At 42.1% G+C, this 130,474-nt stretch overlaps 2 protein-coding genes, 1 long non-coding RNA gene and 1 pseudogene across 6 annotated transcripts; 1 reads left to right on the forward strand and 3 right to left on the reverse strand.

Annotated features, from left to right (window-relative positions):
• The first annotated feature begins 7,803 nt into the window (after nt 1-7,803).
• ZNF599 (zinc finger protein 599) lies at nt 7,804-73,646 on the forward strand. The gene is made up of 7 exons (XM_089902932.1): nt 7,804-8,279; nt 10,200-10,326; nt 12,305-12,400; nt 19,940-45,749; nt 62,571-62,622; nt 63,097-63,206; nt 64,728-73,646. Exons 1-4 carry the CDS (start codon nt 8,262-8,264, stop codon nt 21,463-21,465), a joined length of 1,767 nt encoding a protein of 588 aa, XP_089759058.1. The 5' UTR covers nt 7,804-8,261; the 3' UTR covers nt 21,466-45,749; nt 62,571-62,622; nt 63,097-63,206; nt 64,728-73,646.
• Nucleotides 31,953-45,755, reverse strand: ZNF181 (zinc finger protein 181). 2 transcript variants are annotated; one of them, XM_022585776.3, is made up of 5 exons: nt 44,721-45,755; nt 43,983-44,060; nt 39,634-39,754; nt 39,292-39,390; nt 31,953-37,972 (listed from the first exon to the last, which is right to left on the reverse strand). In XM_022585776.3, the coding sequence occupies exons 1-5, from the start codon at nt 45,738-45,740 to the stop codon at nt 36,486-36,488; spliced, it is 2,805 nt and encodes a 934-aa protein (XP_022441484.3). In that variant the 5' UTR covers nt 45,741-45,755; the 3' UTR covers nt 31,953-36,485. The 2 variants fall into 2 exon arrangements, with proteins under 2 accessions (XP_022441484.3, XP_022441485.3); XM_022585777.3 differs by having other exon boundaries at nt 31,954-37,972; nt 39,292-39,387.
• A 1,185-nt stretch (nt 73,647-74,831) lies between the features above and the next one.
• LOC111180913 (uncharacterized) lies at nt 74,832-103,232 on the reverse strand. Of its 3 annotated transcripts, XR_016390944.1 has the most exons (4): nt 103,057-103,232; nt 101,376-101,415; nt 99,197-99,323; nt 75,896-76,939 (listed from the first exon to the last, which is right to left on the reverse strand). It is a non-coding gene; the product is annotated as an uncharacterized LOC111180913 (long non-coding RNA). The 3 variants fall into 3 exon arrangements; XR_016390942.1 differs by lacking the exon at nt 99,197-99,323 and having other exon boundaries at nt 74,832-75,999; nt 103,057-103,168; XR_016390943.1 differs by lacking the exon at nt 99,197-99,323 and having other exon boundaries at nt 103,057-103,224.
• LOC149744616 (uncharacterized) lies at nt 94,110-98,404 on the reverse strand (annotated as a pseudogene).
• Nucleotides 103,233-130,474: the final 27,242 nt, after the last annotated feature.

Raw genomic sequence — 130,474 nt, forward strand, 5'->3', positions numbered from 1 at the left:
CCCCAGTGGCCTGAGCTGGTTTCCGCCTGTCCCCTTCTCCCCAGAGGCAGCTCTCATCCCCACAGCTGGAGCATGGGCACGTCCTCCTTCCCACTTCCCTGGCCTATGTGCCAGGGTTCCAGGGCTGAGCTGTATGCACTGCTCTAGGCAGTATAGTCCTCTATCAGCCCCAACAACTGCCACCCTGAAGCCCTGCAGCTGAGGGGCGAGAGTCATTCATCTTGAGGTCAGCCCGGTGGATCCCATCTGGCTTAGCCAGTCCCTCCTTAGATGGTTGTCCAGTTCTGGGACAGTTCTGTGATTTGGGTTCTGCCGCCCCCTTCAGCTGACATTTCCTGGGTTCTGGCTGTGCCAGGAATTATAGACACTGACATAGGCACTATCTGTCTGGGACCACTGGATTATTCCTGCCAGACATTCCTCAGAGGGGTTTGTTTGTTTTATTTTGTTTCATTTAGGTTTTCTTTCCTGTAGTCTATGGTAGAGTAGTTCACCTGGGCAACTTTACCTACCATATCTTTCCATTAGGACTCTCATCTTCTAAGTCCCCAACTGGAGTTGAAGGAAGAGCCCTATGTGCCTGAGCAGAGCAAACATTACTGCAACTGTGGCAAGAGGTGCTCAAGGTGGTCCGGCCTTGCTGAGTGGGAGCTGGGGGATGGCATGACGTCAGGACTAGGTTCAAATCACACCAGCGACATGTCTCCTGTTCACTATTGTGTTCCAAAGCTAATGGCCATACCTCCTCTACACCATTCCCTCCCTATTCTTGAAACGTGACCACTTGTTATTTCTACTCTGACTGTGGGTCCCTGGCTGCACTCCCCATCCCCCTGCAGTCTCCACATCTCACCCTCTCCGCTACTCCTCAGGGCTCTCCAACTTGGCCTATGATTAATGTGTTGTGACTTGTGCACATTTCCGTTAATAGCCCCTGGACACCAGCAACTCAGCTGTAATCAGATTTTCCTGGGGCCTGGTTCTGCACAGGGTTCGTGTGTTACCGGCAGCCAAGGCCTTGCTAAAAAGTGTTTACAGAGAAGTAACCTGAGAACCCTGCCTCTCCATCCAGTTCCGTGTCCCATCCTTGTATTCTTGGCTTTGGTGAGTATGTGGCACTCTTAAGGCTGCCCCTAGATTCTGTAACCTTTAGAGGCTTACTGGTGCACAGCATGCCTTCCTTACCCTGACCTCAACACCTTCATCTTCCCAACAGTCCCATGCCCTCGTTCCTGGGTCATATGTTTGTGATGGGCTGTTTCTTCCCACAAAGGTTAACAATAATTTATCCAGCATGTCTCAGCTTTCAGTGTTCTGGCACGGAGTGGAGGGTGAGGGGTCCCCTTCTGAGCATAGTAGGAGTGTCGCATGTTAGGAATCCCACTCAGTTAGGTCCTTCCACTCAGAAGACCTACCCCTGTGACATGCATGGTCTACTCTTGAAAAACATTTTGCACCTGGCTGGATACCAAGCCATACGCCCAGGGCAGAGACCACACACTCGTGTGGCAACAGATGCAGCAGAATGTCAAGAAGTCCATCAGAATTTTGGGAGGAGGGAAGGGGCTCCTTTGTAAAGAGCTGACACATCAGAGAAACCTTTCAGATGCAGGGAGGTTGGGAAGGACTGCTTGGTCACATCAGGCTTTCTCCAGTGTCAGGTAACTCACCAGGGAATGACCAGGAAGGGGAGAAACCTCACAGGAGCATCAAGTGTGCAGTGGCCTTTCCCACTGTGCAAAGGCATTACAAGTGAAGTGAATTTGGAGAAACCTTCAGCTACAATTTCACACTTGGTCAGCACCAGAGAATCCATATTGGAGAAAGGCCTTATGAGTGGCGTACTGTGGGGAATTCTTTAGACGGACCTCCACTCTCATTGCTCATCAAAGAGTTGACAATGAAGAGTTGAGCTATGAGTGCAGTGAAAGTGGAAAAGCAAACCTTACATTTCCGAAATAAACTCCTCTCTGTCTTGATGCACAATCCTTTTCATATATTGCTGGATTTGATTTGCTAAAATCTTATTGGGATTTCTGCATGGATGTTCATAAGGAATGTTGGTCTGCATTTTTCTTGTAATGCCTTAGTCTGGTTGTGGTATCAACAGAATGCTAAGTTCACAGAATATATTGGTTAAACATTCCCTACTCTTCCACTTTTTAGAAGAGTTTGTGTAGAATTATTACTTCTTCCTTAAGTGTTTGGTAGAATTCACAGTGAAGCCATTTAAGCCTGCAATTTGCCTTGTGGGAATGTTTCTAAATAGAAATTTAATTTCTATAATAGATATAGGGCTAAATAAGTTAAATGAGCTTTCATGGTTTGTGTCTTTAAAGGAAATTGTCCATTTCATTTAAGTTTTTCAATTAATGCCATAAAAGAAGTTCACAATATTCCCACATTAACATTTAATATCCATAGAATCTGTGGTGATGTCTGTTCACTCTCTCATTCTTGATTTCATAATTTGTGTATTCTCTATTTCTTGATAAAATTTGGCTAGAGGTTTATCAATTTTACATATCTTAAGGCTTTTAGTTTCAATGATTTTCTCTAGTTTTGTTTCTTTGTTTCACTGGTTTCCATTTTGATCTTTATTATATCCTTTTCCTGGTTTCTCTTATTTTTCTAATTTCTTAATGTGGAAACTGAGTTCCATGATTGAAGACGTTTCCTTTCTAAAATGTGTTTAACGTGATACATTTCCCTTTAAATACTCTTTTAGCTGCCTCCCACAAATTTTGATATGTTGTGTCTTCATTTCCATTCAGTTCAAAATACTTTCACAGAACAAATATCTTTAAAATTGATAAAGTCTCATTTATCAGTTTTTTCCCTTCTGTCCTGTGCAATCATGTCTAAGAATTCTTTATCTAGGCTTCACCATTTTCTCTATTTTTCTATAAATCTTTCATAGTTTTCCAGGTTCATCCACATTGTATAATTCCTTGTGTCATTCCTTTTTATAGCTGAATAACATTCTATTGTATGTTTATAGCACACATTGTTTATCCATCCATTGACAGAAATTTCAATTATTTCCACCTTTTGGCTATTGTGAATAGTGCTGCTATTAACACTGTGTGAAAGTATTTGTTGAAGTACTTGTTTTCAATTCTCTGAGGTGTATACCTAGCCATGGAATCATATGCCATGTGGTAGTTCTATGCTTAACTTTTTGAGGAACCACCAAACTCTTTTTCCACAGCAGCTGACCCATTTTACATTCCCACCAATAATGTACTGATTTTTGCATGTTGATATTGTACCCTGCAACTTTTCTGAATACATGTAGTTTTTCTGGTAGATTCTATGAGACTTTCAATATTTAGAATCATGTCACCTGTGCATAGAGGTAGTTTTACTTTTTCCTTTCCAAATTTAATGCTTTTTGTTTCTTTTTCTTACCTAATTTCTGGCTAAAACTTCTAGTACATTGTTGAATGATAGTGGTAAAAGCAGGAATCCTTGTCTTGTTCCTAATCTTGGGGAGAAAGCTTTCAGTCTTTCACTATCGAGTATAATTTTAACAGTGGCTTTCTTGTAAATACCACTTATCACATTGAGAAATTTTTCCTCTATCTCTAGTTTTCTGAGTGTTTATTACTATTATTGTTATTATAAAAAGGTGTTGGACTTTATCAAATGCATTTTCTTTGTCAATTGAGATTATCATGTCTTTTTCTGTTTATTAATGTGGTCTATTGATTTTATTTTTTCTTTTTTTAACGTTATTTTATTTATTTTTGGCTGCATTGGGTCTTCATTGCTGCACGCGGACTTTCTCTAGTTGCAGCGAGCAGGGGCTACTCTTTGTTGCGGTGCACAGGCTTCTCATTGCAGTGGCTTCTCTTGTTGTGGATCACCGGCTCTAGGCATTCAGGCTTCAGTAGTTGCAGCGCATGGGCTCAGTAGTTGTGGCTCATGGGCTCTAGAGCACAGGCTCAGTAGTTGTGGTGCACGGGCTTAGTTGCTCCACAGCATGTGGGATCTCCCCGTACCAGGGCTTGAACCCATATCCCCTGCATTGGCAGGCAGATTCTTAACCACTGCGCCACCAGGGAAGTCCCCACTTGATATTCTTATATTGAACCACTCTTGCATTCCTGGGATAAATCCACTTGGTTGTGGTGTATAACCCTTTATAAATTTTTAAATGATGTTGGATTTGGTTTTCTAATATTTTGTTGAAGATTTTTGTATCTATTGATATATTCGTAAGGGATATTGATCTGTCATTTCCTGCTAATATCACTTCTCAGTGTTCTCGTTGGTAAAAGAGAGACAATGGACATTAAGGTACAAACTTCAGGATGGACAGCAGAGTAAACAGAAGCTGACACCATGCAGTCCCCTGCAGGATGGAATAGTCTCACCAGGTTCAAAGGTGGGGAACAGCATTCCTGATAAAGGAACTAGCATGTGCCAAAACCCCTGGGCTGAAAAGAGCTTGGTCTAGTGAAGAAAGCAAGTGAAGCCAATGTGGCTGAAGGAAGAAAGTGCAAGGCAGTGAGATACAGGGCACAGCGGGCTGGGGCATAAGTCTTCATAGGTCATGATGAGAAATTTGGATTTTATGTTAAGTGCTCTGGGAGTCCATAGGAGGTTTTCAGTAGGATAGTGACATGATCTGTTTTTGAAATAATTATAGATTCAAAATAAGTCATAAAGATAGTAGAGAAGTCATGTTACCCTTCACTCAGTTTCTCCCCAATTGTTACCTCTTAGGTAATTATTAGAACATCAAAACCAGGAATTTAACCCTCATACAATATGTGTACATGTAATACTACATAATTGCATCGCGTGAAGAATTGTTTAACCACCACTGCAATCAAGATACAGAACCATTCTATCTCCATGAAAATCTCCCTCATGATATCCCTTTATCCCTTTATAGTCTCTCCTCCTCTCTCTCCCTCTCCTCTCTCTCTCTCAATGCCACTGAAAGGAGCCTATAATGTCACTCAGTTCCCCTGGAAACAAGAGGAATGGCATGCCATGCAGGGCCACAGGAGATTTTGGTCAGAAAACAGAAGCAAGAGCAAATAGGTTTAGGCCACAGACTATTGGGGTTTCCATGAGAAAGGCAAGACAGAGCAGGGTAAACAATGTATATTCAGGAGGTATGGCTGCCCTTAAGAACTGGCTAGCCCTAGGGCTTCCCTGGTGGCGCAGTGGTTGAGAGTCCACCTGCTGATGCAGGGGACACGGGTTCGTGCCCCGGTCTGGGAAGATCCCCCATGCCTCAGAGCGGCTAGGCCCGTGAGCCATGGCCGCTGAGCCTGCGCGTCCGGAGCCTGTGCTCCGCAACGGGAGAGGCCACAACAGTGAGAGGCCCGCATACCGAAAAAAAAAAAAAAAAAGGAATTGGCTAGCCCTAGAAGGGGCAGCTCTGACTGGGGAGAGACTACCCCTCCCAGGGCTAGCCAATTCTTGAGGATAGCAAAGGACTCAGCCCAGAACATGCAAACTAATCAATCCAGAGCTCTACCTCCTCTATCTGCCTGTGTGCCCCAGGAAGCAATATTCCTCTGCCTTAATCATTCCAGGGCCAGGTACCAGGCAACCAGCTACCACACCTATAACTTAGAGCCCATTGAAATTATTCAAACTAGTTGAATTATAAATTGTTTACCCTGCCCTGTCTGTTAGTTTGATAGGAATTATATTAAACCTATTTATCAGTCTGGGGAGATTTGACATCCTTACTGTGTTGTCTTCCAACTCATTAACACAAAATATCTTTCCATCTATTTACATCTTTAACATATTAAAGTATAGATTTATAAATTACTTCCATTTGGACAATATAATGGATTTAGAACAATTTCCCCATATTAAATTATGTGTTATTGAGGATATATATGGTAAGTTCATCTTTCTAACTCGAAATATAATGATTTCATATAGCTAATGAGTGGTTGTATAAATGCACAAACACACCTTTCTTGTATACTTATTCCTTTTATCATTGCAGAATTTTCAACTGGAATCACTTTACTTTGACCTTAAACATGATCTTTAGATTGTCATTTTGTGAGGGTTATTTTTCCATTAATTTCACATTTTTGGCCTTAAATGGTCTTATTTCACACTGTTCTTGGAAGGTACTTTGCTGTGCATAGAAATTTCAGCTGGCAGGGGTATTTTTCCCAGTAGTTTATGTCCTTCCATCATGTCTTTGATTGGCAGTTGCACATCAGGTCTGGGTAGAAGCCACATTTAGCTTTGTTTTGAGCTTCCTGATCTTAGACGAACAAAATCTGGACCAGATGCGTAATATGACACATCACTCTGAGATTCTAAAATTTAGATGAGGTCAGAGACAGGACAGGGTTTTGGTTTGTCACATTAAGGAGTAAGTGAGAGTGTGGAATGTAGAGAATAAATAATAAAAAGGACACCTGATGACCAAATTAAAGGATTGTGCTAGAAAATGGCTGGGTGGTCATCAATCCATTTGGGGACCATGTGAATGAGTTGTGGGTAATGGAATATGGGCAGAAGTGATTGTGAAGCTGTCATCATTATGTTTTCTCATTTCTGCTCCATCCTCGGAATGCCTCTTTGGACTTAATGCTTTCACTTCTCACAACCCCCAGGATTTACTGCCATCTTCTTGTGGACTCTAAATTTGGGGGATGGGTTGACAGTCCCTTGATGAGAACAAGACTTGGTGACCCTGAGACCCTGAGTGTTAGACTTGGCTGTCTCACGACCATTCATTTGTGCCTGGCTGCCCTGAGGGCTGGAAGGGTGAGGTCCTGGTTCCTATGAATTAAAGATGAAAAATAACGTCATCTTAACCAACAAACTAGAAACCATGTCAACTTTACTCTTCACTTAGGCCTGCAGGCAATTACTCCTGGTGATGCTAAATTTTGAATCATGTGGCCTGTAAGGAAGTATCCCTTGGGAAATAGATTTACCTATATTATGAAACTCTGCTGCATGGACCATTAAAAAAAACCCAAAATGACGTGAGCCAAATGATACAACACTGTATTATGTAAAAGTCTTAAACACTACTTAGGAGGCTTCTTGTTGAGCCAGAGAGTCAATATATTTCCTGTTTTGACAAATATCACCAATGACTCTGCAAAGAAGTATATCAGACTTATTCTCACAGCAGTGTATGCCAGATCCTTGTGAAGACATTGCCAATAATACTAATATAAAATAATAATAAAATGACAGCAAAAGCTCTGAAGTACTTATCATTATGTTAGGCCTAGTGCTAAGCACTTTTTAGTTATCTCCCAGGAAGTAGATAGTTTTGTCTCATTCACTGGAATTTAAAGAGTCCGGTTCTTAACTGTGTTGGACCATTAAAATCCCCTGGAGGGCTTAGGCACAGGTATGCGGGCCCCACCCAAGAGTACATGATTCAGTATGTCTGAAGTGGGATCTGAGGCCTTGTATTTGTTAACAAATTCCCAGGTAATGCTGATGTGGTCTGTGGGTTGGAAACCACGGATTAGGGGAACACTTTAAATTACTATCTTAAAGAATAATCTTCATTTTTCATTGTAAATCCTGGCTCAGAGAGGTGAAACGCTGGGGCAGGAGTACAGTGCGGAAGGTCAAGGCATGGGTCACGTGTTACAGACCTTTAAGGGCGGGGCATTGCCTGAAGGGACGAGGAAATCTGCGTGCCTTTAAGAAGAAACGAGGCCACGCCCCCTCTTTGGAACCTCAGGGTACAGTTTTCACAGAAAACAGGAAGTGAGCTCCCCAGCTCACCGGATGCAGTCAGAAATTACGTTACCCACAAGGCAGTGCCTCGAACGTCGGCGGCGGCAGGTGAGTCAATGAAGGATGGCGGAGGCCGGTATTCCCTGCTGCAGCTTGGGCGGAGCTTCTGGCGTCGGGTCTTAGGACGTCGTTTGGAAGTGGCCGGTATGTCCTTACTGGCCTTTCTGGCTGGAGCACTGGGCATTGGCGGCTTCTCAGAAAAAGGTCTTCAAGACCGAGCAAAGGACTGCGAGGAGAATGGGACCCACCTCTACGCTTTTGTATGAGCCGTGACCCGCCCCCCCTCGAGCGGGTTGCCAGCCGAGCACTCTCCGAGCTCGGCCCCAGCTTTCGGTCTCCGCAGGTCCCGGAGGCGGCTCCCGGGGCCTTGTGCGCATCCCACACCGCGGACACTCAGGTCCCAGCTGCTCCCGCCCAGGGCTGGTCTGAGGAGTCGGCTGAGCCCGCTGGACCGGCTTTTGTCGCCGCCTCTCGTCGTCCCGCTCTGCCCACTGGGCCCCATGGCGGCGCCGGAGCTGGTGAGTGGAGGGTTCCGCAGGCCCATGTGCGCTGGGGTCGCTGTCAGCACAGTTCCACTCGCTATGATATAGGGAATCTCGGGAACTTTTGCCTTTCCCTCTTAATACTCTCGGATCTGGAGGTCCAGTGAGAATGGGGTGTGGGAACGACAGTGCTAATCACTTCCAACCCAGGCTTCTGAATCCGGGCCAGGGGTTCAGGTGTGGAGAGGCACCCATTTCTGGCTCTAACCTTGAGCTTGTCGATTGGCCTCCATTCCCTCGGGTCTAAAATTGGACTATTAACTATTTTTCTCTTTCGGTTGAGGGAACTGGAGAGGATATGCGTGTGACGTGTGTCCTTCAGTGCTCAGCAGGACCCAGAGAGCATCACTCTCGATGTGGTTTCCAGAGAGGGACTCTCCTGGTCCTGCTATTATCTTAGTCTCACACCCAGATGGAGTCTGACCCTCAGGCCTCCCTGCCTCGGGCCTCAACCCAGCTGAAAGCTGGGAGACTGGGATGAGAGAGCCTCTAGAGCAGACGTGAGGTGGGAGCAGCGTTTTTGGAATTGCTGCTCCGCTAATAGGAGTAGAAGTTCCCTGGACAGACCAGAAGACAAGCCAGTCACTGAATTTATCTTTGCAGATGCCATCTGGGTACCACAAGTGAAGTTGGCTTGCCACTTATGGCACTGAACCCATTTTCCTAGCACATTTACTTATATTTGAAAAGTGAATCCATTACAGTATTCCTTAATGACAGTGCATAGGAATGTTGTGTCTCAAGGCATGTAAACACATGGACAGGCCTTAAGTTATTCTTCAGCATGCCACCTTGTTTGCTCTCATCATAGCTCAGATCACCTTCAGAACTTCTCTTATTTACCCATTTTTCCTCACCTGACTTGCTCCCTAACTTCATTCCAGCCTTGTTCCACATCCACTCAGAGAGGTCTTCCCCAGTTGCCCCATCTAAAGTCTCCCGTATCATAAAATCTCCCATAATCTTTGTAGTCATCTCACTCACTTTTGGGGTTTTTTTCGGAGCCCTCAGGGCCATATGACTTTATCTTGATCATTTATTTAGTTTCTTGTCAAGGATCGTTCCTTGACAAGAGTGAGAGTCCTGTTCTCTGCTTTATTCCCAGGCTTAGAAGAGTGCTGGGCCTGTACCAGGTGTTCAGTAAGCAGTTGATGAATGAAAGATTCAACCGTCTGGGGCTCCCATCATACTTAAATCTAACTCCCCCCACCGTGCCTGATCCAGAGGGACCTGGTTTCAAATCTTGCCCCTTCTCATTAGACATATGACTCTGGGCAGCTTGACTTTGAGTCCCCATTTGCTGAGTGTGAAATGGAGACAGTGATGGTGTTTACCCCATGGGCTGCAGGAGGATTAATGAAATTCACAAATACACACTGAGCACTGACATGTGCTGGGCACTGCAGTGTTTGCTTTATGAACATTTTCACTTAAATTCCCACAACATGGTGAAGTTGGTAATGTGGAAATTGAGGCTCAAAGAAATTAGCATCAAAAGGCTGGATTTAAGCCCCAGGAAGTCTAGCTCCAGACCTAGAGTCTTTTAGTTGCTTTAACACAGCATGTAAAGCCCTTAGGTGCAGGCAAACAGTGCAGACCAGTGAGGCTCAGCTGCTGCTGTGTTATCATTACTTGAATTACAGTAATGGACTCACAGTCCACACAAGATTACCACTGTTTTGTGTCACTCTCCAGTGGATTCCCATATAGGTGGCTTTCCTCTCCTGCACCTTTGTATTCTGTCAAAGGCACCATCTACCTCCCTCCTGAGCCCAGCACAGACCTTGGTTCTCAGGAGATACTCAGTGATTCAGGCCTTGGGTCTCTCTGGACTTTTGCCACTAACCAAGCAGTAGACTCATACAGGCACCCCACCACTTCTGTTTGACTTTCCAGGAATTGGTATCATTTGAAGATGTGGCCGTAACCTTCACTGGGGAGGAATGGAGACATCTGGACCTGGCCCAGAGGACCTTATACCAGGAGGTGATGCTGGAGACTTGTGGCCTCCTGGTCTCACTGGGTAAGGCCTCACCTGTGTGGTACCCACAGCCTCTTTCATTCCACTCTCTCTCTCCAAGCATGGCTGGTTGAGAAGACCTGAGGAACCTGCCTTCCCTTCTCCCTCCAGCCCCAGCATGTTCTTATCTAACCTCCTCTTGCTTGGTTTCCTTTTCTGCATCAAGGATTGTTGTACAACAAATGCAGTTCTTCTCAACACTTTTACCCAAGTGTCCAATATAAGCTGACCTCAATCTGACATTCTTATTCCAGATTCCCATGATCTGGAATTCAGCTTGATTGGGTCAAATGTCCTCAGAGCCCAGTTAACAGGACCTGTGGTTAATGGGACGTTCTCCAAGAACATGGTGAATTAGACAGACAGGAAGCTATTTGTCATCAGTGCTACTGGTATCTTTCCAAGCAACACAATCTCAGCTAAAAGAGTTCTTTGACCCCTGGTACCTGCACAGTCGTCCCTTATGTCCTAAGGCCTGTGCCTTGCTTCTCTGAGGCTATGGGAGTTAATTTTAGAGAGTACACAGACATATTTTCAAATGGCATTGATGGGCATCTGAGAAGGCTATTTCTTTTTCCCTTCTTTACTGCCTCTTGACTGTTGTTGAGAGAGTCTGGGCTTAGTGCTGAGTCTTCAGCGTTCACATGGCTGTTGGCTGATTTCCCCTTCAGCAGAAAGAACAGTCGCAGGACTCACAGACTTGAGTCGGCAGCATGAGCTTGCTGGGACCATGATTATTTTTGTTTTATCATATTTTTATAGTAACCTTCCACTTAGCCCCAGTGAACTAGTATCTTTAAAGTGCTTGGAATAGAACTGGGAACATAGCAAGTGCCACACGTGCATTTGTTATATATAATAAATTAATACATCCCAAGTGTTCTCCCACCTAAACCTTAAATGTCCACTTTATCCAGAAATGGTTACCTCTGACAGGGCTCTCCTAGCCTTGTGTCCACATAGTCTCTCCCAGGAGGTCAGTCATCAGTGAAGTAAATCCAGTGTTATTTTATGACAATTGTGATTAGTTGTTGAAAGGAGACATCTGGGGAATAGTATTCCAGGTGGAGGGACCAACACGAGCCAAGTCCCTGAGGGGTCAGGGAGCTCAGGTCCAACAGAGGCGAAGGAATATCTGGTTCTCCTTTTCCACGGCCCCATCACTGAACTTGGTGCCAGGCGCATGGCAGACATCAGTGAACATTTGCTCAGTGACAGCTGGGTGCACTCTGGCTTGCAGTACAGGATTTTCTAATCAGAGTTTCTGTGGTCCTGGTTTCTAAGTCATTGACTTCTCTCCAGAGTCCTCCTGTCCCTTAGCCTTCAAATTTGGCAAAATATATTTGGCTGCATGTACCAGAAAACCACCTCATACAGGTTTCACCCTGAAAAAAGTTTATTACTTCACCTAATGAGAAGCCCTGAGGTGGTGCTGGCTCCTGGGTTGGTATCTACCAACCCAGTTGTCTCTGTTTGTCTGCTTTCTCTCCTTGGCCCAGATCATCAGGCCAGCATCCTTGAAGTGGCCACAGGATGGTGCAGCAGCAAGTAAGGCAGCAGGTCCCCACATTCAGCCCTGTCTTCCCAACCTGGATTGAAGGCTTTTTCTTAAGAATGGGTAGCAATTTAGGTCATGGCCTACCTCAGATAACTGACTGTCAGTTGAGTTAGTCTAGTGTTTTTAGCCATCCTTGGGCACCAGAATCACCTGGGGAGCTTTGAAAACAACCAGAGCTCAGTTTTTTATGCCCAGAGATTTGGTTTAATTTGTTCTGTGTTTAGAACCAGGCATGTCTAAGTAGTTCTGATGCATGGGAAGGTTGAATCTTATTGATTTAATTAGGGAAAACCTTCTGGAAGGAGTCATCCCCTTTCTGGGGTTTCATGGTGGTGTGTTAAAGGTGTACACTCCAGTATACTTGAGAGTTTTCCTTTTGTCTTTACCTATATACCCATGCCCCATTTATTTCTCCATGCACAGGGCATCCTGTTCCCAAACCAGAGCTGATTCACCTACTGGAGCATGGGCAAGAACTAAGGACAGTGAAGAGAGGCCTCTCCAGAAGCACCTGTACAGGTGGGTGGCATGGCAGCTGGCAGACTACCAGGGAATGACTGTGTCTGAAATTCCATGGGCAGTTTCTTTTTGCAGCCTTCCTGGGGTCTTAGGTGGTCATGGAGCACTTTGAACTGTGTTTCCTCTGTCTTCCCAATCCCATCACACACTTTGCCTTTACTAGGGTTGAAATGTGGTACACTGGGTAAGAGATGGGCTGTAAACTTGGCCACTTACTAGCCTCATGACCCTGGGGAAGTTGCATGATCTCCCTGTGCCTTTGATATCAACTCAAGGCTGAGTTGGTGCTACCTGCTATAAGAGATAACTCCAAAATCTTGGTGGGTCAACTGGTTAAGACTGTTTCTCATTTGTGCCATGGTATAATGTGGGTCAGCAGGGGAGCTCTGTACGACCTATCTATTCAGGGACCCAGGTGTATTCTTTTGTCAGTATGTGGCTGTAAGGTGGCCCTGGCATCATCCAGCTGGCCAAGAGGAACAGGAGAGAAGGGGAGTAGTCATATCCACTTGCATACATAGTCACTTCCATTCACATTCCATTGACAAGAACTGGGCATTAGGCTACATGTTTTATCATAGAAGTGTGGTTTAGCCTTGTGCCCAAGGACAAAATACCAGGGATATGATGAACATATACTCAGTTTGCTAAACTTAGCTTATATTAGAAAAAGATAGAGTAATAATAGTTTCTGTATCACTGTATTGTTTGGGAACGTAATTAGATAACTTGAAACTGCTTATTAGGACATTGCCTGACCCAAAGTTAGTGGCTTAATAAATTTACCTACTAGTAATATTCATATATTATTACTCATAATGAATAGAGAACAATGATATCTCAAACTTCCTTCCAGATTCAGAAAAGACAGTCCTTTCTTTTTCTGCAGATTACTACCTCCAACTATATTTTGCATTCCCACTCTTTTCTACCTGCATCCAATCATTTATTTATCTATACATCCCTGCATGCATCCATCCTTCCATTTGTAAATGAGATGTTCAGAAGCAGTCCCTAGCCTTGTCATCTTCCTACCCTCCTGTCTTGTAAAACCTCAAGGGGACACTTGCCTTTGTCAGCTCCACTTCAAGTGTGTGGATAGCACTGACGCAGATTCATGATCTCTCCCCACTAGGGTTCCTTCAGGCTGCTCAGCCAGCCAGTGAGTATCTCTGGCCAGCGCCTCCTCAGCCCTGCTGAGTCTGTCTCAAGCCTTCACCCCTTCCCGCAGTTCTCCATCTTCACTTGAATGTTTCACAGGCACTTCACACCCATCATGCCTAAAAAGGACCTCATGATCTTGCCCATTCCTCTCGTCTCCCCATTTCAATTCATGGCCTTGCCATTCACTAAGTTGAGAAAGCCAAAAACAAACTTGAACAACCCCTCAACACCTCCATTTTCATCATTCCCAATATCCAGCCATCCCTGAATCTTGATCATATTTCATCATACGTTTCTCCTGAATCCATCGTCTCCACCAATTCCATCAGTTCCAGCACTATCACCCTAGTCCAGGCTATAATCATCTTTTGCCTGCATGATGCTAACAGATTCCTAACTGGTCCCCCCCATATCTGCTCTGTGCCTCTGATCAGCTTTATGTCTTACATCCACTTCCCCGTCTACTCACACCTTATTCCAAATATCACCACCTCCCTAGCCACTGAGATCTCAGCATATGACCTAGTTCATTTTGAAAATAAAGGCCATTCACTTGTTTTTCTTGCCTTCTAACCCTTACTGATTTATCCCTGTGGGTTCCTTCTCACCTCTCAGAAGAGTTCTCATCCCCAGCCGTGGCTAATTCCCCAAGCAGCATCTAGGTCATACCTTCACTTACCTTCTCAGGTGTATTAGTTATCTGTTGCTATATAGCAATATTAAAAATCACTCATTATTTAATATTAAAATATCACTCATGTATTATCTCTCATCTGTGGACCAGAAATGCAGGCACAGCTTAGCTGGGTCCTCTGCAAAGCTGCAATCGTAGGCCGCTTGCAACATGTCAGCTTACTTCTTCAAATCAAGTAATGGTGTGAGAGACTCCAGCAAGAGAGATCTTACACATATACTTTATCTCTTACATCTTACATTCTGTCACCTTTGTTATATTCTATTCTTTAGAAGTAAATCAAGGTCCTACTAGGATTCAGGCAGAGGGTATCAAAACTGTGGGAACACCATGAGGCAGGGGTTATGGGGAACCATACATGAGTCTGTCCACTGTATCAGGGAATGTGCATCTTCATTTATTTCCTACCTCTTGTATATCTCCGTCTTCTCTCTACTCAACATAAAAAACGTGGTCAAGTTTCTGACACTTGAGGGAAACATTTTTTTTAAAAAATGCTCTTGGCTCTCCAGTGCCCTCCAAAAGTTGTTGACTCTATTTCAGCTGAACTACCAAGCTTCTTCGAGGACTTTTCTCATTCTCAGAAGAGACATCTACACAGACCTCCCCTTTACTATTTTCTGTAATTTTTGTACTGAGGGGTAATTTACACATAGTGAATGTACAAATCTTAAAGTTCATCATCATGAAATTTTACATATATATAAGCCAGAGTATCCACCACACAGGATAAGAAATATAGTATTTCCAGCACCTCTCAGGCTTTTTGTACTTCTCTCCTTATTAATATCCCCTTCTACAAAAGTAACCAGTGTTTAGACTCTGTCACCATAGATTAGTTTTGAAGGTTTATAAATGGAACTCCACAGTACACAATATTGCTATCTCTGTCTTCTTTTGATAATCATTATGACTTTGGAATTTACCCATGTGGTTGCATATATTTGGAGTTAGTTTCTCGCTGTGCAATATCTCAATGAATTAATAGATTATATATATACCTGTTTTCCTGTTGATGGACATTTGGCTGTTCTCCATTTTTGGAATATTATGAAGAATGCTGCTGTGAATATTCTTGATCATATTTTTTGTTGGCTATAAGCATGCATTTCTGTTGGGAGTATACATACGAGTGGACTGGCTGGATCATGGTGTAGTTACATGATTAGCTTTAAAAGAAGCCATCAATCAGTTTCAAAGTGACTGCACTGTTTCACATTCCCACCGGCCACGTGTAAGAGTCCTCATTGCTTCAGATACTAGTAAGCAGGTGGTATCTGCCCCTTTACTCTTTGAGTAGGGGTATTTCTCAGCACCACAGTACTAAAAATGTTCTTACAGGTTATTGTTGACATTCTGATGGACAAATGCAACAACTGTGATAATGATAGGAGACAGTGGTCTAAAATTTACAGAACACTTGCCATGCACTGTGATGATTGATTTACATTTTCTCATGTAACCTTGTTATGAACTGAATGTCTGTGTCCTCCCAAAATTTGTATGTTGAATCTCTAACACCCCAATGTGATGAAATTAAGATGTGGGGCCTTTGGGAGGTGATTGGGTTTAGATGAGGTCATGAGGATGGAGCACCCATGATGGGATTAGTGTTCTTATATGAAGACAAAGAGACAATGGCCTTTCCTAGGTGTGGTGTGTGGTGCTGGGGGTGGTGGGGAAGAGAAGGAGAGTTCTCTGGTGTCTCTTCTTTTTTTTTTTTTTTTTTTTTTTTAAATATTTATTTATTTATTTATTTGGCTGTGTTGGGTCTTAGTTGCGGCACGCGGGATCTTCGTTGCCGCGTGCAGGATCTTCGTTGCAGCATGCGGGATCTTTAGTTCCGGCACGTGGGAATCTTTTAGTTGTGGCATGCAGAATCTTTAGTTGTGGCGTGCAGGATCTTTAGTTACAGCATGAGGGATCTTTAGTTATGACATGAGGGATCTTTTGTTGTAGCATGCGAGATCTAGTTCCCTGACTAGGGATCGAACCTGGGCCCCCTGCATTGGGAGTGAGGAGTCTTAACCGCTGGACCACCAGGGAAGTCCCTTGGTGTATCTTATCTTATAAGGATACCAATCCTCTCAGGTCCCTACCCTTATGACCTCATTTAACCTTAATTACTTCTGTAAAGTCCCTATCTCCAAATACACATTGGAGGTTAGGGCTTCAACACATGAATTTTGGTGGAACACAAACATTCAGTCCATACCAAAATTTGTTTTTTGAGTAAATACAGGGCTATTCAGATATTCTGTTTTTTCTTGTATCAGTTTTGGTAATTTGAGTCTTTTAAGGAATTTGTCCACTTCATCTAATTATTCTATCCATTACTTTTTAAGATGGTTTCAAAATGGTAAATTTTAGGTTACGTATATTTTACCACAATTTAAATTTTAGGTATGTATTGTACATATCATTTTTATAATGCCATTAAAAACTGACATTCTCGGGCTTCCCTGGTGGCGCAGTGGTTGAGAGTCTGCCTGCCGATGCAGGGGACACGGGTTCGTGCCCCGGTCCAGGAAGATCCCACATGCCGCAGAGCGGCTGGGCCCGTGAGCCACGGCCACTGAGCCTGCACGTCCAGAGCCTGTGCTCTGCAATGGGAGAGGCCACAACAGTGAGAGGCCCGCGTACCGCAAAAAAAAAAAATAAAAAACAACTGACATTCTCAAAAAAATAAAGATTGTTCATTGTACTTGTGTATGTTTTGCTTTTTTATTTGAATACTATAAAAAGTATCCATTTATGTTGTTGTATAGGATTTGTACTTTTCATTTAACAGTACATTACTAAGATTCATGATGCATGAAGCTATAGTTTACTCATTTTTTTCTTCTGTGGTCATTTATATGAGTATAACACAATGCATTCATCCATTTTCATGGGAATTTTCTTGTTTCTAATTTTTTGTACCCACAGACAATACAGCCATGAAAATTCACATGCATGTGTTCTCACAAACATGTGTGGGAATTTCTCTTAGTAATATTCCTAGGACTAGAATTTGGGGATTATAAGTTAAGCAAAAGGAGAACTTTACTAGATGATGCCCTGTTGTTTTCTAAAATGGTTATTTATACCCACTTACACTTCACCTGCCTTGTATGAACAAGTCCATGGATCCATACCCTCTCTAACACTTGATAAGTTTTTTCAATCAGGTGAATATAAAATGGTCTCTCACTGTAGTCTTAATTTGCCCTTCCCTCATATCTAAGAAATTTGAGTTATCTCTTCATATGCTGATTGGCCAATATACATCTGTGAAATATCAGTTCATAATACGTTCAGTTTTCATTTTGGGTGTGGAGTGTTGAAGTCCCCAGCTGTCATTGTAGTTTTGTCTGTTTCTCCTTTCAATGCAGTTTTTGGTTTGTATATTTTGAGGCTCTTATATTTGGTACATACAGATTTAGGATTGTTACGTCTTCCTGGTGGATTAATCTTTTTATCATTATATAATGTCCCTCATTGTCCCATTTTCTTTGCTCTGCAGTCTGTTAATATAGTCCTGATGTTAATATAGCCATCTTTCTTTGTTTACCTTTTTAAAAATTATATTTAGTTTAGTCAGATTGATTAGTCTTTTATAAAGAATGCTTCTGTATGTTTATGAAATCTTCCTTTTCCCCAAGATCTAAAAGATAGCCATTTTCACTATTTGTTAAAAGTTTTTAATCTTTAGCTTCTAACAGTTAAGTCTTAATCAGTCTGGAATTAATTTTTTGTTTTGTACAAGATAGAAATACAATTTCATTTTCTTCCATTGTGGCAAATAATTTTTCTACATTCATTTATTGAATACAGTCAAGCCCCCTACATATGACCAAGTTCTGTTCCAAGAGCACGTTCATAAGTCCAATTTGTTTGTAAGTCCAACAAAGTTAGCCTAGGTACCCAACTAACACAATTAGCTGTATAGCACTGTACTGTAATAGGTTTACAAGACTTCTCACACAAATAATACATAAAAAACAAAAAATGAAACAGTTTTAATCTTACAGTACAGTACCTTGAAAAGTACAGTAGTGTAGTACAACAGCTGGTATACAGGAGCTGGCATAGAGTGAACTGGCAAGAAGAGTTACTGACTGGAGGAGGTGGGAGATGGTAGAGCTGAAGGATCATCAGCAATAGGAGAAGGGCAAGCTGCAATTTCACTCACATCTGACGTTGATGGCACAGGTTCTGGTTCCGTGCTGGATTCAATTCTGTCTACCCTCTTGAAAAAAATGATCCAATGATGTCTGGATAGTAGCTATTTTTTTTCTTGTCATAGATGACACGGTAGCACTGGATTGCATTCTGAATGGCTGCTGCAACCTTTGTGTACTGTTTACGTTTGGGTCCTGTGCCTCAAAGACTAACAGTGCCTCCTCAAATAAAGAAAATTCCCTTGCCATTTCCTGCGTCATGAATCTCTTTGGTTCTTCAGTTACTTCTTCTTCCTGTTGTCTCTCTTCATTCTTTCTCTGAGCCTCCAATTCCATCCAGTCTTCATTAGTAAGCTCCTCGTTCGCATCTTTGAAAGTTCACAACTTGAAGGTTCGTATGTAGGGGACTTCCTGTATTCCTTCCTTTTTCCACTGGCGTCTCTGCTGCTTTTGTCATATATCAAAGTTCCATATATACATTTCTGAGCTTCCAATTCTGTTTTTTCCTTTGACAATTTGACAGCTTATCTTATATCTATGCTACATCACACTGCCTTGGTGTATATGATTTCATCATAATCCTAATTCCTCAAAGGGCAAGTCCCCTTGCTTTATTCTTCTTCAGAGATATCCTGGTCTCTCTGTTATTTTATATAAATTCCACAATCAGCTTGCCAATAACCATGAAAAACCCTACTGGGATTTATCTGAAGTAGTATTAAATTTATAGATGAATTTGAGGGAAATTGGCAACTTTATATTATTAATCTCTTTTCATATAAATCTTCATTAATGTGATATGTTTTCTGGTTTACTTCATCTAAATGTTATCTATTTTGAGTTTGTTCACCTAGTCTTTACTAGATATAATAGACTCAATATTTGCACCCAGTTGCTTATCACTGCCCCTGCCCCAACTTTCACACACTCCAGAATCCTGAGATTTTGTTTCTCCTCTTTCCCTGCCTCCCTCTCCACCATCCTGTCATCCTCTTCTCTTTGCCTGGCATTCAACATTCTCTCAAAACCCTGAACCTTTGTACTTTCAGTCACCTGCTACAATTTTTCTCCTAACCCCTCTGTCAGGGAATTCCTACTCATCTTTAGAAATAAGCTCATGTAGCACCTTGTCCAGGTAGCCTCCACTGACCTCTTTCTGTCTTCCATCTGGGCCAAGTTAGGTCCACCTTCCCTGTGCTGTCATAGCACTATGAGATGTTGGAACACAGTCATTATCATTACTCTGTCCGCCCTACCCCATTCTGGAGAGTGAGGAGGAGTCTCCACTCCAGATTTTCTATTCTGCACCAGATTTTCCTCCTGGGTTACCTTTTAAAGATGTCAAGAGTCCAAGGATCAGTAAAGAAAGAAATTTTAAACCTGGGTTTAAAAGATGTAAAAATGCCATAGACAGTAGAGGCTTTATTTTCACCTTCATTCTTCCACTAAAGTGGTAATTTATTTTGTTCTGTGTTGACATCACTAATAGGCACCTTTCTTATATTGGATTTCCTTCAGGTGAAAAAGCAAAACCTGAGATCACAGAGCTTACTGCTTCTCACCTGGTCCTCACTGAGGGAGCCCCTTTTGAGGAACGAGTGACACATGGAGCCTCAAGGCATTCCAGGCTGGAGCAAGCAAGGGATCAGGAAAAACTGTCAGAAATGCAGGAAGGGAACTTGAGGCCAGGAACAGACATCCACAAGGAGACATGCCCTAGGAAGTTGAGCCATAAACATGATGACTTTGAGACAGATGATAGTCTTTATTTAAGGGTTTTACAGGAGCAAGTCACTACACGAGATGCTGTGCATGAATGTGATTCCCAAGAACCAGGAGGAGACCCTGTTATTGATGCAAGGAATAATCTCTACAGATGCAAGGAATGTGGAAAAGGTTTTAGCAAGAATTGGGCCCTTGTTCGGCATCAACAGATTCACGCTGGAGTGAAGCCATATGAATGCAGTGAATGTGGGAAAGCCTGTCGTTATATGGCAGACTTCATTCGACATATGAGGTTTCATACTGGGGAAAAGCCATACAAGTGTATTGAGTGTGGGAAGGCCTTCAAACGCAGGTCTCACCTCACAGAGCACCAGCGTATTCACACTGGAGACAAGCCCTATGAGTGCAAAGAATGTGGTAAAGCTTTCACCCACCGCTCCTCTTTCATCCAGCATAATATGACTCACACTAGAGAAAAGCCCTTTTTGTGCAAAGAATGTGGGAAAGCTTTTTACTACAGCTCTTCCTTTGCTCAACACATGAGGATTCACACTGGAAAGAAACTTTACAAGTGCAGTGAATGTGGAAAGGCCTTTACTCACCGCTCCACTTTTATCCAGCATAATATGACCCACACAGGAGAAAAACCCTTTTTGTGCAAAGAATGTGGAAAAGCTTTCTGCCTGAACTCATCCTTCACTCAACACATGAGGATTCACACTGGAGAGAAACCCTATGAGTGCAGCGAATGTGGAAGGGCCTTTACTCACCGCTCCACTTTCATTCGGCATAAGAGGACCCATACTGGAGAGAAGCCCTTTGAGTGCAAAGAATGTGGGAAAGCCTTTTGTGACAGCTCTTCCTTAATTCAACACATGAGGATTCACACTGGTGAGAGGCCCTACGAGTGCAGTGAATGTGGAAAGGCCTTTACACACCATTCTGTTTTTATCCGACATAATAGGACCCATAGTGGAGAAAAACCCTTGGAATGTAAAGAGTGTGCTAAAGCATTTTACTATAGCTCTTCTTTTACTCGCCACATGAGGATTCACACTGGAGAAAAGCCTTATGTATGCAGAGAATGTGGAAAGTCCTTTACCCAACCTGCAAATTTTGTTCGGCATAATAGGATCCACACTGGAGAAAAACCCTATGAGTGCAAAGAATGTGAAAAGGCCTTTTGTGACAACTTTGCCTTAACTCAACACATGAGAACTCACACTGGAGAGAAACCCTTTGAATGTGGTGAATGTGGGAAGGCCTTCAGCCATAGTTCATCCTTCATTCACCATCGAAAGATTCACACCAGAGTTTAAAAGATGTAACAAGGCCTTTTGCAAATGTGTTCACTTCAGTCAATTTTAGTGAACTCATACTGGTGAAATACCTTTCCTTTTGAGTATAACTATTCAGGGAACTCTTTTGGCCAGAGAAATATCTTACTCAGTATCTGAAGAGAAACATCATAATTTTCATCTCTGTGAAAGCTTTTTGTGGCAGGTCATCTAGAAATTGACCCAGCCTGCAGCTCTACAGTACACCTGAGAATCATCCACGAGAGAGACTCAGTGGTTGTCATGCATTTGAGGAAAATGTCAGCAACAGTTCTTCCTATGTTTATACTATAAATCCATCTCAAGAGTATTTTAAAAGAACAAAGAGATGTAGAAGAAAGGAAAGAGAAGTGCATGTGTGGCTGCGTTCTGATTTCCATGCCAGGCTATGACAATTTGTCAATTGTGTGTGTGCACATGCAGAGAGGATGAAGAGGGAGACATCAAAAGGCCTCATCACCTTTATGTGTTTTCTTATATATCCATAGTCAGGAGAATTGGACCATTGGGGCAGCTCTGCTAACATTTATTAAAAGTTCTTTGTTACAAAACACTGTCATGTCTACCCTTGAATATAAGGCCTGAGTCATGAAATACATATACATACACACCTACATATGCAGTCAATTCTTCTAATTCATGGTAGTTATATTCTATAAATTCACCACAAACACTGAACTAGTGAATACTGAACCATTGCTCCTAGTGGCAATACAGGTTTAAGTTCCTGTGAGCCTCTGTTCACATTTTCATCAACCAATCAGTACATAATCTTTTTATTTATTTAGTTTTTAATTTTTTTGGCTGCATTGGGTCTTCGTTGTGGTGCATGGGCTTTCTCTAGTTGTGGCAAGCAGGGGCTACTCTTTGTTGCAGTGCATGGGCTTCTCATTGCGGTGGCTTCTATTGTTGCGGAGCACGGGCTCTAGGCATGCAGGCTTCAGTAGTTGTGGCATGCAGGCTCAGTAGTTGTGACATACAGGCTTAGTTGCTCTGCAGCATGTGGGATCTTCCTGGAGCAGGGATTGAACCCATGTCCCCTGCACTGGCAGCGGATTCTTAACCACTGCGCCACCAGGGAAGTCCCAATACGTAATCTTTTATGGAGTTTTTTTCTGTTTTTAAAGATACCTTATTTAATAAATGTTTCTTATGTTACATCCAATATTTCCTTATAATAAAAAATATTTTAATTATATCATTTTTGTGTATTGTTACTGTACTGCTTTAACTTTTTCACTCAGTCATACATACAAACAATACACATATGCAGTACTCATATAAAATAAACATGTAAACACAGTAAATACAGTAAACAAGTAAACATGTAAATACAGTACACTGCTCTACAGTACAGTCATGCAAAGAAAGTCCTACAAACAATTGAAAATTAACCAAAATTAAAAACATTAACTAAAACTCTGATTTTGATAGAACTGCAGGATGTGTGATGGGGCAGTGCCCTGAGTGGATTAATCTGACCTTGGCTTGACCCAGGAAAACCAAAGGAGAGGTTGTTGCCTTGTTTTGCCATCTCTTCCAGGTCTTTGTTGGTGGGTTCCACTTCCTTCTCTGCCAGAATTTCTTCCATGTCTTCCGTCATGTCATTGAAGCCTTTTTTACTTATATGCCATGTGATATGCATTATGTGTTTGACACTGTCCTTTATATTTTCTGTAACACCTTCAAAGCCTTTGAAATTTTTCAGGCAGTCTGGCCAAGCATTTTCGTAACAGTTAATGATAGTAGTCTGCTTGTTATTATCCCAGGCTGTGCCAACACACTAATAGTGCATATGGTGACAGACATCCAGTAGTCCATCATGGTGGTTTCTTTTATTTATTTATTTAGGCCACATCATGCACCACGTGGGATCTTAGTTCCCTGACCAGGGATTGAGCCCGCACCCCCTGCAGTGGAAACACAGTCTTAACCACTGGACTTCCAGGGAAGTCCTATGGTGGTTTCTTTGTTGGTGTTGAGAACTTTGCTAAAAAGCTCCCTCATGTTGTGCTTTTATTATGTCCTGATAGGTTGGATAACATGTAGTATTTAGGGGTATGAAAAGATCGTTTAGGTTGGAGTGGGTATTTTCAATGCTGTCTTGTACAGTTTTGTTTTGTTTTTTTTCAGTCAGTCTTCATCTCATGAATCCACAGCTTTTGCCACTTTTCCATCTTTTTCTTAGATTCATTACACTACTATAGATGTTACTTTTGTTGCAGGAAGGGGGATCCCTTCCAGGGCCCGAGAGTGGGCTCTTGTCTAACACTTGGAAATGCATTGTCTGAGGAGACACACATGCTGACAAAGCAAGAGACTTTATTGGGAAGGGGTTCCCCGTGTGGAGAGCAACAGGGTAAGGGAAAACAGGAGAACTGCTCTGCCACGTGGCTTGCAATCTCGGGTTTTATGGAAATGGGGTTAGTTTCTGGGTTGTCTCTGGCCAGTCATTCTGATTCAGGGTCCTTCCTGTTGGCACACGCATTGCTCAGCCAAGATGGATTCCAGTGAGAAGGATTCTGGGAGGTTGGAAGGACATATGGACTGGTGTCTCCTTTCTCCTTTTGACCTTTCCCGAATTCTTCCAGTTGGTGGTAGCTTGTTAGTTCCGCATTCCTTACCAGGACCTCCTGTTGTAACTCATACAAGTGGCTACTATCTTGCCTGGCCAGGGCAGTCAGTTTCAGTCAGAGTTTCCCCTGACACTTTTAACATTTCTGGAGTGGCCACATGTAGAGACTGGTGAATTTCCTCTTCCTAGTTTTGGATGTGCCGTATTGTTGATTCATTAACATTGAACTCACAACCAATAGCTGCATAAGTCATGACTGAATGAAGCTTATCTAACACGTGTATTTTCTCTATCATAGCCTTCTTGCACTACAAACACTAGACAGCACTTCACACTGTGCTTGGGGGCCATTTTCAACAGCAAAATCACCCAAAAAGCACAAAAATTCAAAAAAGTGTGGCACTAAAGAGATTGCGAAAAGGACACTTTATAATATGAAAGCTGACACCAGAAGGCAGAGTGACACCGTGTTTGACCTTAGCTGGTAACATGCATGATGGGCAACTTCAAATTTTTTATCACTCTGCACATGTCTGTAAATGACTGCAAAAATGCTATGAGTATTGATTTGGGAGTTACAAATAAAGTTCAGTGAATAGGTGAATTCGCAAATAATAAGGATTGCTTATTAAAGATCACTGATGAATTTTGTTATATTTGGTGTTTTTTTTTTTCTCTTGGCTTCATTTGGAATAGTTTCTACTGCTACATCTTCCAGTTTCCTAATCTTTTCTTCTATGTGCACTCTCCCCTTCATCCCATCCAGTGTATTTCATATCATAATTTATAGTTTTTATCTCTTTTAGTTGGATTAGGGTCTTCCTTATGTCTTTCATGTCTCTACTTCACATGTTCATTCTTCTAGCTTCTTGGACATATGGAATAAATTTTTCTGTTTTAATGTCTTCTACTTTTACTATCTGTCATTCTGCACCTGTTTTTTTTTATTGAAATATAGTTGATTTACAATGTTAATTTCTGCTGTACAGCAAAGTGATTCAGTAATACATATATATATTCTTCATATTCTTTTCCATTATGTTTTATCACAGGATGTGAATATAGTTCCCTGTGCTATACAGTAGGACCTTGCTGTTTATCCATCCTATATATACTACTTTGCATCTGCTAATCCCAAACTCCCAATCCTTCCCTCCTCCACGCCCCCCTTTCCCTTGGCAACCACAAGTCTGTTCTCTATGTGACTCTGTTTCTGTTTTGTAGGTATGTTCATTTGTGTTGTATTTTAGATGCCACATATAAGTGGTATCATATGATATTTGTCTTTCTGACTTACTTCGCTTAGTATGATAATCTCTAGGTTCATCCATGTTGCTGCAAATGGCATTATTTCATTCTTTTTTATGGCTAAGTAATATTCCAGTGTGTGTGTGTGTGTGTGTGTGTATATACACCACATCTTTATCCATTCATCAGTTGATGGACATTTAGGTTGTTTCCATGTCTTGGCTATCGTAAATAGTGCTGCTATGAACATAGGGGTGCATGCATCTTTTCAAATTATAGTTTTGTCTGGGAATATGCCCAGGATTGGGATTGCTGGATCATATGGTAGCTCTATTTTTAGTTTTTTGAGGAACCTCCATACTGTTTTCCATAGTGGCTGCACCAATTTATATCCCCACCAACAGTGTAAGATTGTTCCCTTTTCTCCACACCCTCTCCAGCATTTATTATTTGTAGACTTTTTAATGATGGCCATTCTGACCAGTGTGAGGTGGTACCTCGTACTTTTGATTTGCATTTCTCTAATAGTGATGATGAGCATGTTTTCATGTTGTGCCTGTTTTAAGTGATTGATTTTTCTTCTCATTTTGGGTTATATTTTCCTGCTCCTGTGTATCACTGTTTATTTTTGATTGGATGTCAGACATTGTGATTTGGGAATATTTTTGTATTTCTGTAAATATTCTAGTAGGGAGACTGGCATTCTTGCAAAAAAAATTACATAAATGTAAACTGACAACTCCGACAATGCTTGTGAAAGATGGAGTCCTCAGAAGGACCATCAAGACCTCTCTCAATTCTCTGCATTTAGGCACCTGTGGGTCTGCCCTCATATATGTCTCCTAGGGGTTCAAGTGATCACTGTGATCAACTTTTATGTTTTAATAAAATGAAACCTCATCAAGGCTACACTATTTGTACAGTTACAAATAGTAATCTATCCATGTTTCTTCTATTTGCATTGGTCTGATATATGGAAGCATAACTGGATTGCTTGTAGGACCAAGCCCCTCAGTTCTGTCTTTAACCAGGTACTACCTGGGAGTCTACATGGGGCCTAGAGGTGTAGGTTAAGGCTCCTCAAAGGGTTTGTTTTTTAAAAAAATATGAATCAGTTCCCACCATGGAGAATCTGTGCAGTTTTACACTGTCTCTGAGCCTGGGCTTCTTTGCAGAAACTGGAAGACCTTGTAGTAGAAGCTGGGTGCCTGCAACAGTAACTCCTGGAGGTGGGATCCACTCTTCAGTGCACCATAGCCATGCCCAGCACTTGTTCCCTTATTGACCCAGTCTGTCCCTGGCGCATGAGGAAGGTGCCCCTTTGTTTCCAGGTTCCTCTTTGTTCTTAGGATGAAATCCAGACCTCTGTTATGTCAGGAAAGATACCTTATGCTCCAATCCCTCCCTGCTCTGTTTTGATGAATATACTCCCAGCCACCCAAAACTACCTCTACTCAACAAACCTTCTTTCTCTCCCTAAAGCCCAGTCTATCCAGTTATCAGATGTTCAGATGTTCCTCTCTGCCAGGAACAATCTCCTGAGAATTCACTTTTCTCCCAGGTTTCCAGGTGATGCTGATGTTGCTGGTCCAGGGGCCACATGTTGTAAACTACCGATTCATTCAATTATTTAAAAATTCACATATTATCCTAACATTTCCTGTGTCCTTGTCTTGGGCCTTATTTTTACTGCCTCAATTCTCACATGATTTACAACTAGGAAATGAGTTGTTATCTTCCATATCAATTACAAAATTTAAATCATTATATAATATAGCAAACTAAGGTCATCAACAAATGGTTGCAGACTTGGTTGTTTTCTCACATAAATACTAATTATTAATGAGTAATCCTGTATGAGACTATTATTCTTACAAAAATAATTTTAAAGGAGAAATAAAACTATAAACAATTAAGCAATGTCATTACATATTGGAACCTGCCACCCTTTTACAAAGATTTTTCTCAGTGTAATTGGTGACCACTTACAAACTTTGTTCTGCCTCTTTCTTTACATGTTCAGTCTTGGTGTGTAATTTCCATTAACTTATCTACTAGTGAGTCCTAATAGAGATAGGTTAGCTCAGTTACAAAAGTATCTCTTTTGGAGATAAAAGCTAGCAGGTATGGTTTGTGGCACTCTGAAAATTACCCTGAAATATATATGCTTTCATATGGGATTTAGATAATTTGCTTGGGCTTCTCCCTTTTGCCATACTTCTGCTAGAATCTAAGATGTAGCATCTAATTTCCCAAGAATAAAGAAGGCTAGCTGTGTATTGTGTATTGGGGGTTTTTTCCTTTCATTTTTTATTGCAAGATATATAATATAAATTTTACCATTTTAACAATTTTTAAATGTACAATTTAATAGTATTAAGTATTGGGCTTCCCTGGTGGCACGGTGGTTGAGAGTCCGCCTGCCGATGCAGGGGACACGGGTTCGTGCCCCGGTCTGGGAAGATCCCACATGCCGCGGAGCGGCTGGGCCCATGAGCCATGGCCGCTGAGCCTGCGCTCCGCAATGGGAGGGGCCACAGCAGTGAGAGGCCCGCGTACCGCAAAAAAAAAAAAAAAAAAATAGTATTAAGTATTGATACATTCATAATGTTGTGCATCCACCAGCACTATCCATTTACAGAAACTTTTCATCATCCCAAACAATAACTCTGTATCAATTAAAAAATGACTCCCCTTCCCACCCTGCCCCCAGTCTCTGGTAACCTATATTCTACTTTATGTCTGTATGAATTTGCCTATTCTAGGTATCTCATATAAATAGAATCATAAAACATTTGTCCTTTTGTGTATGGCTTATCTCACTTAGCATAATGTTTCCAAGGTTCATCTGTATTGTAGCCTGCATAGAATTCCATTCCTTTTAAGGTTGAAGAATATTCCATTGTATGTATATGCCACATTTTGTTTATCCATTCATCTGTTGATGAAAATTTGGGTTGTTTTTTGCCTTTATGGATACTGTGAATAATGCTGCTATAAATATCCGTGAGCAGTTATCTGAGTCCTAATCAACTGGGTCCGTGCTTTCAACTCTTTTTTGTTTTTTGTTTTTATTTTTGCTTTCAACTCTTTTGAATGTATATCTGGAATTGGAACTGCTTAAAAATATAATTCTATAAATATATTTAACTTCTTGAGGAACCACCATACTGTTTTCCACAATGGCTGTACCATTTTACATTCCCACAAGCAATGCACAAAGGGTCCCAATTTCTCCACAACGTCACCAACACTTACTTGCCTTTCTTTTTTTCTTTTTTTCTTTTTCTACTATAGCCATCCTGGCAGTGTTAACTTGTGTCTCGTGGTTTTGCATTTGATCTTAGCCAAAAGGCCAAGAAGCAATTCACTGAGGTTTTGATTTGCATTTCTCTAATGACTAATTATGCTAACCATTTTTTCATGTGCTTATTAGCCATTTATGTATATTCTTTGGAGAAGTGTCTATTGCTAGTATTCTGAGTATGTTTGTATCCATATTCATAACGGATATTGGTCTATAGTTTTGGTTTTGTGTTCTTATGGTGTCTTTGATTTTGGTATCAAGGCAATTCTGGCATTATAGAATGAGGAAGTGTTTCCTCCTCTGCAGTTTTTTCAGAGATTGTCCTTTCCCCTTGAATGGTCCTATCATCCTTGTTGAAAATTAATTGACCATATATGTGAGAGTTTATTTCTGGGATCTCTAATCTATTTCATTGGTCTGTACGTCTGTCTCTATATTAGTGCCACACTGTTAAGTTTTGAAGTTGGATAATATGAGTCCTCCAACTTTATTCTTTTAAAGGATTGTTTTGGCTATTTGGGGGCCTTTGCAATTTCATATGAATTGGGGGATTGGCTTTCCCATTTCTGCAATAAGGGCTGTTGGAATTTTGATAAGAATTGCATTAAATCTGTTATCCCTTTGGGTAATACTGATATCTTAACAATGCTAAGTCTTCCTATTTTATTTTGAACATGAGACATCTTTCCATTTATTTAGGTCTTTAATTTCATTCAGCAGTGTATTTTTAGTTTCCAGCATTCAAATCTTTCACCTTCTTGGTTAGATTTATTACTACATATTTTATCCTTGTAGGTACTGTTGTAAATAGAAGGAGCTTCCTAATTTCCTTTTTGGGTTGTTCACTACTATTCTATAGATACACAAATGATTTTGGGGTATTGATTTTCCCTGCAACTTTGCTGAATCCATTTATTAGCTTTATTATTTTTTGTGAGTTCTTGGGGATTTTTAATGTATAGGAGGATAATGTCATCTGCAAAAAAAAAAAAAAGATCATTTTACAACTTCCTTTCCACTTTGGATGACGTTTTTTTTCTGGTCTTATAGCTCTGGGTAGAACTTCAAGTACAATGCTTAATAGCAACTGTGAAAGCAGGTCTCCTTCCTTGTCTTTTTCTGATTTTTCGGTCTTTCACCTTTGAGTATGATGTTAGCTGTAGGTTTTTCACAAATAACTTTATCATATTGAGGAATTTTCCCTCTATTCCTAGTTTTCTGAGCATTTTTATCCTGAAAGTTCGTTGGATCTTGTCAAATGCCTTTTCTGCATAAATTGAGATGATCATGTGGGGGGTTTTTCCTTCATTTTATTAGTGGGAAGGATTACATTGATTTTCTTATGTTTAACCACCCTTGTATTGCTGGGTCGTGGGGAGTAAACCTTTTAATATGCTGTTGGATTCAATTTGCTAATATTTTGTTGAGGATTTTTACATCTATATTCATAAAGGATATTGGTCTGTAATTTTCTTTCCCTGTGATGTCTTTATCTGGCTTTGGTATCAGAAAAATACTGGCCTCATAGAATAAGTTATGGAGTGTTTCCTCCTCTTCAATTTCTTGGAAGTTTGAGAAAGGCTGGTGTTAATTCTTCATTAAATGTTTGGTGGAATTCACTGGTGCAGCAGTCTGGTATAGAACTGTTCTGTCGGGAGGTTTTTGATTATTGATTCAATCTCTTTACTTCTTATAGGTCTTTTGAAATATTTTATTTCTTCTTGAGTCAATATAGGTAATTTCTGTTCCAAGGAATTTTTCCATTTTTGCTTGGTTATCTAATTTGTTGGTGTATAGTTGTTCACAATATTGTACTATAATCCTCTTTATCTCTGTAAGGTTGGTGGTAACATCTCCAATTTCATTTCTGATTTTGGTTATTTGTGTTTTCTCTTTTCCTCTTTGTTAGTCTAGGTAAAGGTTTAATAATTTTGTTGATCTTTTCAAAGAGCCAACGTTTGGCTTCATTGATTTTCTCTGTTGTTTTTCTTTTGTCCATTTGGCTTATCTCTACCCTGTTTTTTGTTATTTCCTACTTTCTGTAGCTTTTGGTTTAGTTTGTCCTTTTTGTAGTTTGTGAAGGTGTGAAGTTAGGTTATTGATTTCAGATCTCTTTTTTATGTAGGTGATTACTGCTATAAATTTCCCTCCTAGCACTGTTTTTGCTGTGTACCATAAATTTTGGTATGTTGTGTTTTCATTTTCATAAGTCTTTAAGTATTTTCTGGTTCAATTTGTGATTTCTTCTTTGACACATGGATTTTTGTCTTAGTCCATTCAGCCTGCTATACAAAATACAAGAGAATGGGTAGCTTACAAGCAACAGAAATTTATTTTTCACAGTTCTTGAGGCTGAAAGTCCGAGATCAGTGTGCCAGAATTGTCAGGCTGTCTTCCTGGTTGCAGACTTCCCACTGAGTCCTCACATGGCAAAATGGGCTAGGAAGTTCTGTGGGCTCTCATTTATAAGAGCACTAATCCAATTCATGAGGACTCCACCCTCCTGACCTAAGCAACTCTCAAATGCCCCACCTCCTAATACCATCACATTGGGCAGTAGGATTTCAACATATGAATTTTCAGACCATAGCAGTTGTTTAAGAGTGTGCAGTTTAATTTCCACATATTTGTGAATTTTCCAGTTTTCCTATTAATTTCTAATTTCATTTGGCTGTAGTCAAGGAAGTTACTTTGTATGATGATATCAATCATTTAAAATCTATTGATACTTGTTTTGTGGCCTAATGTATAATCTATCCTGGGAGAATGTCTCACATGCACTTGAGAAGAATGTGTGTTTTGCACTTTGGGGGTGGAGTGTCATTTATCTGTTAGATGTAGTTCATTTATTGACTTGAGTTCTCTGTCTCTTTACCTACCTTCCATGTGGTTGATCTATCCATTATTGAAGGTGGGGTATTGAAATCTCTCATTATTAATGTAGAACTGTTTCTCCATTCAATTCTTTCCATGTTTGCTTTATATATTTTGATGGATCTGTTATTAGATGTGTAAATGCTTATAATTGCTATATCTTCTTGCTGTGTTGACATTTTATTAATATATAATGACCTTCTTTGTCACTTGTAATCTTGGATTTAAAGTCTGTTTTGTCTTGTATTAGTATAGACACCACAGCTCTTTTTTTTGTTACTATTTGCATAAAATAGCTTTTTCCACTGTTTCACTTTCAACCTATTTGTGTCTTTGGATCTAATGTGAGTCGCTCATAGACAGCATGTAGCTGGATGTTTGGCTTTTTAATCCATTCTGCCAGTCTCTGTCTTTTGATTGGAGAGTTTCATCCATTTACATTTAAAGTAATTACTGGAAAGGAGGAACTTCTACCAACTTGCTCTTTGTTTTCCAAGTGCCTTATTACTTTTTTTTAATCTCTAATTTTCTCCATTTTTGCCTGAGGAATTATTGTCAGACACCTAAAGTGAACTTTGTAAGGTAGGCAGTAGTCCTTCTGGCAGGTGAACTTGATAGATATTGGAAACACTCTAGGCTGAACGAACCACATGGTCAAAGGGAATATTTTTTGTTCAAGGAGGCATGAGAGGACATGTGAGATTGCAAAGAGAACCTTGACCTTCTGAGAGACAATATTGCCAGGAGGCAACTGTATGTCTTTCACTGGATGTTCAAATTCAGCCTGTGTTCCTGAGATGTGTGACTCTGGGAGATTTGCTAGTGCTGCCTGAGTCTCAGGTTGCTGACTGTGCCATAGAAAAGATTATAGCATTTGTGGGAGGATTAATAAAAGAAAAACACACCAAACAACTTACATGTGCCAATCACTCCGTTGTTTGCTTTATGAATAAATAAATTCTCACAACGACCTGGTGAAGTGGGAATTTTTTTTGTTTTGATGCTGAAATCAAAGCTTGAGAAATGAAGTAACTTTTCTAAGATTAATGAAAAGCAAGTGTCAGTACCAATAGGCTGATTCAAACCTGGGAATTTGGGTCCAGAGCTGGGAATATTTAATTGCTTGAATGCTGCATACAAAGTTCTCAGCATACAGTGTAGGTACACAGTGCACTGTATACAGCCATGAGACTAAAATACTGCTGCTAGCGATATTGTTTGTTACCATTATAATTTTTTCCCTATTCATCTTTAATGCCAGAACTTACTTTCTGTGCCCCTCAAGCCACACAGCCTTGTCATTCTTTCATCAACGAAATCATAGGCATTTTTTTCTCTAACACAATTGCATCCTGTTTAAAAGGTAGTATCTGACTCCCCTTCAGTGCCCAACACAGAGCTAGTCTCCCACAAAGTGCTCAGTGATGTGTGCCTTCGTTCTTTCAGGATTTTAACGAATGACTGCACAATTGTCTCCAGCAACATATGACTAGCCCAAGGCTACTGAAGCTACTCCAACTTTCCAGGCATCAGTGACCTTCAATAACATGGTTGTAAACTCTATTCAGGAACACTGAAGGCAGTTGCACTCATTTCAAAGGACCCTGTACTGAGAGGTGATGCTGAAGACCTTTAGGCTTCTGGTCTCACTGGGCAAAGCCTCACTTCTTCTCCACAGGGACCTGGAGCCTCCTTCATTCTGCTCTTTCTCCAAAACACATGTGTAGTACACCCTCCCATCTTCCTGCAGCCCTGTGTGCTTGTCTCATTTTTTCCTATCCAGTGTCCTTTGTGTCTCCTCAGAGTATTTTGGATAATAAATATATTCCCCTGCAAGATGGTTCAAATACCAAAGGAAGATTTGTTGGAAGCAAATGGGAGTGTCTTGTAAGAGCCCCCCAAAAGGTGAAACAGTAAGTAGATGGGTGACAGGTGATTAGGAAGACCCACTAGAAGATGTGACATTTGAGACCAGAATGATGAAGCAGCCATGTGAAGATAATGATGATGAAATTAATAGCTAATATTTATTTTAGTGCTTTTGAGGTACCAGGCATTATAAGCATCTTACATCAATTAACCCACTTAATCTTCATAATAATCCTGAGATATTATCATCATTTTACAGATGGAGAAACTTAGGCATGGTGCAGCAAAGTAATTTGTCCAAGGTCATACAAAGCCAGTATACACGTAACTTGGTTTTATACCCACGTAACATGACTCCAGAGCCTGTGCTCTTCATACACATCAAGAAATGGTTAAGAGATAAGACTGAGCATGATTCTCCATTGGTGACATTATAACATCATTAAGATCTCAGGTATATACTCTTACTGCTTTCTTAAAACCGTCACTATCTCAAATATTTAAGTCTCTGGCTTTCTTTTCCTAGTTCAGTATTATTGTGAAGGCACTTTAAATCAAGAATTGTAAAACATTATCGTGTATGCTCATGCTTTTTAAATGACAAAGTATGAGTATTTGGATGAATCCTCATAACAAAATAACAAGATGGCATAAAACTATGTGTAGTGAAAGCAAATAAAATCTGGGGGATTAAAGGACTACTTCATCTTTGCTGTATCAGCGCTTAGGAGAGCAGAGGACAGAGCACGGGAGAAACAAAAAGCTACCGCCATTATTGCACAACTAAATATACTTCTAGGGGCCAGTCTATCCATAATTATAAATGTTCTTATCCTTGTTTGATACCATCCCATACTCCTTTAATTATAAATCTCTCGAAGATCCTTCAACATGCCATAGAATGTCAAAATAAATCTTATAACTAAAACAAAATCAAAGGAAAGATAAATTTCTGCTTAATATTAAAACTTCACCATCCCATTCCAAACCCACTATACCTGGTGAGAATTGCTATGTGCCTTCACCTCTTAGCTTTCTGTTAAAAGTAGCATATGTACCAGAGTAGAATATTTTGTCTAAAGTTGGAAACCCTATTACTCATTCCATACCAGAATTATATCAGCAATATAATATTCTTCCTTAAAATAATGTCTTACAACTATCAAATGCCATAGAGAACATAATCTGAAATATAAATTATATAACTGCCCTTTACTTGCAACTGTGTCCATACAATCCTAATCACTGATCTGTATCACCTTTCCAGTCACAAGAAAGGAAACTGTGAAGCCAGTAAGGCTATTCCATTTCTTATCTGAAACTTATATTTGAAGCCATCCCCCTTATAATTATCTGTCAAGGTTCAGTGTAGAAAACAAAAACTATTTTAAGAAGATATGTGGCAGGATACTAGTGCTCTCAAAATTGGTGAGCAGGCTGGAGAAGTAATGGGAACAGCTCTGGACTAGTAAATTCCAACCTCCCATAACAATGATCAAGGGATGGGGAAATGACTGCTGCTGTTACTAGCGTTGCTGCCAACAGTAGTACCTCAAAGCCACAAAACTTGAAACTAGACACTGAATAATGTATTCTGGATGCAGAAAACATGATAGAACTTGCTTGTCTGCTTTGCCTAGAATGAACTCCAAGAGCGTGTGTGCCTTACATACAGTTGTCCTCAGCATCTGTGAGGGACTGGTTCCAGGACCAACATACTCCCTCACCCCCTATGGATACAAAAATCCGCAGGTGCTCCAAATCCCTTACATAAAATGGCATAGTATTTGCTATAACCTAGGCACATCCTCCTGTATACTTTAAATTATCCCTAGGTTACTTATAATACCTAATACAATGTAAATGCCATGTAGTTGTAAACACAATGTACATACCATGTAAATAACTGCGTGCAGCTGGTAAGTTCAAGTTTTTCTTTTTAGAACTTTCTGGATAAAAACTTTTTTTTAACATTTTCCAACTGCGAGTGGTTGAATCTGCAGATGCAGAAACTGCAGTTATGGAGGATCACTGTAATTAGGACTCATTCCTTAGGATTTGGATTAAAAAGCACATCCTCTCTGCTCTAATCCCTCATAGTATGTATAGTTTCTTGGTTATGTTCTCACAGCACTTGTAAAAATTAAAATGTGTCAGTTAAGCCAACTGGAAATGGACTGTGGATTATCCTTATCAAAATAGAGACATTCTTAGCTCAGAGATCAGGCCATTTTTTTCTAGGTTTGTTAGTCTCCCACTGAAGGCTATATAGGAAAGCTGATCCTAATTCTTCAAGAGGAAAGTAGTGGAAAATTTTGTAAGAAGTATCAGTGTGTCAGTGAAAGAGTCCAATATATACAAAATGATTTTACTAGAGACCAAAAATTTTATTCACACCACTTTTTACTTCTGTTGCAACTTTAATTTTCAATTATAACATTTACTGGATCCACTGGGTGACTAAATATCTTCACATGCCCATTAGCTAAAGATAATTTCTATGTAGGACTCTTGAGTAAAATGCATGCTGCTACTATAAGATATGCATATTCATTTATAATATGCTTGTTTGCTCTCCTGTAGAATTGTTTACAAATTAGCATCATTGCAAAGAAAGACTTACACGTAATTCCTAAATCCTTCAGGTTTTTCTAACATTAATCTTCTGATGTCTAGCAAGCTAAGAATGCTTAGTGAACACTTTGCTACATTTCTTACATAAGCTTTCTTTCCAGTGTGAGTTCTTTGATGTAAAATGAGGGATGCATTTTAACTGGACTTCCCACAATTTTTATATTCATATTGCTTCTCTCCTGTATGTGTTTAATGTTTTTTAAGAGATTCATATCACCTAATGTCTTTCCCATACTTGTAACATGTAAAGGGTTTTTCCCCAGTGTGGATTTACTTATGTCAGTTAAGGGATTAATGCTGGCTAAAGTCTTTCCCACATTTACTGCCTTCATATAGTCTCTCTACAGTGTGAATTGTGATAGACAATAAGGCTTGTATCATTGCTAAAGAGTTTCCCATATTCATTACATTCATAAGAATTTTCTCCAGTATAGATTTTCTGATTTTCAATCAGGGAGGATCGATGGCTACAGTATATTATGACAAATTCTGCATTTATGCAGTTTCTCTCTTATATGATCTTTCACATGTATAGTGATTTATATGGCCTAAAGGCTTTTCCACACTTACTGTACTACTGGGTTTCTCTCCATTATGTACTCTTTGATGGGCAGTAAGATTTGAGCCTTTGCTAAATGCTTTCCCACACTCATTACATTTATATGGCTTTTCTCCAGTATGAATTCTCTGATGTACAGTAAGGTTTGAACTACAGCTGAAGGTCTTCCCACATTTAATACATTCATAGGGTTTCTCTCCAGTATGAATTCTGTGATGTTGAAACAGGGATGCCCTATGACTGAAGGCTTTCCCACATATACTACATTCATAAGGTTTCAACCTAGTGTGGTTTCTCAAATGCATATTCAGTGATTCAGGCTGGCTGAAGGATTTCCTGCATTTTTGACATTCGAAGGGTTTTTCTTCAGTATGAATACTCTGATGCTGAATAAGAAATGAGAGGCTGCTAAAGACTTTCAGACATTTGTTGCATTCAAATTGTTTCTCTATACTGTGAATTCTTTGATGTCGAGTAAGGTGTGAGCTACAGCAAAAGGCTTTTCCACATTCGCTACATTCATAAGGTTTCTCTCCAGTGTGAATTTTCTGATGGTGAATGAGAGATGACCTGTGAATAAAGGCCTTCCCACATATTCGACATTCATAGAGTTTTTCTTGGGTATGAATTCTCAGATGTTCAATGAGATGTGAAACACGACTAAAAGCCTTTCCACAGTTCATACATTCATATGGTTTCTCTCCAGTGTGAGTGCTTTGATGATTAGTAAGTGATGAGACATGGCTAAAGGCCTTCCCACATTCAATACATTTGTAAGGTTTCTCTCCACTGTGGCTTATTTGATGTCGAGTAAGGGATGAGCCATGGCTAAAAGTCTTCCCACATTCATGACATTCATAGGGTTTCTCTCCTGTGTGAATTCTCCAATGGCGATTAAGGATTGATTGTTTCCCAAAGGCTTTCCCACATTCACTACATGTATAGATTTTCTCTCTATTAAAAGTCTGGTGAAGGGTAAGAGATTTGCTTTGGCTGAAGGCTGCCACACTTTCATCAGAATTCAAAAGTTTCTTTCCATCATTGATATTCTCATTTTTTATAACTGAATTTGCTGGTAAGCTCTTCTTAAATATATCACGTTTATGTGACTTCCCTTCAGCAGAAATTCTCTGTGGTTCAGAAAGAATAGACTTTAAAGGCAAGATGCTTCTAAACTTACTGCATTTGTAAACACTTTCCCCGGTGGGACTTTCTCTAAAGGTGAGGGTCACTGGTCTGAAATGTTCTACCTGATTTTCACACTTCCCCTCCAACTTCTCTATATAATCCAAGTCCTTGTTAAAATTTGAAAATTCATGACTTTGTTTTATAGTTTTTTCCATTATTACCATTTGGGGAAAATCTTCATCATAAATATCTTCCTTCATTGATAATTCTTTGCTTTCCCATCTTGATTTCCAATCTGTAATATATCAAGACAGCAAAACACTGCTTTTTCTGAACTTCTTGAAAAGAAACTTCTATGATAGAAATAGGAGAACTGGATAAAAAATAAAGTCATTCCCCTCTAAGCCCCAAGACACATGGCTCTGACAACTCTCATATATTCAATGATTTCTGAACAAAGTTCAAATGCAGCACAGAGAATACAGACAGCTCACAGAGGCAGGAACAGAGTATAATAAGGGAAATGGGTTAATATAGGCAATTAGTTTTGGGGGAAAAAAGGAAACTATCAGAAAGAAAATGCAGAAGGCATTCTGGATCTCAAGCCAACATTTTGTGCCTATACTTATGTGAAAGACTACATTTTATCTCACACAGCCTTGGTTCTCCAATGTTCGATTAATCTAAATTTGCTGTCAGATTAGTACGCTTAATATGAAGAATATATAGCACTGTGCTAAACAGCTACAATGAAAACAAAATAATCTAAATACTCTTTATGGCTCAGAAAGATTTAAGCTTTGTGAGTTTATGTAGTATCTGTGTGAAATCATATTTATTGACATTAAAAAATACTGTTCTGGACTTCCCTGGTGGCAAGTGGTTAAGAATCCACCTGCCAATGCAGGGGACACAGGTTCGAGCCCTGGTCTGGGAAGATCCCACATGCCACAGAACTAACCCTTGCACCACAACTACTGAACCTGCGCTCTACAGCCTGTGCGCTACAACTACTGAAGCCCGCGTGCCCTAGAGCCCGTGCTCCCCGACAAGGGGAGCCACCGCAATGAGAAGCCCGTGCACCACAACAAAGAGTAGCCCCCGCTCACCGCAACTAGAAAAAGCCCACACGCAGCAATGAAGACCCAACGCAGCCAGAAGAAAAAATAAAGAAAATACTGTTCTCAGAAAACTTCTTATATATCCCTTACTTCCTCTAACACTTATGTTCATATTTGTTCTTTGAAGTTCTGCCTTAGGGGAAAAGTCATTTTCCATCTAATTGACAGCTTTTTCAGCCTAAAACCATTTGTATATTTTTCCTTAAGTGGACTCAAAAAGAATAATTGCCTTATTTTCATTTCAAATAAATAACAATTTGAATTATTATGATGCCAAAACCCTCCACTTTTGATGAGATGACATGAGTAATACAGAAAAATAATAATTTAGGATAGAGGAATGGTTGTTTTGAAATCTAAGCTAAGGATCCCTCAATTTTGTTACATTTGGAATCTCTGATGACAGTATCCCTAAAATATACGAAAATGCCTCCATACTTTCTACAAGCATCTTTAAACAAAGATCTCCTTTGCCTGATTCACCATGACTTACCTGGAAACAAACTTTTTGACAGCTTTTTCTCCACCATCCAAGGTTCTTTGCCATCCTCCAATAAAGCAATCACGTATGGCTTAGGTATGGAAAGACCTGCTTACAGGAAAAATATAGAACAAACATTGTTTAAGCTGTGGCCTTCATGGAGGAGAGACTATCATCAAAAAAGGGACCGAAGAAAGGTCTGAAGGATGTTCACTGAAACGAGAAGATAAGCTTCAGGCAGGACACAACAGAGCTATACATTTCCTCAGAACATTTACTAAGGAGGATCTCTAGCAATTTGGAGTGGCAGAAGAAAGATCTCCCTCATTGGGGTGGAGGCAGAGATATGCTTACCTAGAGATACCAGGTTCTCATAATTCTGTACCATCACATCCTTGTATAAATTCCTCTGAGTAGGATCTAGCCATCCCCACTCTTCATGAGAGAAGTCTATGGCCACATCACTAAATGTCACCTGAAATAGCAAACACATTTAGGCTCAACCATAGCCCTGGCCTCTTTTTTCACTGATTAAGAGGTAAAATTACCCTGCAGTGGAAGAAAGGGAACAAGATTCAGCAGTTGTGACAATGATCAGGAATCTGATCTAAGTTAACTAATAACTGGATAATTATGTGCTTGGCATTGTTATACAATAAGGATAAGAGATAAATATAAGAGCTCTGCTTCAGGAGAGCAGGGTATAGAATTATAATATTTTTCAAAATCAGCATTCAACTTTTGGCATATAGTCAAGTGCTTAGCTCTGTTTTTTATAGTTTATGTGCCAGGTAAAAGAACATGAATTAAGGTTCAAAAAAAAAGAAGAATCCAATAGGTTCATAATAAAAAGACACCTTTATATTAAAGATAGACACATTCATAACCAATTTATAAACAAAAAGCAAAAATATTTATGGTACATAATTAAACGTCATATTCATAATCTATAATTAAAATAATTTGAGACCCCTGGGCAAGAAGACTGAAGGATGGTTTCATGCCATAGGTAGTCCTTGAATAGAACCTTAAAGGAAGGGCAAAGAAAAAAAAAAAGACACATTTCAAGGAAAATATTCTAAGAAAATAGATTTCTTCCCAATAGTACTCATTCACAGTATTATTTAAAATAGCAAAATTTTAGAAAAATTTTTAATGTTTAATAATAGCTTACTGGTTAGTCAAATTAAAATATGTGCAAACAAAGTATGCATTTAAAATGTCATTATTATTACCTTTCACTGGTGAAATAGGCATTGTTTGGCTATTGTAAATTTTTCACTCCAGGTGTAGATTCAATATTCTGTTACTTTATTTGGATATTTTATTAATACACGTGTTCACCAGTGACACTGGTCTTTGGTTTTAAAGAGGGAATTTACCTTCATCAGGTGTTAGGGAAATAATTAAAAATCAAATCTACCAAGCAGAAAATCCTCTCTACAGTGTAAAAAAATAACAGTTTTATTACTGAATAAGCATTAAACCAGACTATAATGCACTTCACAGGTAATCACTAATGAGACTCCAAGGACAGAAAGAAATTTCACCCTTTTATAAACTCAGGCAGATACAATCCATTACACATGTTTTCAAAGTAAATGATAAGCTGTCCTTAAGTAAGAGGACTTGACAGCATCATTTGCTACACATAGTTCATCCTAAATTCACTTGGTAATTGGGGTAGTCATCTGTGTTAACTGCCTTTACCCCAAAGAAAAATTTTAAAACTCATATCTTTATGACAAGCAAGTAGTTAGAATCTGCAGCCAGGAGTCTAGGCTAAACTCCCATACAGATAGGGAGATAGGGGTGCATCTTCCTTCATGTTTCCATTTTGAAGAGATGGCTCCAAGGCCCTTAAGAAAGACTTTAATGCTTTGCAAAACTGGCAGAGGCTTATTTAGCTTTGAAAAAGATGAACAAGCATCTCAAAGGGAGAGGGAAAGGATATACAATTACAGATTTTTCTCAAGGAAACACTCTAAGAAAAGGGAGGGGGAGAAGGTCTCTCTTTTGGCACCAGGGAAAATTCTTTTTTCCACTTGTATTTACTCTTAGCCAGGTATTAGGGTTACGCTAGCCTTATCATATGAACTGAGAAAATTTCCATCTTTTCCTATTTTCCACAGTGGTCTTTTTCTTTTTTAAGATTTTTTTTTTGATGTGGACCATTTTTAAAGTCTTTATTGAATTTGTTATAATATTGCTTCTATGTTTTGGTTTTTTGGCCGCAAGGCATGTGGGATCTTAGCTCGCTGACCAGGGATTGAACCCATACCCCCTGCACTGGAAGGTGAAGTTAACCACTGGACCGCCAGGGAAGCCCCCCACAGTGGTCTTTAAATGATTAGCTTTTAAACATCCCAAATGATAAGCCAAATTAAAAAATCAACACTACATTAAATGAATAAAACACTATGTTTTACTCCACCAATGCAAAGATATTTTACATTTTAAGTTTTGATATTAATGAATATCATTGTATTAATAGTCTAGAGAAGAAACCTCACATAATCTAATAGATACTCTTTGATCTTTATTTAAATCAGAGTTTCTCAATCTTGGCACTACTGACATTTTAGGCTGGACAATTCTTTATTGTGCGAGCTGTCCTGTGCGTTTTAGGATGTTTAGTAGGATCCCTAGCCTCCACCCTTTAGATGCCAGTAGCAACTCCCCTTAACCACCCCCACCCCCAGTTATAACAACTGAAAATGTCTCTAGACACTATCAAATGTCCCTTATGAGTGGGACTAAGGGGGATAAAGTCACCCCATTTTGAAAACCACTGCTGTACAAAATTTTTGCACTTCTTTGAAAGACTCTTGGGCCTCTCTACCTACACGCAAGGTGTTTTCTCAGTTTGGTATAACTTCACTTCTACCTCTGCCGCCCTGGTACTATGAGACACTGAAACAACTCCAGCCTTGCTTCCCCAGGGATGCTTCAACTCTTTCTTCCCCTTCAATTGCCTGAGCAGCCTGGGACGTTAATTCACCTTTGTCCCCAGAACTTAGGATATTAAATAAGTACCTTAATTTCTTATGCTTTCTTACTTTTCTACCAGTCCTGTACTGCTCAGTACAGTAGCCCCCATATTTGGCTATATAAATTTAAATTAATTTAAATAAAATTTAAATAAAATTAAAAATTCAGTTCCTCAGTCACTGTAGCACTCAATAGTCATACGGCACTGGTGGCTACCACATTGGACAGTACACAAATAGAACACTACCCCCACTGTAGAAAGTTCTCTTGGACAGTATTGCACGAGATCATGAAATCCTGCATGTCAGTGTACACCCAAACCTATGTAAGAGTCTTCCTAACAGGTACTTCATTAAGTGTTTAGAAAATGAATCCATGAGTGATTTTGGCAATTAGTTCACTTTAGCTTTTACTTAAAAAAAAAAGTTCTTTCAATTCTAATTATCTAATATACCCAAGAAACAGACTCTGCCCAACACACACATCTGCCACTCATACCTTCTCCTGTGCAGGCTTCACTTCCACGCCATGATTCTGTCCCATCATTTTCTCATCACTCTTTCACTCAATAGCTATTTACTAAGCATCTGTTTTATGCCAGATACCACTCTGGACACTGAAGATAAAACAGTCAACAAAAAAGAAAAGAAATCCCTTCCGGTGGGAGGAGACAACAATGAGTGTATGCATATACTAAACACATAGTGTATCAGCTAGTGAGTGACAGGTGCTATGAAAACACAGTGATGGAGGAGTGGAAGTGACAGTCGAGAGAAGGTGACTGCAATTTTAAATAGGTGTTCAGGGAGGCTTTACCAAGAAAGTAACCCCTGAGCAGAGATACAGAGGTAAGAATGCAAGCTTGTGTATGTCCAGGGAAAGAATATTCCAAGTAGATGGTACAGCAGATTCCAAGGCCTGGAGGCAGTAGCCAGTGTGGCTGGAGCTCACAGGGAACAAAGAGACAGAGAAGGAAGATGAGATCAGGGAGGTAATAAGAGAGCCTAACTGTACAAAGCTTTTTATGTCACGACCCAACTCTGACTTCTATTATGAGTTAGGGCCACCAAAGAGTTTTAAGCCGAGGAATGACAGGATATTATATAACAAGAGGATCTCTATGACAGCTGTATTGAGAAGAGACTGAAGAGGGTCAGGGGCAGAAGAAGGGAATCCAGCAAGGTGACTACTGCAAAATATAAGTGGCTTGTACCAGGGTGGCAGTGGTAGTGGCAGTGATGGGGTAACTAATGGTCAGATTGTGTAGATACACTGTGTATATTTTAGATCCAACTAGAGTGTCTGAATGTTAGTTATAAGAGAAAGGGAGATCTCAAGGATGACTCCAAACCTCTCGACTTGAACGACTGAAAGGACTGACATACACCATTAATTGAGACCACATGATACAGTTTGGACAACTACAAAGCAAATAATTCCAAACTTGAACTTTGAATTGTAATTTTTAAAAAAAGTTTTGCTCAAGACTCTTCAGAGGCTTCTAGCAGGAAACTGGTAGAAAACAGAAGCACTGAGAGAAGACAGTACTTTGGAGTTCTGCAGTCTACATCCTGTGCTATAATGAAAGGAATCATAGATCCAGTCCCTAAAAGGACTCTGTGAGGTGGGAACTGGTAGGAAAGGCAAAGCAAACACTCAAAGAGTCCTGATAAGTAGGTGTTTCAGGAAGATTTGGGGACATACCAACTTACCTGAAACATGACTCTGCAATTTCCAAAAGTCAACACAGTCCTCTCTTTCCAGGCTCTCTTCTTATAGAAGGGCAGTGCCTGAAAAGGCAGATCAAGGACAGGAAAAAGCAGTCATGAAAAATCAGGCTTATCTTGCAGCTCTGGACACACCTGCATGGAGAATCACACTGGGAATCACTTTCTAGGGCTCTACCTTTCCCTAGGCAAGAGGTTACCTGGGAATCACTTTCTAGGGCTCTAACCTTTCCCTAGGCAAGAGGTAACCAGGTGCCATTTGCGTGTAAATCAACTATCATATACATATGTGACAAACTCATAAAACAACAGTAATAACACTGTTAAATAAGAGCTCTTTCGATCTTCACCACTATGCATAGTAGGCATTCACATTATTCCAGATTTCTTTTTTTAAACTCTGAGAAAACTGAAACTCGGCGATATTAAAGCAATTTGTTCAAGGTTTACACACTGGATTTTTTTTTAAATGTAGATGGCGTTTTCTTTCAGTGCGTACAACGCACACTGGCTCTCCCTTTTCCTTTTCGCAACAGCTCTGAGGTAAGCGCCAGCCTTACTCCCCTTTTACAAAGCATGACAGAGGCCCAGAAAAGCTAGGGGCCTATTTGGGCTCACACCGCGGGGCAGACCCTGGGACCAGCGACGTTGTGGCTGCCATGCCCAGCGCCCGGGTGCCATCAGCACGAGGCCTGCGGCGGCCCTCCCGGGACCCACACTTGCCTTAAACCTCAGCGGAGCCCGCCGGCACCGAAGCCGTGCGCGGCCGTCCACAGTGGGCACCTCCTTGTACCTAACGCGCCGGATCGCTGCAGCGGACAATGGCCTCCCGCCTTGCGGGAGCTGCGCTGCCCAGAGTCCTCCGCGATTCCAGGACCGAGAATTCCGCCGCAGGGCCGGAGACGACCGCGGGGCGGGCCAAAAGCGGAGTCCACGGTCGGCTGCACTTCTCAGACTCCTACGCGTCACATACAAAAGTTGCCGGTGCGTCGCACGGTCGCCTCCCAAAAAACCACACTTCCCAGGAGGCACTGCGACCGCGCGATCTCGGCGCACCGCGAGACCACAGCCTGGGCTGTGTGAGAAATTACACAGCAGGGCTGCTCTACCGGGCACACACGCTAAGTACCGGGAGGAGAACAGTCGTTTCTGGCGAACTCTGCTTCCCGGAGCCAACGGCAGCCGTCTACATGCACTGTGAAGACAATGGCGCCCGAACCGCGAAACTACACTTCCCAGAATATTATGCGGCCGCGAAACGTCTTTCGGGTCATTCCTCTGCTCGCACAGATGTTGTCCGGCCCGGAGAAGGGCAGCCTTGCTAGTGCGGGACACCAAGTGGCCTCTACCAACCGAAGGTCTCCTCTCATACAAAAGTTTGCTGCCACGCTGTCCAGCTCGTATAGGTCTTGAGTATTTGGCGCCCGCTTGCCCAGGACTGTATTTTCCCAAATGCCCTGTGTCCGGGCTGTTACATTTGCTGTCTGCGGACCAATGACACTTCCCAGAAGTTCGAGGGGTCACGTCTTCGCTACGACAGTGACTGCCGCTGTGATGTGCATTACACGTCCTCGAAGGACTCAGGATTATCAGACTCGAGTGAGGGCACTGAGGACCGAGACCCTCAATCCTGGGAAAAAACACTCCTCTGACCCTCCTCCGGCCCCAGAAGCGCTTCTTAGTCTCTGACTGCCCAGCCCACCCACACGGGCCCTGGACAAAGATGTATCTAGGCCAGAGCATTCTACTGTTGTGAGTTTGTGTTGTTGCCTTTACTTTTTTTTTTTAAGTAAGTTAAATTTTACTTATTTTTTAAAAATTATAAATAGTATCACTATGAATTTTCTTGCATATATCAAGTACTTATATGCATAAGATTCACGAGGTAATGCGTCCACCTTGGTATATCTTGTGAGTGTGGTATTCAGTCCCTATAGCAGCAGTGGTTTTTAAAAACATTGTGGCATCAGCTGGATTCCTCTCAAGGCTTAGAGTATGTAACAAGGAAAGGTTTGCCAGTGCAAAGTATATTCCCATTTATGTCTTTTTATGTCTTTATTAAACAGTGACATTTTTTTCAAAGTTGTACCAGTTTGTACTCCTGCCATAGTTTATAGTTATTTTGGTTGGCAACTGTTAGTGCCAGCACTTGATTTTTGTGAAACTTTCAAATTTTACAAATCTGCTAGGTGTCAAATTATAACTCATTGTGGCTTAAATTTGCATTTCTTTTATTGTTAATAAGATTGAGAATCTTTTCACGTGTCTGTTGGCTTCAGTATTTCCTTCTCTGAGAATTGCACATCTCTTGGTCAATGTTCTTTTAGAACAATGACCTTTTTAATATTAAAATACAAGTTACACGGAAAAATGCAAGATTTTAAAGGGAGAATGCAGAGACTAGGATACTAAAAATTTTCCCCTGAGAACCCTGGGCATTGAACTGGATTCGGTAACCAAATATGCTTTCTACATTTTTTGCATAATGTTTCTGAGTGTGAAATTCTTTGATTTTTCTCCTGCTTGGGATTGTTGAGCAGTCTGAATCTGTGAAGTGGCATCTTCTTGTGCTCAGCAAATTTTTCTTCTCCATACATTGCCTCTACTCCCCTCCTCTTCTTGTGAACTCCAATTAGCTGTTAGGTAGGTTTTTCCATTCTATCCTCTGTAATTTCCATCTTTCAGTCTCTGTATTGCAATCTGGGTGATTTATTCTTATTTATCTAACATTCATAATTCCCTTTCCAGGGGATTTTTTTTTTTAGTTTTCAGTTTTTCAAAGATTTTTGTAACATGGTAGGCACAGTTGATTCATAATATGCATTTGATAATACCAATAATTGAGGATCTTATGAACCTTTGTAAATTTATTTTTTAATTTCTTTACTTAGTTTGCTTTGTTTCCTTTTTTGGTTGGTTATCTGTGTGCCACTCAGTCCTTGAAAAGAGATTTTACTGGGCTCCCCAATATCCTTGGATGAAAGTGCCTCTCTTTTCTAGAGATTATATAGTTTTATTTTCAGACAAGATCTGGGATTACTACCACTCTGGAGCCACTTTAAACTAAATCCAAGACATAAAGTCCCTGCTCAGTCCTTCCAGAAAATCTTATATAGGAATTCCTCATTGTTGCTGCTTTTCCTCATGAGCTTCTTGGAAGAATTATGAAGCCTTCCCATTATGGGTCCTCAGATGTCTGGGACATAAATTAAGTTCATGGGGAAGGGGGGTTAACATTAAAGGACTAGATGTGACTGGGGGCAGAGGTGAGAAGCTATTTCAATAGCTTCTATTTCAGTAGCTATTTATGACCAGTGCTTAAGGAACATTACTTCAAAGCTGAACCCCTAAGATGTGAGTGCTCTATGATTTGCATTTTTAACAGAAAGGATAGAGGCACTCTGATGAATAGCAAGACTAAGAAAAAGAAATCCAGGGGCAGATGGACTGGGGACTCGGGCATAAGTAAACCAGTTTTAAACAAATACGCCAGTCACTTGAGAAAGAAAATAGGGCCAAGAGAGATCAATAAGGAGACAGGAAAATACTTTACATGCCATACTGAACCCTCCCCCTTCCACTAGCCCTGAGCTGCCTTCGTTCCCTTTTCTATTAGGCAATATTTACAATAAATGATTTTGCTATTGTAATTTATCTGTTCAAGGGCGCATTTTAGAATATGAACTGGGAGGGACTTCCCTGGTGGCACAGTGGTTAAGAATCCGCCTGCCAATGCAGGGGACAAGGGTTCCATCCCTGGTCCGGGAAGATCCCACATGCTGTGGAGCATCTAAGCCCATGCGCCACAACTACTAAGCCTGCGCTCTACAGCCCATGAGCCACAACTACTGAGCCCATGTGCCACAACTACTGAAGCCCTTGTGCCTAGAGCCCATGCTCCGCAACAAGAGAAGCCACAGCAATGAGAAGCCTGCACACCACAGCGAAGAGTAGCCCCCGCTCACTGCAACTAGAGAAAGCCCGCACGCAGCAATGAAGACCCAATGCTGCCAATAAATATATAAAATTTATTTTTTTAAAAAAAGAATATGAACTGGGAGAAGAAAAGCCAGTTCATGTTGATGCTGAAACTGTTCCAAGACTCAGGGTGATAAGGAAGTTTCGAACTCTAAGCTTCCAGAGACATCAAAAAAAATTATATGTATTTGCCATAGGGAGAAACTCCTGCTGAGACCTCTGCTAGAAATCTTTGTCCTTGTTCCTGGCTCATTCTCCATCTATCACTTTGTAATAAGCCTACACATCCCACTATGGACCAAAGTTTTAAATCCAAGAGCCTAGTCCTAGTTCTCCTGTCACTGTTTTGAAGACCTATCCATTCCCAGTCTGGCCTAAGCCTGACCCTGGAATGCCCAATGTAGAACCTGTGCAGAGCCTCCAACAATACGTTTGTGTTCTCTCCTTCTGTCCAAGAGGACCTCTGATATCCCACATCTCTGATTATTTATGTGACTAGTATCAGGTAACACCAGACACTTCAGTATGAAGTGTCAGGTGTGCATATGTTTGACAATAGTATAAAGACTTTGCTTGATAGGTTGGCTGGGTTCCCTGAGGAAAACTAAGGATGGGTATCAAGGGCACTGTCTGGGTATGATGGGGAGGAGGGTGCCCATCTCACTTCCTTTCCTCCCTCTTAGATTATGGAGGAATTGGAATAAGTCTTGCTTTAGCTCCATAAGAAGGGGTTTCATTTAGACTTTAAGGCTGAGAATACCCTCGGGGGCTTACTAGGTAGAGAGCTCAAGTTTTTCCTATTGATTTTGCATGATTTCTCAAAAAAAAATGGCTCATGGGAGGTGAAGTCCAATATGTATGTTAGTCTGGGAAAGTATGTGGATGGAAGTAAAGTGTCACTGTTCTTTTTACAAAACTTCAATAAACACTATTGCAAAATTTAGAAAAAGAAAATTTTAACTCATTCTATTTACCCATAGAAAGTGACTTATCATGCTAATCTATTGAGAGAAAGGTATCATTTATTTTAAAATACAGATTTATTTTACGTGTACGCTCATATTCTTTTTCACTCAATCCATTGTGAATGTCTTACAATACTAACAACATACAACCTACATTATCATTAGAATGTCCACAGTTCCATATCAGGAATCATAACAGTAATAGATTTAAGTGCCCTCCCCTTGATGAACATCTGCTTTGTGCTCAAGTTTTTACTTAAATTTGTGAAGAATATCCTTGTACATACATCATTGCATATGTACTTGGTTTTTTTAAGTGGTAAATCCCTAGATTCTATGCTACTGGTCAAAGAATTTACCTGTCTCTAGGCTTCTTTAATACATACCAACAGAGTGCCTCTATGAAGGCTATTCTATTCCATGTTTTGGCCTTAGGAGGAAGTCTGGAGCTTTTTAGAATCTAGTTCCAAGATTTCAGGTAACTGGTGAAGGGACCTACCTGCTTCTGGAACCCCTTTTCAGTGTATTCTCTTCCATCCAAACTGTCGGAGGGAAAGAGCATGTGGGGCTCTGGGCTACCTGTACTGAGTGGGGATTTAGGACCACAAACAGAAATAAGGGTGTTTCCTGTGAGCTGCCAGTGGGTCCCTGTCATTTAAGAAATGCTTCTGAAGGCAATACTAAAGGCATGAAAGATTCCTCTGGTGCATCTTTTGAGGCTGTAGTGATCTGTACCTACTAGGGGGGACCGAGGCATCTTTTGGTTCAGCACATTCCCTAAGTGCGGAAAAGGACACAACGACATTGTCAGAAAGAAGTTGAGCATAATGTTCTTCATCAGTGCCCTTGAGAAGCTGCCCTGGTCCAAGTTTTAGAGGACCCCCAGTTTGGTTCCACTGTCAGTGGATCCTGCCAATTTAAACTCAGTCCTATTTCCAGAACCCTCTCTGCCACAGCACCTTCGTCAGTGTTCAGTGAAGGAGGAATCCCAGTAACATTCTTTTATCTGTCTTATGTCCTCTGTGACAGACATAAAGTTGATACTCAGTAAATGTTATATGTACCCTGCTCTGATGGTTAATTTTATGTGTCAACTTGGTTGCGCTATGGTGCCCAGATTTTCGGTCAAACACTAGTCTGGATGTTGCTGTGAAGATATTTTTTAGATGAGATTAACATATAACATTAAATCTGTAGACTTTGAGTAAAGCAGATTACCCTCTATAATGTGGGTGGGCCTCATCCAACCAGTCAAAGATCCAAAGAGAAAAAGACTGAGATACCCTGAGGAAGAAGGAGTTCTGCCTTCAGACTCAAACTGCAACATCAACTCTTCCCTGGGTCTCCAGCCTGCTGGCAAGAATTAAGGCTTGCCATCCCCCCCAGTTGTGTAACTCAGTCCATTAAAATAAGTATCTCTATCTCTGTCTATCTAACTAAGTATCTACCTATCTGATCTACACACACACACACACACACACACACACACACACACAGACACACAGACACACAAACACGCACACCCCTTATTGGTTCTGTTTTCACTGGAGAATCCTGACAAACACAGCTGCCATCTCAGTGAGCTTATTCTATGGAGTGTCACCATGCTCTACTGATAATTCAAGCTTTACTACTCTGGGTCATCACTATTAGAAAATTCTTTCTTAAGAATAACCTTTATTGACCCCGAGACAATAATATCCATAGGAACACATGTGCTTCCTGCCATTATCCCTTCTCTCTCTTTAATCAACATTTTTTTCTGCCTTTACTAGATCTTTTCCATCATCTTTCAGATCTGCTTAGCTATCTAGAATAGTTCACCTTTTAAAAACCCTCTCTTTTCCCAAAACCCCCTCCAGCAAGTACACCACTTCTATTCTCAGTAGAAAACCTTCTTGGAAATTTTTTCTATATTAATTTTCTTTAATTTTCACTCCACAATCTCTCCATAACTGTGTCCTATCAGAGAACATTCCTATTATTTTCCTGAGACTGCTGTTCTGTAGGTCAAAGTGATCTCTACATTGCTAAATCTGAGTCCCACTTCTGTCACTATGTTCCTTGACCTGTTAGCATTTGACACAATTGACAACTTCCTCATTCTTCAGTCTCTTCTCTTGATTCTATGACACTACATTTTTCTTAATTTTTATTTTAATGGCTGCTGCTTCTTAGTTTCTTTGGCTTGTTCTTCTCTCCTTTGATCTCTAAATGTTAAAGGGACCCAAGACCATATTTGGCCTCCATTTCCACGTTTCCTACATGTTTTCTTTTGCATTTCCATGTGTTTATAACTCATCCTTTAAAAAAAAGACTCCCAAGTCTATCTATAACCCAGCCTTGCCTCTCCCTGGAACTCTCTATCCATACATCCAGCTCTTTACCTCCCAGCTCATTTTGGTTGTTCATTGTCAACTCAAACTCCACATGCTTCATGGGGCCCACACAGACATCTTGATTTTCTCCTTATTCTCCTCCTCTTTCAAGCCCCCACACTTAGCAAATGGAATCGCCATCCACCCACCAGACAAAGCTGAACATCCAGACATTTTCCTGTATCCCTCTTTTGTCCTCACTTACCCTCCCTGCACATTCATTCCAGCAGACAGTGTTGTTTTCAATGCTGCCTCAAAGTGATGGGGCCTCAGCCTTCATTTATTTGCATCCAGTTCTCACATGAAGCACTGCAAGGACTGCTTAACCAGTCCTGTGCTTTCACGCTTGCATCCATATAGTCCATTCTCTATACAGAAATTAGATGATTTCTAAACTACATAAATAGAATTCCATTTTGTAACATCTTTTAATATCTTCTGATCTCCCAAAGAATATAATCCAAATTCTTTATGTTGGCTTATACAGGCCTACCTGACTTGGCTCTGCCTCCTTCCATGCTTCTCCTTGCTCACAAGGACACACATGTTAATTCAGTGACCTGCCTTCTCTACCTCTCATAAGCCACATTTATGCATGTTTAAGCCTTTAAACAAGCCTTTTGCCTGGAGGCTCCTCCTCATGACCTCACTACTGTTCTATCTTGTCTTCTAGATCCTTGCTCTATTGTCACCTTCTCAAATGGGTCGTTCCTCACCACTCTCTCTGCAGGTGCCATCTAGTCCCTCTGTACACCATCCTATTTTAATTATTCACCCAACACTCATCAATTTTTGTTACTCCTATGGTAATTCACTATGGTTTGTTTATTATTTGTCAGCAAGCACTTGATTGAAACTTACTGAAAGAATACAGGTCTCTTTTCACCAATGCACCTCCAACATGAAGATCAGTACTAGGGTATTGAAGGTACTTTATAAGTAAGAAAGGAAGGGAGGGAGGGAGGGAGGGAGGGAGGGAGGGAGGGAGGGAGGGAGGGAGGGAGGAAGGGAGGAAGGAAGGAAGGAAGGAAAGAAAGAAAGGCATCTTATATGCTTCTTCATTTTCCAGTCTATCCAATCTTCCCATCCTCCCTACCCTAATCTACTTTAAGATTCTATAGATTTGTCTATTTTCAGAATTTCATATAAATGCAATCATTTATTTTCCCTTTGTCCCCATACTGTTGATCCCTTTTAGCAATTTTGCCCTTCCTCCCCCTTGTGCCTTCTGATAACCACTATTCTGTTCTCAAAGTATCTATGTATTTGTTTTTGTTTGATTTGATTTGTTCATTTATTATGTTTTTGTTTGTTTATTAGTTTTTTTATTCCACATAGGAGTGAAGTCATACAGTATTTGTCTTTCTCTGTCTGACTTATTTCACTTAGCATAATACCCTCAAGGTCCATCCATGTTGTCCCAAATGGGAAGATCTCATCTTTTTATGGCTGAGTAGTATGAATATTCCATTGTGTGCGTGTATCTCACATCTTCATTATCCATTCATCCTTTGATGGGCACTTAGGTTGTTTCCATGTCTTGGCTATTGTAAATAATGCTGCAATGAACATGGGGGTTCGCATATCTTTTTTGATTAGTGTTCTCACATTCTTTGGATAAATACCCATAAATGACATAGATGGTTCATATGGTAGTATTCTTAATTTTTTCTGAGGAATCTCCATACTGTTTTCTATAGTGGCTGCACCAATTTACATTTCTACAAACAGTGCAGAAGGGTTCCCTTTTCTCCACATTCTCTCCAGTACTTGTCATTTCTTGTCTGTTTGGTAATAGCCATCCTGACAGATGTGAAGTGACATCTCATTGTGGTTTTGATTTGCATTTCCCTGGTGATTAGCGATGCTGAGCATCTTTTCATGTGCCTGTTGGCCATCTGTATGTCTTCTTTGGAAAAATGTCAAATCAACTCGTCTGCCCATTTTTTGAGTTGTTTGTTTTTGTTGTTGTTTTTGAGTTATATGAGTTATTTATATATTTTGGATATTAACCCCTTATTGGATATATCATTTGCAAGTATCTTCTCCCATTTGGTAGGTTGTCTTTTAGTTTTATTGATGGCTTCTTTGCTGTGAGAAAGCTTTTTAGTTTGATGTAGTCTCAACTGTTTATTTGTTTGCTTTTATTTCCCTTGCCTGAGGAAACATATACAAAAAATATTGCTAATAACAATGTAAAAAAGGATATTGCCTATGTTTCCTTCTAGAAATTTTATGGTTTCAGGTCTTACATTGAAGTCTTTAATCCATGTTGAATTTATTTTTTATATGGTGTGAGAAAGTAGTCCAGTTTGATTCTCTTGCATGTAGCTGTCCAGTTTTCCTAACACCGCTCATTGAAGAGTCTATCTTTCCCCCATTTTATATTCCTGCCTCCTTTGTCATTCATTAATTGCCCTTATAAGTGTGGGTTCATTTCCAGGCTCTCTATCTTGTTTCATTGATCTCTGTGTCTGTTTTTGTGCCAGTATCATACTGTTTAGATTACTGTAGTTCTGTGGTATAGTTTGATATCAGAAAGTTTGATACCTCTAGCTTTGTGAGTTCTTTTGTGTTTCCATACAAATTTCATTTTTTAAAACATTTATTTATTTGGTTGCATGGGGTCTTAGTTGCATCTCCAGGGCTCCTTAGTTGAGGCTCACCAGATCCTTAGTTGTGGCACGTAGGCTCCTTAGTTGTGGCATGCGAACTCTTAGTTGTTAACGGCATGCACGTGGGATCTAGTTCCCTGACCAGGGATTGAACCCGGACCCCCTGCATTGGGAGCGCAGAGTCTTAACTGCTCTGCCACCAGCGAAGTCCCCATACAAATTTTAGACTATTTTGTTCTAGTTCTGTGAAAAATGCCATTGGTATTTTGATAGGGATTGCATTATATCTTATATTGCCTTGTGTAGTATGGAAATTTTAACAATATTAATTCTTCCAATCCATGAGCACAATATATCTTTCCATATGCATTGTCAACCTAAACTTCTTTCGTCGGTGTCTTTTTTTTTTTTTAACATCTTTATGGGGGTATAATTGCTTTACAATGGTGTGCCAGTTTCTGCTTTATAACAAAGTGAATATATGTGTAACAAATTATACATATACATATGTTCCCATATGTCTTCCCTCTTGCGTCTCCCTCCCTCCCACTCTCCCTATCCCACCCCTCCAGGCTGTCACAAAGCACTCGTCGGTGTCTTATTGTTTTCTGAGTACATGTATTTTACCTCCTTAGCTAGATTTATTCCCAGGTATTTTATTCTTTTTGATGTGATTGTGAATGGGACTGCTTTTTAATTTCTCTTTCTGATAGTTCATTATCAGTATATTGAAACACAACAGATTTCTATATATTAATTTTGTGTCCTGCAACTTTACCAAATTAATTGAGGAGTTCTAGTAGCTTTTTGGTGGCATATTTAGGATTTTCTATGTATTATGTAGTATTGTGTCATCTGCAGACAGTGACAATTTTACTTCTTCGTTTTCAATTTGGATGCCTTTTATTTATTTTTCTTGTCTGACTGTTATGGCTAGAAATTTCAATACTATGTTGAATAAAAGTGGTGAGAGTGGGCATCCTTGTCTTGTTCCAGGTCTTAGAGGAAATGCTTTCAGCTTTTCACTGTTGAGTATGATGTTAGCTGTGGACTTTTCATATATGGCCTTTATAATGTCAAGGTATGTTCCCTCTGTGCCCACTTTGTTGAGAGTTTTTATCATAAATTGATGTTGAATTTTGTCAAAAGCTTTTTCTGCATCTACTGAGATGATCATATGGTTTTTATTCTTCAGTTTGCTAATGTGTTTTATCACATTGATTGATATGTGGGTATTGAACCATCCTTGCATCCCTGGGATAAATTCCAGTGATCATGGTGTACGATCCTTTAATATACTGTTGGATTCCATTTGCTAATATTTTGTGGAGGATTTTTGCATATGTGTTTGTCAATGATATTGGCCTGTTATTTTCTTTTTTTGTGATATCTTTGTCTAGTTTTGGTATCAGGGTGATGCTGGTGTCATAGGAGTTTGGGAGTGTTCCACCCTCTGAAATTTTCTGGAATAGTTTAAGAAGGATAGGTGTTATCTGTCTTCTAAATTTTTGGTAGAATTCAACTGTGAAGCCATCTGGACCTGAACTTTTGTTTGTTGGGAGTTGTTTTATTACTGATTCAGTTTCATTACTGGTAATTGGTTCTTTCATATTTTCTATTTCTTCCTGATCCAGTCTTGGGAGATTGTATGTTTGTAGGAATTTGTCCATTTCTTCTAGGTTATCCATTTTACTGGCATATAATTTTAGTATCTAAATATATAAATATATATAAATGTAGTAATCTCTTATGATCCTTTGTATTTCTGTGGTATCATTTGTAACTTCTCCTCTTTCACATCAGATTTCATTTATTTGTGCCCTCTCTCATTTTTTCTTGATGATACTGGCTAAGGGTTTACCATTTTTGTTATCTTTTCAAAGAATCAGCTCTTAGTTACAATGATGTATTCTATTGTGGGTTTTTTAGTCCCTATTTCATTTATTTCTGCTCTGAGAGGTATGATTTCTTTCCTTCTTTAATCTTGTGTTTTGTCTGTTCTTCTTTTTCTAATTCCACTAGGTGTAAGGTTAGGTGGTTTATTTGAGATTTTTCTTGTGTCCTGATGTAAGTTTGTGTCATTATAAACTTCCCTCTTGGAACTCCTTTTGCTGTGTCTCATAGATTTTGTGTTTTCATTTTCTTTGTGTCCAGGTATTTTTTTAGTTCCTTTTTGATTTCTTCAGTGACCCATAGGTTGTTAGTAGCATACTTTTTAGCCTCCATGTGTTTGTGGTTTTTGCAGGGGGTTTTTAGTTATGGTTGATTTCTAGTCTCATAGCATTGTGGTCAGAAAAGATGCTTGATATGATTTCAGTTTTCTTAAATGTACCAATGCTTGTTTTGTGGCCTAGAATGTGATCTACCCTGGAGAATGTTCCATGGGCACTTGAAAAGAATTTATATTCTGTTGCTTTTGGATGGAATGTTCTACATATAGCTATTACATTCACCTGATCTAACATGTCATTTAAGGCCAGTGTTTCCTTACTGATTTTCTATCTGGGTGGTCTGTCCATTGATATAAGTGGGGTGTTAAAGTCCCCTACTAGTATTGTGTCTAGTTATGTCTAGTTATGTCCTTATGTCTGTTAATATTTGCTTTATGTATTTGGATGCTCCTATGTTGTGTGAATATATATTTACAATTGTTATGGCTTCTTCTTGGATTGATCCCTTGATCATTATGGAATATCCTCTTTGTCTTTGTATGGTCTTTGTTTTAAAGTCTATTTTCTGATATAAGTATTGACATAGTACTATCTGATATAAGTATTGCTACCCTGGCTTTCTTTTAATTTCCATTTGCATGGAATACCTTTTTCTATGCCCTTTCAGTCTGTGTGTGTCTTAGGTCTGAAGTGAGTCTCTTCTTGGCAGCTTATATACGGGTCATGCAGCCACTCTATGTCTTTTGATGGGGACATTTAGTCCATTTACATTTAAAGTAATTATTGATAGGTATGTACTTATAACCATTTTTAATTGTTTTTTGGGTTCTTTTTGCAGTTATTTTTGTTCCTTTCTTCTTCGTTCTCTTCCCTTGTGCTTTAATGACCATCTCTAGTGTTATGTTTGAATTCCTTTCTTTTTTTCTGTATTATCGGTTATAGATTTTTGGCTTGTGGTTACTGTGATGTTTACATATAACAATTTATATCCGTATCTTTATCTGTAACTAGATAGCAATATAGATATGTAATTATTTTAAGTTGCTGATGTCTTAAGTTCAAATGTACTTTAACAAACCTGCATTTTTACTCTCCCCACCACTTTTAAGTAATTAATTTATTTTTGGCTCTGTTGGGTCTTCATTTCTGTGCAAGGGCTTTCTCTAGTTGTGGCGAGCGGGGGCCACTCTTCATCGCGGTGTGCAGGCCTCTCACTATCGCGGCCTCTCTTGTTGTGGAGCACAGGCTCCAGACGCGCAGGCTCAGTAGATGTGGCTCATGGGCCTAGTTGCTCCGCGGCATGTGGGATCTTCCCAGACCAGGGCTCGAACCCATGTCCCCTGCATTAACAGGCAGATTCTCATCCACTGCGCCACCAGGGAAGCCCTCCCCACCACTTTTAATGTTTTGACATCATATTTTACATCTTTTTGTGTTTTTTTTGTATCCCTTAACTACTTATTCTGGATATAGATTATTTTACTACTTTTGTCTTTAACCTTCCTACTAGCTTTATAAGTGGTTGATTTACTACCTTTTCTATATATTTGCCTTTACAATGAGATTTTTCCTTTTATAATTTTCATGTTTCTAGTTGTGGCCATTTCTTTTTTAGTTAGAGAAGTCCCTTTAACATTTCTTGTAAAGCTGGTTTGGTGGTGCTGAACACTTTTAGCATTTGCTTCTCTGTAAAACTTTTGATCTTTCCATCAAATATGAATGAAGTCCTTGCTGGGCAGAGTATTCCTGGTTGTAGGTTTTCCCCTTTCATCATTTTAACTATATCATGCCATTCTCTTCTTGTCTGCAGAATTTCTGCTGAAAAGTCAAATGTTAGCATTATGGGAGTTCCCTGTAACTTGTTGCTTTTCCCTTACTGCTTTTAATATTCTCTCTTTATCTTTAATTTTTGCCATTTTAGTTACAGTGTGTCTTGGTTTGGTCCTCTTTGGGTTGATCCTTTTTGGGACTCTCTATGCTACCTGGACCTGGATGTCTGTTTCCTTTTCCAGGTTAGGGAAGTTTTCGACTATGATATCTTCACATATGTTCTATGCCCCTTTCTCTCTCTCTTCTCCTTCTGGGACCCCTATAATGAGAACGTTAGTATGCTTGATGTTGTTCAAGAGGTCTCTTAAATTGTCCTCATTTCTTCTTATTCTCTTTTCTTTTTCTGTTCAGCTTCAGTGATTTCCACTACTCTGTCTTCCAGCTCACTGATCCATTTCTCTGTATCATTTAATCTAATGTTTCTTCCTTCTAGTGTATTTTTCATATCACTTATTGTATTCTTCATCTCTGCTTGGTTCTTATTTATATTTTCTAACTCATTAAAACCTTCTAACTTCTCACTCTGTTCATCCAATCTTTTCCCAAGTTCTTTAAACATATTTACCATCATTACCTTGAATTCTCTATGGGGTAGATTGCATATCTCCACTTCTTCTTCTAGGGTTTTACCTTGTTCCTTCTATCATTTTGCTTTTTGTTTTCTACATAACTTAAAGAAAACAAAGATGTAGCTCTTTTATTCCTAACTTCCTGCATTACTGTATTCTTTTGTGTTTGGTCTGTTTTTTGTAGTGAAACATCTAAATTCTTTTCTCATTTTCTGTTGTATATATTTTATAGCTGTTTCTTTGTGGTTACCATGGGATTACATTTAACATACTAAAGTCATTACATTCTAATTTGAATTTATCCAGCTTAACCAATAACATACAAAAACTCTGCTGTTTTACAACTCCGTCCCCAACCCTGGTGTTTGATATCATAAAATTATATCTTTTAGATTGTGTGACTAAAAATATAAACTAATAATTCTTTAAAGTGCATTAGTATCTTATGATATGTAGGATACAAACTGCAGAGTTACAAACCAAAGTTACAATCGTACTAGTTTTAGACTAATAATTTTAAAAAGTAATGTAGAAATCAAAAAGTGGAGTTAGAAACTGGTGTTACAATAATACTAGATTTTATAATTTCCCACGTATTTACCTTTATTAAGATCTTTACTCCTTCATGTGTCTTCAAGTTACTGTGTAGTTTCCCTTTATTTCAGGACTGCAGGACTCCCTTGAGCATTTCACACAGGACAGCTCTAGTGGTGACAAACTGCCACAGCTTTTATTTATGTAGGAATGTCTTAATTTCTTGGCTCCAAGCTTTGCCAGATAGAGGATTCTTGGTTGATGGTGTGAGTGTTTGTTTTGTTGGTGGTGGTGGTTTGTTTCAGCATTTTAATGTATTGGCCCACTGCCTCCTGGCCCTCAAAGTTTCTAATGAGAAATAGGCTGATGATATTAATGTTGATCCCTTGCATGTGATAAGTTGCTACTCTCTTACTACTTTCAAAACTCTCTCTTTTGTCTTTGTCTTTCAAATTTTGATTATATTGTGTCTTGCAGTGGGTCTCCTTGCAGTCATCTTACTTGGAGTTTGTTGAACTTCTGAGATATTTATAATTATGCCTTTCATCAAATTAGGAAAGATTTCAGCCACGTTTCTTCAAATATTCTCTCTTCCCCTTTCTCTCTCTCCTTTTCTGGCAGTCCTGTAATGTGTATTAGTCTTCTACATGGTATCTAGCAGTTCTCTTTGGCTCTGTTTTTTATTTCTTTCTCTCTTTTGTTTTATTTTGTTGTTGTTGTTGTTGAACACTGGACATTTAAATCTAATAATGTGGTAATTCTGGAAATCAGACTCTTCCCTTTTTCCAGGGCTTGCTATTTTTGCTTATTTTATTTTCATTTTGTAGGCTAACTCTGTGGGAAGGATCACCTGAGGTTTAAACTTTCAGTCTTCTCAGGTGTTTTCTGGGCCTGCACCTTTCCCTCATCACTTTCTAATTTTTCTCATATTTGCAAGTTGCTTTTCACTGTCCTAGTCCTTGATTTCTAGCTCCCAAAGTGGGAAAATGAGAAAACTGAAGGGAGGAAAAAAAAGGGTTCTAGCCCTTTAAATCCTCCCAGAAGTCACATCAGCCAGAGTGGGAGGGGAGGTGCAAGAACAGTGCACCTCACAGCCCTCAGTTGTCTGCTCCTCTCTAATCAAGAACAGAAATCAAAGAACAGATCCCTGATGTTTCGAGGACAGGGTTCTTTTTGCCCTGGTTCGCACAAGCTATACACAGCTTGCTCCAGGAACACATGCACAGTGGTCTGTCACAGGGCTGGAGGTGGAGGACTGGTAGCTGCTACTGTGCTAAGGGCTGAAATTGACTAACATTAACCACAATTTACTGCCCAAGTCTTCTTATGGAATTTGACTGCAGTAGACTACAGAGTTCCAAAATACTTACATTAGATAGATTCTGCTGAAATTGTTGTCTATGTGAGGAGAGAAAATCCTGGTGCTTCCTACTCTATCTACACCTACATAAGCTCTTTTTAAAAACGGCATCATTAATTCATATTTTCTACTTGAAAAATTATTTTCCTTTACTTCCTGACTCAATATTTGTTCCACCACCTTCTTGGCACCCTCACCTTCTCTCCTTTTCCCCATTTTGTCTACCATGTTTTACATAGTATTTAATTTAGTTTTTTTTTTTTCATTTTTCCTGCCTGTCGTTCTCAAATGGAATGTACGTATCATGAGGGCAGGTTTCTTTGTGTCTCTTCTTTCCTTTGTCTCCCATACACTGATGATAGTGCCCAAAAATCCATTATTTGCTCACTGAACATTGGTTAGAGCAGTGAATAAACATGACAACAACCTCCCTTCCTGTTCATTTTCACCATTCTGGAAAATCCTTCCAAATGTCCTCTTTACCACTTTCTTCTGGTGGGTTTTGCCTCAGTGTGTTAAGAATAAAAAAGGCACACGTTTTAAAGAGAAATCCTCAAGTGTGGTAAAACTTGTAGGATAGCACAGGCTCTTACTTCTCATACTATTACTCCTCAGACATCAGTTTCTTATCCTCAAAGTTCCTCAAGATATTAACTTTTTTCACTTCTCACAGTGTGCTTTCCCATGGGTATTTCTGCCACTATCTTTGAATGAATTCTTAATTATGAGTAATGACTCTCAGGAATTTAAATAATTTACAAGTGTGTTTCAGTGATACTCTCACTCTGCATGCAGTTACTACTGTTGTGAAATTACAGGTGAAGCGATAATCACTTCTTAGTAAAGAATTGAGACCCTGAAGTCACAAATATTTGTCTCAGGTTTCAGAGGCCCCTTTGGCACACTTGCAGGGGTCGTGACAGCTTCTTTCCCAGCAGGAAATGACATTGTGTAAGTGGCTTTCCTTTCCAGATTCCTAAAAGAAATTGAATGTGTTTTAGGATGAGTATCTGGATAAAATAATGTTGCTTGCTGGGTTGGACACATCACTGATTATACCAACAGGACAGACGTTTTCTGAGGCAACCAGAGGCAGAGTGCCACCCATGTTCACCAGCTTCAGAGCCTCTGAAAGTCCTCCCCTCCCCTCCATCTTTCCATCCCTGCTGGAGACTTTTCTCACTTATCCCTAACAAAACATACTGAAATTTACAAAACTGCCAAATAAAAATTGTCACTAGCCATCTGCCTCTACAAGGATTAGATTACTAGCCACTGCAGTTGCTGACTTTCGACACACCTTGAGAAGAGTTCAGAGCAGAGATCAGGAATGAGGCACTCTGTGCTCTAGGAAAAACTGGCAGAACAGGCCTTTAGATAGTTAGATATTTTCAGGAGAAGGTTTTATCAGCTCAATTTCTTACATCTTCTCATATCTAGAAAAGGACTAAAATCATTAATGGAGACACTGCTCCTCAGGACTAGTGGCAACATTCTGCAAAAATGTGTGCTTGGTTGCATGTATCTCTCTTCACCAAAACCACATATATACTGACTCACACACACACGCGCGCACGCGTGCACACATACCTCTTTGGAGCAGTTCCTCAGAGCTATCTGAGCCGCTGTGTCCCAGGCTAAAGTCCTCATTTTGCCCCGAATAAAACTTAGGTCACAACTCTCTGTTGTGCATTTTTTTTTGGTCCACAGGACCAACTCTAAGGCTTCAATCTCCATGTATTTGAAGAGTAGCTAGATATCATATGTTTCCTCTTAGATACAGATACACACTTTCTGAGTCATAGTTTGGTGTGGTGTATCCAATTAGGTTTGTAACTTTTGGAGCATCTGAAATCTTTAAAGTTATCTGTGACAGGTGGCGGATAAATCTGTGTACTTCCCCTTTAAGAAGGTGCGAGGCCCGGCCCCTTCCTAAGAGCCTCAGGCCATCATTTCCTAGCACCCCACCCAGGGTTCCCTGAAGGCTTTCCGGTTCTTGGCCAGGCTGCCTGCAGGGGAGAAACTACACTACCCAGAAGTCTGTGCTGGGAGGAAGCAGTAAGAATTGGGCCAATAGGGACGGTAAAACGGGCGTTTCCTGTGTTGTTGGCTTGGACTTCCGGCGTCCTGGGGGCGTTAGTTCTTTTGAAACGTGTTTCTTTTGTGTTCACAGGCTTTCCTTGCCCGCGACCTTTCAGAACTTCCCAGAGAATCACCATAAAGAGGTGGGAACCATCTCTGCGCCTTCTAAGACCTTGTTGGGGGGGGGTGGTTAGAGGGAGCCCACAGGACCCGTTGCGGTTGCCGCCCCTCTTGGTCCCGCTCACACAGGGAATTAGAGGCCATGGTGTAGGCACATGGTGAGGACCCGCTGATAGGTATTATGAGCACTGTCATCTGTTCCCCCCCTTTCATTGCCAGAATGCTTGCATGTCTCTTAGGCCACACGGCCTTGGCATCGTTTTATGTCTTTTGTGAATGATTTCAGCATAGAAGACCTTTGGCTCTAATACAGTCATATTCTGCCCAAAAGCAGTGTCTGCCTCGCCTTGGAGCCTGACACAGAGCCGGGCTCCCAGGAAGTGCTGAGTGATATTGACTTTGGGGCCCTCTGGTCCTTTACCAACGACTGAATGTTGAGCTCTAATCACATCTGTCTGTCCCAGGGCCAACAAAGCTACCTCTGTTTGACTTTCCAGGCATCCGTGACCTTCAAGGACGTGGCAGTGACCTTTACCTAGGACGACTGGGGGCAGCTGGATGCTGCCCAGAGGAGCCTGTACTGGGCGGTGATGCTGGAGACCTGTGGGTAAGGCCTCACTGCTCTTTCTGTGGGGACCTACAACCTCTTTCATGCTGCCCTTTTCAGGAGGCTTCTGAGGACACTCTCCCTCCTCCCCACGGCCCTGACATGTATTGGTTTATCTTCAGGCTCCTGTGTCTGCCACAAGGAATTTGGAGCAAGAAACCTAGTTCCCCTCAAAACGGCTCAGATGGCAGGGGAGAAGGATTTGTTGGAGGAAATACGGGTGTCTTGTAATATTGAGGGGCAGGAGGTCCAGTCAGGCACCATGAGAGACTAAAGTCAGGAAATGGAAGAAATCCTGATTAGATACTGGCCTTGGTGTCTTCTGATCTATTTGTGGGTCTCCTTGTGCCATTCTCAGCAGATTGGCTTTTTCTGCTGCAGGGAGCTGATAGCCAGAAATGGTCACCCCTGCCCTTGATCTAAGAAACCTCTCAATTCCTTGTCTCTACTTCTTGCTGTACTTTTTTTTCCCTCATATATCTGTCTTTCTCTACGTCTGGCTGTCTCTGCATGGGTGTTCTAGTGGCAGGAAACAGCCACCCGAGCCCACACTTCTTTTTACCTCTTACTCCTGTGCTCAGCACAGGCTGGCCCTAACTTGTTCCTTCTCCAAATTCCTACAAGATGGAGACTGAGTGGCCAAGCTTGATTGGTTTATAGCCCAGTCAGCAGAACCCCTGGGTAATGGCATGTTGTTCAGCAAGTGAGTGAAGCAGACAGGACATCAGGAGGCATCTGTGTGAGTCCTACTGGCAGTCATTCTAAAGAACAGAATCTCCTTTAAAAGGCTTTTGGCCCCTGATGCCTACATGCTCATCCCTCGTGTACTTAAGTCTGGGCCATGATCGTCTCTTGGTATGGGAGATCATTTTAGAGGGTGCGCAAACATGGCAAGTGGCAATAATGGACAATCAGAGAAGGCCGTTCCTTTTTCTCTTGTTTTTCCTGTTGCTGTTTCATGCTGTCTTTTAATGCCCCTTTGACTGTTGGCAATTTCTCTCTTCAACAGAAGGGACAGCCTCAGACTCAGAGCCCTGGGCAGGCAGCATGAGTTCATTGAGACTTGATAGTTCTGTTTTGATTTTCTTGCAGTAACTTTGCATTTGTGGCAAATGAAACTGGTTTTTCCATTTCTTATATGGACACAAGATTCCCTATATGAAGACATGTACTAAAGTTAAATAAAAAGTGGGTCAGTATCAAGGAAGGCAGTTGTTAGCAATGGTCATAATTAATGTTCCATGAACACTAGTGCATCTGGGTCCCATGACTGCATCTGGACAGTTTTGGGGGGTCCTCCAGGACTAGGGAGATGGATCACCCTAGACAGCTAGCACTACCCTACTCAGCCTTTAGGGCCTAATGATAACGTTCTTGGCTTTGGTTCCCAGGTCACAGATCAGTTTGGACAAGAGCAGCCTCATTCTGAGGTCTCTCCATCTCAAAGTCCCAGACAGGACTGAAACATTTCTTTTTGTCTTTGCTAAAATACAAATATCTTATTTCTTTCTCCACAAACAGGATATCCGGTTCCCAAACCAGATCTAATCCACCCGCTGAAGCACAGGCAGGAGCTGTGGGTGGTGAAGAGAAGCCTCTCCCAAAGTGCCTGTCCAGGTGGGTGACCAAGTGTTGGGCAGGAGGGGTCATGGCAACCTTAACTGAGGGGACCACTGCCTCTGGAATTCCGTGGGAAGCTTCTTGTTGTGGCCTCCATGGGTGCCTGGGTCGGTGTAGAGCTCTCTGTCTCGAAGTCCCTTTGTCCTCCCACCTCAACAGATTCTTTTCTGCCACAGGGTAAAGAACCTGTTTTATGTATAAGGGCAAGGCTCTGGGCTCCAACTGCTTGGTATTAAAACCTGCCTTTGCCGGTCACCAGCCCACTGGCAATAGGGAAGCTGCATGGTTTTGTCGGGCCTCCTTTAGTTAATTTAGGCTGTTAATGTTCACTGCAGTAACAGATAATCTCCAAAAGCTGAGTGGCTCAACACATGAAGGATTTTTCTCACTCATGGCAGGGCTCGTGTGGGTCAGCGTGTGAGATTGTATCACACGGTTATTCAGAGACCCAGGTGTCGCCTGTCTGGCTTTATGGTTACCTTGGCATCATTCTACTGGCATAGGGGAAATGAGAGGAAGTATGGAAGTCACACCTACATTATTTCCCCTCACACTCTGTTGACAAGAACTCGGCAGTTGGCCATCCCTTTTTTTTTTTCAATTTACTTTACTGAAGTATAGTTGATTTACAATGTTGTGTTAGTTTCTGGTGTACAGAAAAGCAATTCAGTCATACATATATATAACAGATTACGTCTACTAATCCCAAATTCCCAATCCATCCCTCCCCCACCCCGCCCTCCCCCTTGGCAGCCACAAGCTTGCTCTCTATGTCTGTGAGTCTATATCCCTCTTTCGATGCAGCTGGGAACTGAGGTTTAGCTCTGTGTCCAAGGAGAAGAGCAGATGGGTTTCTGGGTTTTGTTTACATCAAACCAGTCTGCTGTACTCAGCCTACTCTTGAAAAATGAAAGTGATGATAATTTCTAACTCATTGGGCTGTCTGACGATACAGTCATTTGATGCATGAAATTAGTTAGCACCATGCCTGAGTTATAGTTACAAGCTCAAAAAAAGTCAGCTGTTAGGATCCTTCATGTAATAATAACAATCACAATGCATAATCTCTCACATGTCCTCCTAGACTCAGAATAAAAGAGTTCATGTTACCATCTCTGCCTGTAGGCTGCATCCCACCCTTCTCCACCTGTTCATCTGTCCTTCTGTTTGTCAGACAGAAGCAATCCCTAGCTGCGTTGTCTTCCTGGCCCTCCTTTACTGGAGCCTCAGGATGACACTTGGCTTTGTCTGGCCCACGTCTGGGCTGCTCAGAACAGCTGGAGTCACAAAGTGTGTTGATTGGTGCCACTGCAGTCATGGTCTTGCCCCTCTCCTGCTTCCTTGCACTCCCCAGCCAGTTCATGTGTGTCTCTAGCCCCCTTCACAGCCCGATGGAGTCTCTTCCAAATACTCACCTTTCAATTACATTCCACATGTTCCATCACATTCTTCATACCTTAGAAGGAAATCATGATCTTGCCCACTCCTCCATCCTCCACAGTATCAGTGGATGGCCTTGTCATTCAGACAGTTGAGAAGGTGGGAAACGACCTTGTACAAACTCATAACACTCTGCCTCCATCTAACCCAACATTCAGCCATTATTATCCTGCTTATTTTATGTTTTTCATATTGGGTAAATCCATCACCTCCACCACCTCTGTGAGCTCCACTACAAACATCCTGGTCTAAGCTCTCATCACCTTTTGCCAAGACGATGCCAAGACACTTCTAACTGGTTGGCTCACATTTGCTCTGTGTTTCTTCTCTCTCCTGTACCAGCTCTGCCATCCATACAAGCATTGATCCAAACATTCACCACTCCCTGAGCCACTGATGTCTCAGCATACAACCTACTTCATGGCCTTCTTTCTTGCTGCTCAACCTTACAGAGCATCTCTTATCTGTCTCATACCTGTAGCTTCCCTTCCCAACTTTGTGGAAGAGGTCTCGCCCCCTGCCGTAGCTACTTCCTGCACCAGAGACTAAATGACACCTTCTCCTGCAACTTCGGAGGCTTCTCATGCTTCCTCCTAGAAAGGTAACCGGTATTTAGACTCTGTCACCATAGATTAGCTTTGACTGTCTTAACATGATGTAAATGGAGTCCCACAGTTTATTCTGTCATGTCTGTCTTCTTTTGATCTTCGTTATGCCTGTGAGAGTCATTCTTGTGGTTCTACGTAGTTCAACTCTGTTCTTTCTCAGTGCTCAGCAGTATCTCATTGTATGCCCATTCTCCTGTGATTACCATTTTAATTTTTTCCTATTTCTGATATTATGAACATTCTTGTTCATGTTACTTTTGGAGGTATATACTATGTATATATAATATAGTACTCATTTTTGCGGGGAATATACAGAGAGAGGAATGACTGGGTCTTAGGCTATGTGTATGTTTAGCTTGAACAGAAACTGCCAGACAGTTTTACAGAGTGGCTGCACCCTTTCACGCTCCCACGAGCCATGTGTGAGAGTGCCCATTGCTACATTCCCATCAGCACTTGGTGTCTTCCCCTTTCCTTTCTGAGGCCCAGTGGTGAGGTGGCTCAGAACCACAGCACTGAAACCATTCTTGATGAGGTCATAGCTTTTATCCTAATTACCAAATGTAAGAACAGCACTAGCGACAGTGGATAATGGCCCACGATATGCTGAACGTTCAACCTGTGCCAGGCACTATGCTGAGTACTTTACAGGTGTGGTCTTGTTAACCCTCATGGCAGCTGGTGAATTAGGAACTGGGCATCTCCCAGTGTTTCAGGTTAGGAAATGGTGATTTACAGGTGGTTAATAACTGTCAAGATGACTGCTTGGTAGAGGCAGGGTTTGAACTGAAGTGACATTCTTCACCACCACGCTGTACTGGTTTTCGATGCAGCAGAAACCTGTTCCACTTTTCTGCACCTGGGCTTTGGTAGCACTTGGTTCCAGTGGTCGCTCTTTTCCAATTCCGACTGTATTGTTCCGTGCTTCTTAGTCTGATTGCCTCCTCAGTATTGGCTTTGCCTGGCAAACTCCCTGGCAGTCCACTGGTTAGGGCTCTGTGCTTCCATTGCAGGGGGCATGGGTTCAATCCCTCGTCGGGGAACTGCGATCCTGTATGCTGTGCAGCACAGCCAAAAAAAAAAAGGCTTTGCCTGGCATCTCATGGCCTTCTTTTAACTGTAATTAGTTTCCCTGAATGATCCACCTCTACTTCGTTCTTCAGCTTCAACTCATGCACGTGGTGTTCCATATCCATGCTGTGATACAGACAGGATAGTTAACAAGTATTCATTGCTTTTTGGTCCTTGCACTGTAGGTGCAGTGTTTCAGTTCATCCTCACAGTGATTTTTGAGAGACTCTATTTGTACTGATATGTAGGTGAGGGGGCAGAAGCTTGTGGAAGTTGAATGGCTTGCTGAAGGGCACAAAACTAGCAAGGGAGTGTTGCTAGGATTTGTTTCTGGGCTGATTCTCCCCAGGTACCATGATATCAAACACAATACATTCTGTTGGCTTCTAAAATTTATAATTGACTACAGGTGTATAGGTTTATATTAATCATAAACCTTAGTGTAATGACACACTTTTGTCAGTGCACTGTCGTATTTTTAAACTTTTTCCAATCATTTATTTTCTCTATAAAGATTATAGTGAACACCATCAGCCAGTGCAAGAACAGGAGTATTACCAACCAATATCCTACCTCTATCTATACATTTCTTCTTTTTCCAGTCCTCTCTTTTCCTGAATCACTGTCTTGAACTTGCTTTCATAATTTCATTACTTTATATTGGGAGTGTTTTGTATTATAAATTGAATTTCTTTTGTAGATGTGGTGCATTTCAGATTCTGTTTCTCGTGTTGGATGTGTTATTTTGCATCTTTCAAGCAGCTTGTCTATTTCATCTAGTTGTCAGTTCATCGCTTTATTACATCATACTTGCTTGTAAGTATATTTAAAGAAAATATAGTTTTCTGTTTTTTAATTTCTGATAAGTAGTATCATTGTTGATTGCTATGGCTTGAATGTGTCCCCTACATGTTGAAATCCTCTCATCCAAAGATGATGGTATTAAGAGGTGGGACTGTGTAAGTCATGAGGGTGGAACCCTCCTGAATGGGATCAGTGTTTTATCAAACAGGCTCCAGAGAGATCCTTTGCTCCTTCCACCATGATAGCAGGAAGGCACCAGCTATGAACCAGGAATAAGGCCCTCACCAGAATGTGACCATGCTGGCACCTTGATCCTGGGCTTCCCAGCTTCCAAAAGTCTGAGAAACAAATTTCTGTTTGTAAGCTACCCAGGCTGTGGTACGTTGTCACAGCAGCCTGAATGACTAAGACATTACTATAGTCTTCTGATACATGCTTTTAAAAAAGTCAGTGTTAAATAACTAAGAATCACAATGTGTGCACTATAGCTTTCTTTCTTCTTGAAATATTCTGTTACACCAGTATATCACAGTATATTATCAATTTTTGTGGACATTCACCTGTTTCCATAATTACACCCATAAATTCTGACTATACTGTTGAGTTAAAGATACTCACTTGTTTCCTTTTTATTTATTTATGTTTTTTGTGGTTACCCAACTTGCTGTTATATGCAGATTCTTTTAAAAATTTAATTTTTTATACAGCAGGTTCTTATTAGTTATCTATTCTATACACATTACTATGTATATGTCAATCCCAATCTCCCAATTCATCCCACCACCGCCCCCCCCAACCCCTGCTTTCCCCCCTTGGTGTCCATATGTTTGTTCTCTACATCTGTGTCTCTATTTCTGCCTTGCAAACCAGTTCATCTGTACCATTTCTCTAGATCCCACATATATGTGTTAGTATATGATATTCGTTTTTCTCTTTCTGACTGACTTCACTCTGTATAGAGTCTCTAGGTCCATCCACATCTCTACAAATGACCAAATTTTGTTCCTTCTTATGGCTGAGTAATATTCCATTGTATATATGTACCACATCTTCTTTATCCATTTGTCTGTCAGTGGGCATTTAGGTTGCTTCCATGACCTGGCTATTGTAAACAGTGCTGCAGTGAACATTGGGGTGCATGCGTCTTTTTGAATTATGGTTTTCTCTGGGTATATGCCTAGTAGTGGGATTGCTGGGTCATATGGTAATTCTATTTTTTAGTTTTTTAAGGAACCTCCATACTGTTCTCCATAGTATCGATTTACATTCCCACCAACAATGCAAGAAGGTTCCCTTTTCTCCACACCCTCTCCAGCATTTGTTGTTTCTAGATTTTCTGATGATGCCCGTTCTACCGGTGTGAGGTAACACCTCACTGTAGCTTTGATTTCCATTTCTCTAATAATTAATGATGTTGAGCAGCTTTTCATATGCCTCTTGGCCATCTGTATGTCTTCTTGGAAATGTCTATTTAGCTCTTCTGCCCATTTTTGGATTGGGTTGTTTGTTTTTTGATATTGAGCTGCATGAGCTGCTTGTATATTTTGGAGATTAATCCTTTGTCAGCTGCTTCGTTTGCAAATATTTTCTCCCATTCTGAGGGTTGTCTTTTCCACTTGTTTATGGTTTCCTTTGCTGTGCAAAAGTTTTAAGTTTAATTAGGTCCCATTTATTTATTATTTTTTTATTTCCATTTCTCTAGGAGGTGGGTCAAAAGGGATTTTTGCTGTGATTTATGTCATAGAGTGTTCTTCCTATGTTTTCCTCTAAGAGTTTTATAGTGTCCAGTCTTACATTTAGGTCTTTAATCCATTTTGACATTATTTTTGTGTGTGGTGTTAGGGAGTGTTCTAATTTCATTCTTTTACATGTAGCTGTCCAGTTTTCCCAGCACCACTTATTGAAGAGACTGTCTTTTCTCCATTGTATATCCTTGTCTCCTTTGTCATAGGTTAGTTGACAATAGGTGCATGGGTTTATCTCTGGGCTTTCTATCTTGTTCCATTGGTCAATATTTCTGTTTCTGTGAAACTACCATACTGTCTTGATTACTGTAGTTTTGTAGTATAGTCTGAAGTCAGGGAGTTTGATTTCTCCAGCTCCGTTTTTTTCCCTCAAGATTGCTTTGGCTATTCGGGGTGTTTTGCGTCTCCATACAAATTTAAAGATTTTTTCTTCTAGTTTTGTAAAAAAAAATGCCATTGGTAATTTGATAGGGATTGCATTGAATCTGTAGATTGCTTTGGGTAGTATAGTCATTTTCACAATATTGATTCTTCCAATCCAAGAACATGGTATATCTCTCCATCTGTTTGTGTCATCTTTGTTTTCTTTCATCAGTGTCTTATAGTCTTCTGAGTACAGGCCTTTTACCTCCTTAGGTAGGTTTATTCCTAGGTATTTTATTCTTTTTGTTGCAGTGGTGACTGGGAGTGTTTCCTTAACTTCTCTTTCTGATCTTTCATTGTTAGTGTATAGGAATGCAAGAGATTTCTGTGCATTAATTTTGTATCCTGCTACTTTACCAAATTCATTGATTAGCTCTATTAGTTTTCTGGTAGCATCTTTAGGATTCTCTATGTATAGTATCATGTCATCTGCAAACAGTGACAGCTTTACTTCTTCCTTTCCAATTTGGATTCCTTTTATTTCTTTTCCTTCTCTGATTGTCGTGGCTAGGACTTCCAAAACTATGTTGAGTAATAGTGGCAACAGTGGACATCCTTGTCTTGTTCCTGATCTTAGAGGAAACGCTTTCAGTTTTTCACCACTGAGAATGATGTTTGCTGTGGGTTTGTTGTTTATGGCATATGGCCTTAGTATGTTGAAGTAGGTTCCCTCTATGCCCACTTTCTGGAGTGTTTTTATCATAAATTGGTGTTGAATTTTCTCAAAAGTTTTTTTGCATCTATTGAGAAGAGCATGGTTTTTATTCTTCAATTTGTTAATATGGTGTATCACACTGATTAACGTATATTGAAGAATCCTTGCATCCCTGGGATAAATCCCACTTGATCATGGTGTATGATCCTTTTAATGTGCTGTTGGATTCTGTTTGTTTGCTAGTATTTTGTTGAGGATTTTTGCATCTAGGTTCATCAGTGATATCGGGCTGTAATTTTCTTTTTCTGTAGTATCTTTGTCTGGTTTTGGTATCAGGGTGATGATGGTGGCCTTGTAGAATGAGTTTGGGAGTGTTCCATCCTCTGCAATTTTTTGGAAGAGTTTGAGAAGGATGAGTGTTAGGTCTTCTCTCTCTAAATGTTTGATTGAATTCACCTATGAAGCCATCTGGTCCTGGACTTTCATTTGTTGGAATTTTTTTTTCTTTTTTGTGTAAATTATTTTTTCTTTTTATTCTGAAGAAGTTACATATTTAACATAATGTGTGTCCTCACTTATGAACACGATGACTTCTCTCTCCATTTGAGGACATAGCGAGAAGGTGGCTCTCTGCAAGCCAGGAAACTGAACCCCATAGGAATCTTGATCTTGGACTTTCCTAACTCCAGAACTGAATATAGAAAAAAGACACAATATGTGGCAAAAACAGGAAAGTAAACAACTAGTGACAGTGAGAGGAAACAAGATGGTGGAGAAGGACCTTGTGTTCAACTCTTCTCATGAGCACACCAAAATCACAACTAACTGCTGAACTACCATCAATAAAGATGACTGGAACCTACCAAAAAAAAATTCTACAGCCAAAGACATAAAGAGGAAACCAAAGCGAGATGGTAGGAGGGGCACACTCACAATATAATCAAATCCCGTACCTCCCAGGTGGGTGACACAAACTGGAGAATACTGGAGGATAATTATATCACAGAAGTTCTGCCACAGGAGAGTTCTTAGCCCCACGTCAGGCTCCCCAGCGTGAGGGTCCAGCATCAGGAGGAGGAGCCCCAGAGCATTTGACTTTTGAAGGCCAGCAGGGCTTGAATGCAGGAGCTCCACGGGACTGGGGAAAACAGAAACTCCACTCTTGGAGTGCACACACAGTCTCATGTACACTGGGACCTAGGGCAAAAGCAGTGACTTCATAGGAGTGTAGACCAGACCTACCTGCTGGTCTTGGAGGGTCTCCTGGGGAGGCAGGGGGCAGCTGTATCTCACCCTAGAGACGTACACACTGGAGGCGGAGATATTGGTGAGTATTCATCTACATTAACTTGTCACTGAAGGCAGAAGTCTTTCTGGGGTCATTAGCACCAAGACCTAACCCTACCCAAAAGCCTGTAGGCTCCCATGCTGCGATGCTTTAGACCAAACAAACAGCCAACTTGGTGGGAACACAGCCCCACCCATCGGCAGACAGGCTGCCTAAAGACTTCCTCAGTCCACAGCCACCTCTAGAGACATCCCTTGACATGGCCCTGTTCACCAGAAGGCCAAAACCCAGCTCTACCCTCCAGTGGGTAGGCATCAGCCCCTCCCACCAGGAAGCCTGCACAAGCCTCTTGACCAGCCTCACTCACCAGGGGGCAGTCCATAAGCAAGAAAACTATGATCCCTAAGCTTGTGTAACTAAGTCCTCAAGTACAGGTCAGAAACTACTGTAGGGCCAGCTGTCCTCTGCCCCTTGGGTGATGAGAGGGGAGTGTACCGCTGGGACAAATAGTCCATCCCCTACAGAGGGCCACTTCTCCAAGGTTGAAAAACATAATGAACCTAACACACATAAAAATGCAAATAGAAATTCAGACAAAATGAGACAGCAAAGGAATATGTTCCAGATGAAGCAACAAGAAATAAACCCACAAGAACAACTAAATGAAGTGGAGATGGGCAATCTACCCAAGAAGAGTTAAGAGTAGTGATCGTAAAGATGACCCAAGAATTCGGGAAAAGAAAGGATGCAGAGAAGTTTAAGTTACAAGAAGTTTTTAGCAAAGAGTTAGAAAATACAAAGAACCGAACAGAGTTGAAGAATACAATAACTGAAATGAAAAATACACTATAAAGGGATCAACAGCAGAATAAATGAGGCAGAAGAATGGGTCAGTGAACTGGAAGAGAGTGGTGGAAATCGCTGCCACAGAACAAAGAAGAAAGAAAGAAAAGAAATGAGAACAGTTTAGAGATATCTGCGACAACATCAAACACACTAACATTCACATTATAGGGTCCCAGAAGGAGAAGAGAGAAAGGGCCAAGAAAATACTTGAAGAGATAATAGCTGAAAACTTCCTTAACACGGGAAAGGTAACAGTCACTCCAAGTTCACAGGAAGTGCAGAGTCCCATATGGGATTAATCCAAGGAGGAACATGCCAAGACACATGGTAAGAAAGAAAATATTAAAAGCAACAAATAACATACAAGGGAATTCCCATAATGCTATCAGCTGACTTTCAGTAGAAACTCTGCAGGCCAGAAGGGAATGGCATGATATATTTAAAGTGATGAAAGGGGGAAACCTACAACCAAGAATACTCTACCCAGCGAGACTCTCGTTCAGATTTTATGGAGAAATCAAAAGCTTTATAGACAAGCAAAAGCTAAAAGAATTCAGCACCACCGAACCAGCTTTACAACAAATGCTAAAGGATCTTCTGTAGGCAGAAAAGAAAAGGCCACAACTAGAAACAAGAAAATTATGAAATGGGAAAGCTCACCAGTAAAGGCGAACATAAGTATAGGTAGGAAATCATCTACACACAAACTATGGAGGTTAAAAGACAAAAGTAGTGGGACTTCCCTGGTGGCACAGAGGTTAATCTGCTTGCCAGTGCAGGGGATATGGGTTCGAGCCCTGGTCTGGGAAGATCCCACATGCCGTGAAGCAACTAAGCCCGTGTGCCACAAATACTGAGCCTGCACTCTAGAGCCCTCAAGCCACAAATACTGAGCCTGCGTGCCAAAACTACTGAAGCCCACACACCTAGAGCCTGTGCTCCACAACAAGAGAAGCCACTGCAATGAGAAGCCTGTGCACCACAGTGAAGAGTAGCCCCCACTCACTGTAACTAGATGGAAGCCCACGTGCAGCAGCGAAGACCCAACGCCCCCGAAAATAAAATAAAATATAAAAACATTTTTAAAAATCCTTTTAAAAAAATAAATAAAAATAAAGTTCTTGGTGAAAATGAAAAATGTGTCTTTTATTTTTACTTAAAAACCAAAGGCACTTTTTGGCCAACCCAATATATATAAAACAGGAGCAAGACTCAGAGAACAAACTAGTGGTTACCAGTAGGGAGAGGTAAAGGAGGAGGGGCAAGATAGCTGTATGGGATTAAGAGGTATAAACTACTATGTATGAAATAGATAAGCAACAAGGATATACTGTACAGCACAGGAAAATAGAGCCATTGTTTTGTAAGTACTTTAAATAGAGTATATAATTTATAAAAATACGGAATCACTATGTTGTACACATGAAACTAATATAATATTGTAAATCATCTACACTTCAATTAAAAAGTGGCTATTTCTGGGCTCTCTATTCTATTCCACAAGAACATACACACTGGCCAAAAAACTTTTAATGAGGAGTTCAACCTCAGTGGTAATGAGGTGAAGTAATGAAATGCCAGTGAAGACCAGAGTAAGAAACCAGTTAGCACCTATTCAACTGGAAGAAATTATAGAGCCCAAAAATATCATATGTGGGACAGGATGTGGTGTACGAAATCTCACATTCATTGCTGGTGAAGTTAACAAATTGATAACGCCACTTTAGAAAACACTGGGCAACATCTTGTAAAGTTGTTTTCCATCAGTCATTCCACTCACAAGAAGAATTACAACTAAAACTCCTGCACGTGTGTGCAGCAACGTGGATAACCACCAAATAAAAAAAGAAAGAAAAAGGAAACAAGTATCTTTCATTGAACAAGGTAGTATAGTGAGAATTTTTGGATATAATTATGGAAATAGGTGAATGTCCAGAAAAATCAATAAATACATTGTGATATATTGACGTAACAGAATATTTTGAGAAGAAGGAAAAAAAAAACACTACAGCTCACACACAGTGATTCTTAGTAATTTAACACTGAATTCTTTAAAAGCATGTATCAGAAAACTACATGAATGTCTTGGTCCATTTGGGCTGCTGTAACATACCAAAGCCTGGGTAGCTTACAAACAACAGAAATTTGTTTCTCACAGTTCTGGAGGCAGGGGAGTCCAGGATCAAGGCGCCAGCACGGTCACATTTTGGTGAGGGCATTCTTTCTGGTTCATAGCCAGTGCCTTCTTGCTCTGTCCCCACATGGTGGAAGGGATGAGGGATCTCTCTGGAGCCTGTTGGATAAGACACTGAACGCTTATGACTTCTGCACCTCCCAACGGCCCTAACTCCTAATACCATCATCTTTGGAGGTGAAGATTTCAACAAATGAATGTGAGGGGTACACATTCAAGCCATAGCAATCAAGTATGATAACCATTTATCAGAAATTAAAAAACAGAAAACCATATAATACGCTGTTTAAGTATGCTTACAAACAGGTATGATACGATTTTAATTAAACCAATGAATTGACAACTAGATGAAATAGACAAACTGCTTGAAAGATGCAAAATAACACATCCAGCACAAGAAACAGAAAATCTGAAAGCCACCACATCTACAAAAGAAATTCAATTTATAATACAAAACACTCCCACATATAAAGTAATGAAATTATGAAGGCAAGTTCAAGACAGTGATTATCTTTGTCAGGAAGGGAGAGGATGGGAAAGGGAGAAATATATAGATCAAGGTAGGATATTGGTTGGTAATACTCCTGTTCTTGCATTGGTTGATGGCGTTCACTATAATTTTTTTTTTTTTTAATCTTTTGGCCACGCTGCGCGGCATGTGGGATCTTAGTTCCCTGACCAGGGATTGAACCCACATCCCTTGCATTGGAAGCATGGAGTCTTAACCACTGGACCACCAGGGAAGTTCCCACTATAATCTTTTTAGGGGAAATAAATAAATGACTGGGAAAAGTTTAAAACTAAATTAAACATGATAGTACATTGCCAGATAATGAGTGTGTCATACACCAAGGTTTATGATTAATATAAACGTATACAACTGTAGTCAAATATAAATGTTAGAAGCCAACAGAGTATTGTGTTTGACATCATGGTACCTAGGGAGAATCAGCCCAGGCTCAAATCCCAGCAACACGACCTTGCTAGTTTTCTGACCTTCAGCAAGCCGTTCAACTTCCACAAGCTTCTGCTTCCTCACCTACAAATCAGAGTACAAGTAGAGTCTCAAAAATCACTGTGAGGATGAATTGAAACAGTGTATATATACAGTGTTTACAAGCACCAAAAAGCAATGAATACCTGTTAACTATCCTGCCTATATTACGGCATGGGTATGGGACACAACATGCATGAGCTGAAGAACTAAGAGTAGAGGCGGATCATTCTGGGAGACTAATTACAATAAAAAGAAAGGGCCATGAGATGTCAGGCAAAGCCAATACTTAGGAGGTGATCAGAGTAAGAGGCAGAGAACAATCCAGTTAGAACTGGAAAAGAGGGACCACTGGGACTAAGTGCTACCAAAGCCCAGGTGCAGAAAAGTGGAACAGGTTTCTGCTGCATCGAAAACCAGTACAGCGTGGTGGTGAAGAATGTCACTTCAGTTCAAACCCTGCCTCTACCAAGCAGTCATCTTGACAGTTATTAACCACCTGTAAATCACCATTTCCTAACCTGAAACACTGGGAGATGCCCAGTTCCTAATTCACCAGCTGCCATGAGGGTTAACAAGACCACACCTGTAAAGTACTCAGCATAGTGCCTGGCACAGGTTGAACGTTCAGCATATCGTGGGCCATTATCCACTGTCGCTAGTGCTGTTCTTACATTTGGTAATTAGGATAAAAGCTATGACCTCATCAAGAATGGTTTCAGTGCTGTGGTTCTGAGCCACCTCACCACTGGGCCTCAGAAAGGAAAGGGGAAGACACCAAGTGCTGATGGGAATGTAGCAATGGGCACTCTCACACATGGCTCGTGGGAGCGTGAAAGGGTGCAGCCACTCTGTAAAACTGTCTGGCAGTTTCTGTTCAAGCTAAACATACACATAGCCTAAGACCCAGTCATTCCTCTCTGTATATTCCCCGCAAAAATGAGTACTATATTATATATACATAGTATATACCTCCAAAAGTAACATGAACAAGAATGTTCATAATATCAGAAATAGGAAAAAATTAAAATGGTAATCACAGGAGAATGGGCATACAATGAGATACTGCTGAGCACTGAGAAAGAACAGAGTTGAACTACGTAGAACCACAAGAATGACTCTCACAGGCATAACGAAGATCAAAAGAAGACAGACATGACAGAATAAACTGTGGGACTCCATTTACATCAAGTCAAGACAGTCAAAGCTAATCTATGGTGACAGAGTCTAAATACCGGTTACCTTTCTAGGAGGAAGCATGAGAAGCCTCCGAAGTTGCAGGAGAAGGTGTGATTTAGTCTCTGGTGCAGGAAGTAGCTACGGCAGGGGGCGAGACCTCTTCCACAAAGTTGGGAAGGGAAGCTACAGGTATGAGACAGATAAGAGATGCTCTGTAAGGTTGAGCAGCAAGAAAGAAGGCCATAAAGTAGGTTGTATGCTGAGACATCAGTGGCTCAGGGAGTGAGTGGTGAATGGATCAATGCTTGCATGGATGGCAGAGCTGGTGCAGGAGAGAGAGCTGATCAGAAGAAACAGAGCAGATGTGAGCCAACCAGTTAGAAGTGTTTTGGCATCGTCTTGGCAAAAGATGATGAGAGCTTAGACCAGGATGTTCGTGGTGGAACCCATGGAGGTGGTAAAGATGATGGATTCATGCAGTATGGAAAACAAAATAAGCATGATGATGGTGGCTGAATGTTGGGTTAGATGGAGGCACAGTGTTACGAGTTTGCACAAGGTCCCACCTTCTCAACTCTCTGAAAAACAGGGCCATCTACTGAAGCTGTGGAGGATGGAGGAGTGGGCAAGATCATGATTTCCTTCTTATGCATGAAGAATTCGATGGAACATGTGGGATATAATGCAAAAGTAAGTAGTTGGAAGAGGCTGTCGGGCCGAGGAGGGGGTTAGAGACACATCAACTGACTGAGCTGTGCAAGGAAGCAGGAGAGGGGCAAGGGCATTACTCTGCAGTAGTGCCAATCCAGACACTTGATGACTCCAACTATTCTCAGCAGCCCAGACATGGGCCAGACAAAGCCAAGTGTCATCTTGAGGTTTTACAGTAGAGAGCCAGGAAGATGATGCAGCTAGGGATTGCTTCTGTCTGACAAATGTGAAGACAGATGAATGAATGGATGGAAAAGGGTGGGATGCAGAGCATAGGCAGAGATAGTAAAATAGGAAAATGATACCCCCAAAGGAAGACAATAATTTGCCAGTTACCAGTCAAAAAGAAATTGAGATCTATGAATAGATGAACAAAGAACTGAAAAATAATCATCTCAAAAAAACTATGAGCTAAAACAGACAACAGAATCAGAAAAACAATACGTGATCAAAATAAGTTAAATGAAGAGACAGAAACTTTAACATACAACCAAACATGTATTCTGGAGCTGAGAATACAATGATGAATCAAAAATTCCATAGACAGCTTTAACAGAAGATTTGATCATGCAGTAGAACCAATGAATTCAAAGACAGATCATTTTAAATTATACAGTTGGGGGAGGGGAAGAAAGGAGAATGATAAAGAGTGAAGAAAGCCTATGAGACTTTTAAGAACCAATATATGCATTGCGGCGGGGAGGGTGGGGTGGGGTGGGGTGTAAGACCCCTCATGATGGAATTAGTGTCCTTATAAGAAGAGCTCTCTCTCTCCATGTGAAGACACAGCAAGAAGGTAGCCAGCTGCAATCCAAAGACAGAGTTCTCACCAGACACCCACCCTCCTGGCACCCTAACCTCAGACTTCCAGTTCCAGAACTGTGAGAAATAAATTCTTGTTGTTTAATCCAAAAAAAAAAAAAGAACCAATATATGCATTATGGGAGTCCTTGTAGAAGGAGAAGTGGCAATAAACTTACTTAAAGAAATAACGGGTGAAAACATCCCAAATATGTAGAGAGATATGGACCATCCAGATAAATGAATCTCAGAGTTCCCCAGTCAGTTTCAACAGAGAGAAAATTTCAACAGGACACTTTATAATCAAACTGTCAAAATCAAAGACAGAGATTTTTGAAAGCAGCAAAGAAAAAGCAGTTTGTTATACACAAGAGATTCTGGAGGAATGTCGTGGGTTTCTTCTCAGAAACGTTTGTACCCTTTCCATTATAAACTCTGAGGATCTAATGTACAGCACAGTGACTATAGTTTATAGTACTGTATCACATACGTGAAATTTGCTAGGAGAGATTTTAAGCATTCTTACCAAAAAAAGTGATGGATGTGTTAATTAACTTGATTGTAGTTATATTTTCACAGTGTGTACTTATATCAAATAATCACTGTATATTTTAAATATATTTATATTTAAAGTACATAATATATATAAATTTATTTTTTGTCAGTTATATGTCAAAATTTTTAATGAAGGCAAGATCAGATTTTTCCAGGAGGAAAAAACAAAACAAAACGAAAAACCCTGAGTAGTTTATTACCTCTAGAACTGCTTCACAGGAAGTCCTAATGGAATTCTTCAATAAAAATTTTAGGGATTTCCCTCGTGGTCCAGTGGTAAAGAATCCACCTTCCAATGCAGGGGACGCGGGTTCGATCCCTGGTCAGGGAACTAACATCCCACATGCAACTAAGCCTGCGCGCCACAACTACTGAGCTCGTGCGCCTCAACTACAGAGAAGCCTGCACACCACAATGAAAGATCCCACGTGCCACAATGAATATCCCACGTGTTGCAACTAAGACTCGACACAGCCAAAAATAAATAACTTAAATTTTTTAAAAATAATATTAAAACGTGGAAGTATAATTCGTACTGTAAAGGCACATATATAGTCAAATTCAGAATACTCTAATACAGAAAGCTACAAATTTCCAGTTATGAGATAAGTGCTGGAAATGTAATGTACAACATGATGACTGTAGTTAACACTGCTGTATGGTATACTTGAGAGTTAGAGTAAATCCTGAGAGTCCTCATCACAAGGGAAAAAACTTTTTTTTGTTTCTATGTAAGATGATGGGTATTAACTAAGCTTATGTGGTAATCATTTCACAATATATGAAAGCCAAGTTATTATGCTCTACACCTTAAACTTATACAGTGCTGTATGTTGATTATATCTCAATAAAACTGGAAAAAAGAATATGCCAATATAGTAGTGGTATGCATAAATCACTTTTAAGTCTAGTATAAAAGGTAAAATACAAAACTGTTAAAATAACTGTGACTACTGTAATTTGATATGGATAAACAATATTAAAATGTAAATTGTGACATCAATAACATAATATGTGGGTTGGAGAAGTGAAATGTTACAAATTTTTGCATGCAACTGAAGTTGTCATCATTAGCTAAAAATAGATGTTATATCTATGGTTTTATGTATGCCTCATAGTAACCACAAAGAAAAAACCTCTAGTCAATTCAAAACATAAAGGGAAAGGAATCACAGCATACCACAATCAAGAAAAAAAAAGTCACAAAGGAACACAGGAAGAGAGGAAGTAAAAAAGGACTTTTAAAAAGTCAGAAAACAACAAAATCACAATGGTAACTCCTTACTATCAATAATTACTCTCAGACATAGGCTGAAAATGAATGACTGGAAAAAGATATTCCATGCAAATGGTAACCAAAAATGGTAAGAAGGTAGCTACACTTATATAAGACAAAATAGGCTTTAAGTCAGAAACTGTCGGAGAGACAAAGATTGTCACTGCATAATGATGAAGGGGTCAGTCTATCAAGAAAAATATAAAATTTTTAAATTTATATATAGCCAACATCAGAGCTCCTAAAAATATATGCAGTCTTTCACAGGTCTGAAGGGAGAAATAGACAGCCATACAATAATAGTTGGGGGACTTCAATACCTCACAATTATGGACAGATCATTCAGAGAGAAAATCAATTAGGAAACAGCAGATTTGAACTATCAGTCCAGTTGAACCTAAGAGACATATACAGAACATTCCATCCAACCAGTAGAATACACAGTCTTCTTAAATACATACAGAACATTCTCCAGGACAGATCAAAATACAAGTTAGGCCAAAATACAAGTCTTAAGAAATTTAATAAGATTAAAATCATATCAAGTATCTTTTCTGACCACAATTGTATGAAACTAGAAATTGGTAACAGAAAGAAAATGAAAAATGGAGAATTTAAACAATATACTCTTGAGAAAAATCACTCAAGTCAAAGAAGAAATCAAAAAGGCAATTTTAAAGTACCTTGAAACAAATGAAAATGGAAATGTAACATACCAAGTCTTATGCAGCAAAAGCAGTTCTAAGAGGGATGTTTATACCAATAAATGCCTACATTAAGAAAAAAGATCTCAAAAGTCTAACTTCATACCTCAAGGAACTCAAAAAAAAACGAACACAGGCCAAAGTTAGCAGAAGGAAGGAAATAATTATTAGAGAAGAAATATATTAAATAGAAACTAGAAAAACAACAAAACTAAGAGTTGACTTTTTGAAAGGATAAACAAAATTGACAAATCTTAAGCTAGACTAACCATGAACATAGGAGAGAAGACTCAAGGAAAGAAAATTGTACATGAAAGAGGAGACGTTACAACTGATGCCAACGAAATGAAAAGGATCAAAGGAGACTACTATGAACAACTGTATGCCAACTATTATGGATAAGCTACAAGAAATGGACAAATTTGGGGAAACATACAATGTACCATGACTAAATCATGGAGACATAGTAAATCTGAACAGACCAATGAGTAAGGAGATTGAATCAGTAATCAAAATCCCAGGACCAGATGGCTTCACTAGTGAATTCTACCAAACATTTAAAGAATTAATGCCAATCCTTCTCAGCCTCTCCCAAAAAATTAAAAGAGGAGAAACACTTCCAAATGCATTGTATGAGGCCAGTGTTTTAAACTGATACCAAAGCCAAATAAGGCTACTACAAGAAAACTACAGGATTTCCCTGGCAGTCCCTAGGGTGCAATGATGTTCAACCTATGCAAATTAATAAATGTGATATACCACATTAAAATGAGTGATAAAAAGCATATGATCTGAATAGATGCAGAAAAAGCATTTGATGAAATTTAACATTCTTTCGTGATAAAGATTAAACAAATTAGGTATAGAAGGAACTTACTTCAACATAGTAAAGGCCCTATATGACAAGTCCACCATTAACAACCTACTCAGTTAGAAAAGCTGAAAGTTTTTCCTCTAAGATTAGGAACAAGACAAGGGTGTTCACTATCACCACTTCTAGTCAACTATCACCACTTCTAGTCAACAAAGTAGTGGAAGTCCTTGCCAGAGCAATTAGGCAACAAAAAGAAATAAAAGGCATTCAAATTGGAAAAGAAGAAAAGCTGTCTCTGCAGTTGACATGATATATAGAAATCCTAAAGACTCCACCAAAAAACTGTTAGAACTAATAAACAAATTCAGTAAAGTTGCAGGATACAAAATTAATATACAAAAATTAGTTCAATTTCTGTACACCAATGAACATTCTGAAAAAGAAAATCCTATTTACAATAGCATCAAAACCAAAAAATACCTAGAATAAATTTAACCAAGGAGGTGAAAGATCTGTGCACTGAAAACTATAGAGTGAAAGTAAAAACTAAGTGAAAGATTGAAGACACAAACAAATGGAAATTTATCCTGTGTTCATGGATTGGAAGAATTAATATTATTAAAATGCCTAGATTTAATGCAATCCCTATCAAAATTCCAATAGCATTTTTTATAGAAATAGAAGAAACAATTTTAAAATTAATATAGAATCATAAAGACCCTGAATAGCCAAAACAATCTTGTACAAGAACAAAGCTGATGGCATCATACTTCTTGATTTCAAAATACACTACAAAGCTATACTAATAAAAAGAGTATAGGGCTTCCCTGGTGGCGCAATGGTTGAGAGTCTGCCTGCCAATGCAGGGGACACGGGTTTGTGCCCCGGTCCAGGAAGATCCCGCATGCCGCGGAGCGGCTGGGCCCGTGAGCCAGAGCCTGTGCTCCGCAACGGGAGAGGCCACAACAGTGAGAGGCCCGAGTACCGCAAAAAACAAACAAACAAACAAAAAAGTATAGTTCTGGAATTAAAAGACACATAGATTAAAGGAACAGAATAGAGAGCCCAGAAATAAATGTATGCATTTACAGGCAACTGATCTTTGCCAGTGGTGCCAAGAACACAAAATGGCAAAAGGACAGACTCTTCAATAAATGGTGTTGGGAAAACATGCAGAAAGAGGAAGTTTCACACAATATAAAAAATCAGTTCCAATATATAACCTGTATATAATGGAATATTATTCAGCCTTAAGGACTAAGGAAATCCTTCCATTTGCTACAACATGGATGAAACAGGAGGACATTTAGTTAAGTGAAATAAGCCAGAATGAGAAAGATAAATACTGTATATGTTGAATCTTAAAAAGTCAAACTTATAAAAGAAGGGGGTAGAATTGTGGTTGCCAGGTGCTGGAGTCTGGGGGTAATGAAGACATAATGGTCAAAGGTACAGTTTCAGTTATGCAGTATGAATAACTGCTAGAGATCTAATGTACACCATGGTGACTATAGTTAATAATATTGTGTACTTGAAAGTTGCTAAGAGTAAAGCTTAAGTGTTCTCACCACACACACTAAAATGGTAACTATGTGAGATGAGGGAAATATTAGCTTGATTCTGTAGACATTTCACATGTATACATATATCAAAACATCACGTTGTACACCTTAAATATACAAAATTTTTATCAATTATACCTCAATAAACCTGGGGAAAAAAGATAAAATAGCCCAATGCAGAGAACAGAATGGTGGATTCCAGGGGCTTAGAAATGGGGTGATGTTGGTCAAAGGGTACAGAGTTTCAGATATACAAGATAAGTAAGTTCTGGAGATCTACTGTAGAAACAAACACAAACCCCTAAACATAAGACCTTAAACTGTAAAACTCCTAAAGAAAAAGGGGGATAGATTCACAACATTAGTCTAGACAATGATTTCATTGATATGACACCAAAAGCACGGGTGACAAAAGCAAAAATAGTCAAGTGGGACTACTTCAAACTAAAGTTCTGTACAGCAAAGGAAACAATCAATAGAATGAAAAGGCAACCTCCAGAATAGGAGAAAATATTTGCAAATCATATATCTGATAAGAGGTTAATATCCAAAATATATACAGAGCAACAGTTTTAAAAAATTAATAACTTGATTTAAAAATTAGCTAAAGACTTGAATAGATATTTCTCCAAAGACGACATACAAATGGCCAACAGGTATATATGAAAAGGTACTCAACATAACTAATCATCAGGGAAATAAAAACGACAAGGAGATATCACCTCACAAATGACAGGATGACTATTATCAAAAAACCACAAGACAAGAAGTGCTGGTGAGCTGGTGAGGATGTGGAGAAATTGAAACCCTTGTACACTGTTGGCGGGAATTCAAAGTGTTGGAGCAGCTATGGAAAACAATGTGGAGGTTCCTCAAAAAAGTAAAAATAGAACTACCATACAATCCAGCAATCCTGCTTCTGGGTATTTATCCCAAAGGGTCAAAATCAGGGTATTGAGGTATCTTCACTCCCATGTTCATTATAGCATTATTCACAATATTCAATATGTGAAAACAACCTATTGACAGATGAATGGATAAAGAAAATATACATATATGCAATATAATTTTATAATATATATTACTATATGATATATAACATATATTAGATATTTAGCCTATCACATTTTTTAGGCTGGATAATACTACATTAAATATATAAATGTATATGTAAGTATATAAATATTTCTTTTATATATAAAATACAGAATATTATTCAGCCTCAGAAAATAAACAAATTCTGCAGTATGTGCCAACATGGATGAACCTTGAGAATATTATGCTAAGTGAAATAAGCCAATCACAGAAAAACAAGCTATATGACTCCACTATTGTATGAGGTATCTAAAATAGTCAAATTCATACAATCAAAGAGTGTAACCATGGTTGCCAGAGACTGGGGGGAGGGGGAAATGAAGAGTTACTAATCAATGAGCATAAAGTTTCAGTTCATTAAGATGAATGAATTCTTGAGATCTACTATATACATCATTGTACCTACAGCCAACAATACTGTATTATACAGTTAAAAATTTGTTAAGAGTTAAAAATTTGTTAAGGTGTATCTCATGTTAAATAGTCTTACCACAATATGCTTTTAAATTTTAAGTAAGTAAATAAATATTTCAACAGACACTGATAATGTCTCCTTGGGGCAACACAGTCACCTGTTGAGAACCACTTCATTCTTAAAAAACAGTGTATCAAAAATTTTTTGATAAAATGCAGTATTAAAAAAGACCTAAGTGAGGGGCTTCCCTGGTGGCGCAGTGGTTGGGAGCCCGCCTGCCGATGCAGGGGACATGGGTTCATGCCCCGGTCCGGGAGGATCCCACATGCCGCGGAGCGGCTGGGCCCATGAGCCATGGCCGCTGAGCCTGTGCGTCCGGAGCCTGTGCTCCGCAACGGGAGAAGCCACAATGGGGAGAGGCCCGCGTACTGAAAGAAAAAAAAAAAAAGACCTAAGTCAATACTTTAAGAGGCAGAAGAAGGAATGTGGAAAGAATATATGTGACATGAACACAAGGCAAGGTAGCCTCAGAGAGTGGCAGCATTTGGATCAAAATATTTCCGGGATGACACAGGATGACAACTTGTATTTTCACAGAGTGGGCACAGGGGTGCCCCTCAGCACGACCAGCCTCATGAGTGGCTCCCAGGGTATTAAGCTTTTCCCCAGTAAGTCAGGGAGGATGGCGCTCAGACTGGCTCCCAAAAGTGCATTGGCTTCCTCTGTTTGCTGGATCTTTAATCTCTTGCTAATACCTTTGTTCCTATGAAAGTAGTACATTGAACAGCCAAAGCTTAAGTGTAATAATAAATTATGGGTATGTTCCTTACTCTTTCCAGACAGATTTCTAAGCTCTCTACTTACAGTTATAGTCTCTACAATTGACTATGTGTTTGGGTCCCATCGTCTGGGGTAGTGTCACCATGGTCTTCGTCCTACATAGGTTGAAGCCATGAGTCCAATCCAGTCACAAAAAAACAGCCCTTCCCCCAGTCCTAACCATGAAACCAGAGCCACACACATCATGTTATACCTAGTGAGGTGTTGCTTCCTTTTCCTCACCCTCTTTCATTTTGACTGTTTAGAGGACTCTATTGTTATTTTAGGCCAGTGAGTGGTGAACATATCTTGTTTGTTGCTTCATGTTTCTCAACATTTGGCCCTTTTTTTTTTTTTGCGGTACACAAGCCTCTCACTGCGGTGGCCTCTCCCGTTGTGGAGCACAGGCTCCGGACATGCAGGCTCAGCGGCCATGGCTCACGGGCCCAGCCGCTCCGCGGCATGTGGGATCTTCCCGAACTGGGGCACAAACCCGTGTCCCCTGCATCGGCAGGCAGACTCCCAACCACTGCACCACCAGGGAAGCCCACATTTGGCCCTTTTATAGTCATTGTCAGTGATACCCATGTCTCTCAGTTTTGCTTTGCTTCCTGGACAGTGAAACTGTAACTGTATGACTCTGTTCTCTAAAGGGCATTCAATCATTCTTTCCATCATCTGTTAATATTTAGGAGTTTCAGATTCTCCCTAGGAATCTGTGATTCAATGAACAGTGGATGGAGAAATAATGTCCCAGAACTCATAAATCGTATAACAGATGTACACGCTAACATTATGCATATAATTAATTATATAAAGATTACTCTAATTAACTATGCTAGGTTCTTCAATGAAGAAATTCACGAAATTCTGAAATAGTGTGGTAGAGGAAAATTTTTTGTTTGGAGATCTGAAAGAAGCCTCTCACTATGAAAGTCTGATGGATTTTCTAAGCATAGTTCAGGTGCTTCTGACATTAGGACAACCAACTGGAAGAATCTCATGGAAGTCTTGTGCAGCCTCAGGGTAATGGTAGAAATCTGATGTTTTGAGAATAATAGAGACATGGGTAGGACAGCAAGATATGAAACTGGAAAGAAAATCGACAGATGGTTCTGGATAAGCACTTGGGACAAACCAAGAATTCTGAAGTTTGTCTTACGAAAAATTATAGGCTAATGAAGGGGTCCAATCAGGTAAGTAAAAATGAATTTTACTGCCATGCACATGTGCAGGGCTAGCCTTTCCTTCTGTGCACTTACACACTGCCTGCCGGAAACCTGTCAATAGCCTCCATTGCTTTGTGCACACCTGTAGCAAGATCCTGCAGCTACCCATGCCAACAGCCAAGGCCCCCACAGTTGCTTGTAGGCCTGAATTAGGCCCTATCTCCTGTTACAGGCCTACACCACTGGGCTTACTTACACTAGCCTCCTGAAGCTATGTACATGCACTGCCTGGCCCAAACCCCCATTACTGGCCTACAGTGCTGTGGCACATGGCTGGGGAGATCCTGCAGCCACAGTAGTGCATGTCAACAGCCAGGGCCTCCACAGCTCCTTGTGGCCTCAGATTTGACCCTATCTCATGTCACTGACCTGCACTACTGGGTTCACCTTCAGCTAGCCCCTCTAGCTGTATGCCTGCATACCCCCAGCCTAACTCTTAACCCCAGGCCTCTACTACATGCACCCATGGCAAGACACAACAGCCCTGGTTGTGCACACTGCCAGTGCACTCACAGTTGACCCTGGCCTTTACAGTTTACCCTGGCCCCCACTGCTACGCATGTGTCTGGAACTGGCCCCTGACACTTTACATGCACCTGCAGCTGGCCCCCACAGGTGAGCATATACACACCACCAGCTCTGGCTACCACTGCTCCATGCCTTGTTCCCTAGCCACTGGACCTGGCGGTGCTGCTGAGGACCCCAGAAATCCTTGCAGCCTCTGAACCCCCTACATCACTCACCAATGACCATGAAGTTGCTGATGCCTTGTACCCCAGCAGCCTAAGCCAGAGTCACCACTCCCACCCAGACCCAGAGACAACACACATATTCACACTTCATGCCTTGCAGCACTAGAACCAGGGTCTCAACATGTTCCAGCATGCCTCCACCTGCAGGTGAAGTTCTGTCCTTTCCAAAGTCAGTCCATAAAGTCTGGAAGAAGTGACTTCTTCTTCGAATGGACAGACACCCATGCAAAGCTACAGAGATTGTGAAGAATCAGGGAAACATGATACCACCAAAGGAACACAGTAAACATCCTATAACTGACTCACACAAAAAAGGCGCTACATGAATTGCCTGACAATTCAAAATAGTTGATTTAAAGATGCTCAGAGAGCTATAAGAGAACAGCTAAACAGTTTAACAAAATCAGGAAAACAATACAAGAACAAAATGAGAAGTTCAACAAAGATAGAGAGCTTTAAATAAAAAGACCAAACAGTTTTGGAGCTGAATAATACAATGATTGAACTGAAGAATTCAATAGAGAGCTTTAACATCAAAATAGCATAAGAAGAAGAAAGAACTGGTGAGCTCAAAGGCAGATTATTTTAAATTATCCTATCAGAAGGAGAAAGAGAAAAAAAATAAAAAAGGATGAAGAAGAAGATTGAGAACTACAGAACGTATGGGACACCATTAAGAGAAGCAATCTATGCATCATTGGAATACCAGAAGAAGAGAGAGAGAAAGAAAGACTCTTTAAAAGAAATAATGTCTAGGGGTTTCCCTGGTGGCGCAGTGGTTGAGAGTCTGCCTGCCGATGCAGGGGACACGGGTTCGTGCCCCGGTCCGGGAAGATCCCACATGCCGCGGGGCGGCTGAGCCCGTAAGCCATGGCCGCTGAGCCTGTGCATCTGGAGCCTGTGCTCCGCAACGGGAGAGGCCACAACAGTGAGAGGCCTGCATACCGCAAAAAAAAAAAAAAAAAATGTCTTGAGAGCTTCCCAAACCTGGGGAGAGATACTGACATCCAAGTTCATGAAGCTAATAGGTAAACCAAAACATTTCACTCTAAAACAGTCATCTCCAAAATACCATAAAATTGTGTAAAATCAAAGACTAAGTGAGAATTTTCAAAGCATGAAGAGAAAAAAATTTTCTTTCATATTAAGGAACCCCCAGGGACTTCCCTGGTGGTCCAGTGGCTGGGACTCCACACTCCCAATGCAGGGGGCCTGGATTCTACCCCTGGTCGGGGAACTAGATCCCACATGCCGCAACTAAGAGTTCTCATACCACAACTGAAGATCCCACATGCCACCAGTAAAAGATCCCACACGCCACCAGTAAAAGATCCCACACGCCACAACTTAGGATCCCACATGCTGCAAAGAAGACCCCGCACACAGCAGCAAGGATTCCGTGTGCCTCAGCTAGGACCTGGTGCAGCCAAATATAGATAGATAGATAGATAGATAGATAGATAGATAGATAGATAGATAGATAGATATTTTTAAAAGGATATAACACTTAAAAAAAAAAAGGAACCCCCATAAGTCTATCAGTGATATCTAAGCAGAATTTTTCAGCCCAGGAGATAATGAGATGATATATTCAAAGTGCTGAAAGAAAAAAACTGTCAACCAAGAATACTTTACCCAGCAAAACTGTCCTGCAGAAATGAAGGTAAGATAGACTTTCCCAAAAAAAGAAAAGCTGAGGGAGTTCATGACCACTAGAACCGCCTTACAAGAACTGCTGAAATGAGTTCTTCAAGCTGAAAGAAAAAGTTGCTAAGTAGAAACAGGAAAACATATGAAAATAGTATTACACACTGGTAAAGGTAAGTATATAGTTAAGAGTCACATTATAATATTGTATCATGGTGGTGTGTTAAACACTTAACTGTAGTATAAAGGTTACATGACAAAAGCATTAAAAATAGCTATAGCTACAAAAATTTGGTAATGGATACACAATATTAAAAGATACAAATTGTGACATCAAAAGCATAATGATGGTTGGGTGGAGTAAAAGGGTAGAGTTTTTTTATGCGATCAAAGTTAAGTTGTCATTGGCTTAAAACAGACTGTTACAGCAATAAGATATTTCACATAACACTCAAGGTAACAAAAAAAAGACTTAGATAAACACAAGATAAAGGGACTCAAAGTATACCACTATAGAAAATCATAAATTCACAAAGGATGGCAACAGAGACTCGGAAAAAAGAAACAAAGGGACTACAATACAGCCAGAAAACAATTGCAAGCAAGATGGCAATTCCAAGTCCCTATCAATAATTACTTAAATATAAATGTATTAAATTCTGTAATCAAGAGGCACAGAATGGCTGAGTGGATAAAAAAAAAATCAAGATCCAACTAGGTGCTGCAGAGAGGAGATTCACTTCATCTCCAGGGACACACACAGGCTCAAAGTGAAGACATGGAAAAGGATATTCCATGCAGATGAAAACTAAAAGACAGCACAGGCAACTACGCTTGTATCAGGCAAAACAGACCTTAATTCAAAAAGTTTAACAGCAAAGAAGTTAATTATGTAATAGTAAACAGTTCAGTTCATTCATTAAGCGGATATAATAACTGTAAATATATATGCACCCAACATTGGAGAACCTAAATACATTAGGCAAATAGTAACAGACTGAAGAGAGTAATAGACAACAATACAATAATACAAGGGGACTTCAACCCTACTTTCAACAGTGAATAGAAAATCCAGAGAGAAAATCAGTAACAAAACATTGGACTTGAACTATACACATGGAATGTGTATACACAAGTGTACACGGAATGTTCTCCAGGATAGATAATATGTTAGGTCATAAAACAAGTTTCAACAAATTCAAAAAGATTGAAATCACACCAAGTACCTTTTCTAAACACAAAGGTATCGACTAGAAATCAATAACAGAAAACTGAAAAGTTCAAAAACATGTGGAAGTTAAACATATAATCTAAAATAACCAAAGATGAAAACAAAAGGGAAATTTGAAAAAATACCTTGAAATAGAGGAAAATAAAAACACAACATACCAAAACTAAGGGATGCAGCAAAAGCAGTGCTAAGAGGGAACTTTATAGTGAGTAATGCCTGCATCAGAAAAAAGATCTCAAATAAACAATCTAACTTTTCAACTCTAAGAACTATAAAAAGAACAAACTAAACCCGAAGTTAGCAAAAGGAAGGAGACAAAGAACAGAGTGAATACGTAAAATACAGAAACAATGGAGAATCAATGAAACCAAGAGTCGATTTTTTTGAAAGATAAAACTGACAAACTTTTACGCAGACTTAACAAGGAAAAAAGGAAGAGGACTCAAATTAATTAAAAATGATTGAGGAGGGCTTCCCTGGTGGCACAGTGGTTGAGAGTCTGCCTGCCGATGCAGGGGACACGGGTTCATGCCCCAGTCCAGGGGGATCCCACATGCCGCGGAGCAGCTGGGCCCATGAGCCATGACCGCTGAGCCTGCGCGTCCGGAGCCTGTGCTCTGCAACAGGAGAGGCCACAACAGTGAGAGGCCCGCGTACCGCAAAAAAAAAAAAAAAGGTTTACAGCAATTTGTAAATTGTACCTAGGTAAGCAGAATTGAATCATTTATCTTTTTCTCCCTACTTGATCCATCCAGAATTCAGAAACTCTCAGGAACAAAATCTCTACTCCCAGAGGAAAATATCAAGTAAGATGTCAGCCTCCACACACATACACAATTCTCAACGGTTTAGTGGAATTTCCTGGACTAGGAAAAGAAAGGGACTCCTTTTGCCCAAGTCAAGGAAACTTCTGTGGTGACAACTGAGGTGCCAGCTAGTTTTGCTATGCTCAAAGCTTAACTCCTCTCTCTGCCTATTTTTGAAAAAGGCCCAAGTCTGAGCTACGACAGATTCTCTGGATTTCCTGGCACATGGACTGACCTGCACCCTCCCATCCTGCCAGATCCCTTGTACAAAGACCTCAACCTTAACAGTTCTTTTACCTTATCCAGAAAATAAACAAACAATATCCCCTTCCCCTAATACAAAATAAACAAACAGAAAAATTAAAATAAAAAATAAAATAAAACTCAGGGCTTCCCTGGTGGCGCAGTGGTTGAAAGTCCGCCTGCCAATGCAGGGGACGCGGGTTCACGCCCCGGTCCGGGAAGATCCCACATGCTGTGGAGTGCCTGGGCCCGTGAGCCATGGCTGCTGAGCCTGTGCATCCAGAGCCTGTGCTCCACAACGGGAGAGGCCACAACAGTGAGAGGCCCGCGTACCGCAAAAAAATAATAATAAAAATAAATAAATAAAACTCATATGGAAATGCAAAGGATTCAGAATAGCAAGAAGAAACTTGAAAAAGAAGTACAAAGTTGAAGGACTGCATTACATGATTTCAAGACATATTATAAAATTATATTAAGACTAAGATATTTGCAAAAATATAGATGAAAAAAGTACAGAAAAAGAGTAGCACATATAAAAGCAACTGATTTTTGAGAAATGTGTAAAGGCAATTTAGTGGAGAAAAGATAGTTCTTTCAACAAATGTTGTGAAGCAACTGAATATCATTTTTTTTTTAAAGAACTCTGACTCCAAACCTTACACAGTGCATTATAATTGACTCAAAATGGATTATAAACCTAAAACTGAAAACCTCCATTAGGGAGCATAAGAGAGAATCTTCTTACCATGGGTTAGACAAAGACTTTTTACATACAATCCAAACACATGTTCAATAAAACGAAAAAAACAATATATTGGACTTTATTTTATCAACATTACAATTTTCTGCCATAGGAAAGACTGTTAAGAGAATGAAAAGCCAAGCCACAGGCTAGGAAACTGTACTGGCAAATCTCATACTTAATTAAGGACTTGAATCTAGAATTTAAGAAATCTGAAAAATCAGTAATATATCAGAAAAAGATTTTAATAGGCAAAAGATCTGAACAAACACTTAACCAAAGAAAACAGAGGGATGGTAGTAAGCACATGTAAAAATTCTAAACACTGGCCATTAGGGAAATACAAAATAAAGTCACAGAGAAATACCACTACACACCTAAGGAAAATGGTTACAATCAAAAACACTGACCACACCAAGTGCTGGTAAGAATATAGAGCAAATAAAACTCTCATACACTGCGGGTGGGAATGTAAAATGGTATAACCACCTTGGAACAGTTTGTCAGTTTATAAAAAGATATACATTCACTTACTCTTTGACTCAGTGTATTTATCGTGTTCTTTATTTTCCATATTTTTTGATGTTTTGACATCTTAAAAAGCTTGCTGGAAAGACCACCCCTCCCAGGACTATCCCATTCTTGAGACAGCAAAGGGTTTAGCCAGAAGTACGTCTCTAATGTACAAACCAACCGATCCAAATCTATAGCCCCAACCACCAAGTCACAAAGCCAATATTTCCCCTGCCCTAAATCAACACAAGGCCAGGTACCAGACAATCTGAGACCAGTTCTCTAGTCCAAAACCTGCTGTCATTATTCAAACTAGCCAATCCTAAGCTGTTTACTCTGCCTTGCTCCTCCCACGAAAACCCCAATAAAGGCTGTGGCCTCTGCCTTCCCCTCACTCTTTTCTGCCTCCTGACAAACAGTGGTGATCTCCATGTAGCCCTATGTGTCCTTTCCCTTGGGAAATGTAATAAAATCTTTCAATGGTATTAACATCTCTGTGTTAGCACTCAGTCACTGCATAAATTAAAATGCTCTGGGCACAAATGAGACATTCAAGCCTTTTACTCCTAAGTATTGGAACATGAACAAAAAAAAGAACAAAGAGCATCACTCATCATCCAGTTACACAGGGGTTAAGCCACAACCCACTGCAGTCACCACCAGCAGTGTACCTTGAGGGGAATTCAGGATGAAAAAACAGGATGAGTCACTCTGTGCTTTGGATAAATGGTCCCCTAGATAATTAGATGCATATCTCAGGAAGAACTTTAGTGACCCCAGATTCTTGCATCTTGTCATACATAGAAAAGCACTAAAATCATTAACTTGAGATATCTGTTCTTTGTGATTAGCAGTAATCTTTTACCAAGATGTATGCTTGACTACATGTATTTCCTAGCCAAAAAATTCATATATATACTGGCTCCTCCCCTACGTTTTTGGAGCAGTTCCTCAGAGCTGTCTCCTGGGCTACAGTCCTCAGTAAGACCCTGAATAAAACTTAAACTCACAACTCTTATGTTGTGTTTTTCTTTAAGTTGACAAACCCAAGAGAAAGCCTAGTACATGAATGTCCATAGCAGCTTTATTTGCAGTAACTCCAAACTAGTATCAATCCAAATGTCCATTAAAAGATTAATAGAAAAACAAATTGTGATATATCCATCAAGTAAATACTACTCTCTAATGAAGCAAATAAAGTACCCATACATGCAACATGGAGAAAGCTGAAAATAATTATGATACGTGGAGGAAAAAAAGGCAAAGAAGAGTAAACATCTTGTTATTCCATTTATACAAAATTCTAGAATTGGAAGTTTTTAGTGAAAGACATGAGAATGGGGAGCTAGGGCGGGAGGACAGGAGGGATTATAAAGGAGGATAAGGTAACTTGGAGGGTGATGAATTTGTTAAATTTGTTAAATATCATTTGTTAAGTATCATTAAATCATATATGTATAATGCCCATACATGACAAAACATCACATTTTACACTTTAAATGTACACAGTTTCAAAAAATCTGAATCTCCTGCTTCTCTTGAAGAACTGGAATATTTGACAAACATATTGACTTGACCATAACTATTCTCAGCCCTCTGGTGGGACACCCCTACTTCAATGGAAGGAAAGAATAGCAAGCAATAAAGACTGTGAGTCACAAAAGTCACATTCTTGGACTACAATATCCCTCTTCTCTCAGTCTCCATTTTCTTGCCTGTCTAACAGTGGCTTTCAGGTAAACAGCCCAAGTAGCCCCAGGAATCCAGAAAGCTTTAAGATTATTTGCTCTGCCGGTGACCTTGTCCATAGAAGAAAATGTAAATCTAGAAGTCCTGAGAATCTATACATGCTCATCCCTCACAGCTTTAGTGAGCAGAATATTTCTGGAAGCACTTCAGATGGGGTACATCCTCTTTAGCTCGCTCCCCCCAACTCTAATCACACCCAGTGTGTGAATGTAATTATGCCTCCAATGACCTTAGACCACTCATGATTTCCTCCAGAGAAGGGGGGAGTACAGAGGTCTGCCTTCCCTGGGCACACTGGGTAACCTGATGCACATTAGCCAGAAGGCAGAGGTGAGATGGCTTCTGCCACAGGTACTGGCAGTGATTTAACTCAGGCAAGGGCCCTGAGCAGGTCAAACTGCAATACAGGTCCTGAGAGCTTCCCACATAACTGGCACTCATAGGAAATCTCCCCACTGTGGATGTTCAGATGTGTGAGATACAACTTTTGGTTGATGGCTACTTTATAAAGACTACTGTCAGAACTTCTCCCTGGTGTCATTCCCGTTGACCAAGCAAACACCCTGCACTGCAGAGGCCTTTCTCCAGTTTGAACTTTCTGGTAACAAATGAGGAAAGGCCACTAGCTTAAGGTTTTTTTTACAATGTGACTTCTCTGATGTTTAATGAGGCTGGACTTGTGGCTAAAGAATGTCCCACATTCACTGCATTCATAAGGCCATTCTCCAGTGTGTAGTCTCTGGTGTTGAACAAGTGTGGGTTTAAGGCAGAAGGGTTGCCCACATTCGTTGCACTCATAAGGCTTTTTGCCAGTGTTAACTCTCTGGTGTAAAATGAGGCTGGATCTTTGGCTAAAACAATTCCCATTTTATGCACTCGTATGGCTTTTCACCAGTGTGAACTCTCTGGTGTACAATAAGGCCAGAACTTTGGCTAAAGGATTTCCTACATTCAGTGCACTTACAAGGCCTTTCTCCAGTGTGGATTCTTTGGTGCCAAACAAGTGTGATTTTGTGGCTAAAGAATTTTCCACATTCACTACACTTATAAAGTCTTGCCCCAGTGTGAATTCTCTGATGTTCAATAAGGCCAGAGCTTCGCCTAAAGCGTTTCACACATTCACTACATGCATAAGGTCTTTCTCTAGTGTGGATTTTCTGGTGCTGGACAAGTCTGTATTCCTGGCTAAAGGCTTTACCACATTCACTACACTCATGAGATCTTTCTCCACTGTGAATTTTCTGATGTTGAACAAGTCTGTGTGTATAGCTGAAGGCTTTCCCACATTTGCTGCATTCATAAGGCCTTGCTCCACTGTGAACTCTCTGGTGTACAATAAGCCTGGAGTTATGGCTAAACAGTTCCCCATATTTGCTGCACTCATAAGGCCTTTCTCCAGTGTAGACTCTCTGGTGTTGAACAAGTGTTTGCTGCTATAGGCTTTCCCACATTTGCTGCATTCATAAGGCCTTTTTCCAGTGTGAACTTTCTTATGCCAAACAAGGTGTGAACTTCTGCTGTAGCCTTTCCCACATTCACTGTGCCCATAAGGCCTTACACCCATGTGAACTCTCTGCTGTACCATAAGTCTAGAGTTATGCCTGAAGAAATTTCCACATTCAACGCACTGATAAGGTCTTTCTCCAGTGTTAACTCTTTGGTGTTCAACGAACTTATTTTTGTGGCTAAAGGCTTTCCCACATTCACCTATAATGCCCTTCTCCATTGCGAAAAGTCTCCCTGCATTCAGTGCTTCTAGGTGAATTCCCCTTGCTGTGAGTGGTCTGGTGCTGGAGAAGGCCCAAGCTGGGCAGGAGGTCCTTCCTACAATCCCCACACATAAAGGGATTCTCTGACATGTGGACTCTGCAATTCTTAACAAACAAAAGCCAGTCCTCAACCCTTCTTAAGTGTTTCTCTCCACTGTGCTGCTTCTGTTGCTGGTGAATGCTTACACTGAACCAGAGTTGTTTCACACATGCTGCACACATGTGCAGTTTCTACCTGGGGTATATTCCCTGCTGCTGAGACAGGTACAAAATGTCTTTCAAGACTGGGCCACACATCCCACAAGGGTAGGCCTTCTGGGTGGTTGGACCTGCCTTGGGAGTCCTGAGTTGTAACACGCCTTGAGAAAGTGCCTCCTCATCCTTCATTCAAAACCAACAATCTGAAAGCATGCAGCCTCTGGTGGGAGGGGGCAGCCCTATCACAAATGTACTTCTTACAAACCCAGGAATTAGTACATAGGACTGTTGGAAGGACAAAGGGGCTGAAGTGAGGTAAGAAAGGGTCTGCTGTGCAGTTCTGAGCCTGGCAAGATCATACAATGGGGAGGTCTACTATGGGCAAGGAAACAGGTGGGATGCAGTACAGGAAGAAGAGACTGGGTCTCCCAACTCACTTCTCTGCAAATGGCTTTCAGCAGGGGCTTGTCTGCTAGTGACATGAACACTGAACAAAAGGGGAAATCAACTGCAACCAAGTAGCTGGTGTTCATGTACTGCTTAGAATATGTCTACATCTCACCAATACATTATGTGTAGCTCAATGTTGGAGAGCCCTTCTGAGGGAGCCGTGGAGAGGAACAGGGGAGACCTGAAGGCCAGACAGGCATGGATTAGCCCTGGCCAGAAGTCAGATTAGAAATGATAAAGGGGCAAATTGTCAAGAATGGAGATTAAAAGATAGAAGTAAATTATGGCCCCTGACCTTGGCATGAAAACAACAATGGGCACCAGAGAGGTTCCTGGTGGGATGTGAACCCAGCCCTGACATGAAGCCATCCCTCAGGTCCCACCTCCCAAGGCCAGTCCCCCTCCAGGGCCCTCTTGCTATGGCTGGAGTCAGGCCTGCCCTGTCAGGCACCCACATCTCTCCCTGCAACTCCAGTTGGGCAACTACATGGACCCTGGAAGACACAAGTCCTAAGTGAAAGACAAGGCAGGTGAGTAGACAACACTGGTGCAGAGCAACCCACCCCATGAACACAGGGAAAAAAACTAATGTTACAAAAAGAAACCTGGAGGAGTATCTTATAGGAACAGCCCAGTGGTCCCCACAAGTAGTGACCATGTTGGTGCCTGCAATTCCTGGCACAGTCAGGCATGAGGAAATGCCAGCTGGAGGGAAGGGGACAGACCTGGGGCAGAGAGTTGCAATATATCTGGACAGTCACCCTGCCAGGGTGACCAAGTCTTTGGGATCCACTGGTTTCATTGCAGACTTCCTACTCCCATATCCTTCCCTGAAAGGCTTCAGGGATGCTGAAGGGTTGCTTGGGAGAGGATGGGAAAGTACACTCAGCCAAGCCTGGCACCCACAGCACCTATGAAAGAAAACACAGGAAGGGAGCAATGTCCACAGCCTGGCTGTGTGAAGGAAAGAGTGGCCCCTGGAGAAACAAGGAAGGAAAGAACCCAGTCAAAGACACTTGGCTGAGTGTGAGGGACTTACCCAGTGAGGCTACAAGTGCAAAATTCTCCAACATCACATCATGGTACAGGAGTCTCTGAGTCCCATCAAGAAGCTCCCACTCCTCCTGAGACAAGTCCACAGCCACATCCTCAAAGGTTACAGTGCCCTACCATGATGGGGAAGGCAACGTCCCTGAGCAGCCTCTCTCACCAGGACCCTCAGTTAGTCCCCCAGACATCCACTCCCTGCCCCCACTCCTCTCCAGCTCCAAAACTCAGGATATACGAGGCCCAGATGCCACTGGTGCCAGCATTCTCTTTCCTACTGATCAATGTGCCATCCCACATCCACGATAGGCATGTGGGCAAATAAATGCCATCCAAGCACTGGGTATGGCATGAAAGTCTCCACCTCCACTCTTGCCAGCAAGTTCCGCAAGGGTTCCCAGATCATGCCTCCCAGACACACCAACCATGGGCTCAGTATTCTTCCTTTAAGCTGCTGGGAGCAAGTCCCTGGGACCTTCAGTTCTCACTCTCCCCACTGAGCACACCACTCCACTGACAACACCTCCCCCACATTTCCAACCCCCCACCAACACTGCCACCTCCTCCACCTCAGCCCACACCAAAGGCATCTCCCTGGCCTCCCCACGTGCCACTCTGCACAAGGCATCTGGAGAGTGCTTGCCAAACGCAGTTACGATCCACCCTGCCCCAGAGCCCCGATGGCCCACGCTGGCAGGGGAAGCCCCAGCCCTGCTTTAAAGGCCTCTCCACCATGCCCTTTCCTTGCTTCAGCTTCAGCCACCTAGAGCCACATGCAGGTGCCACATACTTTTTAAATTCTCTTTACTGCTGTTACGCATGCTGTCCCTTCACCAGTCTCAGCCTTCCTCTTTCCAGTCAAGCCTCATTCAAAACCCAGAACTTCCCATCCCCCAGCCCAGGCCTAGCTACTCTCCCAGCTGACCCATTTGCCCCTGAGCTTATCTGCCAGCCTAAGTGAAACCCTGCAGGCCTCACCAAAGGTCACAAAACTCTAGCGTGCTTTTAGAGGGGGGAGTAGGCCTCGGCCTCACTGCCATCTCACCTCCATTACTGCTATGCTCCCACACCCACATCATGTGCACTCCCCCTTGGAAGCCTTGGTGCCCTACCAGACCCACCTCTCCCCCACACCTACCTCCTCCCGCACGGCCACTACTCTCCCTCATCTGCCTTTGTGATGTGTACCAGCCCCATTCAGGTGCTCAAGAGAGAGGCCCAGTCCTCCAATCTGGCCCTCCTCTTCCTTGTCCCCTAACAACACTGTCACCATGATCTGAAGACTCCACCTACTAAATGACTCACAGCTCCACCCCAGTCCACACACAGGCCACCAGCTTGTGGTGTCTCCAACCTGATTTCTTCCCCTGAAATCCAGACCTGTGTCCAGCTTTCCACTCAATGCCTCCACTTGGGCGGGGGGGGGGGGGGGGGGGGTCTCTGCTTCTCAGACTCAACATGGCCAAAATCTAACTCCTAATATTCCCTCTTGAAAATTACGCCTACAAGTGATTTCCCCATTCCAGTTAGTGGCATCTCCTTCCTTCCAGCTGCAAAGGCCAAAACTTAGACAACTGCCCTCTCCAGTCAGAAAGTTTTGTTGGACCTGCTTTAAAAACAAATCCACAAACCCCCATCCACAGCCACTACCCTGATCCAGCCACCAACCTGGTCCAGCGGTCACCACACTCATCTAGAGTACTGCAGAAGCCTCCCTCACTCCTACTGTCTGCTCTCTACTCTGCGATCAGAGAAAGTCTGTTTAGACCTGATTCAGACCCTCTTCTACTCCAAAACTTACATGGCTCCCAGTGTCCCCAGCATAGAGGCACAGTTCCTCAGCCTGCCATTTCAGGCCTGACTCCTGCACCCTGGCTCTCTGATCCCATAAGACGTAATGGAGAACTGCGGTTGCCACTCAGTCTCACCTCTAAGCATTTGCACAGGGTGATTCCCATACATTTAATACCTTCTACAGGACAGACTATTAGTGGCCAGAAACCAGGGACCCCTCCATATAACCCCTGGCCTGGATTCAGGGTCTTGAGTCTGAGGAGAGGCCTCAGAACCAATGACAACAGTAGAGCGGCAGGCAGGGGGTCCCAGGACACATCCTGGAGACCATGAGTGGGAGATGGGGAGAGTGAGGGCCTGAGCCAATCTTTACTTACCTATGCATTGCTCATTAAGTGTTTCTGAAGCCATGGAAACCTGTAGGAAGAGTGAGACTATGAGTGAAGGGCATCCATGGTAGGGTCTCAAGGGCTGATCCAACCTCCTATGCCTACCCTGAAGCAAGATGACCTGACTTTAACTTCTGGGCTTCAGTCCTTGGTGCTGCCTCTTGCCAGCTGTGTAACCTTAAACTAGGACTCAATCTTCCTGTGCCTCAGTGTTTTTATCTCTAAAATGGGCATAAAAATGGTACCAACCTCATAGGGCTAATATTGGTATAATATGCCTTAGTGTATGTCAAGTGTTAAATATGAGCTATAACTACCATCCACAGAATTGAGGCTTTTGTCAATGTTTTCAGTGCAAATGACTTAATGGATTTTGAAATTTTAGATGTGTGTTATATTTACCTTTTGAGTATTTGAGAAAATGTAATATTTAAGACTTTTTAGTGTCTTAATATACTGATTTATGGTATATTAAGGTGTGAACCAAATATTAAGTGTTTGCATAAACTTGTTAAATTCATACATTTCAGTGTTGAATTGAAATGCCTACCTATACCTACACATTTAGAATACTGATCTCTCGGTGTTGAAATGAGTGGTTGTTTCATAAACTCCTAGTTAAAAATGGGGAAAGAGGGCTGAGTGGATGCTAGTTTTCCTATCCTTTAAAATCTTCTCATAGAGACTTCCCTGGTGGCCCAGTGGTTAAGACTCCGCACTCCCAATGCAGGGGGCCTGGGTTCAATCCCTGGTCGGGGAACTAGATCCTGCAAACATGCCGCAACTAAGAGTTCTCATGCCACGACTAAGAGCCCACATGCTACAACAAAGATCCCACATGCCGTAACTAAGACCCTGAGCAGCCAAAATAAATTATTAAAAAAAAAAAAAGTCTCATAATTGGATCACTTCTCCCCACTCTACAGCCACCTCTCCGGTCCAGCCTCCATGGTAATTCTGGTCTGTTTGCAGTAGCCTCCACAAGGTCACCCCATATCCACCATCCTTAACTGCCCACCCCTACCCTCTACCCCGCACGCAGTTTGATCTCTCAGCATCCTTTAGGAAACTTTTAGAATTCTAGCTCAAATCTAGTCTATCTGCTCACAACTCTCCGTGGCTCCCAGCGTATTCAGAATGCAGGCCCAGCTGCTCGGGCAACTACCATTCCACATAGCGCTCATGCGCTCACAATGTTTCCATAAGGAGACTCGCCCCAGGTTTCCCGAATGCTCCTCTATCGCACCTCCATGGCTCTGCACATGTTGGTCCCTCTGCATGTAACAGTCCTCTACTCATTACACTGGGTGTCAGAAATGGGGACTCCACCCAGGAACGCTCCACTGTCTTAAAGGGGACAACCTAAAGTGACCTGAGCAAGCGCCCCTCATTCGAAGCTTTAGGGTTCGGAGGTGGGGGTCTGGGCAGGTGAAGGCCTGCGGCACAGAGCATCAACCTCTGCTGGGTCCCTCAGCACAGCCGCCAGGGAGCCTGTAGCGGAGCGAAGCCGGGAGAGCCGGGCGACCAAGCCCGGGCGCCGCGGGCTCAGCCAAACCCCTACCCCAGCCCCCCGGGCGGAGTCACACCAGGCGGCGCCCTCTCCGAGCCACAGACCCGCCTCTATGAGCTGCAGACACCGTCTTCTCTCGCCCCTTCCCGCTCACTTTACCTCGGGCCGGACCAAGAGCTGCATAACCGGATCAAGCCGACCGACCCAGGGTCACCAAAATGACCGCCGCCGGGAGAGCGCCGGAAGTCCCTCCTTGACAGGTTTCGCAAAGTATGAGAGCGTCCTTCTCCTCGGCCTTCATTGGCCCAGCGCCGCAGACGCGCAGCGCAGAGACATCTGGGTAATGTAGTTTTCACCCAGACGCGGACGCTAGCTAGGGGCGCCGTTTGCAGACCTCTCGCCAAAGGCCAAGATGCCCAGCAAGAGGTTCTCCGAAGTGGTGACCCGAAGTTTCCGTAAAGAGATGGGGTCTCGCTCTCGCTCCTTTCAAAGGGGCGCACGAAGATTTCCGTGGTGTGTACTCTGCAACCGATCACAGAAATAGAGACATTGTAAGCCGCATAGCACAGGGAGATCAGCTCGGTGCTTTGTGACCGCCTGGAGGGGTGGGATACGGAGGGTGGGAGGGAGGGAGACGCAAGAAGGAAGAGATATGGGAACAAATGTATATGTATAACTGATTCACTTTGTTATAAAGCAGAAACTAACACACCATTGTAAAGCAATTATACTCCAATAAAGATGTAAAAAATAATAATAATAAAAAAAGAAAAAAGAAAAAAAAAGAAATAGACATTGTATTATGCTTCACAAAGCTACAAAATCAAAAGACACACGAAAGCTTGTCATTTCCATACGCAGTGAATCCACTTATTATCTGGAAGCTAATAAATATTATCTTATTTCTCTTCAAATACATGTGGGCTGAAGTCGATTTTATGGGCTACAGTATATTTGGGCAGTGACAAGAGAGAAAAAGTCTAGACAGGGTCATACTGGGGAAAATGGGGGAGGGATGTTGGGTGACTGAGCAGGTGGTCAAGTATGGAACTCTGCTGCCGTTCCCACAGTAAACATCCCTGTCTATGTAGTCAGTGACTGTGTTCAACCCAGGAGCGTAACTGGAGGAGGCTGGTATCCTACCCAAATTCAGCTGCTCACTGTTGGAAAGGTGGATACTGGAGAGACAAGGGTTGCTGGAAAAGGAAAAATTGCTTCATTCAGGAGGCGGCAACCTGGGAAAATTGCACTAATGTCCTAAGACCATCTCCAAGCATCTGATTAGGAGACAAAGGTTTTGTTTTCTGGTTTGTTTTTAATTTATTCTTATTGAAGTATAGTTGATTTACAATATTGTGTTAGTTTCTGGTGTACAGCAAAGTGATTCAGTTTATATATATATGTGTGTGTATATATGTGTATATATATATATATATTCTTTTTCATATTCTTTTCCATTATGGCTATTACAGGATACTGAATATAGTTCCCTGTGCTATACAGTAGGACCTTCTTGTTTATCCAGTCTATACATAATAGTTTGCATCTGCTAATCCCAAACTCCGAATCGATTCCTCCCTCACCCCTGTCCCTTGGCAACGAAAGGTCTGTTGTCTATGTTTGTGAGTCTATTTCTATTTTGTGAATAAGTTCATTTGTGTCATATTTTAGATTCCATATATAAATAGGACTTCACTGGTGGCACAGTGGTTAAGAATCCGCCTGCCAATGCAGGGGACACGGATTCAATCCCTGGTCCAGGAAGATCCCACATGCCGTGGAGCAACTAAGCCTAAGCGCCACAACTACTGAGCCTGCACTCTAGAGAGCCCGTGAGCCACAACTACTGAGCCCATGTGCCACAACTACTGAAGCCCACGCACTTAGAGACCATGCTCCACAACAGGAGAAGCCACTGCAATAAGAAGCCTGTGCACCACAACGAAGAGTAGCCCCCACTCACCGCAACTAGAGAAAGTCCACGGGCAGCAACAGAGACCCAATGCAGCCAAAAATAAATAAATAAATAAATTTTTAAAATAAATGAAATAAAATAAAATAAATGGTATCATATGGTCTTTGTCTTTCTGACTTACTTCACTTAGTATGAAAATCTCTAGTTCCATGTTGCTGCAAATGGCATTATTTCATTATTTTTAATGGCTGAGTGGTATTCCATTGTGTGTGTGTGTGTGTGTATATATATATATATATATATATATATATATATATATACATACTACTTCTACTTTATCCATTCATCTGTCGATGACACTTAGGTTGCTTCCATGTCTTGGCTATTGTAAATGGTGCTGCTATGAACACTTTCGAATTATAGTTTTGTCCAGATATATGCCCAGGAGTGGAATTGCTGGATCATATGGTGATTCTATTTTTAGTTTTTTGAGGAACCTCCATAATGTTTTCCATAGTGGCTGCACCAATTTACATTTCCACCAACAGTGTAGGAGGGTTCCCTTTTCTCCACACCCTTTCCAGCATTTGTCATTTGTAGACTTTTTAATGATAGCCATTTTGACCAGTGTAAGGTGGTACCTCATTGTGGTTTTGACTTGCATTTCTTTAAGAATTAGCAATGTTGAGCATCTTTTCATGTGCCTATTGGCCATCTGTATGTCTTCTTTGGAGAGATGTCTATTTAAGTCTTCTGTCCATTTTTTGATTGGGTTGTTTGGTTTTTTGTTATTGCGTTGTAAGAGCTGTTTGTATATTTTGGAAATTAAGCCATTGTTGGTCGCATTGTTTGCAAGTATTTTCTCCCAGCCTATGGACTGTCTTTAATTTTTTTAACATCTTTATTGGAGTATAATTGCTTTACAATGGTATATTAGTTTCTGCTTTATAACAAAGTGAATCAGCTATAAACACACATACATCCCCATATCTCCTCCCTCTTGTGTCTCCCTCCCACCTTCCCTATCCCACCCCTCTAGGTGGTCACAAAGCACCAAGCTGATCTCCCTGTGCTATGTGGCTGCTTCCCACTAGCTATCTATTTTACATTTGGTAGTGTATATATATCAATGCTGTGGGTTGTCTTTACATTTTGTTTATGGTTTCCTTTGCTGTGGAAAAGCTTATAAGTTTGATTAGGTCCCATTTGTTTATTTTTGCTTTGATTTCTATTGCCTAGTGAGACTGACCTAAGAAAACATTGGTACGATTTATGTCAGAGGATGTTTTGCCTATGTTCTCTTCTAGGAGTTTTATGGTGTCATGTCTTATGTTTAAGTCTTTACGCCATTTTAAGTTTCTTTTTGGGTATGGTGTGAGCATGTGTTCTAAATTCACTGATTTACATGTGTCTGTGCAGCATTCCCAACACCACTTGCTGAAGAGTTTGTCTTTTCTCCATTGTATATTCTGCCCTAGGAGACAAAGTATTTATGATATCATGAATGTCATACTGAAAGAGAGAGAGACAGAGAGACAGAGAAACCAGTTGTGACTGATGGATAATTAACCATTGGAGCAATGTTAATTAAAACGTTAATCCACATAAATCCACAGGAAAAGCCTCGGTAGATCCACCTCGATGGTTTTAATCTTTGGCCATTTTTCTCAATGCTATTTTTTTTTTTTTTTTTTTTTGCGGTATGCAGGCCTCCCACTGTTGTGGCCTCTCCCGTTGTGGAGCACAGACTCCAGACGTGCAGGCTCAGCGGCCATGGCTCACGGGCCCAGCCGCTCTGCGGCATGTGGGATCTTCCCGGACCGGGGCACAAACCCGTGTCCCCTGCATCGGCAGGCAGACTCTCAAGCACTGCACCACCAGGGAAGCCCTCAATGCCATTTTTAAAAAATCCATTCTTTCTTCATGATTCAATAAATTGTTATTATTATATCTTACACTATCTTTGACTCTATCCATGTGTTTTCTCTTCTGTCACAATGACCACCTAAATATTCCTCCACTAAAGCTAGACTATTTATTAGTTGGAGACATACTTCAGTTGCAGTGCTCGGTGAGAACAATCCTCTGTACAGTTCCTGTTTTTCAAAATTTCCTTGGTTGACTTCAAGCGTTTATTTTGGGGGGCAAATATTAAGTCAATCTTCATTCCAACAAAGATGAATTTAGATGGGTTTGGGAACAGATGACATTTCTACAATGTCAATTCATCTCATACAAGGATATGATTTAGCTCTTTATCTGTTCAAATTTTATTTTGCACTTTTCAACAAAATTTTACATCTTTTTAGGATGACCTGAACACTTAATACTAAGCCTAGCAGAGCATCCAGCACTTGGCAGATGTAAAAATCAAGGTGTAGAATGAACAAACGGGTGAATTGAAATACTTAAGTTCAGCCATCAGGTCAAAGAAAAGCCAGGCTCAAGGCCCTGGCCTCTTAGCCCCAGGTCCCAAGTTCAGCTCCTGGTATGTGACCTTATTTTGCCCACCTGGCCAGACAGTAGAGAGATTTTACCAGTTATGCCACTCTTTTTGCGGGCCATGCTCACTGTAGCTGACATTGCCCTAGACCCTAGGAGACAGAGGTAAAGCCTAGTCCCTTCCTTGTAGCTTCACAAGTCTCCTACTGGTAACGCAATTACCCATTTCGTGCTTTTAGACGTAGGCTCGGAGGGTTCGGGACACGTGCCCCATGTGGCACATCCTGCAATTAAGACTCCAGAGCCTGAGCTCTTTCCATGACAACAACACTGCCTCTGGGTTAGCTTCTTCCATCCACTCCCTCCCTCCTGGCCCAAGACTTCATGGGGGTCCTGGTCCCAGTGGCAGAACCCAAGGACAGCAGTGGTACTAAGTGTCCTTGAAGAAAGGTCAGGATCCTCAGAAGACATCCACCTAAGAAGTAGAAAATGGTGAATGCTAGTGGGAAAAGGAGGGGACTTGCGATGAGCTTACTCAGGTCATCTCCGGAGTCACCCTCCAATAACTGGAGGGGCATTTAAAGGACTAGAGGCTCTGCAACTGTGATAAAGGCCAGAGTGGGAGATATACTATGCTATCTGTGGCCCCAGACAACACTTTTATCTTTCCAGGCTGGTGAAGTCGGGGTTTAGATATGTGTTATTTTGCTTAATCTTCACACACAATCCCCATTTCGCAGATGAGGGAATGGCCTGAGAAAGTTACAGCAAACTTGCCCATGGTGCCACAGCTTGCCAAGGACAGAGCCTAGGCTTACCCTGGTTCTGACTCCAGTCCCCATGCTCTCAATGACCACATGTGTCACTTCTCACCATCTCCCAAGATCTCCTGCGGGGCCTCACAACCTCCCCGCACAGCACACAGACAGTGGGCACGCTGAGCGAAGCGGCAGTCATTTTATTAGAGTCAGGTTGGGACAGGTGTTTGGATTCTAGCTTCAGCTGATAAGGAGAACGGGGCAGGAAGACCAAGCGTAGACCAGGCATCACTCGCAAAGATTATCTCCTCAAGGGGAGCAGTTTGCAAATATCTCCTAGAACATTATCCATCGCCGTGGACACTGTATAGTTAACACATTCATCACTGAGGAGGATGGAACCCTGGGAGAGAGTAGGATGAGGAGGGACAGGACCTGAGCCCACAGCAGCGTGACCCTGTCTCCCCAGGATCACCTCACACCCCACCCTCAGTGATTCAGCTGCATCCCCAGCAAGAACCTCTGGCCCACAGACCCACCAGTGGAGAGGAGGCTGCCATCAGGCCGGCCAGGAGGAGAACGGCTCCCTAATCGCCTGTGCACAGGTGTCAGGATGGAGACAGAGCGACGAGCCGTGCCAGGGAGGGGAGGAGATGACAAGGGTTCTGCAGGGCGTAGCAGGGGCTGGTCCTGAGGGAGGAGCAAGGTAGCGGAGGCTGGGTTTGTGTCACGTCTCCTGCACCTGAGCCCCTTCTGTCAGGTGTATTGGGTGTACGGAATGTGCACGCAGGTGTTGTAAACAGCCCCATGTGCCCTGTGTGCTTATATTAGTGCAAGAAACTCTGCTTTATGGGAAAACGTCTCGCTACGCAGTATCAACACTTTGAGGAAAATAGGGTAAAAGACAGACTACCTATCTGGGAGTATGAGGTATGACAAGTACAACAACGAAAGAAAGGCATTTCCTCAGGAGATACGTTACTAGCGCAGCTGAGCAGCTGCTTGTAGCTAGAAGCTGCCTCAGGAGCCTCAGGCCCCGAAACACCTGAGTGGAATTCTGGCCTGTAGGCACTGAGACAATGTCGGTGGAAGTGGGGCTCTGAGCCAGAGGAACAGCCATCAAAGTGGGCACAAGAGGAAGTGAAGTGGCCACAAGCCAGAAACCTTACAAAGCCAAGGGAGTCCCTTCCTGGGAAAAGAGTCTAAAGGCAGGGGCTCATTTTCAATATTCCTAAAATAGCTCTGACGGGACTCCTAGTGCGTGTGAGCTGAATTCTTCCTTTCCTGACAAAGATTAAGATTCTACTCCTCCAGTGCTAACTCCCCTCACCAAGAAAAAATCACGAGTCAACGCACTTGGTGTGTTGCATTGATATTAGTCCGCTGTTGTGTGGGAGCTAATTGGCATGCTGTAGACATACTCGGTAGCAGAAGAGGCTGGCTGTGCAGGTGGACTGTGGTTGCGTAACATACGTGCCGTAGGGTGGAGCAAAGGTTTATGTTTCATTGTTTATAGCTCTTGTCTCTCACATATCCCATGACTGCACGGTCTATTACCACGTGGCATATTGCAATATGCTGCATGTGTGTTGTCAGGGTGGCGGATGGGGAGAGTAAACTACCATGAGTTTCAAGGGCTTGAACTTGTCCAGAAATCCCAACTCATTGTAGCAATCCTGGAACTTTTTCTATGGCTGCTTTTTCCCATTCAGTAGCGCCAACTGTTTCAAGGGCTAGGTCCAACAGTGTCCTGCTTTCCGAGGACCACAGTGCTAACCACTCCGTAAAATATAGGGCAAGCTTCCGCTGAAAGCACAGACAGAAAACACTTCATCAAAGGAATCACCGGGGTAGGAGGTTCGCGTTTCCCCACCACTTGGTAGTAACTCACATATCCAATGCTTCCAGACTCACCTCCCACTGAGATCCACCCTCTCCCAGGACTGTTATATCCCAGACAGAAAACATTCTCTATGAGGCACTCCCAGCAGAAGGGAGCAGCTAGAGGGGCCAGGACTGGAGACCCCTCTGCCCTTGACCACTGCCCCCAGGCACACCAGCCTGCCTGCTTCTTCCCTTCCAATAAGCACCGCTACCCCCAACTAAGTATCCCTCACAGTGTGCACAGCTAATGACCTCCCCCTGCATTCAAAGCCTGAAAGCCTCAGGGGGTTTCTGCAGGACTCCTGGGCACTGATCTGCCAGCTGCCCTCTAAATCTGTCCCTAGAAGCTGCCTGGAGATGACTATGGAAGGATGCAGTGAGATGGCATGGGGCAAGGGTCAGGAAGACCATCTGTACCCTCCTTCCTACCCTCACCCGTCTCAAAGGTCAGCTCTCTGGTCACCAGCAAGGCCAGCACAGTGTTCCCTTCATTGTGTCAGTGCTGGGATGCTCTGCTCAGGGCAGGGTTTCTGCTGCTTTAGAAACCACTAGCTCCCTGAGCCCAGCCCAGCCCACACCCCTCCCGGGAGCTCCACAGGCCTGTGGGCAGGCACCTGGCTTAGGTGGCTCCCTCAGCCCTCGCGGGTGTTTGGTGTGGGAATCCCTTCTTCCTCTGAGAGCAGAGCTCCTGGAGGAGACGTGGTGGTATCTTTGCCAAAGAACAGCTGGAGCTGACATTTCTAAGGGACTCCATTCTGAGCGAAATGCTCTGTTGTCCCAGCCCCAGCCATCATCTGTTTTCCTGGTCATCCTTCCCCCCAGCCTATCCGGGCTCCAAAGGCAGTACTGTCCCGAACTGCGGAGAGGAAAGCACAGGAGAGTCAAGAGCAGGTCTACACCACTACAGGGAGACAAAAGGTCATCCAGAATCCTTACCTTTTCCCCAAGGTTAAGTCCTGGAGATAAGAATGAGGAGCTGGGGGCTTCCCTGGTGGCGCAGTGGTTGAGAGTCCGCCTGCCGATGCAGGGGACACGGGTTCGTGCCCCGGTCTGGGAAGATCCCACATGCCGCGGAGCGGCTGGGCCCGTGAGCCATGGCCGCTGAGCCTGCGCGTCTGGAGCCTGTGCTCCGCGACGGGAGAGGCCACAACAGTGAGAGGCCCGCGTACCGCAAAAAAAAAAAGAATGAGGAGCTGGACCTTACCGAAGCCCCCTAAACATCTTAACTGCTGCAGTGTCTGGACTGGGCCCCGAGGACTGGTGGACACCAGCCCTGGGCTCTGAATCACTCCCTACCAGGGAATTCACAGGACTTGTGGCCATGTGGGTTTTCCCAGGGGCCGGTAGTTCTGTAATTTTTTATCGTGCCGCCAGCTTTGCTCAGACCCTTAAGGGAGCAAGTTCCTGGGCACGTTCTTGACTCCCAGTGGCTCCAGGCTTGCCCCCTCTCCTGGCTGTCGCGCCCTCCTCCGTCAGTGCACCTGGTCCCAAGAGGTGCTTGGGCTGCATAGCCTATCCAGAGGCATCAGTAAACAGCTGTGGGTTTGTGGGGTTCGACTCCTGCATCAGAGACTCTGAGGCCCACAGCCTTACAGGCCACCGTGGATGGGAGTCCTAAGGCCCAGAGTGCTAGGTCCGCCAGAGGCGCCGCCCCATGCGCTGAAAACTCTCTCAAGGGTCAAGTTCAACCTTCCACTCTAGGAAAGCAGTTTGTTGGTGCAAACAAGATGAGATGGTCCTTGAAAACTCTAGCAGAAGGAAGCCTGAGAAAGCTTCCAATGTCCAAATTGGAAACAGTCTGGCCAACAAAATAAATAACAGAATATTAGATGATAACCCAAAGTATAAAGTAATATGTGTGAGTCCATACTGCTATAAATAAATGATTAAATAAATAAATAAGTAAATGGGGGAGAAGAGACAAACATTCCCTACAGAAACATTCCGAATCATATATGTAGATTATCCTCTCCAGGAGGGGGAACTTAACTGCCCTGACCTCCCTGAGAGTGGGCTAGACTTAGTAACTCATTTCCAAAGAAAACAGGAGGGGAAGGGGAAAACAGTGCAGAAACATGGCAAACACAACACTAATCAAGTAATCAAGGCTGACACACCCAGTGGTAAGGCATACTGCTGTCATATATACCCTGATGTAAGGTGACGGGAAGGCACTTCACCTCTGTGATGTTCTCCTCAAAACCCAAAGTCTGTACCCCAGTCTACATTATGAGAAAAACAGCAGACAAACTCAGCTTGGGGATCATTCTACAATACCTGGCCAGTCCTCCTCAAGACTGCCAAGGCCATGACAGACAAGGAAAGAATGAGTCACTCCACAGAGCGGAGAAGACTGGGGAGACAAGACAATGAATGCAGTGTGCGTAGGTTGTATATCGGATCCTGGAACCCAAAGAGGACATTAGTGGACAACCTGGTGACATCTAAATAAAGTGTAGGGTTTAGTTGCCAGTAATGTTCCAATGTTGTTTCTCAGTTTTAACAAATCTTTGCAACTCTTCTATAAATCTAAAATTATCCCAAATTAAAATTTTATTTGAAAAAACCTTGCATTAGGAAAGGACAACCTCTGCTGCAACTCCTCTCTTGACCTTGTTCAGCACTTTGCTCTGACCTCACCAAACGTCCCCACCATCCGGGGACATCTCAGATGGTCTTGTGGCATCCTCGGAAGGGCACTGGGCTGGATCCATAGCAGCGACCTGTGTTACTTCAGCGCTCCAAGCTACTGGCTTCCTCATCTCACAGAGCTGGGGAGGGGATGGAGGGCAGTGTCTTCTGAAGGACAGGAGGCATGTGACCCGTGCCCAGGTGTCCCACCACACTGAAGTCCTGTCCCACATACACCTAGGGCAAGCACGTGCAGCCTGGGCCATATGGTGTTCACGTTCCTGCCCAGGAACTCCGAGGCACATCTGCAGCCACCTGAGCCCCTCGTGGGGTGACCTTCAGAGGTATGGCCCCCAGGCATCAGTAGCCATGGCAAGGGAGAGCTCCACGGAGACCAGCTGACAGCTGGAGCTCAATATTTGGTGCGTCCTTGCCAAGAGCAATTACCAGATGTGAATCCTATCTGGCATAAGGTTCTGATTGTGGTCACAAAACTTGTGTCCCGACTTCAACTCTGGGCTTCAGCAAACCTTATTCTGCCAAAGGTGACTCAGAGAAAAGGCCAGCCAGGGGCCTCCAACAAAAAGTTACTTAATTCTGACTTAGCAAAATATTTTAAACCTTCACCTTACTTAATTAATCCCAGGCAATATTCATAAGCACATCTACAGCAAATAGAAGTAAAAATATTCTTGTTTATCAACTCCAGAGAAATGGAATATTCCTTCCACTATTCTAACAAACATTGTGAAACACCCACTGAGTGTTGGGCCCTGTCCTAGTCCTGGCGATACAGCAGCACACACAGCAAAGCTCTCGCTCTCCTGCAGCTCTTTATACATCTAAGAGGGAGTGAAAGACAATCAACCAATGGCAAGAAGTGCTATGGAGGAAGATTAAGCAGGGGGAAAAAAGAGTGCCATGGAGGGAAGGAGGGGGCCAGCGCCTTTGATGTAAGGGGTCAAGAGTATGGGGAGGACTTCCCTGGTGGCGCAGTGGTTAAGAATCCACCTGCCGATGCAGGGGACGTGGGTTTGAGCCCTGGTCTGGGAAGATCTTACATGCCAAGGAGCAACTAAGCCCATGTGCCACAACTACTGAGCCTATGCTCTAGAGCCTGCGAGCCACAACTACTGAGCCTGCGTGCCTAGAGCCCGTGCTCCGCAACAAAAGAAGCCACCGCGATGAGAAGACTGCACACCGCAACGAAGAGTAGCCCCTGCTCACCTCAACTAGAGAAGGCCCGCGAACAGTAACAAAGACCCAATGCAACCAAAAATAAATAAACGTATTAAAAGAAAAAAAAACAGTATGGAGAAATTTTTCTGACGTGTGATATTTGAACAGACCTGAGAAATGAGGCAACGAAGCATGCAGCCGCTTGGAGGAAGAGCATTCCGGGCAGGGAGTGCAGCACATGCAAAAGCCCTGCTACAGAAGCATACTCGGTCTGGTCAAGAAGCAGAAAGGAGGTCAATGAGGGAGGAAAGAAAGGCAGGGATAAGTTCACAGAGGCAGCAGGGGTGCGGGACTGGTTGTGCGAATGGCCCAGGACGGTGGGCCTAGAAGGGGCTTGGCTTTTCCTGAAGTCGGAGCTCTGGAGAGGTGATGGGGGAACAGTACAGAGACACTCAAGAGAAGAAGCAGGTTGGGGAAAATATTCCTGTGTAGATTGAGGTGCTGTTGCAACCACCCCCATGGCCTTAGAACTTAGTTATACTTTAAACTCTAAGCCTCTACCAAAAACCAAAAGACAAAGTAACCCAGTGACACAATCTGAAAAAGGCCATATCCTGGGGTACAGAGCAGGTTGGGGAAAGGGGGAAACTAGATCTCTTGGAACAAATGGAAAACATCACTAAATACCCCAATTAACGTAATGAGGCTAATGTCATGACATCAAAACCCAACTACTCAAGGTCATAGACAAAAAAATCTAAACCAAATATTAACAAGTATATGAAATTACATATCAAAAAGATACTATATGTTGGGACTTCACTGGTGGCACAGTGGATAAGACTTCATGCTCTCAATGCAGGGGGCCTGGGTTCGATCCCTGGTCAGGGAACTAGATCCCACATGCATGCCGCAACTAAGAGTTCACATGCCACAACTAAGAAGACTGCCTGCCGCAACTAAGACTCGGTGCAACCAAATAAATAAATAAATAAATAAATAAATCTTTTTAAAAAAACATTAAGACTAAAAAAAAGGATACTATATGTTGATTAACAAGGATTTATACAAGAAATGCAAGGTAAGTTTAATATTAGAAAAACATTTGATTTAACTTATCACATCAACAGAACTAAGGGGAAAAAGTGTATGTTTATTTCAATAAATGCAGAAAAGATGTGTTATAAAATTCATCATCTTTTCTTGAATTAAAAAAACTCTTAGAGAGACTTCCCTGACGGTCCAGTGGTTAGACTCCATGCTTCCAATGCAGGGGGCGCGGGTTCGATCCCTGGTTGGGGAACTGAGATCCTACATGCCACATGGTACCGCCAAAAATATAAATAAATAAAATAATTAAAAATTAAAAACGCTTATAAAGTAGAAACAAAAGAATATATCCTTAATCTAATAACAAGTGTCTACCAAAAAGAATTCCCACAGTAAACTTCCTATTTAATGGTGAAATACCAAACGCTATCCTTTTGAATCTGGATAAAGGGTAGCCAGAAATACTTCATAAAATTTTTGTAACTTTCTTGTAAGCCTGAAATTATGCCAAAACAAACAATAATAATATAAGATAAAAAGTTGTCAAAAGCAAAATAAAACAAAGCAAAAACCTTCCCTTGGGTCTAGATAGAGGATAAGGATGCCTACTTTTACCACTACTATTCAACATTGTACTAGAGATCCTACAAATGCAATAAAGCAAGAGAAGAATAAACTATGTAGATTGAAAAGGAAGAAATGAACAGGTATTAGATACAGTTATATAAGTCCAAAAGCACCTACAGATAAAATATTAGAGAGTCTTTTAAGTGCTGCATGTAAGTCAGTATAGAATAATAAAAAGGTTCTATATGGCAGCACAAACATCTAGAAAATTACATTTTAAAGGGAGATAACATTCACAACAGCATTAAAAATAACAGATGCCTAGGATAAATGAACTGATAAATGAATAAGAGATCTAGATACAGAGAGATAGATATAGAGAGAAATAGATATATAAATCTTTACTGAGAGAAAATAATGAAGACAGATAAATGGAGACATGTACCATCTTCATAGAGAGGAATACTAAATATCTTAATTTTTTAAATTATCTCCAAATCGATCTACAGATTTAATGTGTGGTTAGGTCAAACTCAATAAGCTGGTTCTAAATTTACATGGAAATGCAGAGGACCCAAAACAGCAGACACTCTGGAACAAGGCCAAAACGGAAGGACTCTCTCTACCAGAGTCAAGAACTAAAGCTTTGGGCTTCCCTGGTGGTGCAGTGGTTGAGAGTCCGCCGGCCGATGCAGGGGACACGGGTTTGTGTCCCGGTCCGGGAGGATCCCGCATGCCACGGAGCGGCTGGGCCCGTGAGCCATGGCCGCTGAGCCTGCGCGTCCGGAGCCTGTGCTCCGCAATGGGAGAGGCCACAACAGTGAGAGGCCCGCGTACCAAAAAACTAAAGCTTTAGTTTGTACTTAACACTGTATGGTATTGGCATTGAGACAGACAAATACAACAGTGGAATAAAATTAAAAACACGTAAGTAAACCTATATTCCTACACGAGGCACTTTCCTTTTTTGACAAAGGTGGCACTGAAAAGCAGTGGGAAAGGGATGAAATTTTCCTATGGGTACCAGGACAATAAGGTATCTACATGAAAAAGTAACTGGACTCCTACCACACACAAAATTCAATACTATATGAATTATAGACCTCAGTGGGAAAGGCAAAACAAAGCCTTTAGAAAGGATACAAGAGAATATATTTATGACCTTAGGAACAGCAAGATTTTTTAAACAAAACACACACACACGCACACACACATACACAAACCCTGACCTTAAAGAATAGCAATGATAAATTCAATTATATTAAATTTTAAACTCCCGTTTATTAAAATACCATTAAAAGAGTAAAAAGGTAATTCACTGTGTTGGGGAAGATATCTTCAACAAATAATCAACGAAAGGCTCTTATCCAGAATATAGAAAGAAGTCCTACAAGTCAATTAGAGTGGGGAAAATAAAAAGAAAGGAAAATGCAATATATAAATGGGGAACATACTTCCACTGGCATTTCATAAAATTATCAATAAATGTACGAAGAAGTTCTCAACACACCAGTAAAAGCAGACCGAAAGCACAATGAGACACCAGTGCGTACCTCCCTGCCAGTGGCTAATATCAGAATGTCCTATAATACGAGCTACTGGTGCTGCAGAGCAGCAGGAATGAATATACTGCCAGTAGGGATGTACCCTGATGCAACCACTTTTTTGTTTTAATGTTAAAAATATCTTTTTTCTAGGGCTTCCCTGGTGGCGCAGTGGTTGAGAGTCCGCCTGCCGATGCAGGGGACACGGATTCGTGCCCCGGTCCGGGAAGATCCCACATGCCGCAGAGCGGCTGGGCCCGTGAGCCACGGCCGCTGGGCCTGCGCGTCCGGAGCCTGTGCTCCGCAACGGGAGAGGCCACAACAGTGAGAGGCCCGCGTACCGCAAAAAAAAAAAAATATATATATATATATATATATATATTTTTTTTTTTTTCTAGAAGATCACACAAAAGTTGGGAAGGGAAGGAAGGAAGTCAACTAGGCTACTACAAAATCTAGACTGAGGCGGGTCAAAGAGCTGCTTACGGAAACTGGCAGCTGGAGCAAACGGCAGAGGTCAAGATGGCACCTGGCCAGTGGACCAGCAGCCTGGATCAGCCACCTTTATGAGCACCAGCGGGGTGCAGCAGGGACAACAGAGGTGCTGGCCCCGGTCAGCGCTCCTTTTCTGGAAGGGAGAAGCAGAAGCTCACTCTTTAACAGGTTCCTGGTGCTCTCACGCTCCTTCATGGCCTTCTCTCAATCACTGCCACTGAGTTCCTCAGTGCCCACACTCAGCCTGGTGCCCTCATCCAGGCAGGGTTAGAGCCGGGCGTGTAAAAGCTCTGGACACCACATCTCTTACAGAAGGCGTGCTTTGTGCGTGTTGAACGTGTATGTGTATGCGATTACCCTCTCGGCTCCCTTCAGGAGCTTAAAGCAAGAAGCTGGAACAGCAAAGTGCCTATTCCGCTTCTTCTGACAAATGCTCCAGGTGCAGTCAGATTGTCAAGTCTGCTGAGGCCCAAACTTCCAAACGAACTGCTCCCAGTGGCAGCCTCCTCGGGGTCTCACCAGGGTGCCCACCCATCCCGCCCCCTCCGGGGGGCCCCTGTGCTATTGTGCTCACTCCCTGGTCAGCAGGCTCCAATCTCAGACTGAGGTCTCTGCCTGACAGTCCCTATCCGACTCCTGCCCCAGAATCCTTAGGTCAGCCCCTCGATGTCCACAGACTCCCCACCTCCCCACCCGCCGGGCCACAGAAAGGCAAAGGAAGTAAGCTGTGTGAAGAATGCATTGTTTGGAGCCGGGGCTCTTCTCCACAGCCCAGCCTGGCCACAGGGGCCAACAGTCCCCGGCTGAAAAATCACACAGCTCCGTAACTGGAGGGCATTCAGTCCCACGACCATATTCATGCAGAAGCCAGTCTGGCCGGGCAGGCAGGAAGCCTGGCCGAGGGTGCCCAGAAATAGCCATCAGCACTGTTGGCTCAGCTGGAAGACCATCCAGTTCCCAAAATGACCTGGGCTCAGAGGCAGGGAAGTCAATGCCAGACCTCACCCTGGACTCCAGCGCCAGCTCCCGCTCTCAGCCCCCGCTCTCAGCCCCGAGGAGATCGGGGCTCTGAGTCATCACAATGACTGTTACCTAGCTGCAGAGAGCCACATCCCAAGAAGTGTTGGTATGCCTCTCCTAGCCCATACTCATCACCACATTCCTGGCTGTCCCCCCTCATCCTACAGACTTTCGGGGCTGACCCATTGTGGTTCTGTCTCCTGACCTCAGTCTCCACCTGAGTTCTCATTGCCAGTCTGACCCCACCCTTTCCAAACCCCTCAAAGCCCATTTTCTGTTTCTTTGGAACTCCGATTGCCATCAGCAAACTGTCCTCTAGGCTCTTCTCAGAATGTTCCCCTCACTCACTTTTTATAACTGAACTTGCCCTATTGAGACAAGTATGTTCACACAAAGATGTGCACAATCAAAACAAGGAATGCTAATAACTATTACAGTCTTTATTTCTGCAGCTGCTCACATGATCATAGCTAATATTTATAATTATATTTCTAACTACATTTCCACTGTCCCACTCCATGTGCCTTTTGTTCTCAGCAAACACCTCAGCTGGTCATCCTTTCTTCCCTAGTGGAGTGACACAGACTTTCATTCCTGAAGGGTCTGGGCCATTAGCAGTTCTGTCTGTAGTGGGGAGTTGTAGTTTTCCATTAATTTTACCATATATACAAGGTATACTAATACAATAATACACTTATACAATAGAAGGGAGCACTGAGAGGTCTCCATAGGAGATCTCCTGTATTCCAGACATGCTTCTCCTCACGCTCATTAGGTAATAGGAACTTTTCCCTCTATAATCAAGACCAATCACCCCAGTAAGCACAAAAACTTCTTCTTTGCCTGGTCGCTAGGATAGGAGACCAAAGTGGCCAAGAAGTAGTCTCAACTTAGAACCAGTTCTGTGTCCGCTAGTGAAAGTATTCCTCTCTTGAGAACTAAAACTTCTTTTTTTTTTAAGATTTTTTTTTTATGTGGACCATTGTTTTTTAAATCTTTATTGAATTTGTTACAATATTGCTTCCGTTTTATGTTTTGGTTTTTTGACCCCAAGGCATGTGGGACCTTAGCTCCCCAACCAAGGATCGAACCCACAACCCCTGCAGTGGAAGGCAAAGTCTTAACCACTGGACTGTCAGGGAAGTCCCCGAGAACTAAACCTTCTAAGTCCCAAAGTTGCAGGCACAGAAAGAAATTTAAAAAAAAGTTGCTATTGGATCACTTGGGGTAATAGTGACAGCAGCCAATCCTTAATTGTCAGACTCTTGAATCCAGGCTATGTGGAAAAGGAACCTGCAAGAAGACCCCAGGAAGTGTTGATGTTCCTCCCCCAGTCAGTAGATTGGTTATTCATATATTGATTGCTGACTTAGAGCATACACTGCATCCTGGCAGACACTGCGCCAGCCCCACAAGGTGTTACTTCTGCGCTAGCGTCACGTGTATCTGACTCTTCAAAAGGCCATGCCATCTACTATCAAACCAACTGCTTCTGGTTGAGGGGAAACATGGTAAGACCAGTAACTGCAATAAGCATGAGACAACTGGCACACTACATTTGTTGTAAAATGAGTCCTTGGTCAGAAGGGATGCTGGCTGGAATACTAGTGATGCCACACAAAGCATTACCTAATCTAGAGCACAAGGAATGTTTGGTACCTACCCTCTTCTCTTTCCTCTTTCTCTCCCCATTTCATCTCACGGATATTATTAAGTTAAAACACCGTCTTTCCGGTATTAACTCTCAAGTTTGTATCTTCAGTCCATATCTATGAGTTCCAAACTCATAACTAACGGCCTATTTGAAATCTCCTATTGGATGCTCTGAGATACTTCTGATCTAGCTTGTCCAAAGTCCAAAATGTAATTCCTAATTTCCCCACAAATAACCTGCATCCTTCTAACCATGAGGAAGTCTTTCCCATCTCAGTAAATGGTACCCCAGAACCTAGATTTCCCCCCTTCCCTCATCATTCATATCAAATCCACCAGATTTCCTATAAAATCTATATCTAAAACATATCTTGTCTCTATTGTCTTCTCTCAGTGGAGTCACCATGACCTTGGTGGAGAAATCTCTCTCCAGAGGCGGACAAGGCAATGCCCATCTGGTAACTCAAGGCCAGCAGTGACCTCCCTGAGAAGCACTTCAGTGCAGATGTGGGAATGAAAGTCAAGTGGTGAAGCTTGAGGACTGAGGGGGAGATGTGGAAGTGGAGACAGCGAGACTAGTCAAGTCTCACAGGGAGTTTTGCTGTGAAGGGAAACAGGGTCAGTGCAACTGCCACCCATTCCGGGGGAGGGGGGAGCGGTGTCAGGGTCCCACTCTGCTCTCAGGGTCACTGAAACTGTTCCCAGTGAGAGTTAGCCCTTGGCCCCATTGTCCCCACGTAAGATGCCCCGACACCCTCAATCACACCATCTCCCCCCAGCTCAGGCAACCCTTCTCCCCAGGGTCAGTGTGACTCTTCCACCCCAGGACCAGAGAACAGGCAAAGAAGTGGATGGTGTGAGGGCGGAGCTGAACAGAGCAGGGTCACAGAGAGCAAGCTGTGAGCGGAGGGTTGAGGGTATTGTTTCTGAATTGGCGATTTCCACGCCCTGGTCTGGCCTCAGGGATGACGGTCCCTGGCTGAGACCCAGACAGCTCGGGAATAAGGCCAACACTCTCAGGCCCCACATCCAGGCTCAGACTGAGGATGGGACTGGGTCGAGTGAGGTATAGGAAGGCTGACTGGGAGTGTGGGAAGTCTCAGTCACTCCCTTGGCTCAACTCAGAGGTCACCAAGTTCAGGGGATAAAAGGCAGGTAAGGCAAATGTCTCAAGCAGGGTGACGTCCCTGGCCTCCAGCCACCGCCACCCCTGCAGTGCCCTCACGGCTGAAGGTACAAACCTTCCCCAGGCCCAGGCACTGTCATAGAAAAGTGTGTTACCTGGCTGCGTCATGCAAGTGAAGCTACCTGTGTGGCAGTGAACTTCAGGCGAGCACGGCGGGGTTCGTGAGGCCGTCACGGAACCAGTCGTATGGCAGGTGTGTGATGGATGCGTGAGACATGGGAGGTACAGCCCCTGCACGGCACTTGTGGACAAGCATGTGTATTGGGTGATGGAGTGACAGGTGAGTGGCTGGACACACACAGGTGAGTGTGTGACAGGTACACAAACACCACTGCTGAGCACTTCCCTCCAAGCTGCCAAAGTATGTCAGGACCACAGTCCCCCCAGCTGGGCAGCCCGGAGGGGCCTCATGTCCTCGGGGAGCGCCCCTGCCAGCCCTCTGTGCCCTGCAGGGTGACCCTCCTGTCTCTAGAGGGCCCTCCAGATGTCGCCACCCTCTCAGCTTAGGGACGGCAGCGCAGCAGAACTCTCAGGGCCAGAGAAGGAAGGAGGGCGGAAGGGGAAGAGCAGAGGTCCAGCTCCCTGGGCCCCCTCGCAGTCCTCCCTGGTCCCACATCTGTCAGCTGCCATCATCCTTGTGTCTCCGTCTCAGGACGAAACTCTCTAAGTGAGTGCTCTGCCCTCAGATCTCCCCTCAGGCCTTGGTCTGTTACCCCAGCAGTGTGTTCGCGGTGCATTTCCGTCCCACGCTCCCATACCAGGTCTCTCTCTCAGACACACACAGAGCAGAGTCAGCCCGACACACCCCATCGCAACCCCGCAATCATATTCATACCATCACATGCACCCCATTGTACACACACGGTCTCGCACGCACTTCTAGACACACACAAACACATATTCTGAGACAGATAGGCTGTTGCGATCACATAGTCACACACACTGCAAGTCTCATGTGCCCCCCCCCAAACACACACTCACACACTCCCAACAGAGCATTCAACTCACACACACACAATTAAATTTTCACACACCACACACACCAAGCTTTATGCCCATCATACAAAACGAGACCCACGCACTCTCCTAGCCAGAAGCCCTACTGCAGACAGAACACACACACACACACACACACACACACTAACACGTGCAGAGACACACACTCCAACCTAACGTCGCTTCATTCACTAGTTCTCCCCCAGATGCTCAGGGCATCCATCTGCAATGCCCTCCCTCCTCCCATTCTTAGTGGCCTGAATTCCTGCCCCACAGGAGAGGTCGGAGGCGTGGGGAGAGGAATCCCTGAGGGCGGCCATCAGGAGCCCCTGAACCCACACGTCAGGCCCAGTGCCCCCGGCGGGTAGCTCAAGTCGTGTTCCCAGCCAGGCCCCAAAGACCGGGAGTTTAAGGAACACACCACCCACAGGCAAGAGGTGTCCGCAGGTCTTCAGCTGGACCCCGCCGCCTGCAGCCCTGTGGGGAGGGGGCGCACCCTGCTGCCATGCCCCTCCCTCCCCTCAGGGTCCATCTAAAACTCTCACCAACTCCTGGATGACAGGAACAAGTTTCTCACCAAGGGCAAGGACACCTACATGTAGCCTGCTGGCGAACACAGCCCACGGAGCTGGAAGTCAGCACAGCCTCACAACTCCAGGACTGTGTGGCCAGCACCACAAAGACCCACGAGGCACAGGCCACGGTGCAGCCAGGGCTGAGGACAGCAGGGTCTGGGGCCACGCACACACTCTCTTGTTCATTGCCCTTGACCTCCTTCAAAAGCACAAACCATTTTCCCTGAAAACCTCTGTTTAACACAAACAACCACCCATCTCTCATCAAGAAATCTCAGGGCAGATGGGCATCTGCCCAGGATGGTGACCTTGGGGTGCTGGGCCTCAGCCCCCTGATGCTTAGCCTTCCCTCTCTGGTACTCCCATATTCCTTGCTTTCTTTCCCAGAAGACCCCTCCTTTCAGCTTCCTCCCCACAGGAACACATCAATGACATGGGCTCTGCGACACAGAGCTCTGACTAGAGCCACGGTCGCTGCCCAGGCTGCCTATCCAGACTGGCAAGTGCCTGCATTGACCCTTGGGCAGCCCCAGTCCTTCTCCGGCAGCTGCTCTGCTGCCCCCTCCATCCTGTCGGCTGTGCCGACTCAGAGCCAGACCCAGTGAATCACTGCCCCCACCCCAAGACCTGTACCTCTGCAGGGCAAGGCTGTCTGACATTACATGCCATTCACCAAGCTGTGGCTTGTGTTTTTAGCTAAAGGGGGAAGTGGTGGGTACTGACCTCAGAAGTTGGGAGGAGCCAGCCTACTGTCAAGACAGCCGAATCCGCTGCCCCTGACCCCACCACCCTCCTTCCCTGCCTCGACCTTCTCTACCCACCTTCTACATTGCCCCGACATCTGGAACGGACAGAAGCCCACAGCAGGACTTCCCTGGTGGTCCAGCGGTTAAGACTGCATGCTTCCACTGCAGGGGGCAAGGGTTCGATTCCTCGTCAGGGAACTAAGAGCCCACATGCCGCATGGCATGGCCAAAAAAAAGCCACAGCAGTGCAACTACAGGAAGTTAGGGAGAACCAGCAAGGCAATAACCCTTGAGTCCTGTCCCTATAAGAGCAAGGGTCATGACCCAGGTCCCGAGCCACCCAAAACCAAGGATGCCCTTGCCTCTCTGTAAGTCGCTATACAATTTTTGCAACAATCAACATTTCAGAAAAAGCGTATTTAAATTAACTGTAATGTTTTCCCATAATTTTTGTAAGTTGTCCTGAAATCATATGCATACCAGGACTCTACCTTCACACATTTATGCAGTTCTTTTCAAATACAGGTAAATGCCAAACACAATGCGTAAAACATTCTTGAATTTGGAGTAGATTTCTTCTTATCTTATTTGCCTTATCAAAGTGCAATTCCTGGGTTCATCATGAAATCGAGAGCCAAAACCAGACTGACAGTGAAGACGGAATTTGACCTGTCTCCATGGCCTTTCCACGAAAGCCAGGAGAAAAGAAAACACACCATCACCCCACAATTGTTTAGCGTCAGTCTGGAATTCTGACCAATGAAGCACTGCCAGAGAAAGAAGTGAGGCACAGGGACTTCCCTGGCGGTCCAGTGGTTAGGGTTCCACGCTTCCACTGCAGGGGGCACGGGTTTGACCCCTGGTGAGGGAACTAAGATCCTGCATGCCACGCGGTACGGCCGAAAAAAATAAATAAAAGAAAGAAAGAAATGAAGCACAGTAGGATCCTAATCCATAAAGCATTACTGATATCAAATAGCTTTCATAAATGGAAAACATGAACTGCATTCTGGAAGGGATTACTCAGTATTAAAAGGGTATCAACTATGCCCAAAGTAATCTAAAATTGGAAAGCATTTCAAATCAATATTCTAACACATATTTTTTCTCTTCTGTAATGTGATGAACTGATTCTGAAAGTTCTTCAAGAGTAAAGGTTTAAGAACATTCAAACTTGAAACTAGAAAACTTGAAAAGGGCCGTTAATAGGAAAATCACAAAAAATAAAGGCATATGACCATCACGTAGAAAAGATGTTCATTCTCACAAATAATCAAAAAATGCACACACAATAAAACATTTTCACCAAAATAGAACAGACTGGGCTTCCCTGGTGGCGCAGTGGTTGAGAGTCCGCCTGCCGATGCAGGGGACACGGGTTCGTGCCGCGGTCTGGGGAGATCCCACATGCCGCGGAGCGCAGCCATGGCCGCTGAGCCTGCGCGTCCGGAGCCTGTGCTCCGCAACGGGAGAGGCCACGACAGTGAGAGGCCCGCGTAACGCAAAAAAAAAAAAAAAAAAAAAAGAACAGTGAGGAGTGAGGACATAAGAAACAAAAGGTATTTTCATATTGTTGAAGGGAATGACAGTAGGCACAAATGATCTGGTGGGTAAGGTGGCAGTGTGTATCCGAATCATTACAAATCTGAAAACCATTCATACTACCATTTCCACCTTTAGGACTTTATCCTAGGTATGCAATTAAGACCAGAGATAAAACTTGGCTCCTGTATTATTTATCACTACTGATTTACAAAACAATGTCTTAAATATCCAGTAGGAAAGCAGACAATGTTTTACAAGAAGTAAACTATTTAAATTGTCCTAATGGGCTAGCGTATATACACATTGCTTTGTAGAAAAACAATTTTAAAGTGAGACTTCTATTTAATTGTTTTAAAAAGAATGCCAAAGTCCTGACTTGGAAAACGTTGGGGAACCACTGCCAGAGTGTTGATTTTGTAGAAGCATCTCTCTAGATAATAACCCACTGTAGACGTGGAGTACAAGGGTATGTCCTGGGGCAGTAAATACCCCCTATTCCATCCAGACCTCCAGGACCCCCAGGAACTGCTAGTCCTGGGAGGCATGGGGTGCAGGCAGACATCACTTACTGCTTCCCAGGCTGAGTTTCTTGTCTCCACTGTGCCAGGCAACAACTTCTAAGAGTCAGCCATCCTGGATGCATCTGCGGGGTCCTGGCCACACCAGGCCAACAGGAAGGCAGCCCAAAATGGGAACATGTCCACGCAAGGAAACCCACAGCAGCATGTCCACACACCACTAAAAGTAAAATCATATAGACTTCCAGTTACAGATGATGGGCTGAACCCCTTCACTCGTGTTCTCTCCCACCAGTGACCAAACCGGAGGATAAAGAAATGTGAAAATTGGGACTTCCCTGATGGCGCAGTGGTTAAGAATCCCCTGCCAATTCAGGAGACACGGGTTCGAGCCGTGGTCTGGGAAGATCCCACATGCCGCAAAGCAACTAAGCCCGTGCATCACAACTACTGAGCCTGAGCTATAGAGCCCGTGAGCCACAACTACTGAGCCCACGTGCCTAGAGCCCGTGCTCTGCAACAAGAGAAGCCACTGCAATGAGAAGCCCATGAACCCCAACGAAGAGTAGCCCCTGCTTGCCGCAACTAGAGAGAGCCCACGTGCAGCAACGAAGACCCAATGCAGTCAAAAATAAATAAATTAATTTAAAAAAAAAAAGAGATGTGAAAATTGATCACCTCACAATACCAAAGACAGTGGGAAGGGGTTCGTTACAGGATTTGAGATTTCAACAAAACGGTGAAGAACAGTGGGAGAGCTTAGCAGGACTCAGAAAAGCTAAAGTGCTCCAAAGGTGGGTAAGGACAGGGCCATGGCTGGGTGTGCCCCCACAGATGGCCAAGGGGGCTGGGGTGCTGTAACTGGGAAGTAAGTCCCCCTTGTGGGGTCTTTAAGGGTCATTCCAACATGGCTGCGAAAATGACGCTCAAAGAGGCATACGAAATTAAAGGGTTCATTATACTCTTAGGTCCCAGAGAAAGAGACACGGCACACCTCACAGGGGGCCGTGTGGGAGGAGCACCAAGGGAACAGGCTCCACCAACACGGCTGAGGACCCATGGGCAAGCGCCATAACAGGGGGTCAGGGAAGAGTACACAAGCAAAAGGTTTGAGCAGATTTCACTGGTGCATTTGAATGTCACTAGGTTACGGTCATGGAACGGCAAGAAGGGGAACTTGTGGAGTGGACCAGCCTTATCATACGTTAGTCTGTTTGTGACGATGTTGAGGCATCAGGAAAATATGAAATTTTAAAATATTATAACACGATAAACCCTGTCATGCCTCAGCATCAACCCCATTAATTGGATGGATCAAAGTTGTCACCTGGGTTGTAGAGATATTAGAGGTGAGTGGGACACGGTGACTTAATCACCAGAGGAAGGGTAGCCCCCGCTCTCCACAACTAGAGAAAGCCTGCATGCAGCAACAAAGACTCAATGCAGTCATAAATAAATAAATTTATAAAAATTTAAAATAAAATTATAAAAATTTTTAAAAAAAGAGTTAACACTAACCCTTCTCAAATTCTTCCCAAGAACTGTAGAGTAGGGAACGCTTCAAAAATCATTTTACAAGGCCAGCATTACCTAAGCCAGATCAGGACACTACAAGAAAACTACAGGCCAAATCCCTGATAAATATAGATGCAAAATTCTCAATAAAATATACACAAATGAAATTCAACAGCACATTAAGTGAATCATATGCCATGATCAAGTGGTATTTATCCCTGGGATGAAAATGGTTCAATATAGGCAAATAAATAAATGTGATTCCCCATATTAATAGAACGAAAGATTAAAAATCATATGATCATCTCAACAGATGCAGAAAAAGCATTTGATGAAATTCAACATCCTTTCATGATAAAAACTCTCAACAAATTAAGTACAGAGAAAAGGTACCTCACCAAAATGAAAGCCATATGTGACAAGCCCACAGCTAACATCAACTCAATGGTGAAAAAAATGAAAGCTTTTCCACTAAGATCAGGAACAAGACAAGGTGCTCACTCTTCCCACTTCTATTCAACACAGTACTGGAAGTTAAACAGGAAGAAGTAAAATTGATGATATGATCTTACATACAGAAAATCCTAAAGACTCCACCAAAAAACTAATCCATTCAGTAAAGTTGCAGGGTACAAAATCAACATACAAAAATCAGTTGCATTTCTAAATACTAACAATGAACTACCTGAAAAGGATAGCACACAATCCCATTTATAATAGCAACAAAAACAAAATAATTAGGAATAAAATCTAACCAGTGAGGTGAAATACCTGCACACTGAAAACTATGACATCGATGAAATAAATTGAAGAAGATACAAATAAACGGATACAAATATCTGTGTTCATGGATCGGAAGAATTAATATTGTGAAAATGTCCATAATACCCAAAGCTACCTATAAATTCAATCCCAATCCCTATCAATATTCCAATGGCATTTTTCACAAAAATAGAAAAAGCAATCCTAAAATTCATATGGAGCCACAAAAGACCCTGAAGAGCCAAAGCAATCTTGAGAAAGAAGAACAAAGTTGGAGGCATCGCAGTTCCTGATTTCAAACTATACTACAAAGCTGTGGCCGTCAAAAAACTATGGTACTGGCATTGGGACTTCCCTGGCGGTCCAGTGGTTAAGACTTTGCCTTCCAATGCAGAGGGTGCAGGTTCAATCCCTGGTCAGGGAGCTAAGATCCCGCATACCTTGGGGCCAAAAAACCAAAACATAAAGCAGAAGCAATATTGTAACAAATTCTTATTGAATTTAAGAATGGTCCACATCAAAAAAAAATCTTAAAAAAAAAATTATGGTACTGGCATAGAAGCTGACACTAGACCAATGGGACAGAATCAAGAGCCCAGAAATAAACTTATGCACATAAGAGCAACTAATATTTGGCAAAGAAGTCAACAATACTCAATGGGGAAAGGATAGTTACTTCAATAATAGATGGTCTTGGAAAAACTGCATATTTATGTGCAAAAGAATGAAACTAGATGCCTATCTTACACTGCTCACAAAAATTAACTCAAAATGGGTTAAAGACTTAAATGTAAGACCTGAAATCGTAAAACTTCTAGAAGAAAACATAGATATTACAGAACACTTGATTTGTAGCAAAGAAGAGTGAAGAGGTTAAGTAAAAATGCTGTAGTCCTGAATTTGAAGGATCAGTATAAACTCCTTAAAAATACGTGATACAGGGGAAAAAAGAAAAAAGAAAAATATATGATATAGGTGAATGCATATATAACATGGATTAGATGTAACAGAGGTAAAGTAGAAGAAAATAAGTAAAAATTCTGTAATCTTGAATTTGAATTGGATGTAAATGATTACAACCACTTTGAAAAATGATTTTACAATACCTAGAAAAGTGAAATATATATACCCTATGATTCATTGGTATATATCCTAGAGAAACTCTTGAATATGTGAGCCAAGACAAGAACGTACAAGAACGTGCATAGATATGTTCTCTAAAAGCTATAAAATAGAAACAACTCCAAATAGCTGTCAACGGTACGATGGCGAAATCATTTATGGTGTCTTCATCAATGGACTATTACCCAGTAATCAAAATGAATGACTATACCAACACATAAACATGGATGAATCGCTAAAATGTAAGGGTGAGCAGAGGAAGTAAACACAGAAGAAAACATTTAGGATGATTCAATCAATATAAAACCCCAAAGCACTCAATAGTAAACAACAAATTGTTTAAGCATACATGAATAGGTGGCCAAACAATATAGAGAAGTAAAGGAGTGATTGACACGTGACTCGGCATGAGAGCTCCACCTGAGAGGGTAACTAAGGGAGAGGTGCTCAGAGCAGGGTACATGGAGGGTGCTGGTTATGTTCTACTTCTCCAGCTAGGAAGTTATCAATAGATCCACTGGCGTGTGTTCTTCTTTCCTTCAAACTGAATCTGTGTTTTCTAGCCTCACTGGCCATAATATATTTCTCAATATAAAATTTTAAAAAGGAGGGCAAGAGAGGAAGAGGAAAGGGCTCTGGGTCTAGGGAGCATCTTTAGGGTGGGAACAGCTTGAAAATGCTTTCAAGTCACTCTCCCTGTGATCATGGCAAGGAGGAGGCCAGGGCTGCTGCAGGCCAATGAGTTTCTGTTGGAGAAGGAGAAAGAGGAACTGAGCCCACACTTCCTCTTGATGGAGGATGAGGAAGGGTCGTGGCCCAGCCCTGAGCAGAGCTGGAAGGGAGACAAGTGGGACCAGGCAAAGAAGGTTCAGAGCAGCACCAAGGGGTGAGATGAGGCTCCCGAAGCAGACAAAGGAGGGGAAGAGACGCAGAACGGCCATGCGACCCAGGGTGGGACTTGCAGAGAGGGCTGGTCAGACGGCCCTGGTCCTGAACGTCCACCTCCAACGTGGCCATGGCCCTGGGGCAATGTGCAGAGGGTCTACAGTTGGCTCAGTGGCCCCTTCTCAGGAGGGAGCTGACCTGGGTCAGGGATGCTGCTGTGACCTCAAAACCAGACTATCTGGGGCCACAAAAGCAGAAGCCTGGTGGTCCTCACACACCATGCCTGGTCTCTGAGTCACATGTCCCCCTAGCCTTACAGTGGCAGGTCTCACGGACATAGGATGTTACGTGCAGTCATACACACCATTGCTGAAGTGACACAGACACTGTCCCACACAGGGAGTCATGTACAAACTGTAGAAATGCCTTACTCTATACTGACTCATCTTAGTGATAACAGTAACTCACTTTTGTTTTTCAGACCACAGCAAATCTTTTATTACACATAATAGTATGTATCCAAACAGTACCCAACACCATTTCATATCTCTAACACAGGGCAGAGTGGGCATTCAGTACTAGAACCGAG

The sequence above is a fragment of the Delphinapterus leucas genome, chromosome 20 (genome assembly GCF_059928025.1).
Source record: "Delphinapterus leucas isolate spDelLeu-1000000601 "Yukka" chromosome 20, BTC_Dleu_Yukka2, whole genome shotgun sequence".
In the NCBI taxonomy this organism is placed as follows: domain Eukaryota; kingdom Metazoa; phylum Chordata; class Mammalia; order Artiodactyla; family Monodontidae; genus Delphinapterus; species Delphinapterus leucas.

Coding starts and splice junctions, on each gene's coding strand:
- ZNF181 (XM_022585776.3), bottom strand. CDS start 45,740: ATGCTCTGGCCTAGATACATCTTTGTCCAGGGCCCGTGTGGGTGGGCT. Junction 44,061..44,720: donor GGGCTCCGCTGAGGTTTAAG/GCAAGTGTGGGT, acceptor CTGCCTTTTCAG/GCACTGCCCTTCTATAAGAA. Junction 37,973..39,291: donor GTCAAAAAGTTTGTTTCCAG/GTAAGTCATGGT, acceptor GATATATTACAG/ATTGGAAATCAAGATGGGAA.
- ZNF599 (XM_089902932.1), top strand. Junction 10,327..12,304: donor TGGCCTCCTGGTCTCACTGG/GTAAGGCCTCAC, acceptor CTCCATGCACAG/GGCATCCTGTTCCCAAACCA. Junction 12,401..19,939: donor CTCCAGAAGCACCTGTACAG/GTGGGTGGCATG, acceptor GATTTCCTTCAG/GTGAAAAAGCAAAACCTGAG.